At 44.1% G+C, this 144,179-nt stretch overlaps 2 protein-coding genes across 5 annotated transcripts; both read right to left on the bottom strand.

Moving 5' to 3' along the window:
* Window positions 1-25,930: 25,930 nt before the first annotated feature.
* On the bottom strand, window positions 25,931-97,446 carry JHY (junctional cadherin complex regulator). Of its 4 annotated transcripts, none has more exons than XM_066606687.1 (9): window positions 97,385-97,445; window positions 93,198-93,486; window positions 70,655-71,111; window positions 55,519-55,925; window positions 53,489-53,699; window positions 33,784-33,858; window positions 31,471-31,596; window positions 29,752-29,955; window positions 25,931-26,716 (listed from the first exon to the last, which is right to left on the bottom strand). In XM_066606687.1, the coding sequence occupies exons 2-8, from the start codon at window positions 93,461-93,463 to the stop codon at window positions 29,755-29,757; spliced, it is 1,743 nt and encodes a 580-aa protein (XP_066462784.1). In that variant the 5' UTR covers window positions 93,464-93,486; window positions 97,385-97,445; the 3' UTR covers window positions 25,931-26,716; window positions 29,752-29,754. The 4 variants fall into 4 exon arrangements, with proteins under 4 accessions (XP_066462784.1, XP_066462785.1, XP_066462783.1 ...); XM_066606688.1 differs by lacking the exon at window positions 25,931-26,716 and adding an exon at window positions 29,416-29,679; XM_066606686.1 differs by lacking the exon at window positions 25,931-26,716 and having other exon boundaries at window positions 29,416-29,955; window positions 93,198-93,481; window positions 97,385-97,446.
* A 6,210-nt stretch (window positions 97,447-103,656) lies between these two features.
* CRTAM (cytotoxic and regulatory T cell molecule) lies at window positions 103,657-137,265 on the bottom strand. Its single transcript, XM_066572669.1, has 13 exons — window positions 137,186-137,265; window positions 132,372-132,509; window positions 129,603-129,755; window positions 126,737-126,880; window positions 125,908-126,066; window positions 124,766-124,816; window positions 115,328-115,411; window positions 113,931-114,008; window positions 113,782-113,850; window positions 112,346-112,438; window positions 112,040-112,171; window positions 108,053-108,157; window positions 103,657-103,827 (listed from the first exon to the last, which is right to left on the bottom strand). Exons 1-13 carry the CDS (start codon window positions 137,235-137,237, stop codon window positions 103,772-103,774), a joined length of 1,314 nt encoding a protein of 437 aa, XP_066428766.1. The 5' UTR covers window positions 137,238-137,265; the 3' UTR covers window positions 103,657-103,771.
* Window positions 137,266-144,179: the final 6,914 nt, after the last annotated feature.

Here is a 144,179-nt window from a genome sequence, read left to right as displayed (position 1 = left end):
TTAGTGCTATCAGCACATTTCAATGGCATCTTCTCTTGATCCAGTACTGTGCCTTCTCAATCCACTTTCAAAAGCTCCGACTTGGACCAATTAATAGATAGTCTGGAATTTAGCCAAAAAACTCTGTATACACTCTATAGCGTTGTGGAGTGCAGATTGCGCCAGGAACAGAAGTATATCATCAGCATAAAGAGCAATCCTTTCTTCCACATATATCATATATCAGTAACTAACCACTCAATTATACCTATGATAGGGGAGGCAGGGAGATCAACAAGTCTTATTTCAAGATTATACCAATGCTTACTGTGTGAGGTCCATGTGATAAAAGTAAAATGGAAAAGAGACTTAGGCCCATTGGGGGAAGGGGATTCCTCGGCTCCCTTGTAGTGAAGATCATAGGATCTCACATCTGTATTTGATATGTAAAGTGGGTCCCGGAATGGTGAGGGGGTTCCATTCTGTTAAGAGATGGGGGGTCTTACCTCAGGGAATGGCTGTGGACACTCAGGCTCGCCCATTTGCTTCACAGCCGGAGGACTTTCTTGTTTGTATTGGACACCTTACCCATGGGTCCGCATATATTGTTGGTCACTGGCCTGAAATCATGCTGCCATGAGCTTTCGTATGTATGGATGAACCACATAGGCCATAGCTGTCGGTTGGTCACATAGCCCAAGGTGTTGTGCTGATGTCACCGTGGATCCGTCCGAGAACCCGTGGCACTGTGAGGACTGCTTTATTTTTCAGTTAGAAGTTTGACATATCTTTTATACATGTGACCAGTTGATAATGTAAGGAACATCTACAGTCAGAAATATTCATTGGTTGCTCTCAATGGGCCGGTCATGGTTGTCCTCTAGAATTTACTAGATGTTATTGTTTAGCCTAAATCGGTTGCCCTTCATGGATAACCTCTTTCCATATTCTCTATGGATGACATATGGATTTCAATCCTATATGCACTGTATTATTTATTTCAACGGGTGTCATATAACCCTTCATTTCCTGTTTACAAGGGATCAGTTGCCGAGCTCCTTGTTGGGGACCATTGTGATCAGCTGTAGTCTGGGATCTGCTTGCTTTTACAAATTTCTTGGGTGTTTTGCTTCAAACTCACTCTTGTGACCAAATGGAAAAAAATCAACTAAATCAACCAATGACCAAAATCATTTTGTCGCCACTACAGAGACAGATTACCAGTATAAGCACCAAATATTTCTCCAAAATATTCAGAGCGTTTAACATGGCCTCATCAGCTCTCAGTAATCCAGAGCCCACTTGGTCTTAGTCACCCAGATGCTTGCGGTGGAGGCCGCACCACGCATTCCAGGTTGCAGTTCATAGTCTGATGCTATCGATGGTCGGAAACCGAGCTTGGCCTTCGAGATCATTGAATTCACAGCCTGTAAGTAGCAATTACCTGGAGAGATAATTCCCGACTCCAGAGAGGCTTCTTGGATCTGTGTCTACAGTGAAGTGGATATAGAAGATCTGCCGCGACCTCGTGTAATGACAGGGTGTAATATTGATAATTATTGTTATTATTCCATCTGAAGGGTGAAAATTACCACCTTCTTGCAGTCCTAGAGACACATGTGATACCACTACTGCGATCATGAAAGACACCGTTCATGTCTTTTTGTAAAAAAAAAGGTTAGATATTGTTAGATGTGGCTTTTATAAAAACAATAATTCTAAAAAACATTACAAACTGAGCATGAAATAATGTAAATATATATATATATGTAAATGTGACAGACACCAGCAATGTGATCATACCCGACTGTATAGGAAAAAGGAAAATGGCCTGATGAGATATGTAGGGACCATAGGAATCGTTCTTCACACTGGAAAGAGAATTGGCATGGAGCAGTTGACAACACTTACAATATTCAACACAAATATGGCCTCCCTCACATGGGCAACACGGCGTCGCCGCAAGTAAATTGCAGCGATATCGCATCGCTGGTCCGTGCGATATCACTGCATCACCACGACTTTGTAGCGCCACATACGAGGATTTTCGGGGGGTGGGGAGGATTGAAATATAAGTACTGAGGTTAGTTCATGCCGTATTTATGTTTTGAGCTTGGTTCTGGTGCTGCATTTGTGTACTTTGCTTGGTTCTAGTGCTGTTTTTATGTAGTATAAATGTGTTATTTATGTTAGGAGCTTGGTTTTGGTATAGTATTTATGTAATGAGCTTAGTTCTAGTTTTGTATTTATATGCTAAGCTTGGTTCTGGTGCTGCATCCCTGTTATGAACTTGGTTCTGGTGCTGTGTTTATGTACTGAGTTTGTTCTTGGGCTGTATTTATATTACGAGCTTGGTTCTGGTGCGGTGTTTATGTACTGAGTTTGTTCTTGGGCTGTATTTATATTATGAGCTTGATTCTGGTGCTGTGTTTATGTACTGAGTTTGATCTTGGGCTTTATTTATATTATGAGCTTGGTTCTGGTACTGTATTTATGTTATAAGCTTCGCTCTAGTGTTCTATTTATATGCTGAGTTTGCTTCTTGTGCTATATTTCTGTTATACTCTGAAGTTAGTTAGTACTATATTTATGTACTGAGCTTCGTACCGGTGCTGTGTTTTTGTACTGAGCTTAGTTCTGGTGCTGTATTAATGTCATGAACATGGTTCTGGTACAGTATTTATTCACTGAGCTGTTCTAGTGTAGGTATGCTGATATCTTGCAACATTCTGCATAAGCAGAACACAGGCAGACTGCCTATCAGTGCAATGTATATACATTGTTTTTTATGATGGGAGTATCAAAAAGCATTCCACATACGGTGCCATCAAACCTAAGACTGACAGGTTCACCTCAATGATGGAGAAGATGGAAGGGGCCGACCTAAGCTGAGACTCTGTCTATGGTACTGTATGTACACCCTTGGTAAATAGAAAACTACTCAGGTTGAAGAGCTAGGCTCCTCTGCCAGAGAAGAAGACAACAGTAGTAACGGCAGACGGTAGATGGAGGCCCTGTTAACATAGTAACATAGTATGTTTGGCTGAAAAATAGCATATATGCATCTACCGTGTTTCCCCGGAAATAAGACAGTGTCTTATATTAATTTTTGTTCAAAAAGGTTAAACTTTTTTTCATGTATAGCTGCCTGGAAACTATTTAAATTATCTTTTTTAATTAACTGTTAGCAGAGCTTAATTTTGGAGTAGGGCTTATATTTCAAGCATCCTCAAAAAGCCTGAAAAATCATTTTGCATCCTCAAAAATTCTGGAAAATCATGCTATGTCTTATTTTCAGGGTATGTCTTATTTTCAGGGAAACAGGGTAGTTCATCCTATTTCCCCCCAATGTTGATCCAGAGGAGGCAAAAAAAAAACCCAACGAGGTAGACACCAATTTTCCCCATTTACACATGGTCAACAATTTTCATTGGGCTCAGCTTCTACCTTTAGCGAGTTTAATACCAATAAAATAACAATATTACCCCCCTCTACTGCCCTCTGTTCTAATAGATCATTGTCAATTCAGATTGAAAACATAAGTAATCAAAAAAAAGTGTTGCCTGGAGCTGTCCTTTAAATCTCTCCATAATGATAGGGGAGGGGCTGTGACCACATCTCATTCATTTACATGAAAACCATCTCAGTTGCCGCCACTAATGAGTCATGATAGCTTCAATTTACTTCCCATCCATCCTCCAGACATCCTGAAAAGTAATTAAGGTTACAAATAGCTAAAAAATAATGATTTTAGTGCCTTCAATTACCGCGGCTCCCCCTCCGCCGCCACCACCACCACTCCCATCATGCCCTCGAATCTCAGAGTCACCTCGGTGCACCTCTTCCTGGTAGAACATTTTATCTCCATTTCATAATGAGCTGTAATTTCATGTTGTGAACGTGTCGAGTTAATGAAATCATAATCACTCTCGCTTTCACAAGTGCCGCGTTCAGCGTAATCTTTAGGCGAATATCAAAGACCTATTTACTTCTTTCTAATATTTTAATTAAATCATGGGCTCAATTTAACCCTTCACGTCTCTTTGATGAGGCCTCTTGTTCTTTTTTTCTTCTCTAGCATTTAGACGCAGATGTAGGACAGGATGAATATTGGCCTATTGATTTAATGAGAAATCATTGCTGCCGGAGAGCCGCTCGCTCCTTTTATTTTCCCGGCTATAGAATTCATTTAATTGAAAGCGTCTTTTAGAAAAACACATTAAGGGTCTGAATTAGTGAAGCTTTTCTGCTCCAGAAGACGAGCGGCCGCGGACCCTTTGATGTGAAGACTGGGCTAAAGTGGGCACAGAAACCCTGAAAATGAGCTGATGGGCCTATTATTACCATAGAATGGCCGCCGGCCCATGTGTAGGAGAGGACTACTTAATTTCTTAATTGATCACCTTTCGCTCTTGTTGGCCACGTTCTGCCCTCTCTCTACAGAGGGTTGCCCCCATCATATGTTTCAATTAGGAGATTTGTTACAAAGGGTGGGAATATTTACATATTGTTAGGAAATTCTCAATGCACGTTTGGAACAATAGTTCAAACAAGGTTCTTTTATATGGTGGACATCCAACATGTGCTGCCGAAAGAGGTGGTGGGGGAGGGGAGGCATTTGATCTCATTTAATATTGATGGTAATTACCTGAAGTATAGAAACCTGAAAAATGTGTCAATGGAGAGATCCCATCTGTCCCAACACTTCACAAATAATACAATATCTCATTCGGTTGGGATCATAGGCGATTTGGGAAACAGATCTAAATTTTAGAGGGCAGGATTATACTAGTTATATTTTTGTACATAGGGGGCAGTATTATAGTAGTTATATTCTTGTACATAGGGGTAGTATTATAGTTATTATATTCTTGTACATGGGGAGCAGTATTATAGTAGTTATATTCTTGTCCATAGGGGGCAGTATTATAGTAGTTATATTCTTGTACATAGCGGGCAGTATTATAGTAGTTATATTCTTGTACATAGGGGGCAGTATTATAGTAGTTATATTCTTGTACATAGAGGGCAGTATTATAGTAGTTAAATTCTTGTACATAGGAGGCAGTATTATAGTAGTTTTATTCTTGTACATAAGAGCAGTATTATAGTAGTTATATTCTTGTACATAGGGGGCAGTATTATAGTAGTTATATTCTTGTACATAAGGGGCAGTATTATAGTAGTTATATTCTTGTACATAGTAGGCAGTATTATAGTAGTTATATTCTTGTACATAGGGGGAAGTATTATAGTAGTCATATTCTTGTACATGGGGGGCAGTATTATAGTAGTTATATTCTTGTACATAGGAGGCAGTATTATAATACTTATATGCTTGTACATAGGAGCAGTATTATAGTAGTTATATTCTTGTACATAGGGGGCGGTATTATAGTAGTTATATTCTTGTACATAGGGGGCAGTATTATAGTAGGTTTATTTTTGCACATAGGGAGCAGTATTATAGTAGTTATATTCTTGTACATAGGGGGCAGTATTATAGTAGTTATATTCTTGTACATAGGAGGCAGTATTATAGTAGTTACATTCTTGAATGTAGGGAGCAGTATTATAGTAGTTATATTCTTGTACATTGGAGGCAGTATTATAGTAGTTATAGTCTTGTACATAGGGGCAGTATTATAGTAGTTATATTCTTGTACATGGGGGGCAGTATTATAGTAGTTATATTCTTGTACATAGGGGTAGTATTATAGTAGTTATACTCTTGTACATAGGGAGCAGTATTATAGTAGCTATATTCTTGTACATAGAGGGCAGTATTATAGTAGTTATATTCTTGTACATAGGGGGGCAGTATTATAGTAGTTATATTCTTGTACATAGGGGGCAGTAGTATAGTAGTTATACTCTTGTACATATGAGCAGTATTATAGTAGTTATATTCTTGTACATAGGAGCAGTATTATAGTAGTTATATTCTTGTACATAGGGGCAGTATTATAGTTGTTATATTCTTGTACATAGTAGGCAGTATTATAATAGTTATATACTTGTACATAGGGGCAGTATTATAGTAGTTATATTCTTGTAGATAGGGGGAAGTATTATAGTAGTCATATTCTTGTGCATAGTAGGCAGTATTATAGTAGTTATATTCTCGTACATAGGGGGCGGTATTATAGTAGTTATATTCTTGTACATAGGGGGCGGTATTATAGTAGTTATATTCTTGTACATAGGGGGCAGTATTATAGTAGTTATATTCTTGTACATAGGGGGCAGTATTATGGTAGTTATATTCTTGTACATAAGAGGCAGTATTACAGTAGTTATATTCTTGTACATAGGAGGGCAGTATTATAGTAGTTATATTCTTGTACATAGGAGGCAGTAATATAGTAGTTATATTCTTGTACATAGGGGGCAGTATTATAGTAGGTATATTCTTGTACATAGGAGGAGTATTATAGTAGTTATATTCTTGTACATAGGGGGCAGTATTATAGTAGGTATATTCTTGTACATAGGAGGAGTATTATAGTAGTTATATTCTTGTACATAGGGGGCAGTATTATAGTAGGTACACTACCGTTCAAAAGTTTGGGGTCACATTGAAATGTCCTTATTTTTGAAGGAAAAGCACTGTACTTTTCAATGAAGATAACTTTAAACTAGTCCTAACTTTAAACAAATGCACTCTATACATTGCTAATGTGGTAAATGACTATTCTAGCTGCAAATGCCTGTTTTTTTGTGCAAAATCTACAAAGGTGAATAGAGGCCCATTTCCAGCAACTATCACTCCAGTGTTCTAATGGTACAATGTGTTTGCTCATTGGCTCAGAAGGCTAATTGATGATTAGAAAACCCTTGTGCAATCATGTTCACACATCTGAAAACAGTCTAGCTCGTTACAGAAGCTACAAAACTGACCTTCCTGTGAGCAGATTGAGTTTCTGGAGCATCACATTTGTGGGGTCAATTAAACGCTCAAAATGGCCAGAAAAAGAGAACTTTCATCTGAAACTCGACAGTCTATTCTTGTTCTTAGAAATGAAGGCTATTCCATGCGAGAAATTGCTAAGAAATTGAAGATTTCCTACAACGGTGTGTACTACTCCCTTCAGAGGACAGCACAAACAGGCTCTAACCAGAGTAGAAAAAGAAGTGGGAGGCCGCGTTGCACAACTAAGCAAGAAGATAAGCACATTAGAGTCTCTAGTTTGAGAAACAGGCGCCTCACAGGTACCCAACTGGCATCTTCATTAAATAGTACCCGCAAAACACCAGTGTCAACATCTACAGTGAAGAGGCGGCTGCGGTATTTTGGGCTTCAGGGCAGAGTGGCAAAGAAAAAGCCATATCTGAGACTGGCCAATAAAAGAAAAAGATTAAGATGGGCAAAAGAACACAGACATTGGACAGAGGAAGACTGGAAAAAAGTGTTGTGGACGGATGAATCCAAGTTTGAGGTGTTTGGATCACAAAGAAGAACATTTGTGAGACGCAGAACAAATGAAAAGATGCTGGAAGAATGCCTGACGCCATCTGTTAAGCATGGTGGAGGTAATGTGATGGTCTGGGGTTGCTTTGGTGCTGGTAAGGTGGGAGATTTGTACAGGGTAAAAGGGATTCTGAATAAGGAAGGCTATCACTCCATTTTGCAACGCCATGCCATACCCAGTGGACAGCGCTTGATTGGAACCAATTTCATCCTACAACAGGACAATGACCCTAAACACACCTCCAAATTGTGCAAGAACTATTTACAGCAGAAGCAGGCAGCTGGTATTCTATCGGTAATGGAGTGGCCAGCGCAGTCACCAGATCTGAACCCCATTGAGCTGTTGTGGGAGCAGCTTGACCGTAATGTACGCCAGAAGTGCCCATCCAACCAATCCAACTTGTGGGCGATGCTTCTAGAAGCGTAGGGTGCAATTTCACAAGCTTACCTCAACAAATTAACAGCTAGAATGTCAAAGGTGTGCAATGCAGTATTTGCTGCAAAAGGAGGATTCTTTGACGAAAGCAAAGTTTGATGTAAAAACAATGTTATTTCAAATACAAATCATTATTTCTAACCTTGTCAATGTCTTGACTCTATTTTCTATTCATTTCACAACGCATGGTGGTGAATAAGTGTGACTTTTCATGGAAAACACAAAATTGTTTGGGTGACCCCAAACTTTTGAACGGTAGTGTATATTCTTGTACATAGGGAGCAGTATTATAGTAGTTATATTCTTGTACATAGGGGGTAGTATTATAGTAGTTATATTCTTGTACATAGGAGCAGTATTATATTAGTTATATGCTTGTACATAGGAGCAGTATTATAATAGTTATATTCTTGTACATAGGGGGCAGTATTATAGTAGTTATATTCTTGTACATAGGGGGCAGTATTATAGCAGTTATATTCTTGTACATAGGGGGCAGTATTATAGCAGTTATATTCTTGTACATAGGGGGCAGTATTATAGTAGTTATATTCTTGTATATAGGGGCAGTATTATAGTAGTTATATTCTTGTACACAGGGGCAGTATAATAGCTGTTATATGCTTGTACATAGGAGTAGTATTATAGTAGTTATATTCTTGTACATAGGAGGCAGTATTATAGTAGTTATATTCTTGTACATAGGGGGCAGTATTATAGTAGATATATTCTTGTACATAGGGGGGCAGTATTATAGTAGTTATATTCTTGTACATAGGGGGCAGTATTATAGTAGTTATGCTCTTGTACATAAGGGGCAGTATTACAGTAGTTATATTTTTCTACATAGAGGGCAGTATTGTAGTAGTTATATTCTTGTACATAGGAGGCAGTATTATAGTAGTTATATTCTTGTACATAGGAGGCAGTATTATAATACTTATATGCTTGTACATAGGAGCGGTATTATAGTAGTTATATGCTTGTACATAGGAGCAGTATTATACTAGTTAAATTCTTGTACATAGGTGGGCAGTATTATAGCAGTTATATTCTTGTACATAGGGGCAGTATTATAGTTGTTATATCCTTGTACATAGGAGCAGTATGATAGTAGTTCTATTCTTGTACATAGGGAGCAGTATTATAGTAGTTATATTCTTGTACATAGGAGGCAAGTATTATAGTAATTATATATTTGTACATAGGGAGCAGTATTATAGTAGTTATATTCTTGTACATAGGAGCAGTATTATAGTAGTTATATTCTTGTACATAGGGAGCAGTATTATAGTAGTTATATTCTTGTACATAGGGGGCAGTATTATACTAGATATATTATTGTACATAGGGGCAGTATTATAGTAGTTATATTCTTGTACATAGGGGCAGTATTATAGTAGTTATATTCTTGTACATAGGGGCAGTATTATAGTAGTTGTATTCTTGTACATTGCGGTAAAATTATAGTAGTTATATTCTTGTACATAGGTGGCAGTGTTATAGAAGTTATATTCTTGTACATAGGGGGCAGTATTATAGTAGTTATATTCCTGTACATAGGAGGCAGTATTATAGTAGTTATATTCTTCTACATAGGGGACAGTATTATAGTAGTTATACTCTTGTACATAGGAGCAGTATTATAGTACTTATATTATTGTAAATAGGAGGCAGTATTATTGTAGTTATATTCTTGTACATAGGGGACAGTATTATAGTAGTTATATGCTCGTACATAGGGGCAGTAATATAGTAGTTATATTCTTGTAGATAGGAGGCAGTATTATAGTAGTTATATTCTTGTACATAGGAGGCAGTATTATAGTAGCTATATTCTTGTACATAGGGGCAGTATTATAGTAGCTATATTCTTGTACATAGGGGCAGTATTATAGTAGTTATATTCTTGTACATAGGGGGCAGTATTATAGTAGTTATATTCTTGTACATAAGGGGCAGTATTATAGTAGTTATATTCTTGTACATAGTAGGCAGTATTATAGTAGTTATATTCTTGTACATAGGGGGAAGTATTATAGTAGTCATATTCTTGTACATGGGGGGCAGTATTATAGTAGTTATATTCTTGTACATAGGAGGCAGTATTATAATACTTATATGCTTGTACATAGGAGCAGTATTATAGTAGTTATATTCTTGTACATAGGGGGCGGTATTATAGTAGTTATATTCTTGTACATAGGGGGCAGTATTATAGTAGGTTTATTTTTGCACATAGGGAGCAGTATTATAGTAGTTATATTCTTGTACATAGGGGGCAGTATTATAGTAGTTATATTCTTGTACATAGGAGGCAGTATTATAGTAGTTACATTCTTGAATGTAGGGAGCAGTATTATAGTAGTTATATTCTTGTACATTGGAGGCAGTATTATAGTAGTTATAGTCTTGTACATAGGGGCAGTATTATAGTAGTTATATTCTTGTACATGGGGGGCAGTATTATAGTAGTTATATTCTTGTACATAGGGGTAGTATTATAGTAGTTATACTCTTGTACATAGGGAGCAGTATTATAGTAGCTATATTCTTGTACATAGAGGGCAGTATTATAGTAGTTATATTCTTGTACATAGGGGGGCAGTATTATAGTAGTTATATTCTTGTACATAGGGGGCAGTAGTATAGTAGTTATACTCTTGTACATATGAGCAGTATTATAGTAGTTATATTCTTGTACATAGGAGCAGTATTATAGTAGTTATATTCTTGTACATAGGGGCAGTATTATAGTTGTTATATTCTTGTACATAGTAGGCAGTATTATAATAGTTATATACTTGTACATAGGGGCAGTATTATAGTAGTTATATTCTTGTAGATAGGGGGAAGTATTATAGTAGTCATATTCTTGTGCATAGTAGGCAGTATTATAGTAGTTATATTCTCGTACATAGGGGGCGGTATTATAGTAGTTATATTCTTGTACATAGGGGGCGGTATTATAGTAGTTATATTCTTGTACATAGGGGGCAGTATTATAGTAGTTATATTCTTGTACATAGGGGGCAGTATTATGGTAGTTATATTCTTGTACATAAGAGGCAGTATTACAGTAGTTATATTCTTGTACATAGGAGGGCAGTATTATAGTAGTTATATTCTTGTACATAGGAGGCAGTAATATAGTAGTTATATTCTTGTACATAGGGGGCAGTATTATAGTAGGTATATTCTTGTACATAGGAGGAGTATTATAGTAGTTATATTCTTGTACATAGGGGGCAGTATTATAGTAGGTACACTACCGTTCAAAAGTTTGGGGTCACATTGAAATGTCCTTATTTTTGAAGGAAAAGCACTGTACTTTTCAATGAAGATAACTTTAAACTAGTCCTAACTTTAAACAAATGCACTCTATACATTGCTAATGTGGTAAATGACTATTCTAGCTGCAAATGCCTGTTTTTTTGTGCAAAATCTACAAAGGTGAATAGAGGCCCATTTCCAGCAACTATCACTCCAGTGTTCTAATGGTACAATGTGTTTGCTCATTGGCTCAGAAGGCTAATTGATGATTAGAAAACCCTTGTGCAATCATGTTCACACATCTGAAAACAGTCTAGCTCGTTACAGAAGCTACAAAACTGACCTTCCTGTGAGCAGATTGAGTTTCTGGAGCATCACATTTGTGGGGTCAATTAAACGCTCAAAATGGCCAGAAAAAGAGAACTTTCATCTGAAACTCGACAGTCTATTCTTGTTCTTAGAAATGAAGGCTATTCCATGCGAGAAATTGCTAAGAAATTGAAGATTTCCTACAACGGTGTGTACTACTCCCTTCAGAGGACAGCACAAACAGGCTCTAACCAGAGTAGAAAAAGAAGTGGGAGGCCGCGTTGCACAACTAAGCAAGAAGATAAGCACATTAGAGTCTCTAGTTTGAGAAACAGGCGCCTCACAGGTACCCAACTGGCATCTTCATTAAATAGTACCCGCAAAACACCAGTGTCAACATCTACAGTGAAGAGGCGGCTGCGGTATTTTGGGCTTCAGGGCAGAGTGGCAAAGAAAAAGCCATATCTGAGACTGGCCAATAAAAGAAAAAGATTAAGATGGGCAAAAGAACACAGACATTGGACAGAGGAAGACTGGAAAAAAGTGTTGTGGACGGATGAATCCAAGTTTGAGGTGTTTGGATCACAAAGAAGAACATTTGTGAGACGCAGAACAAATGAAAAGATGCTGGAAGAATGCCTGACGCCATCTGTTAAGCATGGTGGAGGTAATGTGATGGTCTGGGGTTGCTTTGGTGCTGGTAAGGTGGGAGATTTGTACAGGGTAAAAGGGATTCTGAATAAGGAAGGCTATCACTCCATTTTGCAACGCCATGCCATACCCAGTGGACAGCGCTTGATTGGAACCAATTTCATCCTACAACAGGACAATGACCCTAAACACACCTCCAAATTGTGCAAGAACTATTTACAGCAGAAGCAGGCAGCTAGTATTCTATCGGTAATGGAGTGGCCAGCGCAGTCACCAGATCTGAACCCCATTGAGCTGTTGTGGGAGCAGCTTGACCGTATGGTACGCCAGAAGTGCCCATCCAACCAATCCAACTGGTGGGAGATGCTTCTAGAAGCGTGGGGTGCAATTTCACAAGCTTACCTCAACAAATTAACAGCTAGAATGTCAAAGGTGTGCAATGCTGTAATTGCTGCAAAAGGAGGATTCTTTGACGAAAGCAAAGTTTGATGTAAAAACAATGTTATTTCAAATACAAATCATTATTTCTAACCTTGTCAATGTCTTGACTCTATTTTCTATTCATTTCACAACGCATGGTGGTGAATAAGTGTGACTTTTCATGGAAAACACAAAATTGTTTGGGTGACCCCAAACTTTTGAACGGTAGTGTATATTCTTGTACATAGGAGGGCAGTGTTATAGTAGTTATATTCTTGCACATAGGGAGCAGTATTATAGTAGTTATATTCTTGTACATAGGAGGGCAGTATTATAGTATGTTGCTATACATAGGGAGCAGTATTATAGTAGTTATATTCTTGTACATAGGGGGCAGTATTATAATAGTTATATTCTTGTACATAGGGGGCAGTATTATAGTAGTTATATTCTTGTACATAGGAGCAGTATTATAGTAGTTATATTCTTGTACATAGGGGGCTGTATTATAGTAGTTATATTCTTGTACATAGGGGCAGTATTATAGTAGTTATATTCTTGTACATAGGTGGCAGTATTATAGTAGTTATAGTCTTGTACATAGGGGCAGTATTACAGTAGTCTTATTTTTGTACATAGGGGGCAGTATTATAGTAGTTATATTCTTGCACATAGGGGGCAGTATTATAGTAGATATATTCTTGTACATAGGAGGCAGTATTATAGTAGCTATATTCTTGTACATAGGAGGTAGTATTACAGTAGTTATATTCTTGTACATAGGAGGCAGTATTATAGTCGTTATATTCTTGTACATAGGAGGCAGTATTATGCTCGTTATATCATTGTACATAGGGGGCAGTGTTACTGCAGTTATATTCTTTTACATAAAGGACAGCATATAGTATAGTGTATCAGAAGGCTCTGTCTTAGACCTAGTGTTGTTTAATATTTAGGAGGGATAGCTAACTCTAGGGAAGAGAGGGAGGGTATTCAAAAAGATCTAGAAAAGCTTGCACAGTGGGTGGCGACTAACAGAATGGTATTTAACAAGGAGAAATGCAAAGTCCTACATCTGGGCAAGAAAAATGAAAAAAACACATACAGAATGGGAGGAATTGGGCTAAGCAGCAAATGTGAAAATAACTTGGGTCAACTAATAGATCATAGACTGAACATGAGTCAACAATGTGATGCAGCAGCCAAAAAGGCAAACACAATTCTGGGATGTATTAAGAGAAGCATAGAGTCTAGATTACGTGAGGTAATTATCTCCCTCTACTCTTCCTTAGTCAGACCTCATCTGGAATACTGTGTCCAGTTCTGGGCACCCCACTTTCAAAAAGACATAGACAAACTGGAGCAAGTTCAGAGAAGAGTTACCAAGATGGTTGAGCAGTCTGCAAATCATGTCCTATGAGGAACGGTTAAAGGATCTGGGAATGTTTAGCTTGCATAAAATAAGGCTGAGAGGAGACTTAATAGCTATCTACAAATATCTGAAGGGCTGTCACAGTGCAGAGGGATCAGCCCTATTCTCATTTGCACAAGGAAAGACTAGAAGCAATGGGATGAAACTGAAAGGGAGGAGACACAAATTAGATGTTAGAAAAAACTTTCTGACAGTGAGGGTGATCAATGAGTGGAACAGGTTATCAAAGAAAGTGGTGAGTTCTCTTTCAATGGACGTGTTCAAACAAAGGCTTTACACATATCTGTCTGGGATGATTTAGTAATCCTGCACTGAGCAGGGGGTTGGACCCGATGACCCTGGAGGTCCCTTCCAACTCTACATTCTACCATTCTATGATGATTGTATATAGCTCCATATAGAAGTGATATTAGATATTGGCGTTGGTGTGATGTCAGGTACACATGGTCAGTATTTGCCCTTTCAGAAGCAGTTGATTCACCATGTCTGTACCCAGCTGAAGTACCTGAACACAATGAAGGAACATGTCCTTCCACATAACTAGATACTTACAGAACTCGTTCACAATTGCAGCCCATGAATTCATTGATTTCTTAAGAAACCGACCTTACAATTTGCCATGTTCATTATTTTTTCCACTTCCTCCATCAGAGTCACCAGCTGGCCCGGCGCTCTCTCGGAGCTCTATGGCAGCGACTGTTCTTGTCATCCAGCCTCACAATGGTCACTCAGAACTGCATTGTTGTATTAAATGAGAAAATAAGAGGTAATATCCCTGGGTTAATGGGGATTGTTCATATCTCATTGCTGTGCTGTATTGATTATCGTAGAGCTTGGTTATAGCAAACAGAGGCCATCAATGCTCTTACTTATCAAGTGAGTGTTATGCAGTTAATCCATACTGTGTAACCTTTCCACATTCCTCCAGTATGAATGTCAGCGCCACTCTGAACTAAATGCTTCCTCAGGTTGGGAGGAACAGTCAGAATTGCATGAATCAGAAGTCTGGTTTGGCGTCACTTTTGGTATCGTATTATGGAATTCTGCAGTTTTGGGGATCATTCGCTTTAGCAGTAACATTAGTGATGACCTGGCAGGGCTATGGTAAAATAAAATCTTCCTGTACAACTCTCAAGCATCATCAGAAGAATAGAAGTACCTGGAGGATTATTGCCAGAATGATTAGGAAATTACTCATATGGCAATTCCCCAATATTAGATAGAAAGTGGCTACAAATGGGTGTTTCATGTTCTCTCTGACAGCCCCTGTTCATTGCTAATTTAAGGCACATGAGGGAGCTTACTCACCTTTGCCTAGCTCTGTTTTATATATATATATATATATATATATATATATATATATATATATATATATATATATAGACATTTTTTATATACATAAAATTTTCATCTGCTATATATATGCCTAGCTCTGTTATATATATATATATATATATATATATATAGATAGATAGATAGATAGATATAGACATTGTTTATATACATAAAATTTTCATCTACTATATATATATGTCTCAAGCCAAAGTTGGTTAGGTAGAGCATTCCTCTGTTTTGGTGTCTTAATTCATTGCCTCAGGTGTAATAGCCGCAGGTCTGCAGGGTATCAGGGACGAGCCAGGAGTCAGCAATGGGAGGTCTCGGCTTGCAGTACAAATGGATGAAGCAGGTAGCGTAGTCAGATGGAAAGCCAGAAATTGGTATCTGAAGGTCTAGTCACAATAGCCGAGGAGCAGGCAGAAGTGGAGCTGATCAATGCTGGGGAGCAGAATTATCAGGCGAGGAGTGCATAGAATGGCCAGGCTTTATAGGGAATCCTAATTAGCAGCAGGGCAGAGAGGTAGGAACTAGATCAGGAGCAAAGAACTAGAGCTGGATAGCTCAACATGAAGAGCTGCCAGCTGGAGTACAGGAGGTCCTGGGTTCGATGTATATGTTAGTCCATTGTGGACATTAATTGCCTCCAGGTTCAACGTGTTGGTGATGACCATGAAGATCGCCTTACTTGCACCCTACACAAGTATACCAGCTATTCTTATGGGTTGCTCTACTGTAAACAGAGGATCTGGCTATGGGGAGAGTAACTGAGCGTGTTTCCTCCAGCACTCAGGTCATTAAGTGGACAGGTTGAATGAACAGCTAGTGACGCTACAGTATGTAAATAAATGACATATCTCTTCACTGAATCATTTTTAACAGCATGTAAATGGAAAATATTGTTCATTCTTAGGAGAACACTTTTAGTATAATAAACATATAAAAAGCAGAACCCATCAGTAACACAGATGGATATAAATGTCTCTGGAAGTTCTCAGGTATGGAGTTATATGACATAAAATAGTGATCATGAGGTCAGGGAGGTCTTTACATTTCTTGTAACTTATTCCATGGAAGAACACTATAGTCATACCCAAGTCTGAATTGGCTGATAACAGGAAACATTAGATTATACTTACCTGCCATACAATCAGTCTCTTCTCCGCCTGAATTGGCTCATATAGGGAACAACGACTGCACAGTAAATAGAGATAAGGTAGACGGCGGGTGTACAGGACCTTTAATATTTAATTATATGCCACCAACACATTCCTAAACATTCTAGAGAGAATATATTATTATCATCATTCCCCATCACAGTCATAGACAGATTAACAATATTGGGTGATCAATGAGTGGAACAGGCTACCACAGGAGGGGGTGAGTTCTCCTTCAATGGAAGTGTTCAAACAAAGGCTGGACAAATATCTGTCTGGGATGATTTAGTAAATCCTGCACTGAGCAGGGGGTTGGACCAGATGACCCCGGAGGTCCCTTCCAGCTCTACCATTCTAGTATATTGGAAATAAGTAAGAAAAATTTACGCTGCAAAATACCAACATCTTTTCTAAGGGTGGTTTCACATCTGCGCTTAGTGTTTTGCTTTCCTGCTTCGTTCAGGGAGCAGAAAAGGGGAATCTCCGAGGCCAAACAGCTCCGTCTCAGGATGGCACCTAACAGCGCCGAAGGACCCCATTGACTATAATGGGGGTCTGTTTGGTTTCCACTCAGCTGCCCTGGCATTTTAAGCTGAATCTGCGGTGGAACCTCCGACTGGATGTTCCAACTCAGATGTGAAACTGGCCTAACTTTTCCAACTTTAGTTAAAAATGTCCAAATCTTAGAAACCTGAATAAAAATAACATATAAAAATAACATTATAATAAAATAATAATATGTAATCTTAATAATCACAAATTCATAATCCTAGTCACCATAAAATAATATTGCCCTTATAATTATGAAAAAAAATCTAAATAAAAAATGATGCTGATAACATAAATTATAGTAATAATATAAGAAGTAACAAGAATTTTAACATGTCAGGATAATATCAATGACGCAGCTGTAGCACATTTACATGCAGCGACAACTGACTCTCCCAAGAACACAGAGAGAACACACCAGCTCCATGTAGAAGGGAACTTGCTCAGAATTAACCCCCCTGACCCCCAGCATGTTAGACATCCAGGATAACAATGGAGGCGCTAGTGGTAGCCTCACATTTTCATTGTAACGTCCTGTGAATGGGACAATTAGTTGTATTCCCTCTACGCACAAAAGGATAATTTGTTCCAACTGTTTCATGTCATGGCTGAACAATGAGATGATTGATATTAGAGTGAGCACAGAAGTGTGACAAGCGACAAAACAACATCGGCGATGAGTCAGAAGAATGCGCAAATGTATTACAAAGCTGGCACCTCTTAATACATTGGGATGCTTGACGGGAGGGCAAATGAACAGCAGGTCTAACGATATCTTCCTATATACTGTACAAAGTTGGGGAAAATTTATGAACTCAGTTTGCATTCAAATTTTGGCATAAAAAGTTGCAAACTTGGGGTTTTGTACAAAAAGTAGTGACTTTTTGGTATTTTACACTTCTCTTGCCACTTTTTCTTAGTGACAATAATAGGGGGCGGAGTTTGTGTGATCTTAGGTTTTCAGACAGATTTAATATTAAAAATTGCAACTTTTTAAAAAGTTGCTAAACTTCTCTTAGTAATTGCATCATGCAAACAGTGCCTCCACATCTCCAGGCATTTTTAAAGATGTGACTAAGTAGCATGTGTCATTATGATAAATGTGTTGCAAGTAGAGCTGAGTGAGCATACTCGCTAAGGCAAACTACTCAAGCGAGTAGTGCCTTTTGCGAGTACCTGCCCACTCGTCTCAAAAGATTCGGGTGCCGGCGGGGGGCGGGGAGTGGTGGGGAAGAGCGTGGAGGAACGGAGGGGAGCTCTCTCTCTCTCCCCCCCCGCTCACCCCTGCTCACTCCCGCAACTCACCGCTCACCCCCGCCGGCACCCGAATCTTTAGAGACGAGCGGGCAGGTACTCGCATAAGGCACTACTCGCTCATCTCTAGTTGCAAGTAATGCCAATGTGATCTTCAGCAAAACGACTTAAAAAAATCTCCTCATCGTAAATTTTACTTTATAGTCACACATCCATAGAGTCATAGATCTCTACAACTATGAGCGGACTCATGAATGGTTTAGACCAGATTCACACATGCAGCTTTGATGCCGTTTTTCTTGAGACAAACACAGCAGTGGATACACAAGGTGCTGCAGTGTAGGGATTCACAGCAGCATATTACAGTCTGAAATCCTGGCCCAAGCATAGGTCTAATGACCGGGAATGACAGTATCATATATTCCTATGATGTGTTCATGTCATTGGGATCTATGATGATGTCACTTTGGATCATTTCATCCACAGTTGGGTTGGGACATTTGGTTGTGATGCACTTGTGTGTAAGCAGGTTAACTCTGCACTTAGTAGGTGTCCTCTGTCAGTTATACTATATACTACAGGGGGGTGGACAAAAATATGGAATCACCATATTAAAAGCATGGGATTTAATCATTTACACTGAGCTGCCCTTTTGACCCCTGATTGACTGAAAGCTTTCCCACCAAATTTGTGTTTACTTCACCTCTTGCCCTGCTCTTCGTGGTTTTGGGAGCCAGATGTTAACAGCAGCTGAGTGACTTAAACCCCTGACCAATGAAAACTTATTGCTTGGACAGATGTTCACTTCTTCCCGGTAGCATTTGTGTCATATTACCTCCACTTAAAATCGGTCTCTACATGTCTTATTGAAACATAATTCATAATCCCATGCACTTCGTATGCTGTTTCCATATTTTTGTCCTCCCCTGTATATACGATGCTAGAAGAATCCGAGTTAGGCCTTAGTCAGACGGGCGATTTTTCGCGCGATTTGCGGATCGCATGACGGATGCGCATCCGCAAATCGCGTGACCGGTGCGCGCAAGTCGCCCGCAAATCGCCCGAAAATCTGCTCCTAGCCGCGTTTCATTAGAAACGGGCTGGAGCTGTCCAGCGCATTGCATTCAATGGAGACGGCAATACAGCCGTCTCCATTGAAAGCAATGCGCTGCGGGCGAGCCTGGGATGAATTGTCGTTAAGGGCTTAAATATATAAGCCCTTCCCTGCAATCCATCCTAAAATGTGTTAAAATAAAAAAAAATTGTATACTCACCTTCTCCCGGCAGCCGGAGCTCCGCGTGGCCGTCCTGCAGTGGGTGTGAAGGGGGTGTGAGTCAGACCTGCGCCCTGATTGGCTCAGCGCTGAGCCAATCAGAGGCATGCCTCACTCACACCCATTCATGAATTCATGAATGGATGCAAGTCAGACTTGCCCCTGATTGGCTCAGCGCTGAGAGGCAGCAGTCACTCACCCATTCATGAATTCATGAATGGGTGTGTGAGTGTTTTCAGCCTCTGATTGGTCAGGGCTGTGACCAATCAGAGGCAGATCATTCAGCAGGCGGGGATTTTAAAGCCCCGCCGGCTGAATAGTGCCAAGAAGCAGTTCAGGAGAACTGACAGCGGCCGCGGCTGGACTCCGGCTGCAGCGGAAAGGTGAGTATACAATTTTTTTTTATTTTAACACATTTTAGGATGAATTGCAGGGAAGGGCTTATATATTTAACCCCTTCCCGACAATTCACCCCGCGCACGCCGGCAGCCCATTGCTTTCAATGGAGCAGCTGTATTGCCGGCTCCATTGAATTCAATGGGCAAACATCGTTCTTCTCTGCCACAGCTGTAACAGCTGTGGCAGAGAAGAATGATTTGTCTTCTATATGTTCTCAAAATGGGGTCGGCGCTGCTGCCGCCGGCCCCATTGAGCGCATATAGAGAAGAGAACAGGAATCGCAGATCGCAGATAGGTGCGATCTGCGATTTTTTGTTCTATAATTTATCAGACGAGCGCATAAAAAGCGCTCATGTGTCCAATACCATTGCGAAGCAATGGTTTTAAAAAATCGCCGGACGCATGCGCATGCGCAAATCGCGGCTAAAAACGCCCGTCTGACTAAGGCCTTAATCAAAAAAGCAAAAAAAAATCACAAAAAGCATAACAATCTGTAAAATTTTACTTAATGATGGCGTTGTCCCTTGCTGTGATCCTGTTCCAATTTCTAATGCAAATTAAAGTAATTCTATACATTTTTCTGCAATCTCAGTACGATTTCGAGGAAATGTTTTAATAGATAGTATTTTTTTAAGTTTTACATTGTTTTCAGACAAGCATCTTTCTGACCCGTATTTATTCTGTATTATGTGGAAAGGTAATATTATGTTAATGAACATTTGTGGTAACACTGTTGCCTGGCAGTGCTGGGGGTCTTGGGTTTAAATCCCACCAAGGACAATATCTGCATGGAGTTTGTATGTTCTCCCAGTGCTTGCGTGGGTTTACTCCAGGTACTCTGTTTTTTCCCACATTCCAAAAACATACTAAGGTGAACTTAGACTGTGAGTCCCAATGGGGACACCAAGTGATATCCAAGACTGCGGAGTAAGTATGTGCTATATAAATGTGCAAAATAAATATAGATGCTTCAGCATTCATTTAATCATGCAACTGTGTATTTTCTGTATTTTTCCCAATCCCATAGACTTTAATGGGCAATTTTAGTCCGTAATTAGAGACAAAAAAGGACAAGCTGCGACTATTTTCTCATTACTGAATACGCTCTTCGGAATACATCAATACATATCATTGGGGTTTATTCTGTCTGTATTACATGTGTAACAAGGAACTTAAATACGACCTTATAAATGAGCTCTCAGGCTCAAACAGAGGAGTCTGTTAGCATTAGGAACCTGTCCAAAAGCAATGGTTGCCTTCCGTGGCAGATGGGTCCCCAGGTTTTGATCAAAATATGCACTAAGAACCTTGCATTTTTATGGGGTTAGTAGATATAACAGTTATGCAAATGTATTCAGATATTAGATATGTGTGAGGGCTGAAGCACATGTCTCTGTTACTGTATTTGTTGGAGCCATGGCTTGCCTGCACCTGCACATATCTTGGTTGGAGATGCTGACTTTAGAGGGCTATTCACATGTGAGTTTTTCACAATCGTGTTTAAAAGATGCAACATGAGCTACTTTTGTCTATTTTTATGAAATATGCCCATTATAGTCTATGAAAAGTGTTTAAAATATGAATCCATCAGCATGCTATCAGTATTTCATCTGTATTTGCATTGTTATTTGCTCAGAGAGTTGTTGACCCTGCAGAGTACTGAGCATGAGTAGTGAATGGGGTCCCCAACTTTAATTTTTTATTTTCCTAGACAGGGTATCCAGAAATCACAGGCAGCCATCATTTTTTTGCGGAGATACAGGAAAATCATACAGAATTTTAAAGATTATAAGTCAAACATGTCTGAAGTTCAGATAATGAAATGAAGTCATTACCAGCATTCGGGCTCGTTCACATGGGAGTATTGTCATCGCGTATTACGCACACGTATATCCCGTGTGTGACATGCAGTGAATGGAGTCAATGAAAGTCCATGGACTTCATTCTTCTATGCATATCGGTGTTAGACACTGCGCATCGATACGTGGGAGAAATAAATTGCAGAAATATGCGCAGCGTTTCCATCCGCATCCGCGCTCTGAACAGAGCTGGGAATAAAAAAAATTTAAATCAGACTGCGCCTGCCTGTGATCACGTCATCTGCTGGCATGTGCAGTGCCATATGCAACCCATACGCCGTCTCTGCTATCTCTCTACTGGCACAGCGTATGGGCTATAATGTGTACAATGCTGTGGGATACCGCCACTGTTTTATGCATATCCCCATGTGAATGAGCCCTAATTGTGAGCTGTTTATTGAGAATTACAGTCTTAATAACCGACCGACAGCCTCCAAAAATTTAAGGACATTACAAAAAATGTTCACGGATAGTGTAAAAAATTCCCCTACTTTTACGTAATTTCTGGACAGTTGGCAACCTTGATAGTGAATGACTTCTTATTCAGCGTGTGTAGGCAACCATTCAGCTATGAAGAACTACCTGTTCAGAGGGAATGGAGGTGGGCAGCTGGTAGAGATGTCTGATGAGCTCCATGCCCATCCACTGAGCAACAATCGTCCCCATGTGAAAGCACAGGAGTGACGGTCTTCCCATGGAAAGGTGCCCTAACCTAAGCACTAGTACACATAGATAGATATGAGATAGATAGTTAGTTATGAGATAGATAGATAGATAGTAGAGATGAGCGAACGTACTCGGTAAAGCACTACTCGTCCGAGTAATGTGCTTTATCCGAGTATCTCCCCGCTCGTCCTGAAAGATTCGGGGAGTGCCGCTGCTGACAGGTGAGTTGCGGCGGGGAGCAGGGGAGAGCGGGCGGGAGAGAAGGAGAGAGAGATCTCCCCTCCGTTCCTCCCCGCTCTCCCCTGCAGCTCCCCGCTCCGCGGCGCTCCCCGAATCTTTAAGGATGAGCGGGGAGATACTCGGATAAAGCACATTACTCGGACGAGTAGTGCTTTACCGAGTACGTTCGCTCATCTCTAATAGTTAGTTATGAGATAGATAGATAGATAAATAGATATTAGATAACTAGATAGGTAAATAGATAGAGAGATAGATATGGAATAGATATATAGATAGATAGATATGAGACAGATAGATGGATAGATAGATAGATAGATAGATAGATAGAAAGATAGATATGAGATAGATAGATATGAGATAGATGGATAGTAGAGATGAGCGAACACGTTCGGCCCCGCCCCTTTTTCGCCCGAACACCGAACTTTGCGAACACTTCAGTGTTCGGGCGAAAAAGTTCGGGGGCCGCCGTGGCAGCGCGGGGGGGTGCGGCGGGGAGTGGGGGGGAGAGGGAGAGAGAGAGGGCTCCCCCCTGTTCCCCGCTACTGCCGCCCGCGCCGCCGCGCATCTCCCCGCCCCCCGGCGGCACCCGGACCTTTACGCGCGAACACTGCAGTGTTCGGCAAAGCCGGTGTCCGGGTGCGGATGTGTCCGTAACGGACACGTTCGCTCATCTTTAATGGATAGATATGAGATAGATAGATAGAAAGATAGATAACTAATTAGATTAGATATTAGATAGATAGATAGATAGATAGATAGATAGATAGATAGATAGATAGATAGATAGATAGATAGATAGATAGGAGATAGATGGATAGATAGGAGATAGATAGATAGATAGATAGATAGATAGATAGATAGATAGATAGATAGATAGATAGATAGATATGGGATAGATAATTAGATATTAGATAGATAGATATGAGATGGATAGATAGATAGATAGATATGAGATAGATGATAGCTAGATAGATAGATAATAGATAGATAGATAGATAGATATTAGATAACTAGATAGGTAAATAGATAGAGAGATAGATATGGAATAGATATATAGATAGATAGATAGATATGAGATGGATAGATAGATAGATAGAAAGATAGATAAATAATTAGATTAGATATTAGATAGATAGATATGGGATAGATAATTAGATATTAGATAGATAGATATGAGATGGATAGATAGATATGAGATAGATAGATAGATATGGGATAGATAGATAGATAGATAGATAGATAGATAGATAGATAGATAGATAGATAGATAGATGATTACAGACCACTTGGGCGCAATTATTCCTAGTGGTCTGTATACATGTACAGTATATATGTGTTACTTCTTAGGTTAAGAGTCCCATGTACTATACACTGAACATGCGGTTATGTATTTGACCTATTACTGTATTGCTGATTTAGAACATAATAGATATAATCTGACTTTTTAAGGTTTTTGATTGGCTTATTTGTATAATAAATATGATTTTTTTTATAAATATTGTTGTGTTCCATGCATATGATTTAATTAATATTGAGCATGGAGTAATACCGCAGAGAATGATTATTGATAATTATAAGGCCGGGCTCACACGACGCACGCTGCGTGAAAATTGCAGCATTTTACAGACCTATGGACCTGCGTATCCCTGCGTATTGTTTTAACTCCCGTATGCCTGCACCTCGGCAGCGTATTTTACATACTCTGTCCTGCACCGGCTCCCTGGTTTCTTCTTTTTTTTAAAAAAATTCCTTCTTATATTTCCAACAACATGCGTAAAAAATTTCGCAATGGAATTGCATATCCACTACAAGACAGCAGGTCTCATCCGTGTGTAATACACGGTAACAGAACATGCTGCATTCTTTTTTTACATGCATAACAAATCTATGTGAGTGTTAGAGAAACAATGAAAATCTTTGTACTTTTATTGACACCATTTACTGCCTATTGTGTGCGAATAGTATATAATACAAATCTGTTCGTGTGAGCCCGGCCGAAGCCTAATTTTTGCAGTTAGTAAAGTTGAACAGTCAGGCTGGGTTCACAAGGGGTGGATTTGCCGTGGAATTTCTGTGCGGAAATGCGCTGTGGCAAATCGGCCTGCGGCAGCTAATCCCTGCATTGGCCATCCATGTGGACGAGATTTGTCATAAAGCCCATCCACGTGGAGCGGTGAATCCATCTTGGCAAAGCCGGCGCTGCAGTGAAGATTCCCAGGATGCAGCATGTCCATTCTTTTTTTTTCTCTGCTGCGGCCGCGCTCTTCTCTATAGAGAACAGTCCGCAACAGAAAAGCATGCGGCGAAGTTGCTCCCAAATTCGTGGCTGGGTACCACAAGTGCGCTTAGCCAGCGGAAATCTGGCGATTTTTCGCTGCAGCAACACTGCAAGATTTCTGCCAAGAATACGACCCATGTGACCCCAGCCTAATAATAAAGAACAAACACATCAACTGAACAAGGGAATGGTACCAGGAACGAGCACCGCTGACAAGAGGCTTTCCAGATCTGCCAAAGCCAACCAATTCTGAATGTAAGCATTAGTTCTTTTAGGCATCTTGTATAGAAACGAAAAAGTAGCAAAATGTATGCAAAATAAACAAATATGAAAAACATTGTTATTTTACATTTGATGATATTAGGGATGAGCGAGTACACTCGCTAAGGCACATTACTCGAGCGAGTAGTCCTTAGCCGAGTATCTCCCCGCTCGTCTCTAAAGAATCAGGGGCCGGCGGGGAGCGGCGGGGAAGAGCGGGGAGGAACGGAGGGGAGATCTCTCTCTCCCTCTCTCTCCCCGCTCCCCCCTGCTCCCTGCTGCAACTCACCTGTCACCCGCGCCGGCCCCCGAATCTTTAGAGACGAGCGGGGAGATACTCGGCTAAGGCACTACTCGCTCGAGTAATGTGCCTTAGTGAGTATACTCGCTCATCTCCAGATGATATACTTTGTTCCTATATAAGATGCCTGGAAGAGCCGATGATTTTTTGTTTGTATCATTGCAAAGTTGATCCTTTTTCTTTCCATCATTTCTATTGCTTTTTACTTTTGACATTTTTAAAAAATTGCCAGGAAAAACCTCCACATGAAGGGGGTGTAAATTGTGTAAATTAATCCCCCCTCTCCCAAGACTTTACCGCCACTTACATTATATTTGTGATCCGCTGCAGAGAGAGAAGGACATGTTGTATTCAGACAAAAGGAGAATATTTTTTTTTTATTGGTAAAACACAATATCACGGGAAAATCCCCCAGTGGGGACGCCGGGAACGAGGCCTTTACGGCTTTTGTGAAATTTGTAAGAAAATAACTTGTGTTACGAACCAGGAGAAAGCTATTATTTATTTGTCAAAAAAAAAAAAAAGGATGAAAAAATAAAACCGACCCTGTTAGGACTGGTGCTGCTTTCAATGAGCCGTTTACAATATGGCTGCTCCAGGCTGGTCCAGCAACCATTAATTGTTAATGCATTTTGCATTAACCCAGGGAGATCGCAGCTCCTGCAGGCTCAGGATTAAAAAATGATTTCCAGCGTGTTGCTAAAATGGCTGCAGAGCAGCGGGACTCCATTACCTTCCAAGTCGTACACTGTGACTTAAATGGCAATTTAAAATTAGGCCATTAACAATTTGAGGCAATTACGAGGCCTTTTTCAATAATATTATTTTACGTTTTGAATTAACTATCAAAATTAGATGAGATACAAAACTCTGCAGACGGATCCGCGCCGGAGTGACTGACACCTTTCTGCTGCGTTATACGGCAGGTATGTCAACATATAGATGCAAAGGGAGGCCCAATCCACCGTATATACGCAGCTATTCTAGCTGCGTCCCAAAATTGCGCCCATCTGACGGATTGGATTCCAATGTATCCATTTAAATGAGTCATTTTTGGGTGCGTCAAAAAAATTGCGCTGGGAAAAATAGGTCATCGGCGACTGAAAATGGCAACTAATTTTACACAGCAAGTGAAAGGATACGTCTTGCCCCACGAGATACGCTGGAAGCTCCTATAGGGAAAAAAAAGGGAGGGGGAAGGGAGTTTAACCGCGTCGAATGCTGGCAAAGGATTACACTGCCATATGCGCTTTTACGCTTGGCGAATTGTGGCAAAAAATTGCGTGAATGAAGAATAGCTGTGATGGAGTCCTGATCTTAATTAGGGTTTGCTCGTCTATTCACATGAACAGATGCAGCATATTGGCGAAAAAATACGCAGCAGCGCAGAAATCACTTGGTTGGCAGAAATCCTTGGCATGACTGCCAATTAGAGAGGAGCGAGCACGCTCGGTAAAGTCAGTGACTCGAGCGAGCCTCACTCATCTCGATTAACTGCCTTCTCCTCCGAGCTTGCGAAAGTGAAAAGAATCCATTAAAAACAACGGGTTCTACTCTGCGCAATTGTGCTCCTGTGAATAAGCCCTTAGACAAGTACCACCCAAATATAGGGCATGCATGGGAATAACCAGATTTAAATTAGGGGGGGATAGAAAGGGACTTGTTATTTGTATAGCGCCAACTTATTCCGCAGCACTTTCTGGTAATTCATTTATTCCCCCCAGCAAGCCAGGTTCTCATTTTACCGAGTCAACCTTGAGCCGGCTACCTGAACCAAGTGGGGATTAAACCTGCCACCTTCAGGTCATGAGCGAGAGCTTAGGGCTGCATACTGCTGCCTTAACACTCTGCGCTAGACCAGGGTACTTTTCACATGTGCGCTGTCTGACCATATTGTAATTGGTCCAACTATTGACTGACATATCACTCATACGAGTCATTCTGACCAATAGTGTACACGGCACCCTACAGGGCGCTGGCGAGAAATCACTCATAAGTTGCTAGTCATTTTGTTTCAGCTCACTGAAAGGAAGCAACTGGTGAGTGTGAACAGGAGTCATTTATCTATGAACGATTGAGGTCCACAGTGAATGGAGGCGGGCGGCCAGAAGGGATCTCCGGCCCGTGTCACCTCCATTCACTGAATGACTATTGTTCCTGTGTGATACCTAATTATGTATCTTTTTAGTAATATGAATGAAGGGCAATTAGAGCTGTTTTTGACAGACTCACTATCGCATAGGTAACCATAGTGTGAATCTGATATTCACAGGCTACTCTTAAAGGGACTGTACCAAAATTGTGTCTTACCCCCTATCCACAGAGTGAATAGAATTGCGGTCGCGCAATAGCCAGCAGTCCTTCTGAAGAAGAATGAAGCAGCACAGTGCATGTGCGACCACAACTCCATTCTCCCTCCTCCTCACTGCAAGAGGTGCAGTGAGCCCACAGTGAGAAGAGGGGGACATGGGACCCCTGTTCTTGGTATTGGTGCGGTGAGACCCCCACCAATCATCCTGTGCTTAGGTGATGAAAGTCACTCAGTACGTGCTGCATAATTTCTGCAGTAATTGCAGTCGCGTATTTTCCGCTGTGTTTCCGGCCCATGTGAAGGCGGCCTAAGGCCATCTTCATACACAGCGGAAATGCACGGTGGAAATTCCACAGCACTTACATCCCAAGCCATGTAGAGTAGATTTTAAAAAAACCCTTTGCGTCCTGCGGAAAATGTCCGCAACAAATCTGCTGTGTTTTTCGTAAACACCGAGGATTCTAAATCTGTAACATGTCTATTTATGCTGTGGATTTCAACCATTGAAAGGGTTAAAATCTGCAGCAATTCCATAATTAACCCCTTAAGGACCAAGCTCTGTAAATTTACCGCGCCTGGTCCTGGACTTTAATCCCGTCCGATAGCAAAAATATGGCGCGGCAATAAAAAGCCTCTGCTCCTGCAGTCAAGAAAGAGCAGGTCGGATTCTCAGCTGTTAGTCACGACTGAGGACCCAGTGAGAAGGTAGAAGGGGTTTTTAACTGCTTCTGCCTTCTTCTTTTCGGGATACATAGAACTCAATGAGTTTCTTACACAATGCGACCTGTCAATACCATGACCCCAGTTAGAGCAGAGCTGCAGGCTCCTAGCAGACCCAGATCAGCTCTGCCAGTCACTACTGTCACTACAGGTAGATGCTTTTCCCTGTAACTCAGGCTCCCATGGATGCTGCTCCTATAGATTCCCCAGCTACAGTAGAAAAGTGTGAAATGAATAAAAAGACTATGTGAATGACCCCTAAAGGTCTTATATGACATCATGAAAGACATAGATGGTAAAAAAAATCATTACAAAATAAGTTGAAAAAATTACAAAGTAAAATAAAAATATATATGTAAAAAAAAAATGACGCCAACCTGTAATCAGAAATCATACATATTATATATCAAAATGTCTGAAACAAAATGGGGAGCCCATTCCTATACTTTATTTTTTAGCGTAAATTTACTACAAAAAAAAACAGCTAGGAATGTTAAAAAATCATTTTTGTAGGCTTTTATCCCAACAGAAGTAAAAAACAGAAAAATAAAAAAACACAGCAAAACTTATTTTGATAGCTGAAGGGAAAAAAGGGTAGTAAAACCACATGGGTAAAATCCCTAAAAACTGTCTGGTCCTTTAAGTACAAAACAGCTTGGTCCTTAAGGGGTTAAAAAACAAGGTCAAATCCCCAACATTTCGGCCCGGATTTGGCCAATGCGAGTTCTCTGTTAAGGAAAGCCCGCAGCAATTTCACATTGTGTGAAGGTGGCCTAATTGTAAAATAGCTTTTTATATCAATGCCATCCTATATGTGCCATATGATGTCTGAACACGCAGATATGTTATCACTTTATTGTGCACATTGGACGCACCCGTCCGTCCATCACGTATCAATACATCAATGCAAAAAGCACCTGAAGTGACATTTTCTTGGTTTGAAGTTGAAAGTTTGGGGCCCAAATGTAGCGAATCCTGCACTCAGGTGGTCTTCTGTTCAGAAGTGGAGAATACCATCCCTCTCATGGTGAAAAGGGAAGGGACAAAAGGTCCGGCACATTTCTGGTTGGTTGTCAACCCCATCCAGGCTCTTAATTTAGGAACCTGCAGGTAGCACTATAATAAGAGGACTTCTTCCAACATGTTGGCATTCCCTCATCACAGCTCTATACGTACATGTCACAGAATATGGAGGGCGCTCAGGGCAGCCACTGCCATCTTCTCCTTCTCATGTCTGATCTGAAGATCTTCTAGTAGCTTCATCTGCGGGAACAGGGAGTCACAGCTCGCCGCTCGCTTCTCAGGGATGTCCGCTGTTTTCTCACTGCACACTTTTGGTACAGGCTGCGGCCGAGGGACTTTCTTGGCATAGTCCAGGCTCTTAAAGAGACGAATACACAACAACAGGATGAAGTTTGGTTGGAATAGTTTATGTGGCCTTTTCATGTTAATGGATATTACAGGGTTAATGTATAGACACATTACTGCAGACTGAGATGGCATCTTATATTGGTGCAGTGGAGCCCATTTCCTCCCTCATTGGGTCCGGCCTCCTCAATGCCCCCGCGGTGCCCTTCGCCACAACCTATTATCTTGCAGTTACAGTACATGCCTGGCGCTGCATAAGCAACACACTACATCACCCACATGGTCACATCCTGGAACTGAACTCAAGGGAATCAGGGCAGGGAGTTGAAGTGGAAAGGGCTTAGTAACATTGCCGCAGGCTGGAAAGAAGAAAGGAAGATGTAGACACTCATCGTCATTTCCTTTCACTCCATCTACTGGGGAACTACAACTCCCTGCATTCCCCAGCACCTGCATATTTTTAGGACCTGCTGTCAGTTGCAGTTTACTTACAGCTTGGGAACCACAGCATTTCCTTTCCACTTTGTGATGCAATACCTTGTGTCGGTTCATGGGTCATTCTTGCAAACTGTGGGACTATTACATTGCAGTGATGGTGCGTTCGCCCATGCGTTCACTGCTGATGCTGGCGGTTTTATACAATCGACACTCTGCCTTAACGGCTGGGATCAGAGATAACCATGATCCTGACTGTTAGCCCCTCAAGTGCCGTTATCAGTAGCAACCAACACAAAACTGAACACTTAAAGGGAGGCTCTAGTTACCTGTTGTACTGCCTCTAGCTTGGATACAAGATGTGATACCCGTGTGCATGGAAGCTCTAGTACCTTGTTGTACCGCCTCTAGCTTGGATACAAGATGTGATATAGGCGGACATGGAGGCTCTAGTACGCTGTTGTACCACCTCTAGGTTGGATACAGGATGTGATACGTATGGGCATCGAGGCTCTAGTACCCTGTTGTACCGCCTCTAGCTTGGATACAAGATGTGATATAGGCGGACATAGAGGCTCTAGTACCTTGTTGTACTGCCTCTAGCTTTGATACAAGATGTGATACAGGTGGGTATGGAGGTTCTAGTATCCTGTTCTACCACCTCTAGGTTGGATACAAGGTGTGATACGTATGGGCATCGAGACTCTAGTACCCTGTTGTACCACCTCTAGCTTGGATACAAGATGTGATATGTGTGGGCATGGAGGCTCTAGTACCCTGTTGTACCACCAAAACACTCAAAACACCACGTTCTGAGAGGTAAAGGGATAATGGGTAAATGATCAACACTCACTAGTACAAGGGGCTGGTATTTATATGCACAGACCAGTGGTGATTGGCTGGCTGGAGAACTCCAGACCATCAGCCAACCAAATGAACCTCACGTGCAGCAGTGTGCTCCTGGAAACCCATAGAACTACAGGTCCCAGAAGCACAACGTGACACTTACACCACCACCACATAATAACAGGCTATTAATATTGTCAGTGTAATGATGAGAACAGCTGCATTGTGTATGTTACTATGTTACACCTTTTGCCTTGTGCTTTTATTCTTGTCGTTGTGCATGACTTGGATTCCTCGAGGTTTCACTGGTCTGTTGCGGTTTTGCTCTTGGATCACTTTGGCATATTCCTTTTGTTGTTTCAGCTGTTCTTTCTAGAAACAGAGTTGTATGAAAGTGAATGGTGATAAATCTGTCTACAAGAAGGTGACAACATCTAAAACCTTATCTGACACCCATTGTAGTTGGTGGGAGTAGAAAACATGGTGAAACCATAAGGGTCAATATATGAGGTAGAGGCCATTTTGGTCTCGGTCTCACATACAGTAGTTTTACGTCCATGTCAGTCTTTTAAACTGGATAGAAAGACGCCGTGCTCAGAACTTTTCCATCCAGTATAAAAACACGGACAGGAATGGAAATTATGTGATACAGAGATCAAAGAGGTCTCCACTTCACAGGTTGACCCTTTTGGTTTCATCCTGGTTTTTGTCCCCATGCAGTTTTTAGCATAGAAAACAGAAAACGGGATGAAAAGAGTCTTATTACTTCACCTACATAAATATACTTGAAAGAATTTTTTGGCATAGCGATATTGAGACTTTAAAAGATGACTGGGCATGCTCTGCATTATAGTCTAAGGACTCCTGTTTCCATATCTCCAAAGGACACTAGTGGACAATGACTGCCCATATGCATCCACCTCTCTGCTGGCATTAGGGAACCAGGCAACCTCTATTATAAGGATAAATATGCCACGAAAAGTCCATCATTCATCTGATGTCTATGGGTGAAAGCTTTAGATGGGCCACCCTAAGATGGAATGAAGGTTAGTATACAAGAAGGTACCCAAAAAACCTTCCCCAATGGCATCAGCTGGTATGCCGTCTCAGAAGGGTTCCGCAGACATTTACTCTGCAACAGAAGCCTGTAGTAGTAACACCAACTCACCAGAAGAAGTATAGCTGGAGTTAGGTCATATAGACTGGAGGTTCGCAGTGGTGGAGGACGGTATTTAGCATTGGAGGTTAGCATATAGCGGTGGAGGCTTATATGTTTATAGTGGTGATGGTAGTTAGTATTTAGGGCTTGGGCTTACCAAATGTAATCGGATATTTGAGCAAGAATCGAAAGTAGTAATTATTTACATATGTTAATACTTAGTGGGTCTCCTTTGGCCCTACTGACATCAGATACTCTCAGTGGCATACGTTCTACTAACGTCTGATAACTTCAGCTGGTATTTCCCTCCATCTATCCTGCAAACATCTGGTAAGTTCTTTCAAAGAAGATGAATGCTGTTTATATTTCCTGACCTGATATTTCAGTTTATCCCAAAGATGTTCAGTAGAGTACATCGTAAAACAGCGTTGGATTTGTGACAGGGCCCGTTGTCTTGTTGAAAGTATTGCTGACCATTCCCAGAGTATAGCCACATTGTCGGCAGCACATTATTGTCTAGAGTGTCAGGTACACCTCTGTGTTCATGGTTCTTGTCACTACAACCAACGGACTGAGGCCATCCCCAGACCATAACGGAACGTCTGCCATACTTACCTGTTGGCACAACACACTCAGGCAAAAAGTGTTCCCTATCATCCTCCACATCCAGGTACGTCCATCTGATTTGAAGATGGAGTAACACAATTCGTCCCTCCATAGAACGTTCTTCCATTGCTCAACTGTCCAATGATGATGCTCTGTGTATTATTGTAGACGGACTGATGGATCAATGTTATTAGGGCCAAAGGATCCCCCTAAGTATTAACATATGTAAATAAATACTACTTTTGATTCTTGCTCAGGTATCCGATTACTTTTGGTAGGATGGTGTACATACAGTAGTGGTGGAGGCAAATATATGGTTCTGAGATTGCAACATAGTAACATAGTTCGTTAGGCCGAATGAAGACAATGTCCATCTAGTCCAGCCTGTCTATCCTCCTGTGTTGATCCAGAGGAAGGCAAAAAACCCCAAGAGCAGAAGCCAATTAGCCCTTTTGGGGAAAAAATTCCTTGCCGACTCCCTAATGGCAATCAGACTGTTCCCTGGATCAACCCCTAATAGTTCCTACCTGCCTGTAAACCCGGATTAACAGTTAACCTAAGATTTATAACCTATAATATCCTTCCTCTCCAGAAAGACATCAAGTCCCCTTTTAAACTCCTCTATGGATTTTGCCATCACCACATCCTCAGGCAGAGAGTTCCACAGTCTAACTGCTCTTACAGTAAAGAACCCCTTTCTATGTTGGTGATGAAACCTGCTTTCCTCTAAACATAACGGATGCCCTCTTGTTACTGTCGTAGTTCTGGGTGTATCGTCGTAGTTCCTTTCTCACCTTTTCTTCGCTGACAGTGTGGACCGGTCCGAGGCCTCCTAACTTCACCTCCTGATTGAGAAAACTTTTTAACTTCTAGAATAAATAGAAAAAAACACAGATTACAAGCAGCATCAAATCCGCTCTAAAGGTGTTATATACCCATTAGTCTAAAGTGGATCAAAATGGACAACTTATATCAAAGGGATTGTTCGTCAGGTGAAATATAGCAATGAATGATTGTTTTTAGTGACCAATGACAGACCGTCATCATCTGGAAAGAAGTCAGCTCTGGTTAAACATTTTTGTCCAGGAGCTGCTAATCCTTCAATGTATATAATCATACATTTTGTGAACAATTGTTTCCTGTAAGAACGTTCACAAAGTGAAGCATCATTCGTCCTTTATGACCAATTTGAACGAATGCAATGGACAACCAGGACTAAAATATGTTTGGTTGCATCAATTGTTCAACAATCAATCTACTTCCATCTAGTGTAGGGATGCACAACGTTTTCTGATCTGAGGGCCACATTAGCATACTGAACCACTTCCAAGAACCACACGGGTGTTACCATCTGAGACATTTATGGTGTACCCTAAGTATATGTCATAATAAATCGAAGTAAGTTCCACTTCCAGGAATCTCATCTATTAGGAGAATGGGGGTCACCTACCTTCCAGAGAGGAGGGGACAATGCATGCAGCGCTCTCCATTGTAGATGATGGATGTCGAGGTACCGGCTGGCATTTCATAAGTCCTATAAACTACTATAGAGAGGGCGGCATGCAGATATGATGCCTCTACCTCATATACTCATTTCTGGAGAGCCAAACAGGTCAAGGGACTTAATTCTCCTAATATATAGAGGACCCAGACAAGGCTACACAGTGCAGCCTTAGTACTAATCCTAATATAAAGGGGACACAGACATGGCTACACAGTGCACCCTTAGTACTTGTCCTAATATATGGGGACCCAGACATGACTACACAGTGCACCCTTAGTACATGTCCTAATATATAGGGACCCAGACATAACTACACAGTGCACCCTTAGTACATGTCCTAATATATAGGGACCCAGACATAACTACACAGTGCACCCTTAGTACATGTCCTAATATATAGGGACCCAGATAAGGCTACACAGTGCAGCTTTAATATTTGCCTTAATATATAGGAGACCCAGACATGACTACACAGTTCAGCTTAGCATCTGTCCTAATATATAGGGGACCCGGACATGGCTACACAGTGCACCCTTAGTATCTATCCTAATATATAGGGGACTCAGACACAGTTGCACAGTGCACCCTTAGTACTTGTCCTAAAATATAGGGGACCCAGACACGACTATACAGTGCAGCCTTGGTACTTCTTTTAATACAGTAGTGGTAAACCTGCGGCACGCAGAGCCCTCCCTGCTGGCACGTGCTCCAGCAGCTGCTCACCACAGTAGTGAATACCGGCCAAGATGCCGCGGTTCCCCTGCCTGTATCCACTCAGCGGCTCTAATCCCAGGTGCACACTGTGACATCAGTGTGCACCTGGGTCCACCTTCCCTAATGTCTCCTCCTTGGTTCCACGAGAGCAGAGGGGAGGAGGCGTTTGGACGCACACACTGTCGTCACAGTGTGCACCTGCGATCAGTGCCAGCAGCACCGAGCAGAGAAGCAGCGGCGCTTTGACGAGGAAGAGGGGGTTAGTGTATGGGTCTCAGGGGGGCACTATTACTACTGGGGCTGACATACGAGATACTATTAGTAATAGTGTCCCCTATATCGGCCCCAGTAGTAATAGGATTACTACTGGGGGCCGCTGTGGGGCTCATTGTTACTACTGGGCCTGCTGTGGGGCTCACTGTTACTACTGAGGCCGTTGTGAGGGACACTGTTACTACTGGGGCTGCTGTGGGGGTCACTATTACTGCTGGGGCTGCTGTGAGGATCACTATTACTGCTAGGGGCACTGTGGGGGTCACAATTACTGCTGGGGTCACTGTGGAGTTCACTATTATTGCTGGGGCCACTGTGGTGGTCACTGTTACTGCAGAGACCACTATGGGGGTCACTATTACTACTGTGGCTGCTGTGGGGGTCAGTATAACTAATGGGGTCACTGTGGGGGTCACTATTACTACTGGGGCTACTGTGGAGGTCACTATTACTACTGAGGGAGTCACTATTAGTGCTAAGGCCACTGTGGGGGTCACGATTACTACTGAGGCCCCTTTGGGGGACACTAGCACTGCTGTGGCCACTGTGGGGGTCACTATAACTACTGAGGCCACTATGGAGCTCACTGTTACTGCTGAGACAACTGTGGGGGTCACTATTACTACTGAGGCCACTGTGGCAGTCACTATTACTGCTGGCGTATGTTCACACATGGTGGAAATGTGCACCCTTAGTACTTATCTATATATATAGGGGGCCCAGACATGGCTACTCAAAGCACCCTTAGTACTTGTCTGTTCATGTTGTCCTGCTATGTGCCACTCTTCACCCTGACCTGAAAACCACATGTGAGCATCCATGCATAAATATATCTGTGTCCAGATGATTGGGGTGGCACAGAATAACATTGTAGACCACATGTGGCCCCTGGGTTGCATGTTGTGCACCTCTGAACTAATTGTTATGGCCTCTTTGAAACATATTATACATATATATCATACTACGGTATGTAACACTATGCATGTAATGCCTCTTCCTAGCTGTAGATGGCGATGAATCATTCCTGAAGATGTAGCAGGTCGAGGTATCAGATACCTCCTATCTTACCTTTTCATACCTATTTTGAGTTATGCCAAGATAAATGGGCACAAAATGGCCAGCTTTGAAAAAAAACTTTTGTTACTCACAATGCATAACAGAGTAATGCAGATACAGTATAGAATTTTTTTTTCAAAACTGGTCGCCTTGTATTGAGCCGCTGTATCTAAGCCTCTCATGTGTTATGTTATCTGCTGCTGTATCTAATCCTATGAATGGTGATACTGCGTTCAGGCAGCAGTAAGTTGAGGCTGATCATACTACCTACAAAATAGTAGCTGAATTTTTTGTTTTCCGGCGGCTGCTCTCGGCATTCGGGGTGGAGGCAGCATTGGATGTGCCTGGCAGCTGTAATAACACCCCAGGCAGGAACACTCAATAACACACATTAATGTAAGTCAATAATCTCCAGTGAGAGGCTGCCTCGCATGTGGAGAATTACAGAGCGGCAAGAATTTCATTTTCTCGGCAGTGTTTAGTGATATTCAGCCTGTGCTGATCAGATCCATTCTCCGGGCTGCCGCTCGAGGTCTTATCTAGTAATTCAGCCCACAAAACGGGATTAAATATGAAGTTTGGGGTTCTAAATGTTGTACCCCGTCAGGCTCCCCATTCTCCGCCTATGGGATGGGTTCACAGAGGACTGTCTACATTAAGACAATGTAACAAACTATCAGCACCATCTGAAGTTCTAGATCAGGACCAATGCCAGTTTTAGGTTACAGGGCACCCTGTGCAGAATTTTTTATGGTGCCCCCCTTGCCTCCACGGTCAAATGAAAAAATAGTACTATATTGCACCAACAGGCAGGCTGACTGTAGTCTGCTTGTGCAGAAGGCAGCAAGATAGCTGCATACTCACACCAGAGCAGCACAGTAAATAAATACTGTACCAGAACCAAACTCATAACATTAATACAATACCAGAACCAAGCTTGTAACATAAATACAGCACTAAAACCAATCTCAGTACCTAAATACAGTACCAGAGCCAAGCTCATAACATAAATAAAGCATCAGAAAAACCTCATAACATAAATACAGCACCAGAATCAAGCTCGGTACATACATGAAGGACTAGGGCAAGCTTAAAACATGAATACAACACCAGAACCAAGCTCCCAACATAAATACAGCACTAGTTCAAGCTCATAAACATAAGTACATTAAGAGTACCATGCTCAACAGCACATAAAGAGAGCCCTAAAACGAAGCTAATAACAAGATCAGTATATAAATACCGCACCAGAACCAAGATCATAAGTAGAGCAACAGAACCAACTTCAGCACATAACTACAATATCAGAACCAAGCTCATAACATAAATACAGCAACATAAACAAGTTCAGTACATAAATAAAACCCCAGAGCCAAGCTCATAATATAAATATGCAGCGTCCCAAAGGCCACCTAGACACAAGGCCCACACTGAGGAGCTGGGAGGGTAGAGTTGGCACTTGTCACAGTGGCTCTTAGCAGACTCCTCCCCAGAGGGACACACGCCATCTCAACCCAAATACCGCTAGGCCTCCTCCAGGCAATCCTGGGACAGCAATTACCTGTATACGTGTGGTGAACTGTAGACTTGTCATGTGTGATGCCACCGTTCCTTACACATCATCACAGAATCATAGAATAGTAGAGTTGGAAGGGACCTCCAAGGTCATCTGGTCCGACCCCCTGCTCAGGACAGGATCACTAAATCATCCCAGACAGATATTTGTCCAGCCTTTATTTGAACACTTCCATTGAAGGAGAACTTACCACCTCCCGTGGTAACCTGTTCCACTCATTGATCACCCTCACTGTCTAATATCTAATTTGTGTCTCCTCCCTTTCAGTTTCATCCCATTGCTTCTAGTCTTTCCTTGTGCAAATGAGAATAGGGCTGATCCCTCTGCACTGTGGCAGCCCTTCAGATATTTGTAGACCGCTATTAAGTCTCCTCTCAGCCTTCTTTTTTGCAAGCTAAACATTCTAACAGTTGTCTTGTCAATCCCATGATTGGTCATTTTTTCAATAAGTATGGTATGAGATACTTTGTCAAACGCTTTACTAAAGTCAAGATATACTATATCCACTGCATTTCCCTGATAAACACAGTCAGTGATTCTGTCATAGAAGGAAATTAAACTTGTCTGGCATAACTTGTTTTTTTTACAAACCCATGCTGGCTCTGGTTAATTTCTCCATTTTCATCCAAGTACTTGCACATATGCTGTTTAATAATTTGTTCAAAGATCTTTCCAGGTATAGAAGTCAGGCTCACAGGCCTGTAGTTTCCTGGATCCACCCTCTTCCCTTTTTTGAAGATAGGGACGACATTTTTCCCTTTTCCAATCTTCTGGGACTTCTACTGTTCTCCAGGAATTTTCAAAGATCATGGCGAGTGGTTCAGCAATTACCTCAGCTGCTTCCTTTAGTATCCTAGGATGTAATTCATCTGGACCTTGAGACTTGAATTCATTTAAGTTAGCTAAGTGTTCCCTCACCATCCCTCTGCTTATAGATAGCCTACATTCTTTTATTCCCCCAATTGTACAAGGAAGATCAGTTGATGTTCCATCTAATTTCCGAGAGAAAACAGATACAAAATAGGAATTTAAAAGTCCGGCCTTCTCAACATCATTCTTAACCAATTCGCCATTTTCATCTTGCAAGCATCCAATAGCATCTTTGACTTTTCTTTTGCTTTTGACATACCCCTGGTATGATCCTCAGGGAAGAAATGAAAGAAGTCCACACACACAATTAACTTTAGTACCTCAGGCACTGGGAACGGATAGTGACCGGAAAACTTTACTTGAAGCTTGTCAGAGTACAACATTATTGTTCTCAGTAAGAGAAACCAAGTAATCTTGTATATATGATACCTTTTAATGGCTTAAAAAAATACATGATTCATTCAATTATTGTCATTCAATTAAAAGGTATCATATCTACAAGATGACTTGGTTTCTCTTACTGAGAGCAATCACACTTTACCCTACTGCCTAACACGGTACCAAATCTTTTTTTCATAGTACAACGTTACACATGCCAGTGTAGGAAAGACAAAGAATGTGAGGTCAGGGAGGAGACACAGGATGACACCGGTCCTACAGTCCACGTTATCTGTAAGGTACCGCTCCTGGAAGGGGAACACTCCGGAGAAGGATGGGGGTAGGAACACTCTACAGACACTAACTCCATATTTGCAGGCAGCTCTGCATGGTGGACTCTTCACTTCAGTCACTCCTTATAGGTGGAACCAGAAATAGTAGGCCTCAGGATTGCTCTCCTCCGCTTCCATCACTTCACCACATGATGGTTGAAGGTACCCCCATGTGGCCAGCACTCCACACTCAACTGTAGAAGATGATGAAGGATCCTTTCCCGCTCTCAGACACTCACATTTATAGGGTCTAACATACCATATGACAGGACATAAATCGACACTTTTCCAGACGTATCCCAGCCATATTCAGACATTAACCTGTCACATGCTGCAGCTGTGCAATACACATAACAAGAGACTAGACAGTTTGCACAGTGCATCTACACAAAAGACATGACATGTGTGACAATTATGGAGGGGTCAGAAATATAGATTTAGGGCCCCTACAAATACAGTAGCAGAACTACTACCGTATCAAGGAACCTTGATGTACTGGTTGAATGGCCTTGGAGCATCAGAGGGAGGATACAGAGCCAGAAGAAGGATGATTCATGTAGCTACACAAGACGCTGCTGCATAGAGGAAGATTATCTGGCTAGGAGGACCTAAGGGGGGGTGATCGCCCCTAGGCTAAATCTACCTTGTGCCCCCCTAAAAGTTGGCAGCTGGTTCCCTGTGCAACCCCACTGGTTGAACATAGCTAAGGCTGGCCATGATCAGGACAGGACGTCAATAATGTTTTCATGCACTGCCAGCAAAGAGAAATCTTGTTGAAAATGGTGAAGAATTGAAACGCGGAGTAAAAAAGTTGAGAACTTTTTACATAATGCAGATACTAGATACTTCCATACTCAGTCCTCCAATCATTCTGTAACTTGGTGCACCCTCATATCCAGGAGAACCGAGTAAGGAAAAAAGGACTCCGCACTCCCAGAATCGGGGTGGAATGTAATGATAATCCCAGTAGTTAAATGGTTATTCTAACCATATTTTATTTGCTATGAACTTTGCAACGCATTTCGGCGCTGGCAAGCACCTTTTTCAAGCATAAAGGGTGCTTCCCAGCTCCGAAACACGTTGCAAAACTCTTTTTTTCCTTACTTGGTTCTACTTGCTTATGCCCTCTGAAGACCAGCGGGCATTTCTCTCCTAGACGTCTCTGCGGCTGTCCTGGATTAGGCCGGGGATTTTGTGACCAACGAACTGGGACACAAGGTGCTGGTGGGTTCTCCCCTGTATGGGTTCCCCCACCAGGTGAGTGCTATTTGTTTTAGGATTAGATTCTATGAGGCACTGTTCATTTGTTCGTCTCTAGAGTTGAGCGAACGTACTCTGCCGAGCTTGATGCTCGTTCGAGTATTAGCGTACTCGATGGTGCTCGCTACTCGAGCGAGCATCACGCCGTGTTCCACCCCGCCCCAGTTTTGGCCCCTATTCGCCGCTGACGTGTCAGATTTGACCCCTCCCTGCTGCAACGCTGTGCACGTCAACGCTAGTTTGTGGCTGGCTTGGTGGGAGGGGGGGTGAGAGAGAGAGAAAAAATAAGCTCGGCACCCGGCGTCCCACATACAAAAATGCTCCAGTCTCCCATTGTAGTCAATGGGGTTCGTTACTCGAGTAGAGCTCTCGAATTTTACGAAAAGCTCGACTCAAATAACGAGGACCTGAGCATTTTGGTGCTCGCTCATCTCTATTTGTCTCATATCTCGTACAACCTCAGCTTTCTGGCTCTGGAACGGAATGCTAGAATTACAGTGAAAACTGACACACAGGCACAGCATTAAGAGAGAGAGATGAAAGAAGCTAGGTAAGAACCCCTATGGGTTTTGTAGTGGCAGCTGTTAGTGGCGGTCGCCCATAACTTGTTACCATGTAGGAGGCTAAGGTAACTGAAAAGCAAATAAATTGCATATAAAAGACACAAAAACAAGAACTAAAGTCTCATACATTTTTGGGGAAATTAAAGGGGAAATGCTCAGGAACATGATTTAACTCTATACTTCTTTCTAGGATTTAGAAACAAAGGATTCTAAACAATGGCGCACAAAAAGCGTAAGTAAAAATTAATTCTTTAATCATTTAATGTCGGGAGCGCTGAGGTCTCATTAGCTTCACAAAGAATTTCTGCTCAGAGAATGACATTTTATCTCACTGGGTGGAGAGTATTTGCCAGCTTTGCCGCCATGTCCTCTGGATATTCGTACTAGCAGCATAATCGTTCTCTATTAATTATGACCGCTCCTGTTCTTCGCTGCCGTCTTTTCACAGAGTGTGAAAGGCGCACAACTGAGCACGACAAGAAATCCATTGAAAGGCTGCAGCAATTTATAACCTGGAACAAGGTCCTCGACCAGAGACCAGATCGATAACTGCATCAAAGGCCAGGTGGGATACTGCCAGAGGATAAGTGAAGCCTGGAGACACACAGAAAACCTGCACAAATAACCAATTCGACCAGCGACGCGCGAGCCCTCCATGTGTGCGATTGGAATACAGCGCCGTTCATATCAAGTATCAGAAGCATCAGCAAGATCAGGATGAACCGATGATGTACAGTGCAGCAAAGGTGAACGTACTCTACATGGCCATTCAGGTATCGCGGCTAGATAGGCGACAACCGTTGTGGGAGCGGTAATAGAGGTCATAGTGATGGCGCACAATATAGCTGCCAATATGAAACTTTCTCAGACTGCATTGTGCTGTTCCTCTGTTGCTCCTCATGAAAATATATGAGTAAATTGACAAATTGGCATTACTATTCAGATTTTTTTGGTGCCCACCTGACATAAGAAAAGCTAACATATATTGCACTGATATGCAGTCTGCCCATATTCTGAAAGATAGCAACATACCCACACCAGAACCAAGCTCATAACATAAATACAGCGCCAGAACCAAGCTCATAACATAAATACAGCGCCAGAGCCAAGCTCATAACATAAATACAGTAATAATAATAATAATCTTTATTTGTATAGCGCCAACATATTCCGCAGCGCTTACATAGACAGGGGGAACACAGAAAGACAAAATACAAACATTACAGAACCACGGTTACATAGTAATCAGTTGATGGAAACAATAGGGGTAAGGGTCCTGCTCTAACGAGCTTACATACTACTAATAGTGGGGTGATACAGAAGGTAAAGGGCTGCAGATGTGCACGGTATGGCGAAGTGGTAGAGTGAGCGATGTTATACACATAGACAATGGTCAGACATTTAGCCGTGTGATGGCAGAAACGGTGTGACTGCAGGAGCGGTTTATGATGGCTAGCAGGGATTGCAGTCAGTAGGTCAGGGAGCATGTTATCAGGCGGAGTACAGAGGGGTTTGTTTAGGGAATTCGGTATGCCTCCCTGAAGAGGTGCGTTTTTAGAGCACGCCTGAAGTTCTGCGAGTCCTGGATTGCTCGGGTATCCTTTGGTAGTGCGTTCCAGAGGACCGGTGCTGCTCTGGAGAAGTCTTGGAGGCGGGAATGAAAAGTTCGAATGAAAGGGGCGCTCAGTCTGGTTTCATTAGCAGAGCGGAGAGCCCGGGCTGGTTGATGTATTGAGATGAGGGAGGCGATATAGGGGGGCGCTGCACTGTGGAGAGCTTTGTGGATGAAGGTAGTGAGTTTGAATTGAATTCTGTATTTAACGGGCAGCCAGTGCAGTGACCGGCACAGGGCAGAGGCGTCCGAGTAGCGGCTGGACAGGAAGATGAGCCTGGCTGCCGCATTCAGGATGGACTGGAGAGGGTAAAGTATGGTGCAGGGGAGGCCGATCAGCAACGAGTTGCAGTAATCGAGCCGGGAGTGGATGAGGGCAACAGTGAGCGTTTTTAACGTCTCCACAGTGAGAAAAGAGCGAATTCTTGCGATGTTCTTGAGGTGCAGCTGACATGGTCGGGCCAGAGATTGGATATAGGGGGTAAATGATAGGTCAGAATCGAATATGACCCCAAGGCAGCGGGCATGTTGTCTAGGAGTTATGGTGGCGCCACACACTGAGATGGAGATGTCAGGAGGAGGTCGGTTAGTGGAGGGTGGAAATACCAGTAAGTCAGTTTTAGAGAGGTTTAGTTTTAGGTAGAGGGAGGACATAGTGTTAGAGACAGCGGACAGACAGTCGGTGATGTTTTGGAGGAAGGGTGCAGAGATGTCACGGGAAGAGGTGTATAGCTGGGTGTCATCAGCGTACAGGTGGTATTGGAGGCCAAATCTCCTGATGGTCTGTCCAATGGGGGCTGTGTAGATAGAGAAGAGAAGGGGGGCAAGGACCGAGCCCTGGGGGACCCCAACAGCAAGGGGAAGAGGAGGGGAGGTAGAGCCAGCAAAGGAGACACTGAAAGAGCGGTCAGATAAGTAGGAGGAGAACCAGAGAGGGCAATGTCCTTTAGGCCGATGGAGCGAAGCATACTGAGGAGGAGTTTGTGTTCAACAGTGTCAAACGCTGCAGAAAGGTCGAGGAGGATCAGTAGGGAGTAATCGCCCCTCGATTTGGCTGTCAGTAGGTCGTTGGATACCCTTGTAAGGGCAGTTTCTGTCGAGTGTTGAGGTCGGAAGCCAGACTGTAGGGGGTCTAGGAGAGAGTTCTCTGATACCAGTACCATAAGGCCCAATGTCCACGGGTAAAATAGAATTAACAAATCCGCGCAGGTCTCCCGCACGCATGATCCACGCCCATAGGGAATCATTGGACACCCGCAGGTAATTAACCCCTTAAGGACACAGCCTATTTTAGGCTTGAGGACGCAACGATTTTTGGTGGATTTTCTTCTCCATTTTTCAAAAGTCATAACTTTTTTATTTTTCCGTTAACGCGGCCGTATAAGGGCTTGTTTTTTGCGTGGCGAACTGTAATTTTTATCGGCGCCATTTTTGGGTACATTGACTATATTGTAAAATATTTTTTTTTTTTATGATAGCGGGGAGAGAAAACGCATCAATTCTGACATAATTTTTTTTTACAGCGTTAATCATGCAGCATAAATGACACAATCCATTTTTTCTGCGGGTCGGTACGGTTACAACAATACCAAAATTCATTTATTCTTTTTTATGTTTTTCCACTTTTCTGCAATAAAAACCCTTCTTGTGGAAATCTTTTTTTTTCTAAATCGCTGCATTCAAAGTCCTATAACTTTTTAATTTTTTTATGTACGGAGCTCTATAAGGGCTTATTTTTTGCGTGACGAGCTGTAGTTTTTATTGGTACAATTTTGGGGGAACATATGGCTTTTTTGACCACTCTTATTGCGTTTTTAGGGAGGCAAAATGCTATTTAGGCCTTAGTCAGACGGGCGTTTTTAGCCGCGATTTGCGCATGCGCATGCGTCCGGCGATTTTATAAAACCATTGCTTTGCAATGGTATCGGACACATGAGCGCTTTTTATGCGCTCGTCCGATAAATTATAGAACAAAAAATCGCAGATCGCACCTATCTGCGATTCCTGTTCTCTTCTCTATATGCGCTCAATGGGGCGGGCGGCAGCAGCGCCGACCCCATTGAGAACATATAGAAGACAAATCATTCTTCTCTGCCACAGCTGTAACAACTGTGGCAGAGAAGAACGATGTTTGCCCATTGAATTCAATGGAGTCGGCAATACAGCCGCTCCATTGAAAGCAATGGGCTGCCGGCGTGCGCGGGGTGAATTGTCGGGAAGGGGTTAAATATATAAGCCCTTCCCTGCAATTCATCCTAAAATGTGTTAAAATAAAAAAAAATTGTATACTCACCTTTCCGCTGCAGCCGGAGTCCAGCCGCGGCCGCTGTCAGTTCTCCTGAACTGCTTCTTGGCACTAGTCAGCCGGCGGGGCTTTAAAATCCCCGCCTGCTGAATGATCTGCCTCTGATTGGTCACAGCCCTGACCAATCAGAGGCAGGTTTCACTCACACACCCATTCATGAATTCATGAATGGTTGAGTGACTGCTGCCTCTCAGCGCTGAGCCAATCAGGGGCAGGTCTGACTCACATCCATTCATGAATTCATGAATGGGTGTGAGTGAGGCATGCCTTTGATTGGCTCAGCGCTGAGCCAATCAGGGGGCAGGTCTGACTCACATCCCCTTCACACCCACTGCAGGATGGCCGCGCGGAGCTCCGGCTGCCGGGAGAAGGTGAGTATACAATTTTTTTTTATTTTAACACATTTTAGGATGAATTGCAGGGAAGGGCTTATATATTTAAGCCCTTCCCGACAATTCATCCTGGGCTCGCCCGCAGCGCATTGCTTTAAATGGAGCCGGCTCTATTGCCGTTTCCATTGAATGCAATGCGCTGGACAGCTCCGGCCCGTTTCTAATGAAACGCAGCTAGGAGCAGATTTTCGGGCGATTTGCGGGCGACTTGCGCGCACCGGTCACGCGATTTGCGGATGCGCATCCGTCATGCGATCCGCAAATCGCGCGAAAAAACGCCCGTCTGACTTAGGCCTCAGGGAGGCAAAATTTTGCCTCAATTTTTTTGTTTTTTTTTAACACTTTTTTCTCTGCACAGTCAAAAGCACATGCAGCATATTGTACGCGTCGTTACAGACGCGACAATACTAAATATGTGGGATTTAAATTTTTTTACCTTTTTTATGCTAATATGAGAAAAAGCATACAAAAAAAAGTTTTTTTAACTTTTTTTTTACATTTTTCTGTTTTATTCATTTTTCTTTTTTTTTTTTTTTTACACAATTTGTGTCCCACTGGGGCACTTACAGTATAGCACTCATGATCGCTGTGATAAGGCATGGCAGGGCTACTGCCCTGCCATGCCTTATCGGTTACACAGCGATCACAGGCTATGGCAATACAAGACGCCAGTGTCTGGCGTCCTGTTGCCATAGCACCCAGCCGGGCTCTCTGCGATTATATCGTGAGAGCCCGGTGACATCACAGAGAGAGCGTGCTCCCTCTGTGAACCCATCCCATGCTGCGATCTACATAGATCGCAGCAGGGAAGGGGTTAACAGCGGGGGGCGTATCTCCAAAGCACCCCCGCTGTTGCAGCGGGAGGTCGGCTATGACTGACAGCCGGCTCCCGCTGCGGGATAGCGCGAGATCATAAGTAATCTCGCGCTATCCCCAGGACGTAAGTTTATGCCCTGTTGCGGGAAGTACCCTGCTGCCAGGACGTAAACTTACGCCCTGGAGCGGGAAGGGGTTAAATACATGCGGATGTCATTTTTCACTGTCGCGCGGATCGCATGTCATTTCGTGTGGTTTTCCCGCGCGGACGGCTCCCGCGGCTTCCATTGCAGCCTATGGAAGCCATCCGTACCCGCGGTACAGACGCAGCTGTCACTGCGTCCATGCTGTGGACTGCAGAAAAGCAGGAGTTTAAAAAAAAGTGTGCATGGCGCATGCGTACGGCATGCTGCCGGCATGCCGAGCACATCCACCGGTTTAAGAAAGAAGATCCGGCCATGATGGAGGGAAGACCCGCAGCATCCGGACAGGTAAGTATAATCTGCTTTCCTGGCCTCATGTCTGCAGGGCAGGAGGTACCAGCTGTGGGATTCTGTATGGGGAATCCGTGCGGGCGCAAATTTCCCCGTGGACATGAGGCGTAACAAATTTCAGTCCATACATACAGCACCATAATCAAGCTCAGTACATAAAAACACCCCTAGAGACAAGCTCATAACAAAATTGCAGCATCAGATCCAAGCTTAGCACATAAATACAGTATGAGAACCAAGCTCAGTACATACATACAGCATCAGAACCAAGCTCATAAATATAGTGCTTTGACCAATATCATAAGATAAAGACAGCACCTGATCCAAAGTCATAACACAAATACAGAATGAACCAACCTCAGAATGGTTTGCACGGCTAACTGTGTTCACAGACAATGATATCTGAATCCTGAGCCCATGCAGTGATTTGCATTACAGAATCATGCCTGTATGTAATGCAGTGCCGCCTGATGGTCCGTAGATCTCCAGCATCCAATATTGACCATCAGCCTAGTCCCTTGTGCACATGAATTTCTCCAGATTCTCTGGATCTTTTGATGATTTTATGTACTGTAGATGGTGGGATTTACAACGTCTTCACAATTTTACATTGAGGAACATTTTCCCGAAGCAGTTTTTCACAGATTGGTGAACCTCTGGCCATCTTTGCTTCTGAGAGACTCTGCTTCTCTAACATACTCTTTTTATATGCAGTCATATAACCTAGTAGAAAATTGACCGTCCAGCTATTTTTCATTAGTATCATTTACTTTTCCAGCCTTTTATTACCCCTGTCCCAACTTTTGTAAGATGTGTTGCTGCCATTACTGTCTCACTTTCTCACGTTCAGAAAAGATAGTGTTCCTGACCCACATCACAGGCCTCTCGCTAGCCAAGCCAGAAACCTACTGCACACTGATGAGTGGCAAACACCCTCAAACAGCTGTCTGTGTATAGATTCTGGCTTGGCTTTCAATTCCCATTCATTGTAACAAGGCTTGTATAAAGAGTCTAACATTGACTTGCAGGAATGCTGCCTTCCAATAGGTGGCGCTGCAGAGGTATTGTACCATCTCCCTTATTTGCATATTACCCAGAGGAGATGGCCTTATAAGTCTTCTCACCCATCTTCTAGGTGCTCACATTCGTAACGAGTAACGACCCATAGAATAAACTGAAACCATTTTTTATCTTGCACGCAAAGCACTATTAAATGTTGTTTTTTTTAAACAGTCAAAATGCCTTTTTTGGTTCATTTCGCCTTCCAAAAAAATGCAATAAAAATTGTATATGTACCCAAAATGTACCAATAAAAACTATAGCTCGTCATGGAAAAAACAAGCCCTCACACTGCTGTGTGCATGGAAGAATAAAAAAAAAGCATCTGGGTCTCTGAAAGCAGCAATGAAGAAAGATTATTTACCAAAGAGGGTTTTTATTGTGTAAAACTGAAAAACCTAAAAAAAAAATGGTATTATTATAATCATAACGACACATAGAAAAAAGGTATTGTGTCATTTATAGTGCAATGCTGAACATGATTAAAAAATACCGCAAAAATAATGGCAGAAGAAAATGTGTTTTTTCACCCCACTCTCCAGGAAAAAAAAATTAATAAAAGTTTTGCAATATGGTGCTCGATCGAGTATCAGCCTTAAACGAGCGTGCTCGCTCATCTCTAATTCAGATCTTTGCTGTCAGTGAATAGAAACATTTTTGGTTCCTCCAGAGGCTGAAATCGTACAGATTTAATTCTTCTCACAGCTGAGGGTTTGTTTTAATGTTTCAGTGCTGACAATCCCCTGTGAACTAAAAGCACCAGCAGCACAGACCTCTCTCCTGATAGTTCGTTGCTGTTATTCTGCATCTATGGCATCTTCTGGCACCCCTTACCTGTCCGACTCTTCCATCCGAACACATTAGAAATGTGTGAACCCAAGTGGGGGGAGTGAGAATTTCCTGCTAAGATAATTTGCTGAGTATTAGTAGTTTTACGGTTTCTGCTCCGTCTTCTAATCTCTGGTGTGTGATCACAACGCCGCAGATGATGGGGCTATCATCTCATTACTCAGGCTGGCGAGGAGTTAATAGTGATAATGTCGGTGCGGAAAGATGTGACGCCGGCAGCAAGTTACTGTAATGTCTCCTAGTTATATCTCACACAGAACATTACGGCAAGAAAGTTCTGTTTTTCTTAATTAAACCATTTACCATTTTTTAAGCCAGAAGTTTCAAAGAAAATGGGATAGATCTACAATCGAAAATTCAATAGTTTTCTGGTGCAAAATGTGCCAAAAAATGGTTGATCTTGCTTTGTATCACATTTACTATTCAGGCTTCACACCACATTTACAATATGTTGCAGAGACTTTTTTACTACGTCCAACAAAGGAGCGTTTCTTCGTAGAAGGGGGGGTAGTATAAATGCAACACCGTGCACCAAAAATACCACTAAGAATTGTACCAAAAATGGGGGAATTTAGGTTGTAAACTAAGCCAACTAATAGGTGGTATAAAGTTAACTCCTTAGTGACCACGCTATAGTGTTTTTACGTCCTGCAGCTGCAGGACGTGTATGGAGGGAGGTAGCGCCGCTATCTCCCTCCATACAGCGCGGGCGTCAGCTGTTTATTACAGCTGACACCCGCGGGCAGTAGCCGCGCTCGGCCGTTCGGCCGATCGCGGCTATTAACCCTTTAAATGCCGCTGTCAATTCTGACAGCGGCATTTAAATCCCCCAAACGCTGTTTGGGGGTCCCGCAGGTGTCATGGCAGCCGGGGGCCTAATGAATGGCCCCAGGGCTGCCTTAGCAGACTGCCTATCAAGCTATCCACACAGGGTGTCTTGATAGACTGCCTGTAAAAAAGCAGTATGACGTAATGCTATAGCAGGAGCGATCAAAGCATCGCATGTTAAAGTCCCCCAGGGGGACTTCAAAGTAGAGTAAAAAAAAAGATCAATAAAGTTTTTTAAATTGTAAAAAAAAAAAAAAAGGTATAAAAGTTTAAATCACCCCCCTTTTGCCATATCAATTACTAAAAAATCTAAATCATAAAATAAAAATATGTATTTGGTATCGCCGCGTCCGTAAAAGTCCGATCTATCAAAGTAATGCATTATTTTTCCTGCACGGTGAACGTCGTCCGAAAAAAAAAATAAAGAACGCCAGAAATACACTTTTTTAGTTACCCTGTCTCCCAGAAAAAATGCAATAAAAAGCTATCAAAAAGTTGTATGTATTCCAAATTGATACTATCAGAAACTACAGGACAAAAATGAGCCCTTGCACAACTACGTCGATGGAAAAATAAAAAAGTTATTGCGCGCACAAAATGACCGCAGAAAATAATAGAAAAAAATTAAATATCTTTAAAAAAAAATACAAGTACTACAGCAAAAAAAAAATTATATAAGCTTGGTATCGTAGTAATCGTACTGACCCATAGAATAAAAATATCAGGTCGCTTTTGTTGCAGTTTGTGCGTCGTAGAAACAGGACGCACCGAAAGATGATGGAATGTCAGTTTTTTTTCCATTTCTCTCCACTAAGAATTTTTAAAAAGTTTTTCAGTACATTATATGGTACAATAAATAGTGCCATTGAAAAATACAACTCGTCCCGCAAAAAACAAGCCCTCATACAGCGACGTCGATGGATAAATAAAGGAGCTACGATTTTTTAAAAAGGAGGAGGAAAAAACAAAAATGCAAAAAAGCTCCGTCACTAAGGGGTTAAACTACACAGCCTAAGAACACTTTCACATGGAGTTGGCGTATTTACATGCACCCGCCAGTGCTGTAAAAACACGTGAACGGGTGCACAAATCTAACAGCATGGGCCTCGGCGCATATACCTTGAGGCCGCAATGCCATTGCCTCCCCTTCCCTACCCCTCGCCGGGTCACCTCCTCTCTCCTTCCCTCCAGCTACTGTCATTGGCTCCCATAGGAGCCTATGCAGCGGCTGATGTATTCCAGCCCGAAAGATAGTTCCAGGACTATCTTTGCGGGCCTGCGTGAAAGCGCTTAGTGCTATATTGGCCTGGCCCGTCGCTTGTACGCCGTGGGAATACAGCTATGTGATCTGATGCATTGGAATAAAAAGCATCAGATCGTAGCTCGTGTAACGAGCCCTCGGACCAGAATCACGCGAACGTAGTTGCGCAGCAATTGGAACCCATTGATTTTAATGGGTTTGTTCACATAAGTGTATTTTGCGCATGCATTTTTTTCGCGAAAAAAACACGCGTTATGTTATGTCCTTTTTTTCTGCGCATTTGTGCAAGAAAAGGGCACATATTGAACTACTTTCATTAATTGCATATTTCAATGATTTGCAGCATGGTTGCGTGTATTTTTGCCCACAAAAAAAGAACAGTAAAACACACACATGCACGCGCAAATACATAATGCCCATTGCGAAATTTTGCTTATGCCCATGTGACACAGGCCTAAAGATTCAACACATTTATCATTAAGGTACAAAATAGTCTGGTCACTAAGGGGTTAAACAGTATGTCATTGTCTAATCACACAGACCTGATCAGCATAAAGGAGACCACAGTTGATGACATCATTGGGGTCCCTATGTCAGCTATACAGGTCCCTACCTACCATGTGCCATTTATAATACTGGTATCTTATAAGTGAGAGGACCTTTTAAGACCTCTAAGGCACCAGGGCCTAGGTGTGACTACTGCTTCTGCATCCCCTATAGTACCTGATGCTGCATGCGATCTCAAAATTGCTCTATAGGGCTTTCCTTCACTGGTGAAAAAAATTCAGTTTTCTGTCCTAGCCCTGTAGCTAAATCCCCTGATAAAATGCACTAGGTAATGCCACCCCTTCGACATGCCCCGCTAACCCCCACCTCTACCTATATCCCTGTGTAGGGGTCACAGAGTTAGCTGCAGATCATAATCACTGAGGGGACCCAAAGGCCCTTCCTCCTTCTAAGGCTGGATTCACATATAGCAGTTGTGTCTGGCTAGTTGTCTTATGCCTTAACCAGACACAACTAATAAAATTATTGTGCATTTTGTCCAGCTGCCATTCTATCTGGTGCAGGGAGAGATTCTGGTGTCACAAGTGATAGATACCATGAACGGTCCTACATAAAATGTAGCAAGTTTTGGAATCAATTTCTCCAAGGCATTGGAGGAAAAGAAGAACGGATGTCCAAATACAGTATATTGGAATAAGCCCTAACAGCTCAACAGAAAGTGACCCATGATATGTGGGGGGCTGGTCTAGATTGTCCATTAGACCCAGGAACTTCAAGTGACACATCCAACTATTCTGCCCCTGTCTGTAAGGCTGACCAAGGACTTTACTTAGCTATTCCTCTATTCTGATACACAAGCATGCTCAGTTTGGTTGCAAAGGACCGTAAGAACAGATGAAGAATGGAAACACTACACTTTTGTTCTGCTTTGCACGTGTTTCTGATTTCACCTAGAAAATAATGCAAAATACTGATCAAATCTGATAGTAGTTGATATCATCTGAGTTTGATACAATGTATCAGGTAAACACATCAACAACATACATCTCTCTTGTGTTCTGACAGCTTGCTACAATGTATCAGTCTGAAGTCCAGGCTGCTTCATTCATTGTATCACCTTGGAGAAGCCATTATTCCAGGTCCCTGGTGCTCTTCTGTATTCTTTATGTATCAGATATCACTTCATTGTTCCTGCATTGTCCTGTGAATCCTTATGTCCTGCTCCCTTAGTTAATTCACCAGCCAGTAAATGAAGTAGAGCCGGAGCAGTGTAGAGCGGGTAATGACATGACTGTAGCATCGGAGGGGCCGTGTTGTTGCAGGTAAGTGTAGTCGTTGTTAATGTGAAGTGTACTTGGATTTATCGTGAATGTCTCGTTATGTTGGTGCATGAGCTACTTAACTTAATGCTGTTGGTGATGAGTGGTGGAAGGGTAAGACTTGTCCTAGAACTGCATTGCACTTGTTTCTAAGAGCATGTGCGAACACAGTCCCGGCCTTAGGTTAGATGGCACCCTATGCAGACTGTTTTTGGTGCCCTGCATCATAGTCAGTTCATATATAATTACCACAATATTGGTAAAATAAAAAATACTAAGGGGCAGGCTGAGCAATTGGGTACTAAATTAATGCCACAGGCCCTACCCTTCTGCCCCATGAAGAACATGGAGCCCAATAGTGGATCCCCACACAGTTTTTTTTAATCTATCGACAGGTTATAATACCAACTCATGTGGTCCATTTCCTGTTCATCGATATGAAGATATCACCCCCTCCGGTGGGTTCAGTTATTACGTACAGAAGTTTATATACTTGTTATAGACCTCACGTGGATGTTAGAAGGATTTTACCTTTTGACGTTTTTCTTCTTTCTTCCTCACCCCTGCAGGACACAATCTGGTTCTTTCATTGCCACCTTCAGGTTCGTTGTTGGATTTTGTGGACTTCGCTGTTAGTACACAAGTCTGTGGAGTAATCTGGCTTGGTATAAAGATGTCACTGTGGGTGCTGTAGGGCATTCCAGGGACTTCTGGTTGGGTCTGAGCTCCAATTTGGAACAACCTCAATACAAAAATGGAAAAAGTAGTCTCAATGATAATCACTGCATTGCGTCTAGTAATTTCACATACGTGAAAAGTACAAAATGCTTTCACCATTGTGGCAGTAATAGAGTCATGCAAGCAGCGATAAGAAAGGAAACCCCCTATCGCCCCCGGTGCTTGATCAACCCTTCCGCATGGGGGGACACAACCCTCGGTGCAGGTTTTATATGGAGGCCGAGGAGCTACAAGTTACACTCCATAGTAAGGATAGCAGGGTTGTATTAGACCCAACATCCGATAATTGAAGGGGTCTCCCTGTTTCATGTAAAAGCCACAGGATTGTAATGAAAACCTCTGCAAACTTTGTGTTTCAGCGGTTTTTATTTTCAAGATCTCTGCTTGCAGTCAATGAATGGTTATGCTGCTTTTTTAAAAAGCGGCTGTAAAAAAATTCAGCCATGTAAATAGATACATAGATTTACATTAGCTCCATATTACGGTCCGCAAAACACAGGCCAAGTACAGAGCTAAAATACGCTCGCCTGAAAGCAGACAAAGGTTGGCTTCACATGACCATAATTCGCTGTGTGCTGCCCATATGAGACAGTCGCAGGGCATGCAGCAACTCCGCAATGACGTTGCGTACTTGCCAGCCTCCTCTGCTATTTCTTTCCATTGAAAAGGTGGTCTGCTTTCCTGGCAACAGTAAAGAACCAGAGGAATCAATAGCTGCAATATCTGGAGAACGGAGCATTTTAGAAATAGACATCTTATGGGTGACTTCATTATTTGGCGATTTCAAATACATTGAAATAGGATTCCCGAGACGGGAATACCCCTTTAACGGGATTTTCCAGGACGTGGATCTTGATGACCTGTTCTTAAGACAGTAAGAAAGAACTCTGAAGTCAGAATCTCCTTGTGCCAATTTTTATTCCCTTTTCCCCACAACATATGTATTAGTGAAAGTCCACACCAAAATCTGCATCAAAACCCACACAGAATGTTTGTGCGCCTTTTCAACAATCATACTCTTAATTACTTACATTTAGACAGCTTAAAGGGGTTGTCCAAGTTAATTTTTTATAAAGTTTTGGGCCCCCCATTTCCAAAACTATATAAAATCAATATACTCACCGTAGCACCAAAGCGCCTCTTTGGTCATCTGGTACCAATGTTCATGGCCTGGTGACGTCCCATACACCCACCACATGGAGAAGCCCTGGCAGGTTTACAGAGCGTCATTGATGCCATTGCTGTCAGACCTCTTATTTATTGCCAAGGCCACACGGGTAAACACAACACATGCCCGGTGAAGTTCGAGTAAACACAGTAGCGGAGAATGGGAAAGGCAGAAACGGGGAGGGTGAGTGTTTTGTTTTTTTTAAATATGAGACTCATCCCCCTACTGCCATTTATTTTTTATAACTAGATGCGCCAAACTTATCAAAGAAGCTCATGCTACGTGATAAATGTAATGTACCTAGCTAAATATGTTATACGCTCTTCCTAATGCCACCTCTTGCTTGGCTTCTTTTAACCTAATATTTTGTGCCAAAATTTAGGACCAATTTTGTTGTGATTTGGAGTAGATTTTAGACTCAACCCAAATCCCCCTATTCTAGACACTTTTCAAAACTGTCTAGCAAAGCGCAAAAAGTGTCTAAAGCACATAATAAAGCTAGCACAAAGCATGTACACCAGCTATATGGTACATAACTGTGTTATGCCTAGTGCTGGGCATGAGAGGGAGAGCATAGCCCAGAGAGTCTTCATGTTTATCAGGCCCTGCACTAGGTATAATAGCATTTTTGCCCATACATGACATTTCGCCTCACCTAGGGTACATGTACATCTCCATGGAGTCTTGTGTACCTCCCATCGTCTCCATAATATAATGGTCATATCTTCTCTCTGGGAGTCTGATGTTCTGGTAATATGGCCCCTCATTGTGGATCTGAAGATCTTCTTGTGAAGAATGGGGTCCCAATGAACCTCTAAGAGACTCCTTATACCTATCTGGATAGGAGGCGATAGTCAAATATTCGTTGTCATACTCCCCGGAGTATAGTGGCATGTCATCCCATTGTGAAGCATTGACGTCAGCCATATATAAGGTCTTTGGTCTTTCCAGTTGGATCTGGCTGCCTGCTAATCCAGACTCTTTTATGACTTCAAACAATTTCCCGTCCTTCCCCAGATGCGATCCTTCCTCCGTGGGCTGCGCATCTGACTTCTCTTTGAGCTAGAAAAGATTCAATGAATTATATTAAAACCAGATTAGTAAAAAACAAAACAATTACAAATAAACACTAATACAAATTATAAAAACTCCCTAAGGGCGGACACCCACTGGCGTTTATTTCTCCATCGGCTGCGAGAGCAAGTGAAAACTCTCGCCTCGCAGTGCGAGAAAAAAAACGGGATGACGCCGGGATATCGCCAGTCTTTTCAATGGGGCCAGCGACAGCAGCGCTAGCCCCATTGAAAAGATATGGAGAATACCGCGGACTTCTGCCACAGCTGTGGCAGAAGTGCAGCATGCTATCCCATTGCTTTCAATGGGATCGGCGCTGCTGCCGGTCCCATTGAAAGCAGTGGTTTTTGGCAAACCCTGCAGCATGATTTTCGGAGAAGGGCTTGAAATATAAGAAAAAAAAGAAATATGGGCTCACCTCACCAGCAGTATCTTCCAGTGTTGCAGGGAGATCTGAGATTCAACATCTCCGTCCTCAAGCAGCCGATGGCAAACGGCTAAATTCCATATAAAGACAAACAGAAGTGGAGAGGAGCTGCTACCGTTAAAAAAATGTCATTCTTTATTGAGTAAAAAAAGCATACAGCTCACAGGTTCGCACTGAACGCGTTTCGGCTATAGTAGCCTGTTGATAAAGGCTACTATAGCCGAAACGCGTTCAGCGCGAACCTGTGAGCTGTATGCTTTTTTTACTCAAAAAAGAATGAAATTTTTTTAACGGAAGCAGCTCCTCTCCACTTCTATTTTTCTTTAAATTGAATTATAAGCCCTTCCCTGAAAATCATCAATAAGTGGTTAAAAAAGTTTTTTAAAAAGTACTCACCTCTCAGCCGCTCACACGCGTCCTCCGGTTGGCTCCCCGACACTGCTATCCAGCACTTTCAGCAGGCTGGGATTTAAAAATCCCCGCCTCCTGAAAGGGCTCTGCTGATTGGCTGAGCGCTCAGCTAATAACATCTAGTGCTTAGCTATTGGCTGAGTGCTCAGCCAATTACAGATAGTGCTTAACTATTCATTCATGAATAGCTAAGATAGTGCTATTCATGAATGAATAGCGAAGCACTATCTGTAATTGGCAGAGGATTCCTTCATGACAGCTGTGGCAGAAGTCTGCGGTATTCTCCATATCTTTTCAATGGGGCTAGCGCTGCTGCCGCTGGCCCCATTGAAAAGACTGGCAATATCCCGGTCTCATTCCGGCGTCTTTCTTGCACTGCAAGGTGAGTGTTTTCACTTGCTCTCGCAGCGCAAGATAGAAAATATCGCCAGTGGGTGTCCGCCCTAAGGTGGATACTGCAATTAATGTTGGGTTTACATGCATCTTAAGCTAGTTATATACATTATAGAAATATCAACTGATGGGCTAAAGTGTATGTCAGAGGGTTGATGTAGATGTACTCTTTTCATTCTAATTTGCTGCCAACTCTGCGTTGTCATATAAAGTCCCTCTCTAGTAACAGAGACACCAAAATGAAACGCAGAAGGTGGGTGAAAGTGTTGTCTCATGCTGTTCATAGAAGTCTATGGAGAGATCAGGGGAGAGGAACCTGCTGCAGAGGGAAAGAGACTTACAGAGATGTAGCTCCTACTAAAAGTAAGTGATTTACTATGTTATAGCTACTGAGATCACATCTATAATGCTCAGTATTGCTGTACACTGTCCTCCATGATGGTGTGTGTGCTATAAAGAGTTCAGGAGCAGAATCTGCTGTTTTCTCCATGGGAGAGCTCATAACAGGTAGTCTCCACCCATGAGCTCAAGGACAAGTGAAAATCAGAGATATGGTCTGCAAAGGGCAAGCTGGTGATAAATGCATGATACCAGTCAAATAGTGACCAGAAATAGTATTATTCCTTGGCAGTTTATTCTGAAAAGTCATTTAAAAGTGTGGGCACATGTTAATGGAAGAATACTTCAGGGAAACACACTGTGATTTCCTAAAATATAGAATAGTCATAATATTGTATTTAGTTATAGGAGTAACTTGTGAGCCCCAAAGCATATGTAGAACAGGTACTCCCACCTTACACATACCATGTGCCATTTATAATAGCAGCCTTGTCTTACATGCCAGAGTCTTTGAGCTCCCTCAGGTTTCACTAAAAGCTTTGTATCACCTATAACTATGCTACTGTACAGTGAGTTGTAAGTTATATTGATGTCTTACACAGCTAATACCGGTAGTTGGTGACAATCACTTATGGCCGCTCTTACAATACCTATAGTGATTCTCACCCAGCTCTCCATAGCTTTCCAGATTTATTTGGCACTTATGGTCTATGAAGTTGTGGTGGCCATTAGTTGTGGTCTTTCAACATCTCAGGCCTTAGTCACACGGGCGTTTTTTGCCGCGATTTGCAGATCGCATGACGGATGCGCATCCGCAAATCGCGTGACCGGGGCCGAAAAATTGCCCGAAAAAACTGCTCCTAGCCGCGTTTCAATAGAAACGGGCCGGAGCTGTCCAGCGCATTGAATTCAATGGAGCCGGCTGTATTGTAATGCGCTGCGGGCGATCTCACGATGAATTGTCGGGAAGGGCTTAAATATATAAGCCCTTCCCTGCAATTCATCCAGAAATGTGTAAAAATAAAAAAAATATATATACTCACCTTGTCCCAGCAGACGGAGTTCAGCGCGGCCGGCCGGCAGTTCTCCTGAACTGCTCTCTGTAGTATACAGCAGCCGGCTGTATTGCCGGCTCCATTGAATTCAATGGGCAAACGTCGTTCTTCTCTGCCACAGCTGTTACAGCTGTGGCAGAGAAGAATGATTTGTCTTCCATATGTTCTCAATGGGGTCGGCGCTGCTGCCGCCGGCCCCATTGAGCGCATATAGAGAAGAGAACAGGAATCGCAGATCGCAGATAGGTGCGATCTGCGATTTCTGTTCTATAATTTATCGGACGAGCGCATAAAAAGCGCTCATGTGCCTGATACTATTGCAAAGCAATGGTTTTATAAAATCGCTGGACGCATGCGCAAATCGTGCGAAAAAACGCCCGTCTGACTAAGCCCTCATACTCATGTAGAAGACCAAAATAATAGGGATGAGCAAACTTTTGAAAAGTTTTGTAATAATTAGCTCAAAGTGAACCAGTAGTTCACCAAAACACCAAAAACTGGTGTATAAAATTGTCTAAGAACAATAAAAGCCCTGTATAAAACTGTGAGTGCGTCAGACAGGGATTTTATCGCTCTTAGACAGTGTTATACTATTCATTACTTAGAAACTGTTATTCATTCTATGATTCTATTTCTGGGATGATTTAGTGATCCTGCACTGAGCAGGGGTTGGACCCGATGACCCTGGAGGTCCCTTCCAACTCTACCATTCTATTCTATGATTCATATACACCAGTGTTCAGGACTAGTGTTGAGTAAATTGAACTAATAGAACCATCTTTTGGGTAGAACTTTGCTAACAGCTCGTTTGGATTTCGTGGCGAACCAAACTTTTAGCAAAGTTCAAGCTGAAACAGGGTTCTACTGGTTTGGTTCACTCAACACTACAAAATAATGCAGAAATAGTCAAGCCTCCACAGAGGTAAATGTTTAATTCTAGAAGAAAATACCTTGATATATTTTTGTGGAGTTTGATACTGTGGATTATGCAGTCCATAACTGGTAACCAATGGTCCCACTCAATGTTAATCCTGTAGACTTTGCAGGTCTCATGAATGGATAAATGATGGGGTGTCATGGATATTACAGCATTTCCAGCTAATTAGCAATTCCAATTCCAAGCCTTCAGTCGTGTCTGACCCTTGGATACTCTGCAGGCCAGTCCTCTCCATGCTTCTATATTCTCTACAGCTGCTTTCAATTCCCTGATATCCACTTCCGTGTCCTTCTTGATGTCCGGTTAACATGTCTTTTGTCTTCCTTTCACCCCTGACCATTCCAAGTAGAATCTCTTTTTCTAGCGAATTTAACCTCATCACTTGTCCAAAGTACGTCAGTCTCTGTCTTGTGATCTTGCCTTCCAGGCACTCCTCTGGGTTGATATGGTCCAGGACAACTTTGTTGGTGACCCTAGCTGTCCAGGGGCTTTGTAGAAATTTTCTCCAACACCACAGCTCCAAAGCATACATTTTTAGGGTCCATGCTCAACATGGCCATACACCCCAGTGTTAATCGTTGCTTTATCTCACCTGTCAAGCAAAGAATGCAAAACTATTAATCACTTCAATTTTCTCATTGTTGACCTCTATGTAGGCTTCCTCGTTGGCAGCAATCATGATCTTTGTCTTCTTGATGTTCAGGTAAATTCCCATCTTCTCAGTTTCCTCTTTCAGCTTCAGGATCAGCGTCTTCAGATGCTTCGCTGTATTTGCTACCAGGGTCATATTGTTTGCGTATCTTAGAATAGTGATGGTTCTTCTACCTACTTTCAACCCAATACTCTGATCATTTAAGTCCAGCTGCCTCATCATCACTTCAGCATAGAGGTTGAAAAGAAAAGGAGAGAGGATACATCCTTGTTTTGTACTCTTTTTGATCTTGAACCATTCTGTATCTCCATACCTGGTTCTCACTGTGGCTCCCTGATTACTATAGAGAAAAAGAGCTAAAATTGCAATAAGCTGACGGGCTGACGGAAGGCCACACCATGTCTGTCAGAACCTACACCATAAGGCAGGCACAATCACCGTAGGGTAGGCACAATGGCTGTAGACCCTAACGATATGCAGCAAGCCAGACTATAACCAGAGGAGCTAAATTGCTCACTGCAGGCTCATATGCAGTCATCCACAGCGAGATAGTGTAGGTTCTGATGAACGCGGTGTGGCCTTGCCGTTGGCCCATCAGCTTATGCGTCTTGGCCAAAATGCTAAACTAACACCCACACTTTATTAGTGTGTATCAATATTTCCTTTATGCAGTTTGCTATAGACTCACTGAAGGGACAAAAGGTTTCAATAATGACTTATGAAAAACCCTATGAACCCTCCATGTAGCTGGCAAATCAAGTTCATAAGCGAGCGGATTTACTACACGCGTGATGACAAATGGACCCACGTAACGCGGCGCCAGTTTCAAAGACGGAACCTTCAACTTGAGATTTCTAGAAGACAAATATACCTTCTGTCCCACCCTGTAAGGTTCAGATACTGACAGACTCCTCCCACTACGCAACTCCATATGAGCCCCCATTGCTTCCAGGCTCTTCCGTACTTCTTTCCATACCCCCTACAGCGCATCTGTGGTGACATTAGCTGCAAGACAGGCAGACGGAGTAGAAATAGCTGTAAGGAAGCGAGGATGCTGACCATATACGCAAAGGAATGGAGATATCCCAGTGGAAGCACAAGTACGGTTGTTTAGCGCAAACTCTGCCAACGGCAGGAATTCTGCCCACTGATGATCCTTTTCGCTAGCAAACAACCGTAAATATTGCACTAAATCCTGGTTCTTCCGTTCAGTCTGACCATTAGTTTGTGGATGGAATGCTGACAAGAAGGAAAGCGACGTTCCCAGGTTTCTACAGAAGGCTCACCAGAATTGCGCAACAAACTGAACACCGCAATCAGATATGATGTTCTCGGGAACCCAATGTAGACGAATGATTTCTTTTACAAAAATCTTGGAAAATTCGATCGCAGTAGGAAGGAAGCTTATTTAAAGCCACGAAATGTGCCATCTTTGAGAACCAGTCTACAACAACTAGGATAGTGGTTATCTACCTGAGACTCGGGTAGATAGGTGATAAAATCTACCGATAAATGCGACCACGGACGAGAAGGCACCGGTAACGGTCACAGAGGCACCTCTGGACGCTGCCGACTTTTACTGCGTGCACAGTAAGAGCATCCCTTAACAAAGTTGCTGATCTCCCGAGACATGCCTGGCCATCAGTAGTGTCTAGTACAAAGATGCAGAGTCCCCTGAACCCCCAGTTGGCCACTGAGAACAGATGAATGAGAGTCTTAAATGATTTTCAGATGCAAAGTCTCTGGCACAAACCATCTGCCGCCCGGCACCACCGAGGGAGCGTCCTGCTGACAATTTTGTAGATGGGGAACGAGATCAGATTCTGCAGCTGCCACCACCAACACCCCAGGTGCCAAGATATTCTCTGGAGCCACTGTCTCACTTTCTGGCAAACCAAAACTCCATGAGAGGGCGTCTGCCTTCACGTTTTTCTCCCCTGGAATATATGTAATGATGAGGTTAAACCTGACGAAAAACAACGCCCACCTGGCCTGATGAGCTGTAAGTCTCTTAGCATTGGCGAGATATGCCAAGTTTTTATGATCAGTATACACGTTAATAAGATGCCTTGCCCCCTCAAGATGGTGACCCCAGTCTTCTAGAGACCACTTAATCGCCAATAACTCACTATTACCCACGTCGTAGTTACATTCTGCTGGAAATGAACTTCCGCGCGAAGACTGCACATGGACTATACCCAGATCTCCCGCTGACTTCCTGAGACAATACAGCCCCCGCCCCCACCTCAGACGCATCGACCTCAATGAAGAACGGTCGCCGCGCGCCAGGCTGTACTAGCACCGGGGCAGCAATAAACACCTTTTTGAGATGACTAAAAGCCTCTAGGGCCTCTGGCAACCATCTTACTTAGTTGGCACCCTTCTTGGTAAGATCGGTCAGGGGTTGAGCAATAACAGAATAATTCTTAATGAATTTACGGTAAAAATTTAAGAAACCTAAAAACCCCTGGAGAGCTTTCAGGTTATCTGGTCTGACCCATTGGGAGATTGCCACCACTTTTCAGACTCCATTTGAATCTCTGTTGGTGAAATCACATAACCAAGGAAAGACACTTGTTTAGTACCAAAAATGCATTTTTCCAACTTGACAAAAAGTTGGTAGTCATGCAAACGGGTCAGAACCAGCCTCAGGTGCCACACATGTGAATCCCAGTCTGGGGAGTACACCAGAATGTCATCAAGATATATGACCAAAAATAGCCCCAGGAAGTCATGGAAGACCGCGTTCATAAATCCCTGGAACACAGCGGGGGCATTACAGAGTCCGAAGGTAATGACTAGACATTCAAAATGTCCGAACGAGGTGTTGAACCTAGTCTTCCACTCATCTCCCTCTCGGATGCAAATTAAATTGTAAGCCCCACTTAAGTCCAATTTGGAAAACCAGTGGGCCCCCACCACCTGATCCAATAAATCAGGAATCAGGGGCAAGGAGCACTGGTTCTTCACTGTAATTTTATTCAAAGCCTGATAATCCACACAAGGCCTCAATGTCCCATCCTTCTTCTCTTCAAAGAAGAGACCTGCCCCGGCAGGGGACCTGGATGGCCTGATATGTCGTTTGGCTAGAGACTCTGAGATATAGGGCTTAAGGGCTTCGTGCTCATGACCAGACAAATTGAACATGGCTCCCTTAGGGATGGGACTGTCAGGGATCAAGTCAATACCACAGTCCCACTCCCTATGGGGAGGCAAAGTCTTAGACAGTTTCTTGGAAAATACGTCATGAAAATCAGACAAATACTCAGGAATAAGTATGGTATCTGCTGAACACATGGATATAGTAGCTAAGTGACTATGACAGGACCACCCCCAATGTGTCAATTCCCGAGTGGACCAATCAAATCGGGGATTGTGCAGCGCCAACCAGGGCATACCAAGCACTATGTCAACGGACATCCTTTCCATTACCAAGAACGACAGATTCTCAGAATGGAGATAACCCATAGTGAACTGTAAAATGGGAGTCCCTCATTGTACAACACCTGCCAACACAGGGGAATCTTTAACACCAAGAATTCAGTCATAAGAGGTCTGACAAAACTAATCAAATTGGCGGCAGCACCCTAATCAATAAAAAGCTCGACCGGACCGAGTGAAATTCCGGAAGCCAATTTGACACGGCACCAACAACTTAGGGAGTACCTGTGATCCTAGGTGATCCTCCCAAAAATCGCCTAGGATTTGAAGTTTTCCGCCGGTTTGGACTGATGTTGTAGACGCTTCTGAGGACAGGTCGCTACACAATGTCCGGCTTTCCCACAATAGAGGCAGAGACGATGAGTCATCCGGAACCGTCGCCGTTCCTCGGAACTTAGCTGGTCCACTTCCATAGGCTCGGCACCAGAAGTTGGCATGGGAGAAGTGGGAGCGGGTGTGCTGGATTCCCTAGCCTTACGGGCCTGACACTCCTCTTTTCTTGATCTCAGCTTGCTGTCAGCTTTGACCGCCAATTCCATCGCATCATTGAGTGTCACGGGAGCGGGATGAGAAATTAGTAGATCCTTGACTGCGTCAGAAAGACCCAACAAAAACACATCTTTAAGGGCGCTATCTTTACAAGAGGTTTTACCTCCATACAGTCTAAATTTAGAGCAATAGTCCTCTACCCACTGCTGCCCCTGATGTAGAGAAATGAGATGGGATACCGCCAACCCCGCATGGTCCGGCTCATCAAAATTACCTTCAAGTTCCCGAAAAAACAAATCAACTGACTGCAGGCAAGCCGAACTCTTGGGTAAGGAGTAGGCCCATGTCTGGGGGGAACCCCGAAGTAAGGACATAATTAATCCAACTTTCTGGGATTCTGAGCCGGAGGAGCGGGGTCGCATCCAAAAATGCAATCTACATGCCTGCTGAAAAACAAAAAAATTGCTCCTCTCCCCTGAAAATACCTCATTTGGGCTCAGGGATAGAAGGGGCGTTAGAAACATGCACTAACTCCCGCTGCTCCTGGGCCACCATACGACCAGACAGGTCTTGGATCACGACCACTAAATGCTGCAACTGACTTGCGAGGGTACTCATGGCCTCCATTAAACAGTAATTTTAAGGGCCAGTTATTATGTTATGGTTTACTACCCTTTAGACGCCAGCCCGGGAGCCCTAGATCTCACCCACAACCCCTGTCCCTGCCTGCTTGCCTCCACTCCTGGCTAACCCCAGGCAGGCAACTGGGCGGTGGTCCCTACTCTAACTAGGGACCAAAAAAGGGACGCTGGCGTACCTGGATGGAAAGGGTAGAATACCGACAGGAAAGGCAGATGTAAATAACGAACACGAACAATACTAAGCAGAACTGAGGCAGATGGAAAAAACTGGCGGATAATAGCAAAGTATAGCAGACAAGCTAACAGAAGCAGGAGACCAACAGAGGCAGACTAGCTAGCACACTGAGGGAAACCAATAACTGGCAGTGATTGCAAGTCTCTGTCTGACCTTTTAACAAAAGCCTCTGGCTGTTGACAAAGGCTTTTTGCTGAAACGCGTTCAGCGTGTACCTGTGAGCTGTATGCTTTGTTTTATTCAATAAAGAAGAAAATTTTTAACGGTAGTAGCTCCCCTCCATCTCTATTTTCTGCTCATATGGAATCTGGCCGTTTGCCGTCGGCTACTTGAGGATGGAGCTCCTGTTGGATTTCAGACCTTCCTGCAACACTGAAAGTTACTGCTGGTGAGGTGAGCCCATATCTCTCTTTTTTTGGCCTCTGGCCAGTGGCAGAGAGAGGGCGACAGCCAACTTCCAACAGAACATAATAAAAGGTAGCTCGTGCACGGCAGTTGCACTCACAGGTGCACGTGCGCCACCAACACCATGCTGCCCACTCCAGCCAGGCACCCACGCCCCCGGCAGCTAAACAACTAGCCGGGGGGAAGCATCCCGACCATGGGACCCCGCACACTGCCGCCCCGGGAGGACCAGCAACCGCCGAATGGTAACAGTCAGTGTGAGTTGTAATCCTGTATTGTTGGACGCACCCATCTATTGGCTGGCTTCTGTGGTATCGTTCAGATTAGGTTGCTGCAGTCACTTCTCCCCAATTTGGGCAGGGTTGAGTGGGTGACTGCATATAAGTCTGCAGTGGACAATTTAGCTCCTCCGGTTATAGTCTGGCTTGCTGCATATTGTTAGGGTCTACGGCCATTGTGCCTACCCTACGGCGATTGTGCCAACCTTATGGCGATTGTGCTTGCTCTGCACTTTATCAGGTATTGCATTTTTGTCTCTTTTCGAGTGAAATATGTTTTTGTGTTCCCCCTCACCTCTGTGATTTTAATTACTGCAGAGGGACCTGATCAACGTGATCAGGTGTGCTGGTCCTCCTACCTCCCTTAGTGCTTCCCAAAGCTTATCATGCTCAACATAGTCGAACGTCTTTGTGTAATCAAGGAAACACAGGTAGAGCTTCTTTTCGTGCCTTTTCCATAATCCACCTGAGGTTTGTGATGTGGTCACGGGTCCCTCTGTCTTTGTGGAATTCAGATTGAATATCAGGAAGTTCCTAATTAAGGATATTGCCCAACTGTTTCTGGATGATTTTCAGAATCACCTTACTGGCGTGGGAAATCAGAGTTTGTTTTATAGTTTCCACAGTCCTTGACATTGCCCTTCTTTGGCAGTGGGATGAAAACTGATCTTTTCCAATCCTATGGCCATGTGCAGGTCCTCCACATTGTCCAGCATAGTATTGCAATTGCAGCTCTTCGGATTGGTTTGAGCAGCTGTGTAGGGATTTCATCGATGCCAGGTGCTTTGCTGTTTGGCAGCGGTCTTATCGCCCATTCCATTTCTTTTTCTAGCAAGTCTGGTTCCAGATCCTCTTGGCCCCCATGTTCCTCTGAGTGGTTACTGCTGGAGCCAACATATACAGTAGTTCTTCCGTATATTCTTTCCATCTCTTCTTGATGTCTTGCTGGTCGCTGATTTCATTTCCATCATGGTCCTTGATGGCTGCTTGGCGGGTGGAGAAAGGCTTCTTCAACTTTTTCACAGTGGCAAAAAATTCAAAGCTCATGCATTGGGCGTTCAGGAAGTTGTTCTGTTCTTTCCTGGACTCTCTTTGGAATTTGCATCGTCCAGCCTTCACTTAGCCTTAGTCTCTCTTTTTTTTATCAGCAATCTGGAGGTTGGTTGCAATTAGCCAGCTCCCACTGCTCAAAGTGCAGGGAGGATGGCAACACATGACATAACAGTGGTGGTCATGTGGCTAAGTGCTATGGGTTGGGGAAAGACCTAGTGACCTATCCAATAAAACCTTCACCCTGAAACTCTATGGATCAGAATCAACATGCTTCAAATATGGTGCTCGAAAGTGGTTTTTTTCACTGTGCTGAACAGCATTAATAACACTAGCGAAGGAGAACCCAAAGTAGTCAGGACAATGGGAATGACACAAGAGGGGAAAACCCACAAGGGAGCTTAATTGTTGACGTAGTTCAAAGTGAAAAGGGTCACCTGAGCTGCAAAGAACAGTATACCACTGGGACATAAATATGAGAGGGATGAGTGTTGGAAAGCTGGACATCATCAAAAGAGAAATGGAAAGAACGAGTGTGGATCTAATGGCTGTCAGTGAACTGCATTCAACTGGATTTGGGGACTTCAGCTCAGATGACTACTCCATTTATTACTCTGGAAATAACACAGAAAGGAGAAAAGGGGTTGCCATTGTGGCAAAGAAAAAAAATCGCAAGGTGCATAGAGACCCCCAAATACATCAATTATAGAGTCCATCTCTATCAAAGAAAAACCTCTGAATGTAACCATCATCCAAATCTATGCACCAACAGCAGATGCATCAGAGCATGCCATTAGGGACTTCTATGCCCAGGTCCAGACGGCATTCAGCAGAACCCCCCAAAATGGACATTATCTACATCATGGGTGAAGAGGGAGAGGATGTAGGATTGATTGGCAAACACCTCCTAGAGGAGAGGAATGATGCTGGGGACCACTTTATGCAGTTTTTCCAGCAGAACAAGTTTAGAATCACCAACGCCTTCTTTACTGAGCTGAAAGGACGCCTCTACACCTGGACATCCCCAACTGGGCAGCATCACAACGAAATTGAATATATCTTTTCCAGAAATGGAAAAGTTCAATTTTCTCTGCAAAAGCACTGCCAAGTGCAGACCGTGGGTCTGATCACCAACTCCTTATAGCCAAAGCCAGGGTCAGACTATGCAAACTCAAGAGCCCTGCCATGCAGAGGAAATTTGATGTCAGTAAGATTCCTGTAGAATGCGCAGTCAAGGAGAGGAAGAGGTTTGACTTGCTCATCAGGAAAGTGGGGACCCAAACATACTGTGGGCAGAAATAAAGGGACACCACTGAAATCATCAAGAACAGGTGCCAAACAAGAAGCTAGTTTGCCATGGTTGTTGGCTAATTGCCATCAGCAATACCTTTAGGGAAAATCTCCTTTCTCTTCTTCTGGGATGATCACCACCAGTTCTATGCACGGTGTGATCAACTCTAGGTGGTCTTTACCATGGACAATTAGCACTTATTATACATTAAGCAGTTCTTGCCCAAAGCAATCTATGTAACACAGATGCAAATACCCCCCACCCAAGCCCTCCCACCTTGGTTGGTCCTATTGTCTCTCCGAGCTTGTGTTGTTTGGGAAGATACATTGTATCAGTAGAGATGTAGTTTACGGGGCCAGTATGATACATACTTCTGCATTAGCCCTTTGAAAAGAGGAACAGGACGCAACCTCTGCTTGCCTGTTTGTGAACTGTTCTATTAATGCCAATCAAATTGAGAAAATGATCAAATGAAATTGCATTTTGAGCATCATAAGCTGTGTAATGTCTATTCTGTTAAATTGAGGCCCATAATTGCTTCTCTACAGAAAAGGTACAACAAAGACCGCAATCATGTCATGTCATTATCCCAGACTAGGAAACGGCCTTAGGAGCTGGGACATCAAAGACATGTGCTTCTCGAATTGCATTTGGCTACTCTATTGTAGAAGCGCAGACAATCTTGATGAGGTGTTTATACTGAGCCAAGCCTTAGTGCACATAGAGTCTGAGTGCCTTGGTCTAGGGCCATTAAAAAATTGTACATTATGTTCCTGCCTTTGAAGTGATGTTGTAGGTAGGATAGCAAGTCGCATTGAGTATGGCTGAGTGAGATTGCTTGTCTACTTGTCATTCTCTCTCTCAAAGAAACATAAGGTTCTTAGACAATAGGAAAACACTAAAAAGTTCATATTATGGAGAATATTAGGAGCCCTAAAAACAAACCCACAAATGCACTTAGCATCTGAAAACAGTGGAGTGAAAGAAACAATTATGCTTTTGCGGAATTTGGATAATCTCGGTTCTCGGGAAATATTATAGAAAATTTTTAAAACGCGGATGCGGGACATGAAATCGGGCATCTGCTTGTTGAATGAACTCAGGATTGATAAAGCTGGGTTGGCTTTTTGGAGCATTTATTATGAAGATTGTAAATGGCTTCAGAAATTTTGCGAGGAGGACGTCAATGGCTTATGCAGCTTTGTCTTTGAAAATAGAGACTGTGATTCTCAGTAAGCGATATTTAGGGGAAGTTCTGGTAAAATGCAAATGTGACAACTGCAGCAATGAGACGGCAATATGTTTAGAGCAGTTCTGTTACATCCCTTTTCCTACATTATACAGAGTTCTCTTGGCTTAGATGGAAGACATCCCCAAGATAGGGTAAGCTTAAAGGGGGCATAAAGGATTTAGGATAACAGGCCTGTTTTCTTCCAGAAAGAGGACCACATCTGTCCACAAGGCCATTTTAACACATTGGTGGGCCCAGTATAAAGGAGTCTTGAGTGTGCCCCTTTCCCCCCTGAATTTTGTTGGTGCCGAAAACAAACCCTTGGTGCCAAAACAAACGTATTAACTGTGCACACTCCGGCCCTCACCTGTTGCTTTTCTGGGTGCAGCTGCTTACTTTTTCCTCTACTCCACTGCAAACCAGCTCTTCACACTAATACTTTGAACAGGCACCATTCATATCTGACCAGACCACCATGAAGACTTCTTCCGACACACTCTCCCCATTCTGTCACTGCCCAATATGCTCCTCTCATTGCCGCATACACAGTAATATGTCTAGTGTGCTCACACAGTAATCACTCCATTCCTCCACTTTGCGCAACACAACACAATACCCCTTTCCACCTGCACAGTAATATAAGCTCCTCTATGCCCCCACAGTAGTATAAGCCTCTCTGTAGCCCCCACAGTAATATAGTCCCTCTGTAGCCCCCATAGTAATATAAGCCCCCCTGTAGCCCCTTCTGTTTCCCCTGTTATTTCTTGACTGGCCTGTTTAAAGACCCTTCTGACACTGTCACTCCTTCTTTAATGACTTGGTCTTGTGTACAACGTGACACAAATGACGTTTCGGCAGTGTGCATCCCCAGTGCAAATCCCCTATACCATTCTCTCTGGTTCTGATGCAGGAGAGAAAGGTACAGGGAGCTGGATTATAGATGTGCACCCCTGGGATATCATGAGCGTCACAAGTCCAGATCATTGAGTAAGCAGTACAGCGTTTAGATGGGACTTATAAAAAGAATCATTAATATAGCAGGCACCAATTGAAATTGGTGCTCTTGGCTGCTGCAAAGGGACCTGGTGTAAGTAGTCTGTTTGTCCTATGGATAAAGCGTCCTTGCCTGTGCATCAGTTGTATCTGGTATTGCAGTTCAGCTCTTATTACGATACTAGTAAGTATAAGGCTAATGACAGAGTGGCTGGTCTACTGTGCTGCATGAGCCAAGATAAGCAAGCACACTAACGATGTACACTGACACTCAATTAAGGGTAGAGAAGGGCCAAAGAAACTTGGCAATACCAGAGTCTCACTTTTCTTTGTCTTTTACTGCCAGAGAAAATCCGATTTTAGTTACAATTTGGGGTGGTGATCCCCCATTAGGCTGGTCGATTTTCATTATTAATTTGTACAAAGTTGCCTAATCCTAGCTGTCTTACCTGTCCAGACGTGTTTTCCTCTATGTTCTTTATGTGAATGTGAAGGTAAGACTGTTTTTTCTCTTTGCGCACCCCCAAAGTAACTTTGTTTTTCTCTATAATGTCTTTTTTAGGCACCTCTCCTTGTTTCATGATCTTCTTATCCGTTCCGTCCTCGTAGGCTGCATGTCTTCTTATCTGGCCGCCAGCTTTAGATTTTTGCTTTGTAGTAGCTGTGATTTTCTTATTCTTGCAGGTCACATCAGTGAGAGGTTTCCAAAACAGGTGGCTGTCCACATTATTCCGGTCTTCTGAGGTGTCCAGAACCACTTCGTCAGGTGACCATCGTTCTGAGTCGATAGAGGACACGTCTCGAAATTCCTCTTCATCCTGGTCAGATGTGTGGAGCAGGTTCTGGTGCTTCCTCCAGTTCGGATCGTACCTCAATTCGGAATAGGACGTGCGGATCTCTTGTTGTCTAAGGGGAATGTTGTAAAGAGATTAGACCGACACAATCTGTGCAAGATAGTCTAGAACTTTATACTTTAGGTATCTGTATAATATTATATCAAAGATACTTATTGGTGCAAATATATCTGCTAGCTGAGGTACAGTAGGCCAAAAGGGACAATCAAGGAGTAAGCCTAGTCAATATTAGCTACTTATAGACCTCTCCAAGTCTGTTGAAAGGCTCTTGAATAGAGATGAGCGAGTGTGCTCGGTCGAGCATTAGCATACTCGGAACTACTCGTTACTCGAGCGAGCACCAGGCGGTGCTCTGATGCTCAATCAAATTTCAGGAGAGAGAGAGAGAAATGCTCGCCACCTGGCAGGTCCATTGAAAAATGTTTGAGTCCCCCATTGACTTCAATGGGGTTCGTTACTCGTACAGAGCTCTCAAGCATTCCAAAAAGCTCGGCTCGAATAACGAGCACCCGAGCATTTTGGTGCTCGCTCATCTCTACTCTTGAAGCTCACAATTAAGAGGGACATATGTAGTAAAGAAATGTACATTGGCCACATTCATAATATACTGATTAGATTCAGCAGTGTAATTTCGGAGTGTCTTAATTCTGTGTGAGGTTATATGGTGGAGCGAGCACGGTCTTCAGCAGCCTAGATTTAGAGAATATTGTGCTGATTTTGTGAGATGTCCCAAGCTAAGAGTTGTAGGGGGACTTTTTATTTGTATAGTGCCAACTTATTCCACAGAGCTTTCAAGTCATTTATTTATTACTCCCCGCCAAGCTGGGTACTCATTTTACCGACATCGGAAGGAAGGAAGGCTGAGTCAACCTTGAGCCGGCTACCTAAACCATGCGGGGATTGAATCCACAACCTACAGGTCGTGAACGAGAGCTTAGGACTGTATTTCTGCTGCCTTAGCACTCTCCATGACACAAGACCCTTGCTGAGTAAAATATGAAAGGAGTAGGGTCACCAATAATTGCTTAACCTCTTCCCTCCCCATGACGTAATGGTACGTCATGGGAGTGGTGTACTTCCCGCAAAATGACGTACCCTTGCGTCATAGGAATAGCATCTGGCAGAGGGACACAAATAGTGTAAAAAAAAAATTAAAATAATGTTCAAAAAATAAAAATGTAAAACAAAAATGTTTAAAAAAAACCCTTTTTAGGTGCTTTTACTCATATTAGCACAAAAAATTTAAATTGCACATATTTGGTATTGACGCATCCGTAACGATATGTATAATAAGTTGAATACGCTTTTTATTCTGCGCGGCAAAAATCGTAAAAAAAACACTAAAAAACAGAGGCAAAATGCAAATTTTTAGCATTTGCTAAATGCTAATTCTTAGCATTTTGCCTCCCAAAAAATGCAATGAAAGTGATCAAAAAAGACGTATACTCCACAAAATGGTACCAATAAAAATGGTACCAAATGGTACCAAAATGGTACCAATAAAAACTACAGCTCGTTTCGAAAAAAATAAGCCCTCATAGAGCTCCGTACATAGAAAAATAAAAAAGTTACAGGACTTTGAATGCAGCGATTTAGAAAAAAAAAAGATTTCCAAAAAAAAGGGGTTTTATTGCAGAAAAGTGGAAAAACCTAAAAAAAAATATAAGAATTTTGATATTGTTGTAATCGTACCAACCCGCAGAAAAAATGTATTGTGTCATTTATGTGGCATGATTAACGCTGTAAACCCCCCCCCCCCCCAAAAAAAAATCTATGAATTGATGCGTTCTCTCTCTCTGTTAAAAAAAATAATAAAAGTTTTACAATATTTTCTATGTACCCAAAAATGGCACCATCAAAAACTACAGCTCGCCACGCAAAAAACAAGCCCTTATACGGCCGCGTCGATGGAAAAGTAAAAAAGTTATGGCTTTGAAAAATGGAGATGAAAATCCACCAAAAGTTGTTGCGTCCTTAAGCCCGAAATAGGCCATGTCCTTAAGGGGTTAAAGGGGTCTTCTGGAACTTTCATTACTGAGGATAGTAATAGAAACACATGCTTTAGCGCATTTAATATCTGAATGAAATAGCACAACTGTTGTTTATATTAACTTTATAAAAAAGCAAGGTTCTTGGCACATAGATTGCTCGAAACATAACCTCTGGCCGTCATTTTGCCTTGCACTCTAATCACCCATTAGTCCATGTGTTTCAGTGAGAGCATATAGCCAGATATCCTACTTTCCCTAACTCCGTTTGGAGGCCTTTGGCTTTTGCTTTTTTCCATTTTTGTTTTTTCCTTCCCCCATTTAAAAAATCGTAACTCCTTTATTTATCCATCGACGTCGCTGTCTGAGTCTTGTTTTTTGCGGGACAAGTTGTATTTTTCAATGGCACTATTTAATGTACTGAAAAATTTTCTAAGAAAAATTCTAAGTGGAGAGAACACATAGGACTTTTTGATCGCTTTTTATTAGATTTTTTTCTTGACAACAGAGTGACCAAAAAAAAGCATTTCTGGCATTTTTTTTTTTTGGACGATGTTGACAGTGTACATTATATAATGCATTACTTTGATAGATCGGACTTTTACGGACACAGGGCTACCAAATATACTTTTGTTTTATTATTTAGATTTTTTTATTGTAAATATGGCAAAAGGGATTTCTAAAAATTTTATTACTCTTTTTTTAAAAATAATTAATACAATGTTATTGTTCTTATTTTTCTTTTAATCCATCTGGGGGAACCACAACCAGCCATGCTCAGATCACTTATGCTGTATGATGTAATGCTATAGCATTACATCATACTGAATTCTGACAGGCAGCCTATCAAGCCACCCCATGGGAATGGCTTGATAGGCATTCTGCCATGGCAGCCCTGGGGTCTTTCAGAAGGACCTCAGCTGCCATGACACCTGCACGGCTCTCTCGATCTCATAGAATAAAGTTATCAACCTTTGTTGCAGTTTGTGCGCCGTAGAAACAAGATGCACCGAAAAATGATGGAATTTCATTTTTTTTCATTTTCTCTGTACTCAGAATTTTTTAAACATTTTTTTAGTAGATTATACAGTGCATTAAATACTACCATTGAAAAACACAACTCATCCCGCAAAAAACAAGCCCTCATACAGCGACGTCGATGGATGAATAAAGGAGTTACGATTTTTTAAAAAGGGGGAGGAAAAAACAAAAATAGAAATAAACCAAAAAGCTCAGTCACTAAGGGGTTAAAAGGGTTGTCCCGCGCCGAAACGGTTTTTTTTTTTTTTCAATAGCCCCCCCCGTTCGGCGCGAGACAAACCCAATGCAGGAATAAAAAAAAAAAAACGGCCAGTACTTACCCGAATCCCCGCGCTCCGGCGACTTCTTACTTACCTAAGTAAGATGGCCGCCGGGATCTTCACCCGCGGTGCACCATGCGGTGCACCGTGCGGTCCATTGCCAATTCCTGCCTCCTGATTGGCTGGAATCGGCACATGTGACGGGGCGGAGCTACGAGGAGCCGCTCTCCGACACGAGCGGCCCCATTCAGAAAGGAAGAAGACCGGACTGCGCAAGCGCGTCTAATCGGGCGATTAGACGCTGAAAATTAGACGGCACCATGGAGACGAGGACGCTAGCAACGGAACAGGTAAGTGAATAACTTCTGTATGGCTCATAATTAATGCACAATGTACATTACAAAGTGCATTAATATGGCCATACAGAAGTGTATACCCCCACTTGCTTTCGCGGGACAACCCCTTTAAGAGGGAAGAGTGTGCTGATCTTATGAGAGGTCATGAACCGATAGTTATATAGGGAAAGAACATGGCAGCAGCACAGAGAAATGGACCATACCAACTCGATGCAGAGACTCTGATGACGAATGCCCCCCCCCCCCCCCCCCAGATGAAATGCTTTTTTAAATTAGTCTCTGTTATTTTGCTTTTAAAAAAACAAGAAATAAGAACCTCAGAATCAAATAATTAGAATGAATAATTTTCTGCTCCCGGTAAAGGCGTCTGGCTGCGTCTCACTTTCTAATTGTCCGTCATTGTAATGTGAGTGGTATAAGCCGGTATGCAGCCACAGCCATTAAGGCAAATGATCGTTTAATTAAAGTTAAGAAATGGTTTTAATGCAACACGAGGGATATTGAATTTTCACGCCTCAAACTGTTCCAGTAAGAAATGCGTTTTTCTTTAATAATCTTATAGATTGTACCCTTTTATTGCCTGCGCTCACTGTGCCATATAGCTTAGCATGTCCCAGATCAGATCAGAGATCTCAGGTAATTATTATTCATTAGCTGTGTTACTGATAAGCCACGACTGACAGGAAGCCGATAATATTCATACGTCGCTACTATAGATGAGCGAGCATACTCGCTAAGGCAAACTACTCGAGCGAATAGTGCCTTATGCGAGTACTTGCTCGCTCGTCTCAAAAGATTCGGGTTCCGGCGGGGGGCGGGGAGGAACAGGGGGGGGGGAGATCTCTCTCTCACTCTCCCCCCCGCTCCCCCCTGCTCATTCCCGCAACTCACCGCTCTCCCCCGGCGCCACCCGAATCTTTTCTTCCGAGCGAGCAGGTACTCGCTAAGGACAATGCTCGCTCGAGTAGTTTGCCTTAGCGAGTACGCTCGCTCATCTCTAGTCTCTTCACCTAACTGTACACGGACAGTTCGCTAAGATACGACAAATGTTTCTAGAATAACAGTATTTAACATATTTTCTGGTCTGTTAGTTAAAGGGGTTTTCCAGGGAGAATAGTATTGAAGACCTATCCTTAGGATAGGTCATCAATAGTTGATCGGCTGAGGTCTGTCGATCGGGACCCCGAGCTGAGCGGGTGTATACTGTCAGCGCTGCAAATACACAGAGGTCGGAGCAGAAGTCTCCGCGCCAACCTCTGTGTAGTGGCCTGCGTTTGTAACTGCAGGCATGGCTTGCATTGATTTCAATTATAAAAAAAAAATCACTGGGGTGGCCCTTTAGGTACAGCGGAAGTTCTGCTATGAATTGAGGATGTTTTACATGGCCCGGTCTCGGTCCGTTGGTTGTAGTGACAAGAGCTATGAACACAGAGGTGAACCTTGACATTCTAGACAATAGTATGCTGCCAATAATGGGGCAATACTTTGGGAATGGTCAGCGTAATAACCTACAAGGCAACGCACCTTGTCACCTGTTTTATGTTGGTTGGAGGATATAGATCTTCCATCACTAGCCTTCACAGAGTCCCAACCTGAACCCTACTGAACATCGGGTCAGGAAATATGAGCAGCGTCCATCTTCAGCTAACTTGCTAAACATTTGTAGGCTGACTGGAGGGAAATACCAGCCGGAGTGAATCAGAGGTTAGTAGAAAGTATGTGCGATTACTTTTTCTAGGATAGTGTATGTCTAGGGCAGTGGTGTCATTATAGGGTCTGTAGTGATTACAATTTTGCATCTGGACCTAAAGACTCCTCTGTCACGTATGAGAATGATAGAAAAATAAAGTGTAAGTAATTTATAGGACGTTTAGGAGGATACCAAAGAGCCAGCTCATCAAGGCCTGATGTATTTGTACTGAGGAGGATGAATTTTTGATGATCAACAAATTTGTAAATTTGGCGGTATCCGGAGAAAGAGGCTAGAAGTATTGGTGTGGAAGTTTTTTCGATGACACGGTCAGAATTGAGGTTGAAGAAAAAAAAACAGAGAAGGAAAAGAGGGGTGCTTTCATTTCAAAGTATGACCATCATTCTTCTATGCAAAAAGATATGTCAGCAGCACACTTTAAATGCCCGTAAGGGATGGACTAGATATGCAAAGCCACCTGAAACATCCTGATCCAAACAGATCTATGAGTTCCAAGATGAAGTAGATATGATGGCAGCATAAACGGTGCTTTTTCAAAGAAGGTTTTTCCCTTTATTTCTTCCACAAATGGTTACAACGTTTCGACTTGCGTCTTTATCAAGTATGATCATCATTCTTCTATGATTATGATGATAATTAGTAAGTATTACAGAATATTATAAACTAACCCAAAGTATGGCCACTACTTCCAAGAAATGGATTACGGTGTCTTAAATATATTATATGCAAATACCGTATGTTGCAATACCATAAATGTTTAGCCATTCTTCAGTTTTGGGAACACAATTCATGGCGCTATTCATTGATAAATATAGCGCACGTTCAGCGCCATATTCCCTAACATACTTGCACCATATTTCTGTTGGGGGCCGATTGATGGAACACAAGCCTCGCTGTGTATCCATTACATTGTTAACATGTCACTGTCATGGATTCACTGCAGATTTTGGATTGAGACAGCGATATTTCTGTGCGTTACTATTATGGAGACAAGGAGAGGCGAGAATTTACAGATGGCTTCTCAGGAGCATCTGCCGCTCGTTCACAAGAATCATTTTCAAGAGGCACAATAAATGGATGTAAACACTTGCAAAGCAACGTTGCCAGATGCTCCTGGGGTGGAAATCTGCCCATTCTTTGCCTAACTATTGAAGAATCCTATTAAAACATTTAGCGACATTTAATCCCTGTGTGTTTGGCATGAGATGGGATGTGTTTATGTTGTCATTTGACCCTAGTTATTAGTTATCTCTATGCTTGCATTCATCCTACATGATCTAGATGGAAGGGAAGCAGCTAAGCTCATAGAATATGCAGAATATGCAGTGTGAGTGGATAAGACAGGGGGAAAGGGCACAGACGTGGGTGCGGATCATCCACGAATTATCTGCCAGCGCAAGAATTTATTCAGCTTCAATTTATCTAGCTCTTTTAAAATTAAAGAAACTATCGCATACAGCAGTGGATGGGGAGCAGTCCTTCGTAGGGCGAAATATCATGTTATCATGGCACATTTGTGTGGTCCAACAGGGTGCATCAGACGTCAGTACTGAACGGGGTGCCACTGGTCCTGGTGTCCTGCAGCTGGCACCTCCACTCCCTTACCTTGTGCCTGAAGATAGGGAAAGCTATTGGGATGTTTGAGTAGGGGCTTCTTCAGACGGCCATATTTGCGTGCGTTTTTGTGCACATAAAATATACGCGCAATACGCAGAGAATAGAACCCGTTGATGTCAATTGGTTAGTTTGCAGCTATGTTTTTTGCACGCATTTCGTGTGCGCGCAAAAAGAATAGGACCTGCTCTATCTTTCTGCGTATTTGCGTGCAAGGGAAGAATAAACAAAGGAGGGAATCTTTCCCTAAGGGGAACTAGAGGGTGACAATTCCTACCTACTAGTGAATGGCCCGCCCTGATAAGGACGCATCCACCCTCCTGCCTGTGCCACTCACTAACCCTGATAAATGACAAAGGATAAACCCCCATAAGAGTAAACCAAAACCACAAAGAATAAATCTCAGTAATAAATCTCTGAACTTATCTGGAGAGCCGCTGAAAGAACAATGGAACCCAGGTCCAGAGATGTCCTCACTCCACAGCAGAAGGATACTACACTGAAATTGACCAGCACAGAATCCAGGCCAAGAGGGAACTAAAATACCTCCTTAATTGACCCCAAGTATACACCAACAGGTGACACACTCATTAGAGTAAAAGAAGACCAAATGCACAGTCAAGCTCAGGGTCCCGTCACATGGCCGTAGGCGTATTTACGTGCGCCCGCCGGCGTCGTAAAGACGCGTGAACAGGCACACCAATCTAATGTTTGTGTGCCTGTTGAAACGGGACGGGCATCAGCGCATACACGCAGAGGCCACAATGCCGTTAAGCCTCCCCCTCGCTGGCTCGCCTCCTCTCTCCTCCCGTCCAGCTGTGTGCAATGGGAGAGGCAGCGGTGGAGCTAAGCTCCCGCCCTTCCCCGTCCCTTGTCAGCAGCCAGCAATGGAAGGGGGGGGACTAATCTCCACCCCATCCTGCTCCCTCCCATTGCAAACAGCCAGAAGGGAGGAAAGAGGAGGAAAGAAGAGGGAGGAAGTTTAGCAATCATGCTGCTAAACTCCCTCCCACCTCCATTCTCCGCACGCTGCCATGGGCTCCCATAGGAGCCCCATAGGAGCCCATGCAGCGGCCGACGTTTTCCAGCCTGAAAGATAGTTCCAGGACTATTCTGGAAGGCCGCGTGAAAGTGCTCGGCGCTATATTAGCCCAGCCCTTTCACGACGCGGGAATACGGCCATGTGATCTGATGTATTGGAATCCAATGCATCAGATCGGAGCATATATCAGCTGACCGTTTTCACGGTCGGCCGATATACGCTCGTGTGAAAGAGGCCCCAAGCTGATACAACAGTTACATATACAGGCCCAATGCATTCATCCTTACTGCAAGCTGCAAATCCTGTGACTAAAGACATGCACTTTCGCACTTACATCGACATCTCCTGATTTCCTCATTTCCCTGCACTTTTAATAGCCTGTAAATTGGAAACAATTGCCTATTTAAATTATTAGGAGAATCACAGCGAGGTAATAATTAGCGGTCCCCATCTTTACTTAACAGCCTGGCATACTAATCACTAAATTGAATTATCTCTTCAATATTCATCATTGCCCTCTGCAATTTACTGTGGAGGACGCTAATTGCTCTCCATATGTTTCGCATTTACATATTTACAACGTGTAGATTAGGAGCTTTCTGCTGAAAACATTTTTGTTTTGCAATCATTAAAATAAAAAGCAGCGAATGCTCCGTAGCGAAGCCCCTCCCCGCGTATCACACGCTACAAAAGGAACAATCGCCTTTTTATGTGTGGTGAGAGCTCGGCTCGGCGGGTATTCTGCAGAGGGATAAAACCATCCGGAACTACGTGTAAAATATGTTCTAAAAATATCCCCAAACAAACAGCCTTTATGATGCTAATGTGTCGCGTATGACGGGGAAAGGAGCGCCGCTTGATATTCTCTCAGCTATAAATGGTCTGTTAAATCCAGTCAACCCTTTTTATACTTAGAAAATTAGAATTTATGGAAATTTTTTTGACCACAGATGAACAAAAGAAAAAAACTTTACGAATCAACTTTTGTGATTCGTAAATTGAATTTCAATTTGGCGGCCATTAAGCTTTTTATTGATGGACTGCTGATTCACGCTAAGTTGGTCAGATCAAAAATATGCTATAGATTGCTACATTGCTGACCTCTCTAGAGAGATGTAGAACATTGCACTTCTCTAATCCTTGACAGATACATATTGAAATATTCACCTATACCCTCTCGTCCTCAGACGTACAGGGTGATTCAAAAGTCAGGGCCATTTGGCATATCTTCTGAACGAAAGGAATTGAGACCATCCTGATGGTCGGTGACAGAAGTTCCCATGAGGTGGCTGAACCTTTCAATCAAGAATACCCAGGAAGAAGCCAGTGAGTGCAGGATCTATCAAGTTCTGGGAAACTTGTAGTTTCTAGGACAAACTAAGAAATGGTCATCTGAGCAGCGTTTCCGATCCCTAGCTGTACTAGCTGTTTTTATGAAAAGTCCACATAAAAGCACCAGGACACTGGCATTAGAGCACAGTGTGAAGTTCTCTAGTTCTCAGTTTGTCCTGGACATTACTAGCATCAGCCGCCTCACCACCTGGTATGAATCCAATATGGCTGCAACAAGTATGGCCGACATGCACCACCATAGTGCCCAAAAGTTTTTCTCCATCCATCTAAGTGTTCTACAAAGTTTCCTACGTGTAGCTCTTTTTGTTCAGTAGATGTTCTAAGTGGCCCTGATTTTTTAATCAGCCTGTATTTCAGTATATTATACAGATTATCATTTTCTTGATCTCCTTAGAGATCAGGTTTCCCTCCCACTACCACATAAATTCTGATATAGTCTACAGATCAATAATAACTATGTAATCTCCATTACAAAAGTTTTCATCTGATACCTCGTCACTCTGGGTTTAACCGGATGATCTCTAACTCACGGCATTATTTTTACCATTATGATTAGATGGGGTAGTGTTAAACCCCATTACTGTACTTCAACTCAAACTACATTTACTATGGTCCTGATGACATTTAACTAGTAGATAATCTGCAGATCTGACAGATAATGGTGGTTTTATGGATAATCTGAGCATCTGTGGTTTCTAACATGGTAAAACAGCAATTTCAATGAACTAGTACTGCAGTACAGAGGAATATTTTGAGACGTATGCAGCAGACTACACTCAACTGAACTCCACCTGTTACTTAATACTACTAATGTATACTACAATAGTGGGGCAAGACAGCCTTAGTACCACTGCTATAGGTGAAGTCAAGGTCTGCCATCTAGTGGTCAGTTGTATTTCAGGGGTTGAAATCTGAAAGTGTCTCCACAAGAAGGGAAGGTTGAAGATTACACATCAAGTGCCTCATCATGGAAAGAACAATGTGGATTAGGCATCAAGTATCTGTGAGGGAAAAACGCGCATCACACACAAGAGTCTCATTGGGAGAGACATGTCTCCACATAGAAAGAAGAGCATTGATCACATACTGAGTGTCTAAGAGTAAAACATGTGGATCATCTACCAAGTTTCTTTACATGGAGGGAAGAACGTGAATCACACACCAAGTGCCTCAGAGGGAAGAATATGGATCATACCAAGTATCTCAGAGGGAAAGACATAGATTACACACCAAGTTTCTTTACAAGGACAAATGTATGTGAATCACACACCAAGAATGTCCACAAACAGGGAAATATGTGGATTACACAACAAGTATCTCCAGAAAGACAGTGGGATGTGGATCACACACCACATGTCTCTGCATGGAGGGAAGGCCGTGGATCACACAACAAGTGCCTAAAAGGAAGGATATGGATCATACCAAGTACCTCAGAGGGAGAGAAATACATTACAGATCAAGTGTCTTCACAAGAAGTGAAGTATGTGAATCATACAGCAAGTATCTCCAAGTACATGAAAAGACATGGATCACACAAAAAGTATCTCCACAATGAGGATAGTGTGTGGATCACACAGAAAGTGCTTCATAGGGAAGGATATGGATTATACCATGTATCTCAGAGGGAGGGACATGGACTACAGACCAGGTTTCTTTACAAGGAGAAAAGTATGTGAATCACAAACCAAGTATATCCAGAAATAGGGAAATATGTGGATCACACAGCAAGTATCTCTTCAAAGAGAGTGGGATACGGATCACACACTGCATGTCACCAGTGATACAAAGTATCTCAGTGGAAAGCACATGGATTACAGACCAAGTGTCTCCACAAGTGGCAAAGTAGGTGAATCATACACTAATTATCTCCACATGCAGGGAAATATGTGGATCACACAATAAGTATCTTCACACAAACCGAAGGATGTAAATCACATATCAAGTGTCTCCACGAGGAGGTTGGGATGTGGATCACACACAAAGTATCTCGAGACAGAGTAAAAGACATGGTTCATGTGCCAAGTCTCTTCACCTGAAGGGAATAGCAAGGATCATACATGAAGTGTCTCCATGTAGAAAAAAAGACATGGATCACACCAAGTACCTCAGATGGAAGGACGTGGATCACACACCAAGTGTCTCAGATGGAAGTACGTAAATCACAGACCAAGTGTCTCAGAAGGAAGTACGTGGATCACACACCAAGTGTTTCAGATGGAGGGACGTGGATCATACACCAAGTGTTTCAGAGGGAAGGACGTGGATCACACACCAAGTGTTTCAGAGGGAAGGACATAGATCACATACCAAGTGTCTCAGAGGGAAGTACGTTGATCGCATGCCAAGTGTTTCTGAAGGAAGCACGTGGATCACACACCCCAAGTGTCTCAGAGAGAACTACGTGGATCACACACCAAGTGTTTCAAAGGAAAGGACGTGGATCACACACCACGTGTTTCAGATGGAAGTACGTGGATCACACACCAAGTGTCTCAGAGAGAACTACGTGGATCACACTCCAAGTGTTTCAGAGGGAAAGACGTGGATCACACAACAAGTACCTCAGAGGGAAGGACGTGGATCACACACCAAGTGTCTCAGAGGGGAGGACGTGGATCACACACCAAGTGTTTCAGATGGAAATGCGTGGATCACACACCAAGTGTCTCAGAGAGAACTACGTGGATCACACACCAAGTGTCTCAGAGAGAACTACGTGGATCACACACCAAGTGTTTCAGAGGGAAGGACATAGATCACATACCAAGTGTCTCAGAGGGAAGTACGTTGATCGCATGCCAAGTGTTTCTTAAGGAAGCACGTGGATCACACACCCCAAGTGTCTCAGAGAGAACTACGTGGATCACACACCAAGTGTTTCAAAGGAAAGGACGTGGATCACACACCACGTGTTTCAGATGGAAGTACGTGGATCACACACCAAGTGTCTCAGAGGGGAGGACATGGATCACACACCAAGTGTTTCAGATGAAAATGCGTGGATCACACACCAAGTGTCTCAGAGAGAACTATGTGGATCACACACCAAGTGTCTCAGAGAGAACTACGTGGATCACACACCAAGTGTCTCAGAGGGAAGGACATAGATCACATACCAAGTGTCTCAGAGGGAAGTACATTGATCGCGTGCCAAGTGTTTCTGAAGGAAGCACGTGGATCACACACCCCAAGTGTCTCAGAGAGAACTACGTGGATCACACACCAAGTGTTTCAAAGGAAAGGACGTGGATCACACACCACGTGTTTCAGATGGAAGTACGTGGATCACACACCAAGTGTCTCAGAGAGAACTACGTGGATCACACTCCAAGTGTTTCAGAGGGAAAGACGTGGATCACACAACAAGTGTCTCAGAGGGAAGGACGTAGATCACACACCAAGTGTCTCAGAGGGGAGGACGTGGATCACACACCAAGTGTTTCAGATGGAAATGCGTGGATCACACACCAAGTGTCTCAGAGAGAACTACGTGGATCACACACCAAGTGTCTCAGAGAGAACTACGTGGATCACACACCAAGTGTCTCAGAGAGAACTACGTGGACCACACACCAAGTGTCTCAGAGAGAACTACGTGGATCACACACCAAGTGTCTCAAAGAGAACTACGTGGATCACACACCAAGTGTTTCAGAGGGAAGGACATAGATCACATACCAAGTGTCTCAGAGGGAAGTACGTTGATTGCATGTCAAGTGTTTCTGAAGGAAGCACATGGATCACACACCCCAAGTGTCTCAGAGAGAACTACGTGGATCACACACCAAGTGTCTCAGAGAGAACTACGTGGATCACACACCAAGTGTTTCAGAGGGAAGGACATAGATCACATACCAAGTGTCTCAGAGGGAAGTACGTTGATTGCATGCCAAGTGTTTCTGAAGGAAGCACATGGATCACACACCCCAAGTGTCTCAGAGAGAACTACGTGGATCACACACCAAGTGTTTCAAAGGAAAGGACGTGGATCACACACCACGTGTTTCAGATGGAAGTATGTGGATCACACACCAAGTGTCTCAGAGAGAACTACGTGGATCACACTCCAAGTGTTTCAGAGGGAAAGACGTGGATTACACAACAAGTACCTCAGAGGGAAGGACGTGGATCACACACCAAGTGTCTCAGAGGGAAGGACGTGGATCACACACCAAGTGTCTCAGAGGGGAGGACGTGGATTACACACTAAGTGTTTCAGATGGAAATGCGTGGATCACACACCAAGTGTCTCAGAGAGAACTACGTGGATCACACACCAAGTGTCTCAGAGAGAACTACGTGGATCACACTCCAAGTGTTTCAGAGGGAAAGACGTGGATTACACAACAAGTACCTCAGAGGGAAGGACGTGGATCACACACCAAGTGTCTCAGAGGGAAGGACGTGGATCACACACCAAGTGTCTCAGAGGGGAGGACGTGGATTACACACTAAGTGTTTCAGATGGAAATGCGTGGATCACACACCAAGTGTCTCAGAGAGAACTACGTGGATCACACACCAAGTGTCTCAGAGAGAACTACGTGGATCACACACCAAGTGTTTCAGAGGGAAGAACGTGGATCACACACCAAGTGTTTCAGAGGGAAGCACGTTGATCACACACCAAGTACCTCAAAGGGAAGGACGTGGATCACACACCAAGTGTCTCAGAGGGAAGGATGTGGATCACACACCAAGTGTCTCAGAGGGAAGGACGTGGATCACACACCAAGTACCTTGATCACTGGCTTGAAAAAGACTGAAGGTTGCAGTCGAAACGTTGCAGGCTTTTAGCAAAGAAATGGAATAAAAGATATATTTTTACTTTGGAAGTTGGTGTGAAGACGTCTCTGTGAAAATACCCTGAATGCTGCTTACATCATACATCTATAAAGATTACACTGTTTGGGTCGTTGTTTGGTCTGGATCCGGGTAAGCTGGCAATATGATGCATAATTTCCCACCTCACGTTTGAGGTTGAATGTGTGCGGCACCCATACTATTGATCACATAGCAAGTGTTTCTGAAGGAAACACGTGGATCACACACACCAAGTGTCTCAGAGAGAACTACGTGGATCACACACCAAGTGTTTCAAAGGGAAGGACGTGGATCACACACCAAGTACCTCAGAGGGAAGGACGTGGATCACACACCAAGTGTCTTAGAGGGAAGGATGTGGATCACACACCAAGTGTCTCAGAGGGAAGTACATTGATCGCGTGCCAAGTGTTTCTGAAGGAAGCACGTGGATCACACACCCCAAGTGTCTCAGAGAGAACTACGTGGATCACACACCAAGTGTTTCAAAGGAAAGGACGTGGATCACACACCACGTGTTTCAGATGGAAGTACGTGGATCACACACCAAGTGTCTCAGAGAGAACTACGTGGATCACACTCCAAGTGTTTCAGAGGGAAAGACGTGGATCACACAACAAGTGTCTCAGAGGGAAGGACGTAGATCACACACCAAGTGTCTCAGAGGGGAGGACGTGGATCACACACCAAGTGTTTCAGATGGAAATGCGTGGATCACACACCAAGTGTCTCAGAGAGAACTACGTGGATCACACACCAAGTGTCTCAGAGAGAACTACGTGGATCACACACCAAGTGTCTCAGAGAGAACTACGTGGACCACACACCAAGTGTCTCAGAGAGAACTACGTGGATCACACACCAAGTGTCTCAAAGAGAACTACGTGGATCACACACCAAGTGTTTCAGAGGGAAGGACATAGATCACATACCAAGTGTCTCAGAGGGAAGTACGTTGATTGCATGTCAAGTGTTTCTGAAGGAAGCACATGGATCACACACCCCAAGTGTCTCAGAGAGAACTACGTGGATCACACACCAAGTGTCTCAGAGAGAACTACGTGGATCACACACCAAGTGTTTCAGAGGGAAGGACATAGATCACATACCAAGTGTCTCAGAGGGAAGTACGTTGATTGCATGCCAAGTGTTTCTGAAGGAAGCACATGGATCACACACCCCAAGTGTCTCAGAGAGAACTACGTGGATCACACACCAAGTGTTTCAAAGGAAAGGACGTGGATCACACACCAAGTGTCTCAGAGGGGAGGACGTGGATCACACACCAAGTGTCTCAGAGGGGAGGACGTGGATTACACACTAAGTGTTTCAGATGGAAATGCGTGGATCACACACCAAGTGTCTCAGAGAGAACTACGTGGATCACACACCAAGTGTCTCAGAGAGAACTACGTGGATCACACTCCAAGTGTTTCAGAGGGAAAGACGTGGATTACACAACAAGTACCTCAGAGGGAAGGACGTGGATCACACACCAAGTGTCTCAGAGGGAAGGACGTGGATCACACACCAAGTGTCTCAGAGGGGAGGACGTGGATTACACACTAAGTGTTTCAGATGGAAATGCGTGGATCACACACCAAGTGTCTCAGAGAGAACTACGTGGATCACACACCAAGTGTCTCAGAGAGAACTACGTGGATCACACACCAAGTGTCTCAGAGAGAACTACGTGGATCACACACCAAGTGTCTCAGAGAGAACTACGTGGACCACACACCAAGTGTCTCAGAGAGAACTACGTGGATCACACACCAAGTGTCTCAAAGAGAACTACGTGGATCACACACCAAGTGTTTCAGAGGGAAGGACATAGATCACATACCAAGTGTCTCAGAGGGAAGTACGTTGATTGCATGTCAAGTGTTTCTGAAGGAAGCACATGGATCACACACCCCAAGTGTCTCAGAGAGAACTACGTGGATCACACACCAAGTGTCTCAGAGAGAACTACGTGGATCACACACCAAGTGTTTCAGAGGGAAGGACATAGATCACATACCAAGTGTCTCAGAGGGAAGTACGTTGATTGCATGCCAAGTGTTTCTGAAGGAAGCACATGGATCACACACCCCAAGTGTCTCAGAGAGAACTACGTGGATCACACACCAAGTGTTTCAAAGGAAAGGACGTGGATCACACACCACGTGTTTCAGATGGAAGTATGTGGATCACACACCAAGTGTCTCAGAGAGAACTACGTGGATCACACTCCAAGTGTTTCAGAGGGAAAGACGTGGATTACACAACAAGTACCTCAGAGGGAAGGACGTGGATCACACACCAAGTGTCTCAGAGGGAAGGACGTGGATCACACACCAAGTGTCTCAGAGGGGAGGACGTGGATTACACACTAAGTGTTTCAGATGGAAATGCGTGGATCACACACCAAGTGTCTCAGAGAGAACTACGTGGATCACACACCAAGTGTCTCAGAGAGAACTACGTGGATCACACTCCAAGTGTTTCAGAGGGAAAGACGTGGATTACACAACAAGTACCTCAGAGGGAAGGACGTGGATCACACACCAAGTGTCTCAGAGGGAAGGACGTGGATCACACACCAAGTGTCTCAGAGGGGAGGACGTGGATTACACACTAAGTGTTTCAGATGGAAATGCGTGGATCACACACCAAGTGTCTCAGAGAGAACTACGTGGATCACACACCAAGTGTCTCAGAGAGAACTACGTGGATCACACACCAAGTGTTTCAGAGGGAAGAACGTGGATCACACACCAAGTGTTTCAGAGGGAAGCACGTTGATCACACACCAAGTACCTCAAAGGGAAGGACGTGGATCACACACCAAGTGTCTCAGAGGGAAGGATGTGGATCACACACCAAGTGTCTCAGAGGGAAGGACGTGGATCACACACCAAGTACCTTGATCACTGGCTTGAAAAAGACTGAAGGTTGCAGTCGAAACGTTGCAGGCTTTTAGCAAAGAAATGGAATAAAAGATATATTTTTACTTTGGAAGTTGGTGTGAAGACGTCTCTGTGAAAATACCCTGAATGCTGCTTACATCATACATCTATAAAGATTACACTGTTTGGGTCGTTGTTTGGTCTGGATCCGGGTAAGCTGGCAATATGATGCATAATTTCCCACCTCACGTTTGAGGTTGAATGTGTGCGGCACCCATACTATTGATCACATAGCAAGTGTTTCTGAAGGAAACACGTGGATCACACACACCAAGTGTCTCAGAGAGAACTACGTGGATCACACACCAAGTGTTTCAAAGGGAAGGACGTGGATCACACACCAAGTACCTCAGAGGGAAGGACGTGGATCACACACCAAGTGTCTTAGAGGGAAGGATGTGGATCACACACCAAGTGTCTCAGAGAGAACTACGTGGATCACACACCAAGATTTCAAAGGGAAGGACGTGGATCACACACCAAGTACCTCAGAGGGAAGGACGTGGATCACACACCAAGTGTCTCAGAGGGAAGGACGTGGATCACACACCAAGTGTCTCAGAGGGAAGGATGTGGATCACACACCAAGTGTTTCAGATGGAAGTACGTGGAAAACACACCAAGTGTCTCAGAGAGAACTACATGGATCACACACCAAGGGTTTCAGAGGGAAAAACATGGATCACACAACAAGTACCTCAGAGGGAGGAACGTGGATCACACACTAAGTGTTTCAGAGGGAAGGACGTGGATCACACACCAAGTGTTTCAGAGGGAAGGACGTGGATCACACACCAAGTGTCTCAGAGGGGAGGACGTGGATCACACACCAAGTGTTTCAGATGGAAATACGTGGATCATACACCAAGTGTCTCAGAGGAAAGGACGTGGATCACACACCAAGTACCTCAAAGGGAAGGACGTGGATCACACACCAAGTGTCTCAGAGGGAAGGATGTGGATCACACACCAAGTGTCTCAGAGGAAAGGACGTGGATCACACACCAAGTACCTTAGAGGGAAGGATGTGGATCACACACCAAGTGTCTCAGAGGGAAGTACATGGATCACGCACAAGGTGTCTCAGAAGGAAAGACGTCGATCATACACCAAGTGTCTCAGAGGGAAAGATGTGGATCACACAAGTACCTCAGATGGAAGGACGTGGATCACACAAGTACCTCAGATGGAAAGACGTGGATCACACACTAAGTCTCTTTTCCATCATGCTATTTTAATACCTGGTAGCAAACATTGCTGTCTTTTCCTCTGAGATACTTGGTATGATGCATATTCTTTCCTCTAAGGCATCTGGTGTGTGATCCATTTTCTTCCCTTCATGTGAAGAAGCTTGGTAGATGATCCACATTTTTTACTCTTAGATGCTTAGAGTGTGATCAATGCCCTTCTTTCTATGTGGAGACATGTCTCTCCCAATGAGGCTCTTGTGTGTGATTCACCAAGTGTCTCAGAGAGAACTACGTGGATCGCACACCAAATGTTTCAGGGGGAAGGACTTGGATCACACACCAAGTACCTCAGAGGGAAGGACGTGGGTCACACCCAGTGTTTCAGAGGGAAGGACGTGGATCACACACCAAGTACCTCAGAGGGAAAAACGTGGATCACACATTAAGTGTTTCAGAGGGAAGGGCGTGGATGACACAACAAGTGTCTCAGAGGTAAGGACGTGGATCACACATCAAGTGTTTCAGATGGAAGTACACGAATCACACACCAAGTGTCTCAGAGAGAACTACATGGATCACACACCAAGTGTTTCAGAGGGAACTATGTGGATCACACACCAAGTACATCAGAGGGAAGGAAGTGGATCACACACCAAGTGTCTCAGAGGGAAAGACGTGGATCACACACCAAGTGTTTCAGAGGGAAAGACGTGGATCACACACCAAGTGTCTCAGAGGGAAAGATGTGGATCACACACCAAGTGTCTCAGATGGAAGGACGTGGATCACATACCAAGTGTCTCAGATGGAAGGACGTGGATCACAAAAGTACCTCAGATGGAAGGATGTGGATCACACACTCAGTGTCTCTTCCATTTGCTATTTTAATACCTGGTAGCAAACATCGCTTAGTACAGAATATGTGATTAATGTCCTGTGTGCGGCTTTTCATGGATTATGTAATAGCTCCACAGGCAGAGAAAATGGATGTGTAAGTGATCATTGCGAGCCGAGCGTCCTGCCGATATTTTTATTATCCTCTTCCATTAGTTTTCATGAGAGCAATGCCGCCCTGCGGGGGAGTTGCAGACGGCGTCTTTTATAGGGGTCTATTCAACACTTCCATAGTGCAGATTTTTCTGCTCAGAGGAAGCAAAATCTATTCTGCAGAAGTCATTCAGCTGGGGGTGGATTTTTAAAATCTATTTTCTAAAAAAAAATCTGTGATGTTTATGGCTCTCAAATTCTAAAGAAATGTCTCCTGTCAGATCAATGGGATGTCCCGGAGCAGATTATTACACTACTGACCTCACTAAAGATCTGCAGAGCATTGCTTCCCTACATCACTAGCCAACAGGTGCTTATTGTGAGATTCTACAGACTACTAACTGAGTGACCTTTCTGGAGACCTGCAGAGCATTTCTCCAATCCATCTACATGTGACAGGTTCATACTGATATATTCTGCAGATTATTACATTACGGATCACTCCACAGCATCATTCTTTTCATTCTTTCCTGATGCAAATTGATATATTCTGCATATCATTATTGAGGGGGATCCAGAGGGGGCGGAATTTCTGTGCGGGCGCTCCACACAGAAATTTGCGGCATTTATAGTAGCAGCAAAGTGGATGATATTTTGAAAATCTCGTCTACAAGCTGCGGAAATAATCCGCACAAATCCCGTGTGGAAATGGAGATGTGGTGCGGAATTCAATTGCGCATGAGGTCATTGTAATTTAAAAGTAAACAAACTGGGCCCTTTAATTTCCAGGAACTTAGGGCTCATTCACACAGGCAGAAGCGTATTTTCGTTGCGTAAGTATGCAGATTTTTTGCGCAACTGAAAATAGTTTATATCTACATATTTCACTCGTTTCTATGGGTTTATGTGTGCGCAAATGTTTGCACACCGGCCATAGACCTTTATGGCGCTCTTTGCTGTGCAAATACGTACAATATGGAGTAGGTCCTATTTTTTTGCGCAAAAAAAAGAGAATGAACCCATTGAAGTCAATGGTTCTATTCCCCGCGTTATGCAAAAACTCTCTCGCCTGTTAAGGGCCGGCTTCACACGGCCGAGAATCTTGCGCAAGTCTGGTCTGTTACGAGACTCAGAAAACTCACGTGAATATGAACCCCGTTCGTCTGTTTTCAGTGGGACAGTAAAACACATCGTACGGCGTTCAATGTGCACGCGAGTGCGATGCGATGTTTCCCATTGAATACAATGGCAAACACTTGCTGATCCTCTAATGCGTCTGAAAGCCGCGCCGGAGGACCGCTGCTTCACAGAAGTGATGGGAGGCATTTTTGCCAGAAAAATACTTTGCATCCATGTAAAACGCATATTGGCGAGCGTGATATTCTCCGAGTTTCTCACCCCGATATCACGATCGCTCGTCTGTAGGTAGCCTAAGCCCGAAGGTTGCATTCACTGCGTATTTGTGCTGGCCCATTCACTTTAACGTCTTAATGACATGGCCTATTTTGGCCTATTTAAAAACCATTACCTTTTTATCTTTCTGTCGACGCGGCTGTATAAGGGCTTGTTTTTTGCGTGGCAAACTGTAGTTTTTATTGGTACCACTTTTGGGTACATAGACTACATTGTAAAACTTTTATTAGTTTTTTTATGATCGCAGGGAGAGAAAACGCATCAATTCTGCCATAGATTTTTTTTTAAAGCGTTAATTATGCAGCATAAATGAAACACTACATTTTTTTCTGCGGTCGGTACGGTTACAACGATACAACGATACAAAATTCTTATATTTTTTTTAGGTTTTTCCACTTTTCCACAATAAAATCCCGTTTTCTGGAAATTATTTTTTTTAAAACTCACTGCATTCCAAGTCCAATAACTTTTTTATTTTTCAATGGATGGAGCTCTATGAGGGCTTATTTTTGCGAGACGAGCTGTAGTTTTTATTGGTACCATTTTGGGGTACATACAGTTTTTTATCACTTTTATTGCGTTTTTTTGGGAGGCAAATTTTTTTTGCGTTTTTTTATGCTTTTTGCCGTGCAGGATAAAAAGCGTGTTCAATTTATTGTACACGTCGTTACGGACGCGTCGATACCAAATATTTTTTTTTTAATTTCTTTTATGCGAATATGAAAAAAAGCATAAAAAAGGGTTTAACATTTTTTTTAGATTTTTATTTTTTGTACTTTATTTTGCTCTTCTTTTTACACCATCTGTGTCCCTCTGAGGGACTTACGCAGCAGAACTAATGATCGCTACGATAAGGCATGGCAGGACTTCTCTCCTGCCATGCCTTATCGCTTATTACAATAGGCAATGGCAACCAGCCATGCTCTCGCAATGTTATTGTGAGAACCGGCTGAAGTCACAGAGGGAGCGCGCTCCCTCTGTGAACCCTTTCCCTGCCACGATCTACTTAGATTGCAGCAGGGAAGAGGTTAACAGCGGGGTGGGGTGAGGGGGGATGTCCGATGCCCCCCGCTGTCACAGCGGGAGGCCGGCTACTAGTGACAGCCGGCTCCCACTGTGGGATAGCGCGAGATCTGCTATGATCTCACACTATCCCTAAGATGTAAGGGTACGTCACTTTGCAGTGCATAATACTCACCAAAATAGGACATGCTGCGTGCTTTTCACGTGATCGAACATTGCGTGAATAAATATGATCATGAAAGCAATGGGCCCTGTTCACTGCGTATTACGCAAGCAAAAAATTGCGCAAGTAATACACTGTGCGAATACGCCCGTGCGAATGAGCTCTTTCAGTTGCCTTATCCTCGAGCCGGTCATATACACGTTACCATATATACGCACGTACCTGACCTTGGATTTTGCTCCCTGACCTTGGTGAGAGCAGTCCTCCGTCTCTCCAGCTGTCGCCTCACCCTGGTGCTCCTCCTTGGTCTGGAGGATGTCCTCCTGGTTACCATGAATCCGGTTCTGGAGTTCGCTCTGATACTGTCTCTCCTCACACAGACTGTCTGTATCGCTGTCCTCCAGACTGTCAGAGCTGAGGCCTAGGTCCATGTCACCACCAGCAGACACAGGACTGTGAAGGGATTGCACAGCGTTGTCAGTCTCCATTACGGATGTCACTTCACCCTAAACTGGGGAAAACATTATTACTAGATATGAACAGTGCCAGCCGGGCATGCATGATGAAAAGGTCTCAGAAAATGGCATCCAGCGCTCCGTCATTGTAAAAAGGACAGGGCCATTACGCAAAAAAGGGGGCAAATTATGAAGTATTTCCACATCCAAAAGACAGTCAATTTTTACCATTAGTGTGGACCTTGACTGGAAATACCTTGCGGCGCTCCCCCTCACCTCCTCTGAAGACGCTCCCCCTCACCTCCTCTGAAGACGCTCCCCCTCACCTCCTCTGAAGACACTCCCCCTCACCTCCTCTGAAGGCGCTCCCCCTCACCTCCTCCGAAGGCGCTCCCCCTCACCTCCTCCGAAGGCTTTCTGCTCTCAGCATTCCCCGGCTTCCAGTTCCCAGCGGCCTGTAGCGGGCTCACCTAACCGGCATCATCTAACCAGGCTGCTGAGAACCGGAAATCAGGGAGTGCTGACAGCAGGAAGCCTTCAGAGGAGGTGAGGGGGAGCTCCATGTGTGAAATCAGCAGTGGGTACGCGCCTAATTTCCAGTCAAAATCCGCAATGGCGTGGATTTTGACTGTTTTTTGGATGCGGAAATGCTGTATGATTTGCTGCTGAAATTTCCGCTGCAGACATTCTGTAGCATTTCCACCATGTGTAAACATACCTTAAGGCCCTATGTCCACGAGCGGATCTGATTTGCAAGATCCGCAAATCAAGCTGCCCATAGGGAAACATTGGCGTCCGCACACGAATTAAAGTACGCAGATTTGTTTTGCAGACCTTTTGGTCCGGAAATCAAACCGCAGCGCGCTCCATTGCAGTGCGCATCCCGCACAGACAGCTTCATTGAAGTCAATGGGAGCCGTCCGCAATTAAATTGCAGATGGGCCGCAGATTCCACAGGAAAGCAGGAGCTTTAAAAAAAAAACCTACGCTTTGCATATGCGGCAACGCGCCAGCTGGACATGAGGCCTTAAGGACCCAGGGGAAAGTGGGACACAGTGTCCCAAAGTGGGACTGTCCCGCCTAAATCAGGACATCTGGTCACCTTCAGTGAGGGCCTCATTTATCAAAACAGTAAGACTATCCTTGTTGCCCTTAGCAACCAATAAGAGTGTAGCTTTCTTCGTGCTGCAGAATGAAGGACATCTTGCGGAACTGCTTTGGATTTCTAGCATACAGGGGATGCAAGTCAGCATTTAAAGTCTGCGGAAAAAAATGCGAAAAATTCCACAGAACGCATTGTACAGTTAAGGCCGGTTTCCCACAGGCGACAAAATCGCGTGCTTTTCTCACAATGCAACAGCGCTACAAGTCACATGTATGTGAGGCCCATGCTTTGCAGCCGGTTCCTTCACATTAGTAATATTTTGTAGACTGCTACATTGCGATAAAAAAAAAATTGCGGGTTACTGAATATTGCTGCGATTTGCGAGGTTTTGTAGCCCATGTTTGCCTATGGAGCCTTCCTTTTCTGTTGCATCGCATTGAATGGCTGTGATTGGTTCATGGAGCGCTAGCTCTGATTAGCTGAGCTGTGGTGCTCAAGAACCAATCACAGCCAGCGCTTCCTGGAGGCGGGGACAGCAGCTCTTAGGTGATGTTTTTGTTTTTGTTTTTTACTGCAGATGGGTCTTATTTTTGAAGTAAGGCTTATATTTCAAGGTCTCCCCAAAAATCCCGGCAACAGAGCGCGACTCTGTAGCGACACAAAATCGCCACGAAAAAATGCAGCGATATTGCACAGAAAGCAGATGCAATATCCCTGCGATTTTCTTGCCAGGATATTGCTGTTGCCCGTGTGAAAGAGGCCTAAAAATGCAACAAAATCTGCATTTGTCCCGCTTCCTGTGGACAGTTCCGTATTAAATTAGCAAAATCGCTGCATGTCCTATTTTTTGCTTCCCTCGGAACGCATTGCCCATTGTTTTCAATGGGACAGTCAAATACATTGCATACTGTTCGATGTTCATGCAAATGCGATGTTATGTTTCTCACTAAAATCAAACAATGCAGTGCAGAACTACCGTAATGCATTATCATAGCGATCAGAGCTTTCATGGTTCAAGTCCCCTACAGGGACATAAAAAATGTAAAGAAAAATAGTGTAAAAAAAATAATGAAAAAAAAGCTAAACCTTTTTTACTCACTTTCCCCTGTTTGTTTAAAAAAAACAACTTTAAGGCTGGGTTCACACAGGGCGGATTTGCCGTGGTTTTGCCGCGGATTGCCGTTGCATATCCACACTGCGGCAAAACCGCTGCGTTTGCAGTGCCATGCAGCACAAATGAGATTTGCCAAAAAGCTGTTCTCACATTGCGGATTTTTTCCGCACAGCCGCAGTGCGGAAATGCAACTGCGGCGCGGTTTTAAAAGATGCAGCATGTTCATTCTACGGTCTTTTCCGCAGCGCTTTTTTGTCCATAGACCTCTATGGACGCAGCCAAAACCGCACCAAATACGCGGCAAAAAGTAAAAAAGCGCTTGCGGATTTTTCCGCACGAAAATCCGCAGCAAAATCCGCAAGCCCAAATTAACCTTTGAAGCGGTTTTGTCGCAGAAGCAGTTCTTTTGCGCAAAACCGCACCGGAAAAACCGCGGCAAATGCGCCCTGTGTGAACCCAGCCTAAAAAAAAAAACAACGCGTATTGGTATTATTGTATCCATAACAACCTGTACAATAACTTGAACACACTATTTATCGTACACAGCAAAAAAAAAGTGTTAAAAAAAAACCTTTAAAAGGCCCCCTGTCCACGGCAGTTTATTCGCCGATGGTAAACCACCGGCAAATCATGCCGGCCCATGCTTCCCATAGCATTGCTATGGAAAGCGCCGGCACCTGTCCACAAGCGGAGAATCATTGCGATTCCCCACTCGCGGCAGGCAATATGCAGCATGCTGCGAATAGCTCTGATTCTCTGCGGTCAGCCTATCTATTAGGGGTACCGCATCACCCGTGGGCAGCCGGCCTAAAGCGGAGGCAAAATCCTTATTTTGTTCATTTTGCCTCTTAAAAAACCCTATAAGGCCTCAGTCAGACGGGCGTTTTTATGTGCGCATGTTTTGTACGTTTGTGATCTGCCTCTACATAAAACCAATGCTTTTCAATGGCAGCGGTCACATGTCTGGAATTTTACATGCGCATAAAATTCGCACCTACAAATGATAGAACATATGGGTGGCAATGGACGGGGTCACACGTTTTTTTTTTATGCGTGCAGTGCGGTTTTTTACGTTCAAATAAACACCCATCTGACTGAGCCCTAAAAGTGATCAAAAAAGCTGCATATACCTTAAAATGGTACCAATAAAAACTACAGCTCAGAACATAAAAAAACAAGCCCTCAAAGAGCTCCATCCTGGAAAAATAAAAGTTACGGGACTTTGAATACATCGATATAACAAAAAAATTCCAAGAAAAAAGGTTTTCATTAAAAATTAAAAGCCTAAAAGAAGTAATTTCAGTATCGCTGTAATCATACCAGCCCGCCGAAAAAAAAATGATCACGTTTTTTTCTGCATGATTAACGCTGCACAAAAAAAATGGGAGAATTAAGTTTTCTCCCCAAAATAAAGTAATAAAAGTCGTACAATACATTATACGTACCCAAAAATGATAACATTAAAAACTCTAGTTCGCCACACAAAAAACAATCGGCCATGTCGATGGATAAACTATTCCATTCCCTCGCATCAGGCACAGAAGTGTAAAGTTTCTGCAGTGAGAAGATACAAACAGGGTGCAACAAGTGCTGGAGAGGAGGAGCATGCATGGCCCTATAAGTCTCCCCACACCTGACCCCTGCTCCGGGCACCTATCACTAATACATACTGGTGATAACTGATATCTCATGTACTCATATAATATCAGGACGGCTCAGTTAACCCCTCACATACCTGACCCTGCAGCTCCTACCGCTCCCTGGGCTGCTCTGCTGTCAGCTGTTGGCGTTTCCATAGTGACCAAAGGGACAACAAACTGCTTGGAACAAAAGATGGCAGAGCAGGGAGGACGCTGCCCCCTGGGCATCTACAGAGTGTGTGACTTCATATATCACACATACATATATACAAGACTGACATGAATGAGGTTGTAGGAGGAGGAAGGCCATGAGACATGAAGCTGGCAGGGATGTCACCGCCTGTCACAGGTCACTGATCTTATGAGGTGTCAGACACAAGAGGGAGGGAAGACAACCATCCATAGCTGGAGACTTGTGTTACCGGAACATGATACCAATGAGAATAGACAGTTGCAAGGGAAGTAAGTGAACCCTAAGGCCGCTTTCACACGAACGAGAAAATCACGCAGGATTTGTGTGTTGCGATTTTTTCTGCATAACACCGCGACGCAGGAAACAAATCGCGGCATGTTGTCTCTTGCTGCTTGCTCTCACATCGTATCGCTCATTGTCCTCAATGGGGCCGGCGGCAGCATCACATCACACGCTACGTGCGCGGGATGCGAGGTCTACCGTTGAAAACGTTGGGAAAAACTCTGCGATCCTCCTCCGCGGCTGATCCCTACATCCCCAAAGAGATGCGAGGCTGTTATGACATAAAAACGTCTCACGGGGAATTCACATGATGGTGAACCACGGCCCCATATCGCGTTCGCCTATGTGAGGCTAAGTTCACACGGGCGGGTGCAATATCGGGCCATGAAACCCCGCCCGATATTGCGCTTGCCAGTGTGGAATGTCCCCATGGATGTGAGGCGTTTTTAGCTGCGGCAGAGGAACGCGGAGCGTTTCCCATTTATTTCAATTTCTCCCCGCACTGTATTGCGATGCGGGAAATAATTGCTCATGAGTATGACCTCATCCAAAGGGATGGCGTTCATATTTATGCATTTCACAAGGCACAAATTTCACGCGATTATCTCAGTCGAGTGAAAGCGGCCTAAGGGATTATTGGATTTCTGCAATGATTATTAACCCTTTCCAATCCAATTTGTATCCTGGTTTTCCTAGGGGGCTTACTCTTTTTCTGCCGTTATACAACGGCGCTATATGCTGGCTAAATCCAGTACTGCATGCGGTGACACGTTGCATAGGCTTCGACAGCAGAGAGGCTGGCACTATGCAGTAAGAGAACCCCGATGGACATCTTCCGACATCGGAGCTGTACAGCCTTAAATCATAATGTCTTCAGACGGCAGACAATGGATTGGAAAGGGTTAATAAAGATGGGTCACATTTATAGACAAACACAAAGTTAAAGGGGTTGTGCCAAGATCCACAACCCCTTTAAAAATACATTTTTGGCACCCCTGGCAAACATCTTGTTTTGCTGGCGGAAGCTGCGGGCAGCCCGATATTTCTCTTGAGGTGATGTAGTATCAGGGCTCCTTCACACGGGCGTAATTGCGCATGCAGAATTTTATTTATTTATTTTTTTTAATCCGTTTTTATTGATAATTTCCAATATATGACAGACATGTAATACATGAAAGCAATATAAAACAACTCGGTCAGATGAAAAGGGACTACTAGTTCAACATGTCAGGTCGAAGCCGAGTAGTCATGCTAATAAGCTTAACAGTGAACTTGTTAAACATGGTTGGGGTGACTCACAGACAAGACGTACAGGTTGGGGGGAGGAAGAGAGGGGGGAGGGAGGGGGATAGCTAATGGATTCATACAGTAAGCAAAATCCTATAAGTTAGCGCTTCTGATCAGTGCGTGAGTAACGCCAGTCTGGGGTGCTCGATCTCCGCCTCGTCCCACCTCCAAGCACAGACTGGGCGTAACCTCCTCGTCCGTCTCTCCCGGACAAGACATTGATAGGACTACAGCTCGAGGCGCAATCTACGCCAAGGGCTCCATAGTTCCAGGGATTTGTCATGGTTACCTTTGGACCAGCTAGAGAGTTCCTCCAAGTTGCAGGACAAATCCATTCTATCTCTCCATTGAGATATTGAGGGAGGTAGTTTTTGCATCCATAAAGAGGGGATAAGTGCCTTTGCTGCGTCAATTGCCTGTGCCAATAGTTTTTGCTTTAAAGGGTGAAAGCACCCAGATGGTCTCCATAGAAAGATAATCTCCGGGGTCAGTGTAAAATTACGTGCTAGCTTCCTAAGATTTCTCTCCACTTCGTGCCAGAAGGGCATCAAGATCCGGCATTCCCACCAAATGTGTAAGTAAGAGCCTGTGCCTGTCCCACATCTCCAGCATTTATCGCATGTAGTTAGTTTGTGGTCAGAGAGCCATTGAGGTGTTCTGTACCATCTAACAAGTAGTTTGTAATGGGCCTCCTGTGAGAGAATGCATTGGGACAGGCCATATGCCAACTTCAAGATTAATTGGATGTCAGAGGGAGATAAAGTGATATGTAGTTCCTTCTCCCAAGAGGAGAGGAATGCAGGCTTCGAAGTTAGAGAGGGTGAAATAAAGTGCTTCCGAAGGAAAGCTATTTTCCTGTGGTTAGGTCTGTTCTCATCCACTGTTTTCTCAAAAGCAGTGAGAGGTCTTGTGGAAGGATGGGTCTTAAGAAAGTCCCCAATTATTCCTCTTACGTGCGCTAAATGTAAGAATGACATAGGTTGGTCGGGCAGAAGGGAATGCACAGTTTCACTCGGGCCCAGGTCGGCCATAGCCTGTAACTCCCTAATGGGTCCGTTCTTGAATTTAGCCCAAGTCTTACTGAGGCATGGGTTTGAAGGGGTCCCCATAAGGCTAGGCAGCAAGCGCAGGGGAACGATCGGGGAGGGCGTTGGAGCCAACGTCTACCTTCGTAGATCCCAAGTCTCGCACGGCCCCCGCAGGAGGGGGTTGAATTTCTTATTTCTGTAGAGATTTTTCCTAGGGAACCACAGATCCTCCGCCAGGGAAGCTCCGTAGGTCTCACCGACTAAGTGCTGCAGTAGTGGGTCTTTTGTAGGAGTGGTCAACTCCAGCCAGTAGCTGAGGTGAGATGCTAAGTAGAAATCGTGGATGCAAGGCAGGCCAACCCCCTCTTCTTCTCTTCTCCGTATCATAAGGCTATACGCTAACCTTGGTCTTTTCAATCTCCATATGAAATTAGTGAATAATGAGCAAAGGGTATGGAAGAAAATGGGGGGAGCGCATGCAGAATTTGCGTGTAATACACAGAGAATAGAACCCTTTGATTTCAATTGGTTCATTCACATTTCCTTTTTTTTGTGTGTATGAGGGCCCCGTAGAAGTCTATGAGGAGTGTGCAAATGCGTACGCAATTCACTAAATACAGCGCCAAACTACGGGAAAAGAATACACTTGGATCTCATTAGGCTAAAAAGCCTTTTGAATCAGGGCGGGGGCGTTGTGCACGCAAATAACAGGCCCTACATGCGCACCAAAGGTCCTGTTCTGGAGCAAATACATTGCGCTGAAGTGTGTGCATTTGCGCATGAAGGAGCGCTAATAAAAAATTGATGGGTTCATTTACTGATTTTTCCCCATGATGTGTGATCGCGTGAAAAAAAACATGGCAGGACCTATCTTGGTGCGAATTTCTGCACCACAGGAGTCCATTGAAATCAATGGGCTTGTGTAAATGCGCACGACATTTGTAGAAAACCCGCATATTCACTGTGCATGTACACACAAAAGTAATGTGGTATATTTTTTTGTGTGCGCAAAATCGGGAACCCTGCATCATAATACGGATATGTCCTGATAAGGCACACAATAAATAAAAATAACTAAATCTTGTTATTTGTATAGCGCCAACCTATTCCGCAGTAGTTTCAGGTAATTTATTACCCCACAACCAACTAGTACATGAACAAGGGACGCCATCTTGACAACCCCTTATGTTGGTTATGAAAGAAAAGTGCATTACAACTTGCCCTGCTGACCCGTCCTCTGCCAAAGCACTTAGAGCGGGCACAGGAGCACCAGAAGTGGCCCAAGAAGCCATGGAAGAGGGTCCGATGAAGCACGTTATTGTTTACATCATGTGAGCAGCCGGTTGTGTCACTAAGGCCGGGCTCACACGAGCGGATTTGTATTGCGGATTCCGCCATAACCGTCTGTGCGGACAATCCGCTGTAAAATGCGGGCATTATAAGGCATGCATTTTCGATTTTTCGTTCAGAATCGGACACAAATTGCGTATTCCTCGAGCGGAAGAAAAATTGTAGCATGCTTTATTTTGCTGTGGAATCGACACGGACGGCCTCCATTGATGTCGATAAAATTGACCGACCCGCAACCCATACGTAATTAGCACTGCGTATGGGCTGCATGTAACCGTGTCAGCGATGGAATGGGAAATACAAATGCATGGCCGCCTGCGAGCCTCTGCGGTCATCCGCAGTATAGTTTAGGGAGGAATGCAGGGTCACCAGCCGCGCTCACAGCCAGAATCTGCTGCGAGCCTCCCACATGCGGAATCCGACCTGTGTGTGTGTGCCCGGCCTTACCTAGGCAGGAGATGGCACCAGGATGCATTATGGGAAGACAACCTAATGGGAGCAGTCTGACACTCCCAGCAATGTTCTGCTGGGAAACTTTGGCTCCTGGCATTCATATGGATGCACCTACATTGTACAGACCAAGTACCTCCTTCATGGTAGCGCTATTCCCTAATGGCAGTGACCTCTGTCAGCAGGATAATGCCCCCAGCCACACTGCAGAAATGGTCTGAGGGACATGACAAATCATAAAAGTGCTTACGCCAATATTCTGCAATAAAAAGGTAGCAAAGTTTTCCATAAGTCCTTCTGGTTCAAGAATTTGTCACTGGTCGGTATTTTCCACCTTCCTTGTCACTTTTGTAAAAAAAAAAAACGGAGGGGCCTGGCGGGAGCGGACGGGTGGAGTTCATTCCTCCAGCTATTTATGCCAGTGAGCTAGTGATTGATTTACTGCCAATTGTCTCTTTTATCTGGGCATTAAGGCTCCTTCACAGAAGCGTATCCATTTTTACATTCGCACGTCCGCGCCGTAAATCCGCATGAATGGACGATTTTCCGCGATCAAGTCCCAAGCCTAATTAGTGTTTTCTCGTCCATTCACATAGCCAGGTGTGATGTATTAGTGAAAAAATCCGTTGTAGCCCAGAAAGCCCTCACTCAGCATAAATCCTCGGAATGACTTCCAATGCATATATAGTCACCTGTAAGCTTTTCGCAGCGTTGTACGCTACTAAAATGCCGCCCTCCCCCTTTTTTTTCCCCAGCTCCCATAGGAGGCTATGGGAGCCACCAGCTTATATCGCTCGAAAGATAGATCCAGCATATAATAGCAGGCGTGGATTTTGGCTGTGTATGTCCTATTTTTTACGGAGCAACGTTTTTACACGCCGCAAATTCGCAATTGTGAACGAATGCATTGGTCGCGTTTAATGGACGGGTGTGAAAACACGGCTAAATAGCCGCGTATATACACTCATGTGAATAAAGCCTTAGGCCGCTTTCAGACAAGTGTATTATAACACATCTGTAATACGGATTGGTATTGGGGACCGTTCACACGGAAAAGGAATAGGCTGCACGACGCACCATAAGACGTAGTAGATTCTGCACCAAAGTCTACAGGCTACCTAATAATTTGTTTTCTTGTTCAGTTTATGATTGACGGATTGGCTCATATGAACAGGCAGTGGGCGGCAGGAACGATCCCCGGCCCCCTCCACCTCCATTCACTCAGCGATGATCGTTCCATGTAAAAGCACAGGAATACCCATCACTGAGTTGACCTGTTAGGCATCTGCGCCCAACAGATCATCCCATGTAAAAGGGCCCTTAGTCAGGTGCATAATTCAGAGAATTTGTTTAAGACCCATTTAGGCACAATTATTGCTCATAATTTGCTCATCTTCCATGTTTTGAGCGATAATTGTGCCTCGCTCATCTCAAGTAACTGCCTTCTCCTGATCGTTCCTGTGCTTTTACATGGAACGATCATCGCTGAGTGAATGGAGGTGGAGGGGGCCGAGGATCGTTCCTGACGCCCGCTGCCTGTTCATATGAGCCAATCCGTCAATCATAAACTGAACAAGAAAACAAATTATTAGGTAGCCTGTAGATTTTGGTGCAGAATTTACTACGTCTTATGGTGCGTCGTGCAGCCTATTCCTTTCCATGTGAACGCGCGGCCGTCGTGCACTTTTCGCTGATCGCTGATTTTTGATGTCCAGCATAACCCATAATAGGTCAGATATTCAGAACCCACCAATCCCAATGAATCGCACATATGAAGTTCTATATAAATACTTTATTATCACTACATACATGTAACATATATAAAAAATAGACATTAACTGTACATATTAGAGGCTCGTCTCCACATGGTGGGGTGCAGGGTCCTGGCCGTCTCACCTGGACATCCTCCTGTTATACTGGATTCCAAGGACTTTGTCTTTGGCATTCACTGCAGAGGAAGACACAGACGTCAGATATCAGTTACCTTGCGGAGCAGCGCTGGAGGCACAATGGCCGCCCTGCAGTTCTACGTTTTATTTAAATGTTGTCTTAATTACTGGTTGCTGCACTAAGTATTTAATCTTCAACTCAAGAAACATTGTTTACTAGTAAATAAAACCGGAGGAGGCCTGCAGAGACTTACAGGAGCTTAATGAAAAATCTCCAACTTTCTAATATTTTCTCACGATTTTTAAGATATGCGCTTGTTGTCAGGGAATGGAAACGTTCCTGCCTATATCCAGAGGCCGAAAGTGTGTACAGACCTAATATTTCTTACAACCTAAAGCCTCATTCACACGGACGATACGTTTTTACTCATGGGAGAAAATGAGGGATAGCCGCAATTCAGCCCGAGATTAATTCGCGTTTTCTCATCCATTCACAAGGGCGCATTGCATGAAAATATGCTGCACCGCGGAATTCCGTTGGTCGGCAGAAATCCTTGGAATAACTTCTATTGCTTTAATAGAGCCAGCTGCCTTCTTTTCTGAGCGCTGGATGCAGGTAAACTCTCTCCCTCTCTATGGGAGCCTCGCTCATCTCGAGTAGCTGCCTTCTCCTCTGAAGGGGGGGCATTGGGGAGAGCAGAGGGCAGCGCGTGGGGGGGGGGGGAGAGTGAGAGAGAGAGATCTCTCTCTCGCGCCTGTTACTCCCCGCCGCTCGCTCCCGCCGCCCTCCCAAGCACGCTCAGAGGAGAAGGCAGTTACTTGAGATGAGCGAGGCTCACTCAAGTAATTGACCTTACCGAGCGTGCTCGCTCAGCTCTAATCAAGACCTATCTTTTGACGCAGCATGAAAAATCGGTGATGCTTATCTAGCCGTGTAAAAACGCTCATGTAAATGAGGCCTAAGGTTTGCTATATATGCATTTAGTATAGACAACCCCAAATAGACTGGAGTCAAAATGATACTTTTTACCTGCACTGATACATTGTAACAAATTATGAGCACAGGGTAGAAATTTTTGCTGCTGATGAGTTTAGCTAAAAGAGGATTGTCTAGACTAAATACACTGTAAAGGCTTATCCACACGGCTGTTGGCGTTTTTACGTGTGCCCGCCGGTTTAGATGGCCCGAGCCCGGCGCATATACCTCCCTTCTCTGGCCGCTGTCATAGGCTCTCATAGGAGCCTATGCAGCCGGCGGCGGCGTAAAAGCGTTCTGACTGAAATGCACTATCTTGGCCGGCAGGGCACTTTTACACCGTGGAAATACACCCCTGTGCACTGATGCATTGTAAACCAATACATCAGCCGGGCAGAGTATATCAGCCGGGCATGAAACCCCAGCTGATCTACACCCGTGTGAATCCAGCATAAGGCCTCATGTCCATGGGCAGGTCGGATTCCGCATGCGGGAGCCTGCAGCGCAATCTGACCCTACCCGCAGCTGAGGACCCTGCATACCTGTGCGAGCAGGCGGCGGCACCCCTGCAGACCTCTGTGCTTCCGGGTTTACTGCAATGTGTATAGTCCGCAAGGCTCGCCGTCAGACATGCGCAGCACAGATTTTTTTTTAAACATGTCCTGCTTTGCCACACAGTGTCAGCTGCAGACGGGCCGCACATCGGACAGCTTTCATTAACTTCAATGCAAGAGGTCCGTGTGGGAACCGCACTAAAATGGAGCATGTTGCGATTTGTTTTCCGGACCAAAAGGTCCGCAAAACAAATGCACATGTTTTAATTTATTTGCGGACGCCCATGCTTCCCTTTGGGCGGCTTGATCACATCTGCCCGTGGACATTGGGCCTAAAGCTAAATTCACACAAGTGAGCAGGATATTGGGCCAACAAACTTGGCCCCACTTTGCGCTTGCCAAAGTGCGTTTTTCACGTGGATGCGACGCGTCTTTCATTCAAAAATGCCTCACATCACTTTTGTGAAAGGTTTGTGTTTCACACGTTTCAGAGGATCGCAAGTGTTTCCCATTGATTTCAATGGGAAACCGCATCGAACTCGTACGCACATTGCATAGCATGCGAGTGCCATGTGATGTCTTTAAAGGTGCCATTAAAAACAATGGGCGAGGCATTCCGAGGGAACGCCAAAAAATAAAACATGTGACTGGATTTCCTCTTAAATAAGTCCATGCAAAAGAATAAATCTCATATTTGACCGTCTCGCAACGCACAAAACTCGCATGAGATTCTCCCCAGTGTCAATGTAGTCTGAGGGTTGTTTGATATCTGTGCTGGAACCTTCAGTCACAAAATACCGGAAGACATAGCGATGCACGCAGCTCATTTACTTCTGGTAAATCGCTGGACAGCTGAGCGGGAACTGAATGGACAGCCATTGTGGTCAATGGGGTCTGTTCAGTGCTGTTCGGTTCCGTCATAAGACGGATCCGTTAGGCCAGGGGAATCCCCTTTCCTGCTTCCCCAACAGAGTAGAAAAACGGAACCCCTAACGCCTATGTGAAAGCAGCCTAACAAACACTCTGTGAGAAGTGTTACATAAGGATAGGTGTTTAGCCTTTGAGGAAAAAAAAATACTTATCCACTGACAGCAAGCAGAGATCTTGAAAATAGTGAGAAATTGAAACAAAGTATGTTAGAAAGTTGTAGAAATATCTAAGGATATGATGACTAAAGGGGTTTTACCAAGAAAATGTTTTATCACCTATGCACAGGATAAGTGCTAAAGTCTGGTCGGTGGGGGACTCACTGCTCAGACCCCCATCTGATTCCAAGTACCTCTCTCCTCTTCACTCCCCATAGTGAGGAAGAGATTGATTAAAGCGGTGGTGGCGCATGCACGATCCCTTCATTTTCAGTGGGACTGCTAGAGATAGCTAAGCATTTTGGCCATTTCCGTCAGCTCCATTGAAATGAATGGAGTGGTGCTGCACATGTGTGACCACTGCTCCACTCAATCGCACATCACTGTGGGTGTTGCAACAAGCCTAACAGTGGCAGAAAAGGGGGACACGAAACCCCTGTTCTCAAGGAGCAGTAAGACCTCCACCGATCAGACTTTTATCACCTACCCTGTAGCTTGGTGCTAAAAGTTGTTCTTGGTACAACCCCTTTAATTTTTATTAATCAGACATGTAAATGATGAATTCTCTATTTTGGCGCATTACTGGCTCGGGAAAAGATCGCATCTTAATAGAACCAATGGTTTCCTATAGAACGGCTCAGATGAATGAATTTTGAAAATGCTAAATTGTCGCACCAATCAAAGATAGCACTTGCGATTGTAAAGTTCGCATCTAAGGTCCGTGGTGCGAGAAGAAATAGGACCTGACCTATCTTTGGCGCGTGCTTTCCATAGGCTCCTATGGGAGCTAGAAAACACGCACCACGGATCGTGTGAACGGGCTAATTTAAATAGCTGGAATTAACCCGTTAACGCGATCTTTGGTGCAGTATAGCCGTAATCTTTTCCCGTGCCTATACTGTGCTAAAACAGCGCTCGTGTGAACGAGGCCTTAGGCTTCTTTCCCACGAGTGTGTCAGCCGCAGTGAAAATGGCTGGCTGATATACGCTGTGAACTGATGCATTGGATTCCAATGCATCAGATCACATGGCTGTATTCCTGAGACATAAAAGTGACCGGCCAGCTCAATATAGCTCCGGGCGTTTTAACGTCGGGCTCAAAAGATAGTCCTGGAACTATCTTTTGGCTGGAATACGTCGGCCGCTGCATGGACTTCTATGGGAGCCCATGGCAGCGGCTGCGTGGCTGATAAATTCCCTCCCTCAGCTCACCTGTCCTCTCCTCCCCGCTCGTTCTTTGCAATGGGAGGGGGCAGGACGGGGGCGCAGCTAAGCGCCATCCCATCCCACCTCCTCCCGTGAAGGGAGAGGGCGGGAGCTTAGCTCGCAAAAAATGGACAAAAGTAGAGTATGCTGCGTTTTTAAAACATAGTGATGACAAATACGGCCATGTGAACCGATACCTAGATTTACATTAACTCTGTATTACGGTCTGCAAAACACGGACCAAATAAGGAGCAAAAGTACGCTCATATGAAAGTGGAATTAAGTTAGGTTTCCATGCAAAGTTAACCGCATGCGGCCAGAACCCTGTTCAACCGCGGCGGCTAGTAATGCTGCCCTTCCACCGGCAGTCATGTGGCGGCCATATGTGGTTAACGCAACGTGGAACGTCTCTGCTTTTCTAATGCTAAAGATATGGCGCCAGTAGCTAGAATTTGCTCCTGACCTGGCACAGTGGTGGCGGCGGTGGCATTCCGGTTCTGACTTGACGTCTCCTCGTTGTTAGATCTGGACTTCGTGCTCTCCAGCGTCTGATCCGATGCTTCATTTTCTGGACAACATATACAAGAAAAGAGACTCTAAGTCACCGAGTTACGGTAAAGTTCATAACTTCATCACAGAACATTTGGCTTCGTTATAGACACTAAAAGGCCACAAAACCTGCCGGCCACAAAGCTTGTGGGTAATTCACGGAGCCGGGGATACCTTGTCATCAACCTATTGTGTACAGCAGCCTAAAGAATGGCGAGCAGCAGGTGTGCGCAGAGCGCGCCGCACAGACGCAGCCAGGCCATAGAATTCCCAGCTGCAGCCCCGACTTCACGTCTCATTCATTTCCACAAACTCGATTCATTTGCTGATTGTGTCGGGTTGATGGATTAAATCGAAAGTTTTGTTCTTTAAAAGGTGGAAATATAAACAGGCCTCGTCCATTAATTAATTAGAATCCCATTAGTGGAAGCGGGTGCTGGATGATGCTGCTCTACATGGCTCATTACTCCACCTCAGCCCGAGATATGGTGGGGCTTTAAATGAGCAATTCTCAAGGAGACAGTTCATAAGTTTTAAATTAAAGGGCAGAAAATACGTCCTTGAATATTAACGGGATACCGCTAAGAGGCGGACAGCGCTGGGAGATAACAATTAGTGCAGCTGAGTGATCTCAGTCATGCAGGAGCAATTTGTACAGAGTGTGGATTGTAATCATGTTAACAAGCAGTAAATAAACAGTAATAAACAGTAAATACAAATACTAATCAAAATGTAAAAATATAACAAAAAATGATATCTAACCATCTGGGGATTATTTGGGTATTGTTAATATTATTATTTTTTATATTATGATCCTAAGAAAATAAAAAAATCTTTAAAAACAAACATTAATATTCACATTTATATATTTATTGATAGATAGAAAAATGTTACTAATATATTCATTTTAAAAGTTGTTTTATTTTCTAATGATCATAATAGAAAAAACAATAATATTATTACTAATAATCAAATAATCCCACTGATAAATCTTCCTGGCATCCTACATCTTTATTTTATAAGGATACATGTGGACTATAAGAGAAAGCCTTTTTTTAAGGGATTCTGCCATGAGACACAACCCCTTTGAGAATGTGGGGTTAGGGTGATCAGCTGATCGCCCCAAGTCCTGTTCTTGGCACCCCAACAAATAGCTGATTTTTCCAGGGGAAGTCAGACGAGCCCGACAAACATTGTAGGGAAAGAGCTAGTTCACAGGAGTGTATGTGTGTTTGCGCTCGCCTCAACTCTGGATTTTTGCAAAAAAAACAATGCTTTTTTTGTGTGGCGTATTTCACTGTACTTTTTCCGTCCGCAGGGCATGTTCATTTGTACGCGGCAAACAAGACTCACCGCCTGAAATGACCAATTGGTTCCAGATGTGTTCTTTTTTCCAGCAGAATTACGCAGCATATCAGGCATCTCCTTGCATATTGCGCGTACATTTGCGCAATTCCCATTGACTTCTATAGGGACATTTGGTGCGCAAATACATGCGCCAATATGCCCGTGTAAAGGAGCCCGAAATGTAGCATTGTATTCACAGGAATGGCCATCCTGTAATAACAGGACGGCAGAAAATCCATCAGGGTGAAAGCTGGTTTTAGGTAATTTTACACAGACCAACAAGAACCGATTACGGACAACTAATGACCCATGTAAAGATGGGAACCAACAGGGCGAGTGAGCAGCTCACCTACAAATCAAGCGACTATAGGCCGATGTTAACAGGCAGTCCTTCATCTGTGAACGACTACCTGTTTACTCTGAATGGAGGCCGGCGTCAGGAAGAGATCTCCCGCGCGCTCCGACTCTATTCAGTGAGCGATTATCATTCCTGTGTGAAGGCACAGGAGGGATGATCGCTGTAAGACTGTCGGACGCTTAAATGCCTGACAGTCGTCCTGCTAAAAGTACTGTTACTTGCCAACTGTCTTCAGAGGAGGGTCCGCAATTAGGGGACCCCACTTTGTGACGCTCATATGTCATCTTGGCACAACCCTTTAAGACCACTTGCATAAGTGTATTTCTACGCCTTATTTGGTCTGTATCTTACTATAATACGGAGCTAAATACAGTAATGGTGTAAATATGTATCCATTCCCATGGCCATGTTTTATAAATGCAGCATGCGCTACTATTTTCTGTTTTCACCTCTGTATTTGCATCCATTAGTATTATTTTGTTGGGCAAATACGGATCTGTATTTACACAGGATAAGATAAAACCAATTACAGCATAAAAAAAAAAAAATGCAGCGATATCGTGATTGCAAGTGTGAAGGCCCCTAGAAGCAATGCTCTGGTCTCAGGACAATATTTTGTCCAGGGACTGGAAGCAAGACTTTTATTATAGTCGGTTGGTCTTCTGTGCAGTAGTCCCTCTGATCCACCAAGCCCTGTTTTTGGTAATCCATGATGGTTGCCGCAATCTTCCAACTACCTAATCCTCACAGCGCATTGGTTGTGTAAGCCTATTGATGCACCCTACCTGGTTTCTAATTGGCCAGCACTTCTCACGTGATCAGCGCTGGTCAATCAGAGAACAGCACGCAGTGTGTATTAGGTAGTTAGAAGATAGCTGCAGCCATCTCAGATGACTGAAAATGCTGGCCGAAATTGTCGGATCAGAGAGACCACGGCACAGAAGACCAACTGCAGGTAATATAACCCCCCTCTGATCATGGGACAAAATTTTGCCCGTGGATCAGAGGGTCTCTTTAAGGCCTCGTCTATATAGTCCCTACAGTTCTTTACTACGGCCGTGTCGTACAGTACGGTGCAGAACACTTCGGATATACAGCATCCGATGACATGTGCAGCAATTTAATTGCTCTCGGATTTCATATGAAAAAGCCCCCATAGTGGCAGTATGAAATTAAAGATGTATAGGGGTACATCATGGCCCATGGACTTTTATGGTTGACGTACAGAGAATCTCGTGTGAGTTTTTTGGATTTCGTGACACACAAATCTTGCATTAATATGAACCAAATTCTTTTGAATGGGGTCATACACCGGAGAGATGCGGTGTTGGGGCAAATCGTTGTGTGTTCTATCTTTTCACATTCCTCCGACTGCATCGGCCAATGTTTCCAATGGGACAGTAAAACACATCATACGGCATGCGATGTGCACATGAGTGTGATGTGAGGTTTCCCTTTGAAAACACTTGCTGATCCTGAACGGTGCGCTGGAGGATCTCTGCTTTACTGAAGTGATTGACAGAAAAATGCCTTGCATCGGCATGAAAACGCACGCTGATGGACGAAATATTGGGACGGGTTTCTCAGTCTGATATGGCAATCATCCGTGTGCAGGCAGACAAAGGCTCAATCTCAAGTTCGACTTTTTAATGGCGCTGTTGCTATCATTGCTAATACCCATGCTGTAGGTTCCCCTAACAATAAGACCGGTGTCATATGGGCAGATTTCCACATGCAAAATTTGCACGCACGATACGCAGAAAAGAGAACCTATTGATTCAATGCGTTCGTTCACACGCACATGTCGATCGAGCAAATAAAAACGCAGCATGCTCTATTTTCCTGCACATTTAAGCACCACAAATCCCTATAGAAGTCAATGGGGATGCGCAAATGCGTGCAAAATACGCTAGGAGATGTGTGAAACGCTGTGGAATTGCGCAGGACAAGAACACATCTGGAACTCATTAGACTAAATAGCTATTTCAATCGGTGTGTATTTTCATTGCCGTGTGCATATGCACTTGAAAAATGTAGAGTAAAGCTGCGTGCGCAAAAAAGCATCATTCGTTCCATACAAACGCTATGCTAATGCTGTGCAAATACGCATACGCTCGTGTGACGCTGGCCTAAGAAGGGCTATGAGATCCATGAGTGTCACATGTGTACTACGCTGCAGCTCCAGGTGTCTCTTACCTTTCTTCCAGGAGTAATGGGCCTTTCTGAGCTTTAACAGGAGAAGGTGCACAATGACCAGCAAGACACAAAGCATGGCGGACACCAGGACCAGGATGAGGGTACGGTAAGACTTCCTTGCTGAAGATACATCTAAAAAACAAGGGTACACAAGTGTCAGTGCCCATGATACCTGGAGGAGGGAAGGGGAAGTCCTCTAAGACTTCATTATTACACAATGGCAAAACTGACCTATCATGGTCAGAACTTCATGCAGGTCACTGAAATTTCCCCCAACCTACGCTCCCTGGCATTTAGGCCACCTACCGTGGTTTGTGGTGTCATTAGAGGCTCTGGTTGTAGTGTCATCAGTGACCAGTGAGGAGTTTTTCTCAGAGAATGAAGTAAATGTCACAGCTTCTAAAAAAAAAGCAGTCTTTAAAACAAGAACTAATATGGAGAACATATGGCAAAAATCTGAGCCCCCACCCACCCCAGCGAACAGATCACTGCTCCCCACTAGATCAGTAAAATTACTCCTAAAATACTCTGTGCTGCTGGGTACCCGGCTCCACTTGTTTCCCCTCCTCACATCAACACATTGCTTCAGGCTGTATTTATACGAACAAGTGCGATAAAGGTCCAAAAACTCGGACTGATATCGCACTCTTAGGGCTTCTTCGCACAACCGTTTTTGCGGGGCATTTGTGCACACAACGGGAGAATAGAACCCACAGATTGTAATGGGATCATTTCCACAAGCGTGTTTTGCGTATGAGAGGTGCGCAAAAACGCAAGGTAAAAGAGCCCATCTAGATCTCATTAGGGTAATTAGGCTTTTAATCCATGAAAAGGGTGTGTCACGCACGTGTCAACTGGCCCTGCGTGCGCAAAAAGTACAGTAATATGTGCAGATACGCACACAAATGTACCTCATCCAACCTTGCTCATGTGCAAATGCATTGTGCTGCGGTAAGCATTTTTGCACTTACGCTCATGTGAAGCCGCCCTTAAACCTGAAATTCACTACGCAACTTGCGTTTTTGGTGCGTTGCTTTTTTAACATTAGAAAGTCCCATTGACAATTGGAAAAAAAAACGCAGCGCATTTGCAGCGGGAAAAAAACGCTAGTGGGTAGTCACCCTAAATGTGCATTCACACGGGCAAGCAAGTGGTGGGAGTTTTTGTGCGAGACGTACAAATTGCACAGCTCACGCATGGGGTCTCTGCGTACTGTGAATGTGAGTCGCGGTCCGAGAATGTTGGGCGCGACTCACTGTCGCCCATGTGAATACATACTAAATATGGCCTCACTAACAGCAAGGCCGAATTTACATGCGTGAGAAAAACATACAAATTCTGCGCAATTGCAATGGGTTAATTTACATGAGCAATTTTTCAGTCGCAACGGTAGAGGTCTACTTCAGGTGTGCAATGTGCACATGCGTACGTGGAGGTATGTGCAAATAGTGCCTGCGTAAATACGCACAGTTTTGCACAGGCAGGCGTGCAAAGTACACTCATTGCGCAGGAGCGAGTGTATTTTTCTATATGCTCATGTTTCTCTGCCCTTACATGAATTTCCTTTGGATCTATCACTGCTGAAGTACTCTGTGCTGATGTGACTGTTACTAATCTGATTGGCCATAGTTTTTGTAGTCTCTGGATTATCAGGGTGATGACGAATATGTCTTCTCAAACCCAGTCCCCTCTGTGTCCGCAGTGTAGGGGGGCTGTGTCCTGTATAAGGGGACATTCATTACCTGTGGTTACAATTCCATCAGCTCCGGCTGTTGTGTTTCTCTCTTTGTTTCTTGGAGCTGTGAAGTTTCCTAAAAAATGATACATAAAGTTATAAGATTGTGACTGTCGGTAAATGTCAGAAAATCCTCCATCAATGAAGTTATTTTACCGATGGATGAAGCTTTATTGGTTCCACTTGTTGGGTTTACATCAGTTGTATCTGGAGTTGACATGGATGGTCCTTCTGCTAAAAAAATAAAAATAGCAAAAACTATTAAATATTTTTTTAAAAGTAATAAACACAAGCAAACTTTGAAGCCGAAGATATCAGTAAGAAGATAGAGTAGAAGTAAACAAGGCCCATAGAGAGCCTGCAGATGAACAAGAAGAAGCACACCTGGAAAGGATACATTCATGAGGGATACTTGGGAGTCCGGTGAGATTATTACTATGAGGAGCGATTGAAATCTAGGATATAATGTCTGCTAATGTTGGATGTTCAGGTTTAAATTGCAGGAGAGAGTTCATGGTAGAAGAGTGGAAAGGCCCCTGAGAGGTCCTGGAGGAAGATGTGAGGAGGAAGTAGGAGAAGGAGATCATGTGTGAAATAAGAGGATGAAGAAGAAAAGGAAGAGCAGCCAGTGGAAGAGGAAAAGGAGCAAGAGGAGAGATGTAGATGTACAGCAGAGGAGAAGAGAAGGAGGAAAAGAGGAAGAGCAGAAGGTGAAGAAGAGAGGAAAAGTGCAAGAGGAGAGATGATGGATGTACAGCAGAGAAGGAGAAGAAAGAGAAAATAAGAGCAGGAGGAGTGGAGAAGGAGCAGAAGGAGAAGAAGAATAGCTAGAGGAGAGGTGATGGAAATGAAGAGAAGGAGCAAGGAGAGCAGAAGTAATAGAGGAGCAGGAAGAGTTGAAGAAGAGGAGGATAAGCAGAAGGAGAAGAGAAACAGCAGAAGTAGAGGAGGATGAACAGAATGGCAAAAGGAAGAGCAGAAGGAGAGAAGGAGGAGGTGCAAGAGGAGAGATGGTGGATGTACAGCAGAGAAGGAGCAGAAAAAGAAGAGAAGAGGATGAGCAGGAGGAGAGGAGCAAGTGTAGGAGGAAAGGATAAAGAGCAGAAGGTGAGGAGGAGTAAGAAGAGAGGAGGAAGAGTAGAAAGAGAAAATAAGAGCAGGGGGAGTGAAGAAAGAGCAGAAGGAGGAGAAGAAAAGCAAGAGGAGAGGTGATAGAAATGCAGAGAAGGAACAAGAAGAGAGGAAGAGCAGAAGTAAAAGAGGAGCAGGAACAGAGGAGGAAGAGTTGGAGAAAAGGACGAGCAGAAGAAGAAGAGAAAGAACAGAAGTAGAGGAGGATGAACAGAATCGTAAAAGGAAGAGCAAAAGGTGAGGGGGAGCAGAAGGAGAGAAGGAGGAGGTGCAAGAGGAGAGGAGGAAGAGCAGAAAGAGAAAATAGGAGCAGGAAGAGTGGAGAAAGAGCAGAAGCAGAAGAAGAATAGCTAGAGGAGGGGGCAGGAGGATAGGTTCATAGTAATCACATTCTGATGGTTAACTTAATGCTATTACATCACCTCTGGTTTCATCTTCTCTCTTTCTTCCAGACGTCTTCACATCTGGTGTGTATTTCTCTGTAGACGCAGTTGTTGTTGCAGCATCTACAATACAACAATTACATGAATATTTAACATGTAACGAATGATTACAGCATTTGCCGATCATTAAAATCTAATCCCTCTCCTGCAGCTGTAAATGTGTAAATGTTGTAATCTGCAGATTTGGGTTTTTTTCTTTGCGGTGCTGTTTTTTTCCTGAATTTACTGTATTACACTAGATGGATATTTTTGTCGACTAAGGAGGTTCTGAATATCTACAGAGATCCGGCAGGCAAGGAACTCCACAGGCTGCTTGGGGGTGAGGAAGATAACATTGTCCACTAATGACATATATCACAAAGTTTCATCTACTCACAGTAGTTAGAATTTCCTTGGTCCCATAATATTGCCTAGTTTGTAATGGAAACCATCAGCAAGCCTGTCGCAAGACACTTCCTTAAACTGAGATACCTTCCTCAGCTTAGCTATGTCTGATAATGCAGAGGGGTGAAGTAAATGTTTCCTACAACAGATTGTTCAGAATGCACATCAGAAGATTAAGCTCTGCGCAGACACTGAACAAGCAGAGAATGCTAGAAAACCAGCTTAGCTGGCAGAATTGTGATTGCAGCTCTGCATGTGACTGGCAATTTCGCAGGACGTCCTTAACACCACGACAGAAAGCTTCTATACTGCCAAATTTAAACTTGCGGTTTTGAAGTAAAGACGTGCGGATTCTAACAGTTGCGGAATTCAAGCGCCATAAGGATAACATTGTGACTAATTCGGTCCTGTGTGAACGGTCCCTAATGGGTACAAGGAAGTTATGCGAATATTTGGCGAGTTTAGATTTAGCTGCGCGCTGTAACATGGCAGACGTGTCTAATAATACTTAGTTATCACATTTGTGTCTCTGCTGCAGTATCAGCCGAGTCCTCGCCGGCAATAATTCCTGCTGTTCTAACGTAATGCTCGCAGCGTGCCGCTCTATGATCCGCCAAAATGACTTTCAATTAATTTACTAATTATTTGTTTCAATCGAGCAATTACTAAATGCAATCAGCCGTTTGTGGGCTGTCGTCGGGAGCGAGGCTCTTTTATCTGCCCGGTCTAGACGCATTCAAGTCCCTGTCTAGCGCATATTAAAGGTGAGGCACATGAAAGGCGGATTCTGTTTTATGACAAATTAATTTAATTGAACTTGAAGCTCTCTGAGTAAATGCAAAAGAGAATATTATGGTGGTTAAATATCCGGAAAGTACAGGAGGAGGAGAAAGAACAAGTATGGCAAACACCGAAATGTGTTGGCTGGAACCTTTGTGCCCCGAAACGCGTCTTTTTATGCTGGTCTAAGATAAGACGGCGAAGCTGAGCTAACTTCTTGTATTGAACTTTATATTTCAGTCAGCTGCACCTACACCCATCACATTTTTCTCTTCACTAACCCATCAGAATAGTCCCACCTGCCAGTGCGACGATCATAGGGTTGGCTGCACCCAAACAACTAGGTTTTTTCCACAACCCAACATCTCAATGAGAGAGAAGAATCACATCTTCTGCACGTTCCTCTACCTATTTTTTATCCAAATCCCATACTCATTCAGGTAGTTCCACTCTTATTTCTTTTTGCATCTTCCTGCCTGACAACAATGTGGCAATTCTCTGGGAATGGTCAGCAAGATGTCCAACAAGACAAGGTGGCTTGTCACAAATCCAACGCTCTTTTATCTTGGATTGAGGTAATAGGAATGTTCCAGAATTGGACTGGCTGCAAAGTCCCGACCTGAACCCAACTGAACATCTCTGGGACAAACTGGAACATCGGGTCAGGAAATATGAACAACATCCATCTTCTCTAAAATAAACTTGCCAGATTATTTGCAGGATGAATGGAGGGAAATACCAGCTGTATTAGACGTTAGTAGACTCAGACTTGTAGAGTTGGAAGGGACCTCCAGGGTCATCAGGTCCAACCCCCTGCTCAGTGAAGGATTCACTAAATCATCCCAGACAGATGTCTGTCCAGCCTTTGTTTGCCTTTGTTAGTAGAAAGTATGCCAAGGAGATATCCGATGTCATTAGGGCCAAAGGAGACCCACTAAGTATTAACACTTGGAAATAAAAACTACTTCTCATTTTAGCCCAGCTGTCCAATTTCTTTTGGTAGGATAGTGTATACTTTGGTCGAAGTAGCTGACCACTGGAGGCGCTCTCAAAAGCCACTGGGTTATCTCTGAGAGAAGCCCCTGTTTAGAGTGCACCAGTCTCCTGACAAGGTCACTTTAAGAATAGGTTGACATTTAGCGTTTCTGTTTTTCTTCCGCTGTGCAGCATCTGGGTGTTACATTTATTTGGATGACATTTTAAAGACATATTTATTATCTTGCTTGCGCCAGAATATATCTGTAAAAAAAAATAATTTGGGGGAAACTGTTTTTTGTGCCAATAATTGCTATTTTATGAAGTTCTATGCCACCTCCTTTAAATATTTTTTTAATAGGTGGGGCTTGGCAGTAGGGGGCGTGGCATCCTAAGGCCCACAGCATTTGCAATACCTTAGGAACATTTGTCTGGATGCATTTCCCCCAAAGTATTTGGAATCAGAATGGTTTCTAGGATCGGCTATATTTTCTATCCTCTAACGTGTTTTGTTGCTGATCATTGCTTGCTATTCTCATTGACTTCAATGCACAATTGTTATCGATTTTGGTTCAACCTTACACAGAAAATGAAAATTCTGCCACCGATGCTGATTGTTGTCCATTATCACCAGGCCTTTTCATCGTAGCTTCACGGACGCTATCACTGGGCCTCTTCATCGAACCTCCATGGCTGCTACCACCAGGCCTCTTCATTGTACCTCCACGGCCGCTATCACCACGCCTCTTCATCATAGTTCCATGGTGGCTATCACCAGGCCTCTTCATCATAGTTCCATGGTGGCTATCACCAGGCCTCTTCATCATAGTTCCATGGTGGCTATCACCACGCCTCTTCATCATAGTTCCATGGCGGCTATCACCAGGCCTCTTCATCGTACCTCCAAGGCTGCTATCACCAGGTCTCTTTATCGTACCTCCATGGCCGCTATCACCACGCCTCTTCATCACAGTTCCATGGCGGCTGTTGCCAGAACTCTTCATCGTACCTCCATGGCCGCTATCACCAGGCCTCTTCATCATACCTCCAAGGCTGCTATACCAGGTCTCTCCATCGTACCTCCAAGGCTGCTATCACCAGGCCTCTTCATCATACCTCCAAGGCTGCTATACCAGGTCTCTCCATCGTACCTCCATGGCCGCTATCACCAGGCCTCTTCATCATACCTCCAAGGCTGCTATACCAGGTCTCTCCATCGTACCTCCAAGGCTGCTATTACCAGGTCTCTTCATCGTACCTCCAAGGCTGCTATTACCAGGTCTCTCGTCGTACCTCCATGGCTGCTATCACTACGCCTCTTCATCGTAGCTAGAGGTGAGCGAGCACATTCGGTAAGGTGAGTTACTCGAGCGAGCCTTGCTCATCTGGAGTAACTACCTTCTCCTCCAAGCGTGCTCGGGGGGCAGCAGGGGAGAGCAAAAGGGAGCAGGGGGGAAGAGTGAGAGAGATCTCTCTCTTTCTCTCCCCCCCCCCCCCCCCCCACTGTCCCCCCGGGCAAGCTCGGAGGAGAAGGCAGTTACTCGAGAGGAGTGAGGCTCGCTTGAGCAACTCACCTTACCGAGCGTGCTCGCTCATCTCTAACCGTACCTCCATGGCTGCTATCACCCCGCCTCCTCATCGTACCTCCATGGCCGCTATCACCAGACCTCTTCATCATACCTTCACGGCCGCTATCACCACGCCTCTTCATTGTAGCTCCACGGCCGCTATCACCAGGCCTCTTCATCGTACCTCTATGGCCATTATCACCAGGCCTCTTCATCGTAGCTCCATGGCCACTATCACCAGGCCTCTTCATCGTAGCTCCATGGCCACTATCACCAGGCCTCTTCATCGTAGCTCCATGGCCGCTATCACCAGGCCTCTTCATCGTAGCTCCATGGCCACTATCACCAGGCCTCTTCATCGTACCTCTATGGCCATTATCACCAGGCCTCTTCATCGTACCTCTATGGCCATTATCACCAGGCCTCTTCATCGTAGCTCCATGGCCACTATCACCAGGCCTCTTCATTGTACCTCCACAGCCTTTACCACCGGGCCTCTTCATCATACCTCCACGGCCATTATCACCAGGCCTCTTCATCATACCTCAATCACTACTGTATAGTAAATCTGCTTTTTTTCCATTTGTTGCCTGCATCATTATTGATAATCTAAAATTTCCCTACATTTAGTTCCAGGGGAGCAGTTTGCTGGGATTTTAATAAGACCCCCTTCACATCAGAATATACGTATCTGCACATGACTGAAATGCGCAGGAAAGTACGCACATGTGAACGAACGCATTGAAATCAGTGGGTTCTATTCTCTGCATACTGTGCACGCACATTTGCCCATCTGAAGGGGGCCTAAAACCTCCTTATTGTAAGTGGCTTCTCTTACCCAGAGTGTAACCGGCATCTTGGGGGATTTTTTTTTTTAATGCATAAATTGGTCAATCTGAAATGCCAAATATATTGTGTTTTTTTTGCAGGCACTAAGCGCTCTTTTGCTATTGATTTAAGTGGCGTGGAGCGGGTTGGGTTGAGCGCAAGAGCTAGGTGTTCAGCTCTCGTTCTGCCATTGATTGCTTCCAGGTGGTTTGGGCCCCACCAGCTGGGATTAAGCACATTTGCAGAAAATGAAAGCAATTTCACTCTATAAATGTACGAGTTGACTGTGATGCCAATACCATTATCACTAATGCTGTACCCGGCTCCCTGCTCTGACCGCTGATATGTCTGCAGCTCCCTCCTGACTCCAAGAGCCAAATGACAGGGGGTTCAGCCAGGCCACAGAACTGCATTCAATATACATTAACCCATTGTGACCCAGGAGTGCAGGGAATGCGAAGCCCGTTGGCAATCGTCGCAATACTTGAACGTGACCGCCAACGTATCCAGTCATTAAAGGCTAATTCCTCATAGATTGCTCACTGCTAATCAATTATTACATTTTTGGCTTCATATCACCTGAATTGGAATTTTAACTACTCTGTAATAACTGCTGCAGTGATGTATCTAAGCCTATCATATGTGCTGCTGGTTAAGCGTAGCTAAGTCTGTCATAAGTAGTACTGCCTAATCATGCGTGATACTTTATAGTGTGCTGAAGTATGTGTGATACTATCTTCTGCAGCGATGTATCCAAGTATCATGTGTGATACTGTCTTGGAGAACCAGTTATCACAAGAACCCACAATATGTAATAGTTGGTCATTATAAGCTATTTAATACAAGATTAATCAGTTCTGTAGAATTCCAGATTTGTTGTATAATTAATCGTCGTCTTTATCCAGACAAAGTGATGTTCGCTGCTTTCTATACAAAATATTGGGCTGTTTTCTCCTGACTATACACTGCCATCTGGTGGTCATAATAGAAGCTACGGTCGACTTCACACTAAAGTAAGCGTATTTGCGCTCATTTTTGCAATGAGTTTTTTTAGAATGAAAGTTGCGTATTTTTGTGTGCAACTGTACTTGTCAACGAATCAATTGAAATCAATGGGTTCTATTTTCTGTGTATCGCTCTTGCAAAAAATTTAATGTGCAAATACGCCCGTGTGAATCCGGCCAAAGACATAACTCCACAGAGGGCGCTAGTGAAGGGAAAGAGTCACATGAGTTCCTCTCCCCTAATCTGAAAATGACAATGCTGGAAGAAGTAGCTATACATTGTAATCAGGGTAGAATTAGACCTTATTGTGCACATGGAGAGGACGGCTAATCAGCATCTGGGGAGCGTGCGTATAGGAACATATACCGTATGAGCTTTCATTGGACTCATCTTCAGTCTGTCCCTGCAAAGGGTCAAAAGTAAGATTTGCAAAACCACTAAACCGATCGGTATAAGTGACAGATTGCTGAAATCAGGGCGTCCATCACTATGCCCTGCAGCCTGGACGGCTTAGAGAACCTGATTTCCTTTAAATATACAGAAAATGTTGAGTAATTTTGCAGATTCTTTACTCCAGTCACATCCAAAGCAGCAGTTTAGCTCTACTCTATGAGATCTAACAATCAAGCACTAATTGTATCACTTCACCTGCTCTCCGATAACACCAAAGCTCTGAAATTAGCGTAACACGGACCGAAATAAGACATGCTGTGATTTTTTTTAGGCACGTGTTTGAATAGCTCTGGAGTTTCAGCACTGAGTATTAAGCGTGCAAAAAATATGTGTGTGAGGGCTCCTTCATACAAGCGTGTGCATTTTTACGGTTGCCCACGCACGCGCCGTTAAATCGCGTGAATGAAGGAAAAACACGTTCAAGTCCCGAGCTTAATTGGCATTTTCTCGTCCATTCACACGGCCATGTGCGACGTATTAGCGAAAAAACCCCTCGCTCGGCATAAATCCTCGAAATGACTTCTAATGCCTGCATAGAGGAATCCAATGCCTCAGATGGTCGTGTTTTTTCGGCCGGCAGGAAAAGACGTCTAGAAACACTTGTGTGAATAAAGCCGAAGGGCATCCAATAACGAGCGTAAGCGCATGTACACTCGCTATCGCAAGATGTATATATGCTATGCAGGATGCAGATCGGGGGCTATTGGGCACATATTGGTGCATTTTACTGAACTTTTTTGCGCTTTGGGGACTGCTGGTCTCGGCAGCGCCATGTTCGAGTAGGCGGGGCAGCCTACTTAGTAAGCAGGTCAGCTAACTCAGTAGGCGCAGTCGTGGGCCTTCTGTACGCAATTGCACACCAAAATAGAGCATACCGTGTTTTTTTCCCCAAACTCGAAATGTGCGCATGAAAAACACGTGAAGGAACCTATTTAATTCAATGGGTTCTATTCACTGCGTATTCGTCGCACACACATTTTGCATTGTAGAAGCACTTGAGTGAGGCCACCCCAGTGCACAGACAAAATACACTCGTACTCCAATACAGAGCAAGATATTGAAAGAAAAGGGTCTACAAAGTTGCAGATCTCTTTGTGCAACTTTAAAGCATTGAAATGTTGTAAGTGAGCGTTAAAGGGATTGGCCAGCTGTAAGCTAATGATGGCCTATCCATAAGATGGGTCAACAATAGTAGATTGGCTGGGGTCTGTCAGGCGGGACCCCTGCTGATCAGTTGTTTGCCGGGCTGGCTTCTGCAGGCCGCTCTGTTCTAAGAGCTCCTTCACATGGGCGTATATGCACGCACAGAGAAAAGAACCTATTGATTTCAATAGGTTCATACAAATCTTATTTTCTTGTGCGTCTAAAAAAGTAGAACATGCTGTATTTTGTGCACATTTGTGTACCAAATGTCCCTATTGAAGAATATGGGGGGTGCACAAATGCACACGTAATACACAGTGAATTCAGTGAGAAAATTAACACATCTGGACCTCAATAGGCATTTAAATCAGGACGTGTTCCTCTGCTTGTGCAAATAAAGATGCCCTGTACATTAATATGTGTTGATAAGCTCACAAACCTACCTTGTTCATAGTGCAACTACAATGCACCGAAGCGTGCGCAATTGCGCATATTCGTGTGTGACGCCGCCTTAACTGTAGTGCTCATTCACTGAAAAATTGCCCTAAAACTCAACCTTTATTCATGTTTATCTAAAAACTGTGGGCTAAGGACTAACAAGACGAACAAAACAAACAAGATACCACAATTGTGGATCAAGGCGGACCGTACAATGCAGTCCTTCCAGAAAAAAGAAAAGATATGCAGAAAGATGGGAGTGACGGTCGTACACCTCCTATAATATGAGGGTAATAATAACAAAAACAACCAGAGACCCCTAAGGATACGGTCCTGGTTGCCTAATCAGTCACTCCCACACTAAAATGTAACCTCTAGTACGGAGCGGGACGGTGTCTGATTTAACAGAGATGAACCCTTTAGGCAGTGATTCTAGAGCCCAGGAAAAACCTGGAGCTATGACTGATGTTGGAGTTGCCCATTTGGTGGATTGACCCAGCTGGAGTAGCCGAACAACATATTTCACCTGTCAGAGCAAAAGAAGATTGATAGAACTCTAAACAGTGTATCAGAATTCAAAAGCATGGTCAAAGACTCCTAGAAGGGATCCGACCATGCAAACAAATGAGGAGGTTCAAGGTGGTTCGACGTGTTTCAGTTGGACCTACAACTCATCAGGAACCATAAGGTTTAATGTCATAAGAGGAGGGTGTCTGAGATATAGAGAACCCCTACAAAGTAATGCCCTTGGACCATGCCAAGATAAGCCATGATAACAGAAGGTATAATGACCCTCAATAAGAAGCAACAGCTACATCTAGGCTGAGAAAAAAGCAAATGCTCTAATGCTCTATGCCCTAATCGACAATAGTAAAGCAACCACTATTACTGGATCCCTACCATAGTCTAAGCAGAGGAACCCAGAATTCTAATCTAAACTCCTAAGAAAAAGGGTACAATCCCCTACTATGATGCACGATAGGTGATAGAAAGAGTGAGTAGCAAGACCGCCAGCCAAGATTGTGGAGTGGCGACTGTATACCAGAACTGGAGTCACTCCAGTTTTAAATAGCCCAGACTATGCTTAGTCCAGCCCCAAAAGTGGGTATTCCATGGCATTAGCAAGCCAGCCGCCTCTGGAGGAACGTCCAATGGGGGCCCGTCGCCTTGGAAACCTAGAAGCTTCTATCCACATAAACAACTCCTGCAGAACATCAATTAGCTGTGTCTCCCCACAAGCGACAAGCCCACCCCAACGAGTCAATCAGCGCCTGTGAGGAGTAGGAGTTCCAATGGAGGGGAAGGCGCTGCTTATTTAAGCCATGCCCTCTTACGTCAATGCCAGAGACGTGCAGATAACACTAAGTAGGTGTAATCACTCATTGGTAATTGATTATACAACAACTTAATACCTCCTCTAAGCCAGAGGATGGACACCTAGAGATAAATAACTGCATGCGAGATGTAATCTAATCCTGATTTGTAGCGCCGTCACTCATAGGCACACCCCCTGACGTAGATCTGAGGGACACATGACTTACCAACATGTCCTGCACCCTTAATAACGTCAACACACAAACCCTGCCCAGGACTCCTGTCGACCAGCCCCCTATATCTGGTCCCGTGTCAACTGTAGAGCCCAGGTTTGGTGTTACAAGCATTCATTTCAATAGGAACTTGGCCGCAATACCAAGCCTGCCCACTACAGTAAGAACGGAGCTGCCTTCATCCTGCAGAAATCGGTTTAGTATATGAGCACAGCGGCCCAGAAAAGTGCTTGCAAACGGACTTCTGTCATGCAAAGGATAGGTCATCACCAGTTTACAACTAGATAGCTCCTTACCTGAAGGATGGTGATGAGTGTCTTCAGTGATCTGTGACGCTGTGACTGCTGCTGCAATAATAAATTGTAAAAAATGCTAACTAGGATCAGATCGGTAGAAGACAAGAAAATAACGGGAAGAAAAAACAGATGTCACTACAAACAGCAGGAAGGATCCTAAAATTAGAAGAGGAACTCAACGATATTTATAAGACCCCATTACCACGGCTGTATGCGTAAAACGCTGCCTGGATCACGTAGCGTTTTACCAGCCTGTTGAGCTGGCCATTGCTGCGTACGCCATGAGTGCATTGTGCATGACAACGTATCTCACACTCACAGTCATGCGCAGCCGGACTTGTTTCTTTTTTTTATTCCCTGCTCTGTCTCATAGCGAATATCATTCTGTAAAAGAATATGCTCTGAATAAAAACCCTGTCCGAAACATAGAAGCGCAATTTTGGAAAATAATTTTATCCATGAAATTTAAATAAAACACTGTTTTTAGGTTGGAATCCACGGACGTGCTCGAGACTTTGTTACTATTGCTCTTCCCGGTGTACCTGACCCTGTCTGTGCATGCAGTGAGCTGGTGTTTGGAGTTGTGTTTGTTGGACAAGTTGTAAAAAGTGTCCAAAAACACATTATAAATGTGGTGCAAACCTTGTAAGAGTGGCAAATTTTCAATTGCAAATCTGCCCCAGTGTGTTTTCTTCCTGGCACTCGAGTTCCACTTATAGAGTCCTGGATCAGATTCACATATTACTGGGAGGGGCTGGTGAGGACACAGCAGTCATGGTGCACATTGGCACCAATGACAAAGTCAGATGTAAGTGGGAGGTCTTTAAAAACTATTGGCTTAGTTTAAGCCAGAAATTAGCAAAAATTTAGTGCAAATTTTGGCAGACAATTTAAGTAAGTTGTCAGAGAAGTTGTAAAAAGTGTCTGAAGTACAGAGTAAATGTAACGTAAAGAGTGTTCAACAGTTTTCTGGCACATTGTGCCCCACAAAACTGTTGGATTTTCAATAGTAAATCTGCCACGCTGTATATTTTCCAAATCAATGGATTGTGGTCGGCACAGATATTTGTGCTGTAGGCACTATATGCCGTCATTGCCCATCCCCCAGTATTCTGTACATTCCGTGCCTGTCCATCACTTACGTAATGTATGGAAGCTGTATGAGGCTGTGAGGTTTCCTGGCTTCAGAGTCTTGTGCCTCACGACACATGTGGCTCTTGATGTATGTGACACCGCGCTGACTTTTAGGCTGCTGATGGCTGTGCACCGCCCGTCACTCTCTAGCTTGCGTTTGTGATGACCTTCAAAACACAGGAGAAACCAATGAGAGACCTGGAGATGCTGGGGAACATTAATTACTGGTGTTGGGAGAAAAGTCCGGTGTTAGTTGTGTCTTTTTTTGGTGCAAATCAGTGTAGACAGGTTGAACCCCATGATGTCATTGAGGTTCGGGGTTTTATATGGAGGTGTACCAGGAGCCAATCCAGCTCCGTACAATGCATGGGCCCATTGTTTCTCACAGCTGACACCTGCCGACAACAGCCGCGATCAGCGCTCACGCGTATGGACGGCAGTGGCACCGCTTGTCATGTTTAAACTGAAGAAAGGAGGAAAAGCTGCCAGAACTTCCCTCAATGCCCAAAGTCTACTAAACCAAGAAAATCCACTTCATAGTACATAATACAAGAAAAGAGAAATAATTACATTAGTCTTCCCACTCATAATGGCTCACTTTGCATTATTACTTCATCTTGTAGGTGTACGATAAACAGGATGATTGTAACCATAAAGTAACAAGGGCTCTTCATAACTGTCTGCAGCGGCTTGACTGGGGGCATTGTGGCTCAAACTAGGGGCAATGTGGCTCAGATTACTGGTGCTATGGCCATCATTGTTATGGTACTACTGTGGCTGACCCTGAGGGTCCTGTGGCAGGTTTTGGGGGTGTTGTGTGCATTCCAGGGGTCTCACCGACTACTTCTGTGTGGTCATTGATCAGCCAGGTCAGTCTGGGGCAGGGGCGGCCGCCTGATGTGGAGCAGATAAGATGATATTTCTCCTTCCGGCTTTTCCCAGAAATTCTGACAACTTCTATGGAAGGTGGAGATGGCGCAGCTGGAATATAATCATAACTCATTACTACTGACAGCAGAGAGAGTGTTACTATGAACAATATCAAATATTACAATGTTACTTGACAACGGCATATGAAGAAGATACTCTCGGTCAGTCTTGAGAAAGCTAAAACAGTTGAACCCCGTTTCAGGTCGAACTTTGCTAAAAGTTTGGTTCAGAGCGAACCCGATTGTTGGGTGGTTCATCTGAACGGAACCAACTAAGATACCTCCTCCTAGGTTAAGACCTCATGCCCACAGGCGGATTTTTGCTGTGGAATCCGGAGCGGGTGTTCGTTGTCCGTGTGCTTTTAGACAAAGTGGTTTTTGTTTGTGTTTGTGGTTGCTGAAGTTTACACCTCCATGCAAAGTTGTTGGTTAGTTGTGGATACACGATTTCCTGTTTATAACAGACGATAATCAACCAGTGACTATTTTTAGGTGAGCTGAAATAACTAGCGAATAGTGAAGCAATTATAGCTCGTCCTGGAGCCCGCTGAGAGATTGGGTGTGGCTTGTAGTCGAAGCTGCAAGAGAGTTCTGCAGTCTGTTGCGAGATGTGGTGCATTTGAGAGCACTGAGCTTCTGTAACTCCCTAAAGAGTTAAGTTGTTTTGAAGATGGGAAACCTGAGGTTCTGGTGACCTGCGCTGGCCAGTTTGAAAAATTGCAGCGAGATTTTTCCACCTATGTACTTTGCTGGGATTGGCTGTTGGGAGGTCACATGTTGGAAGGTTCTAGAATGATGAAGAGAAGTAAGTAAGGACTGAGCATGCTCACTGGGAAACTTCCAGTGTCATGATAGCCCTGATGTAAAAGTTGACAGGGACCGTTTAGGGAGTGGAGGTGCTGCTATGTGCTGCCTGGGAGACACAGCAGAGATTGTAAGGGTGCAAAGTAGCAAGACCGGAAAGTAGTGCTGCAGATCCACAGTCTGCAGAGAGCACCAGATCTGCGATAGGGACTGATCAAGGAGCTACTGCTGTACTGGCTAAGTGAATACTGGGATCCAGGGGGAGAAACCATGTAGTGGCTAAAGAGAGCACAGAATTGTGCTGTAGAGCAATGGATTAAGACCAAAAGCTATAATGAGGAGTTGTAAGTGAGGCCGGCCTCAGTAAAACTGCTAGGTGTGCAAACTGCAAGGGACAATACGCTAGTAGGCCTGCTATAGTAAGGGCAAATATTGCGAACATTAACATTGTGGCAATTCCAGGTCTTGAATCCAGGATATGGACGGTGTTACTTAAAGGGAGATACGCCCTTGGATACTAAGACCAGCTTTCCTAAAGAATTGTGTTGGGGTAGTTATCACGGTAGTAAAGTTGTGCTTGTATTCTGCCATACGGCCTCATTAATTATCGAGTGTAATTAACAATGTCCACAAAGTATTACTCTTATTACATAATGCTCATAAATTATTATTGATTCTAGGATTCAGTTAGCTGTAGCTAGCGGCAGGTGAAGCTGCGCCATAGGTTAATCATTTACTGTTAATACACTATTTTCTATAGTATAGTAACAGGAGTGCTGGCGAAAGCTGCGGCGTATACGCTGGACAGCAAGAGTAACAAACAGAGAAGTGCTGAATCATATAAGACCCAATATATCACTGGAGGGGAAGATGACGGACTCAGGCTCACGTATTTTGGCCATGTAATGTGAGCAGAGTCGCTAGAGACATCTGTAATGCTTGGACAGATCAGTGGCAAAAGAAGACCTGACCGCCAAAGGACATGATGGCCGATACTGTCATAGCTGATACTGGCATGGATATCACACAACTAAACGAAGCAGTGCAAAACCGAAAAACATGGAGGGACGGAGCCTTTAGGGTCACCGAGGGTCGTGAACGACGAAACCGCTAACAACAACAACATACTATTTTCTACTTGCATTTCTTACTTCGTAAATAAATATTGCCTAATTTTGTAACTCCTTCTTCTGCATCATATCCTAAATCTGCGTCGCCATACTACCACCTGCAACAAAGCCCTGCCGCTACAGACTGTAAAGCTCAGAGTATCGGCCGCCAACCTGCTGTATTGTTGTAGGGAGTGAAAGCCTTTACACTATAGAGAGTGCGAGTGCAAACCATTGTAAACCGTCAAAACTGTTCCTGGAGCCAGGCTGGGTCTGCTTGCTATTTAAAGAGACTAGAACTTGATCCCACAAGCAGTTAAAGATCAAGACCGTGTCGCCAAGCCCCGAAACTGTGTTGCAAAGTTTTGAAACTGTGTGCCAAATTAGAACGACTGTACCTTTTATTGTGCTGCCGAGTAAAGACTGTTACTTTTCCCCGCCACGTATGTGTCATCTCTTAACCTACAGGGTCCCACACGTCTCTAGATATAGCTGTGTGATACACCAGGAGGGGAGCCTTTACTACCGCCCTCTCTGTACACCCCTACAGTGACCCAGAGCTGATGTAATGCTGTTTGTTCTGACACATAAGATTTTCCCCCAGCACTGATCTCAGGTACTTTCCACCAGCGACAGCTTCGTCTTTCTAGTGTCAGGAGCTTCACTTTCAGCATCGGTAGCCACTGTACAGATGTCGCTTTGTGGCTTCATTTGCAGAACTTTTTTTTTTTTGTTAAGAAAGTTTGAAGAAGTTTCATATTTTGAAACACAGTGTCACAAGTAACCTGACTGCCCGTGACTTCAGTCGCTGCAAAGGGGGAAATTCATGTTGTCTTGTCTCATTCTGAAACCAAAACTTACCCAATACCGAGACGTGGACTGTCTTGTTCTGCACTGGGGAGCTGTAATACAGGCAGGAGTATATCCCTTCATCTGCCCTTGTTATATTGGACAGACGGATAATCAGCTTATTTGTTGACGATTCTACTAGCTGGTGTCTTCTGTCTTTTAAAACTGTAATGACAAGGAACCTAATAAGCATATCAATATAATGAGAGAAATGCCTTTATAAGCCTAGAAAAGTCATAGTGTGAGAATGGGAAGTGCGTGGTCTTCCCTGTCGTTCTTAGGCCTCATGTGAACCATTGGATTCATGTGAATGAGGCCTAAATGTGGTTGTGGTATTCTATTCATGAACTTAGAAAGCCATGATGAGTAATGCCCCTTTTACACAGGCATATACATTTTTGCGCATGCCTCTGCACAACGTATTTGCACTATGTACGAGACATTTGTAAACATGTATCAGGGTATTTTACTATCATTTTTGCGCAAGCAGGGCATGTTCATTTGCTTGTGGTAGACAAACTCCCCGATGTAAGTGGCTAATTAGGCTAATGAGTTCCAGATGTGATCTTTTTTTTCGCCCCCCAGGTCCAATTTTTTTTGTGCGCATGCATAATTGGGAAATGAGAGCAAAACCATTGAAATCAGTAGGTTCTATTTTCTGGGTATTGCGTGCATAAAACTTATGCGTGCAAATACGCTCAAGTGAGGCGGCCCTAAGGGCCCCTTCACACATTTTATTTGCGTACGTACATGCGAGTCCAATACACAAAGAATAGGACCCATTGATTTCAATGGGTGCGTTCTCACCTATGCTCTATTTTTGTATGCATTTGCATAGCAAAGGTCCCCTTATGAGTCTTTGGGTGTGAGCAAATGTGCAATCAATTCTGAGGGAAAACGGACACATCTGGAACTCACTAGGCTAAATAGACTTTAAATTCATGGCAGGGGTGTGTCCATGTGAAGTGGTCCTGCAAGCGCAAAAGATACAGTAAAATGCACCAAAACACACGCAAAAGTGCATCATTCATAGTGCAAATGCGTTGCACTTGCGCGCATTTTTGCGCATACACTGGCGTGAAGTGGCTTTATTACACAGGCTGATAAATCAGTAGAGTGTAAATGCTCGCCTCAACTGAACGATGAATGAGCATGCAGAAAACTGAATGACTGATCGTTCTGTGTAAACAGGCAGTTGATGACTAAGAATGACTGCCTGATTACTGTGAATAGAGGCAGGTGGGCCAAAACGATCCTTAGGGCTCCTTTAGATGGGTGCTGCAATTTTCAATTGGCTGCGTCATGGCCACAGCGCGGCCGAAAATCACATGAATGAGAGGCAGCCGTGAGCAAGTTACAGCTGAATCTCCCATTTATGTGCCTAGGTGCGGCAAGTATACGTCGAGCCCGGGATACCGTCAGGCAGGGAGAGAGAGTTTAACTCAGCTAAACTCACTCCCCCTCTCCGGCCTTTGCCAGCTGTTGGGAAAAGGAGGTAGGATGGAATGGGGCGGGAGCTAGTCTGCTAAACTCCCGCCCTGTTCCGCTCCCTCTCTTTGCCAACAGCCGGCAAGGAGCGGAGAGGGGGAGGGAGTTTAGCAGAGACGCCGCTAAATTCCCTCCCACCTCCCTTTTCCGGCAGCTCTCATAGGCTCCCATAGGAGTCTATGGGATTGGCCAACGTATTCTGGACGAATAGATAGGTGTAGAACTATCTTTTCTGGCCGGTGTAAAAACGGCCAAAATGCGCACCGTATGCGCGGTCTTTTCGGGCCAGACATTTTTACGCACTGGAAAATTGGCCATCTGAACTGATGTATTGGAATCCAATGCAGGGGTGTTACTATAGAGGATGCAGGGGATGCGGTTGCACCCAGGCCCAGGAGCCTTAGGGGGCCCATAATAGGAAACCCAGTACTATGAGTAAAGCATTATAGTTGGGGGCCCTGTTACAAGTTTTGCATCGGGGCCCGGGAGCTTCAAGTTACGCCTCTGATCCAATGCATGAGATGGTGAAAACACAGCCGATATACACTCGTGTGAATAAGCCTGTAGTCCAATCTGCCTCCATTCACTGAGTGATGATCGTGCCTGTGTAGTAATGATTATTGTTGACGCTTCTGTGCCGACAGATAATCTTGTGTAAAAGGGCCCCAAGACTATTTGCAGTCTGTCACTCTCACTATTGTATCAGAAAAGCATTATTTCTTTAAAGATCCAAATTTATTAGATATCAATGAAAAACATGAGAGACAGAATTCATCATCAGTACACATCGGCAGAATTAAAGGGGTTTTCTATTGATCTGGCGCCCGCTACAACACACAGGGGTACAGAGCAGAGGCAGCTAGCACTGACCACTGTGTAGTGGACGGTTCTGCTCATTGCAGGCACAGCTCTCATTGATTTCATATATGTGTGCCAGCCACGACACAGGCTACTATTTCACCCTGTATAAACGCCCCAATAGTTCTTTCAGCGACCGTGAAAATGAACAAGTGAAGAACACTCACTGTGTATAAAATGACACAGTCGTTCGTGCGCCAACAACTAACTTTAGTGACCATTTCAGACGACTATTTGGACGATACTTGTCCCACGTAAAGCCACCCTTGAAAAAAGTCTAAAAACTAAATGTGGTGCAAGACATGTATGCCTTTTACAATAAATTGCACCATAATTCTGTCCCATTTTGCTTAGTGAATCTCTCCCGTTGCGTTCTAGATTCCACTCCAGCTTGTATATATGAATATCTGTGTCGTCAGGGACTTCTGTACTCACCTTTCTCCCCATTAAAGTAACTGATGTAGCCCCTCGGTGTTAACCACTGCATGTCTGAACCATTGCTCCCCGGAAACACGCATCTCAGAGTGACGGCTGCTCCTTCCTCCACAGACAGACTTGATGTGTGAGATTCCGCTGTAAGAAAAGTTGTGGTAATGAGTCCCACCACACGGTACATACAGGATGTGCTGCACGTGAACACAAGGCTCGGATCTCACAAAAGTCTCATTAAGTGACAATAAACACATTTCTGCATTAGGCTGGGTTCACAGGGGTGCGAGCGAATTTTTGCGGAGTATTTCGCCGGCTCCAGCGTGTATTTGTGTGCGCAAATACAACACATGTTTGCACACACAAATAAATATGCACAAAATCACATTGATTTTGTACGTATATATGCAGCGAATATGCAGTTTTTCTTGGTTTATCGCATACATTTGCGCAAGCCCATCAATGCGCTCTTGCGCACATGATAGAACATGCTGCGTATATTTTCATGTGAACGCATATCGCATGAAAAAATATGGATGAAACCAATGGGTTCTATTCACTGCGTAATGTGTGGCACAATTACGCCTATGTGAACCTGGCCTAAGTGACAATAAATAAATTTCTCCATTAGAGGAACCTCATATTGTAGGAAGAACCAATGACATCATTCATTGTGCAAAGAAGCTGAAAATCAGTGACATCACTGACAGCACAAACAAACTAGGAACTAGTGACAGCAAAGAGATAGTGTAAACTTGTGACATCACTAACAGATCAGAGAAGCTGGTAACCAGTGACATCACTGACATAGGGGAAGGGTACAGGATCCAGTGACATCACTGACACTCAGAGAAGCCAGGAACCAGTGACATCACTCATTGTGCAAAGAAGCTGGAAACCAGTTTACTCAAATCAAATACGTGTTTTAGTCTTATTTCACTACCAAGATCTTTTAAGTCAGGCACTGGCGTCACGTTCAGCTAATTCAATTAGTTGTCCATATTCTGTTATCTACCTTCATCTGTGCGCAAGATTGTATAGAAAGCGCTGCACACATCGCTACTGTGACTTGGCTCTTCAGTCACCTCTTAGAAACCGCTCAGAGAGTGCAGGCCTGATCCCGCATGCCACATAAACCTGTGATATCACTAGCAGATCAGAGAAGCTGTGAATCTCATTAACATAGTAGAGAGGTCAGGAATCAGTGACATCACTGACAGCACAGAAATTATGGAAATCTGTAACACCGCTGACAGAACAGAAACGTTAGGAATTTTTAAAGGGGCTTTCCAGATTGGTACAAATACACCTGACCCTTGTTTTTTTGCAACCTGTTTCCATTCAATTGTTCTTTCTCCTATGGTGGTGCCGTAGGGTAATCAAGCACTTGCTGTCTGGGTTCCCTAATACTTCTCTCAGCTGAGGGTTTGTTAAATTGTAATCTTCTGTAAACTAAACCACCAGCAACACTAATCCCTTATAATTAGAGATGAGTGAGCACGCTTGGTAAGGGCAGTTACTCGAGTAAGCCTCGCTCATCTCGAGTAACTGCCTTCTCCTCCGAGCGTGCTCCCCAGATAATCACATTGGTATCAGTCTGGCAGTGTCAGGGCAGGCGACGGCTATTGTTGGTGATTGAGGATCTCTTGGAAAAATTACTGAAATGAAAGTGACCTTGAGTGTAGACCGGCAGCATGATGTCAGTACTGTTGTATCTTGTCTCCACCAGAAGGATGGGTGGAGACAAGATGCACGCCCACAAGCAACGCCCCCAACTGGATTGGCTGGGTGGGAGAATGGGTGGGCCTCATCTCACCTGTAAATCACCCCTCCACCGCTTGGCCATGTCCCCTTTCTGGCTCCTGCACTGTGAGTCTCCTTGCTGCCATCACATATGGCTTGCATAATGCAAGGTCATCGAGGAGACTGACAATGCCTGAGCGAGTGCGGCAGAGCACAGAGGGCTAAAGGCAGAGTGGCAGGGCCACTGACAGCTGAGGCCATGGAAAAGTCAAAGCGCCACAGATTTTGGAGCACTGACGGGAGGCTGGTGAGAACAGTCTGCGCAGTGCCGGAGCTGTAGGCAACAGCTTTCAGGAGGGGGTGTGAGGTCACAGCGTTGGAGATAGAACCGCCTGGGGAAGGGAAATCAACAATTACAGCACTGGAGGCAGGTGGGGAGATGGCAGAGCGCACCGCTGAGCTGAAGCAGACAAGCTACAAATGGAAGAGCAAACAATGGCAGTCAATGGGAGGTGCTGAGTGGACATGGCAGACAGGCGGGGGGGGGGAGGGGAGTAACACGGTTGTCATCAGCGGACATGGGAGGTCGCAGCCGGGATGTCTCAAACAGGGTACTGTTGTACCTTGTCTCCTACCAGCGCAGATGAAATTCTCGGCGGTTCCTCTGGCTTACATGCCAGAGGGACGTGTACAGCTGTCACACTGACCCTTCCCTACTAGTGTAGCCGGCCAACCCATGTCTCCACTCCCAGTACCGGTGGAGACAAGATACTACAGTATCCATGACGTCTACCCCGGCTCCGCTGTACTTAAACGGATTCCACCACAGACAAGAAGAGACGTGTATTTGCATTTGAGAAAAAAGTTTGGTATGGTGTTAGGGCCCTTTAACAAGATACAATAAATCGCTTAGATTCCTACATCTTGCTGTCATCTGAATGATTATATTGTTCAGTTTAAATGCATGCAGCGACTAAACAACAAATGAGAATTCATTCGCTTCTTGTTCATCGTTCAGTTTCTGCATGCAGAAAACTGAATGACGAAAAGACTGGCTTTTTACGATCACCGTCCGCTCCGTGTCCTTTCACTAGCAATGATTGTTCCTGTGTAGAGGCACACGAATGATTATTATCGCTGGGACGACCTGTTGGGCATCTGTGCCCGGCAGATCGTCCTGTGTAAAAGGACCCTTAGCCAATAGAAAGAAATGTGACAGTTCTCTTCTAAAAGGACATTTGGGGTGTAAATGCGCACAAAAGCAGATCATGCTGCACTCTTTTTGAGCACAAAATACGGAAGTGTGTACAAACCTATTGAAATCAATGGGTTCTATTCTATGTGTATTGCGCATGTAAATTTTACGTGTGCAAAAATGTGTGCAAACACACCCATGTGACAGAGGCCTTAGACAATTATCACTGTGGTGTTACATAGGACTGTAGATAACCTCTACAACATTATCTGCGGTGTTACATAGGACTGCAGATAATATCTACACATGCAGCAAGTTTTAATTGCCATTTATACAGGCAGATTGTCATGCAAAATTCATTTAAACGAGGACATTTGAGCGATAATTGTCGCGTCTAGATGCATACACCATCATCACTATTTGTTTGCAGTTCAGAGGTCGCTCCCTTTTAACCAGCATAAAAATCCTTGCTGGATCGCTGGCTTCTCGCTGAGTGTAAACATAGAATGTGAAGCTCTGAGCGAGATGCCAGCGGTGATCTGTATGTCTAAACGCTCTGCAAAAGCGCCAACAACCCAGTGGTAATCTTAACGCTTCAGGAGATGTTTAGCCGACTGTCGTCCTGTCTAAATAGAACATTACTAGAGATGAGCGAGTATACTCGCTAAAGGCAATAGCTTGAGCGAGCATTGCCTTTAGCGAGTACCTGCCCGCTCGAGACTGAAGGTTCGGGTGCCGGCGCAGGGGAGCGGTGAGTAGCGGCAGTCAGCAGGAGGGAGCGGGGGGGAGAGAGGGAGAGAGAGATCTTCCCTCCGTCCGCCCCGCTCTTCCCCGCAGCTCCCTGCCTGCCGACACCCGAACCTTCAGTCTCGAGCGGGCAGGTACTCGCTAAAGGCAATGCTCGCTCGAGCAATTGCCTTTAGCGAGTATACTCGCTCATCTCTAAACATTACCTTGATTGTGATATCAGGGCGCAGAAAGTAATCTTACCCTAATCTATTAAGAAGCTTTTGTTTTCTTATTATAACACAACATTGTAAAGTAAAGCCCCATTTACACTGGAAGGTGATCGCTTAAAAATTCGCTTAAACGGCAGTTTGAGTGACAATTTTCCGCAATCATCTTTACATAAACTCTTAAGTAGCTAATTGCCTACTTAAGAGTTAAATGTAGGTGGAGCGGGACAACGCTGATAACTCAGAGAACAGCAGCTGCTTTGTATATGCAAACAGCTGCTTAGTTCTCAGAGCTTTCAGCTGGTATCCCACTGAGAAGTTCGAGCGGGATACCAGCCGAAAGAATTCTATCAGCTGGTATCCCGCTGAGAACTCAGCCGCGGCGCTGATAAGAGTGTATTCGGGTGATAGTCGCCTAGCGTACAAGCAGCTGCTGATGGGGCACTGAGCGAGAAATTGCTCGTTTATCAGAGTTGCTTTGTTTTTAGCTGGACTGTCAGCCCTCTGCCTCCGCCTCCATTCACAGAGCAACTAGCGCTCCTGTGTAAAAGCATAGGAGCGATAGTCACTGGGACGTCTGTCGGCATTTATGCAACCAAAGGGGCCTTAAGAGTCAAGCTGAAGAAAAAAAATACATCTGTACTACATTATCTGTATTCAGAGAGTTATCTCTGTGGTATCTGCTGTGTTACATAGGACTGCAGGTAACATCTACTACATTATCTGTACTCAGGGAGTTATCACTATGTGGTATCTGCTGTGTTACATAGGACTGCAGGTAACATCTACTACATTATCTGTACTGGTTGCATTTGCTGTCTGGCATCCCCTGTAGAGCAGCCCTGCCCCAACACATTACCTTCCACAGGACAGAGGTACTGTGTGGCCCCTCTGACACCTGCGTCCACAGATGTGAAGCCTCTTACCTTTCACGTTGCTCAGTGTCAGCAGGACATGGAGCGCGGCCGCCACAATCATCAGTCCAGGCTCTGTGCTTCTCTCTAGTTCTGCTTCCTCTGCACTGACAGAGTATATGTGATATATGTGACTTATGGGGGCGCGGAAATTATTACAAACCCATCTGTATGTCACGCAGTTCTTTCCACCGTGAGAAAGTTACAGCTTTGTGTGACTCACCACAACTATAGTTGTGGAAAAGAGACAATCATCCTACAAAACCACTATACACCGACCCCTATGTACTGCCGGTCCACCAAACCCTATGTACTATCTACACACCAACCCCTATGTACTGCCGGTCCACCAAACCCTATGTACTATCTACACACCAACCCCTATGTACTGCCGGTCCACCAAACCCTATGTACTATCTACACACCAACCCCTATGTACTGCCGGTCCACCAAACCCTATGTACTATCTACACACCAACCCCTATGTACTGCCGGTCCACCAAACCCTATGTACTATCTACACACCAACCCCTATGTACTGCCGGTCCACCAAACCCTATGTACTATCTACACATCAACCCCTATGTACTGCTGGTCCACCAAATCCTATGTACTATCTACACACCAACCCCTATGTACTGCCAGTCCACCAAACCCTATGTACTATCTACACATCAACCCCTATGTACTGCCGGTCCACCAAACCCTATGTACTATCTACACACCAACCCCTATGTACTGCTGGTCCACCAAACCCTATGTATTATCTATACACCAAGCCCTATGTACTATCTACACAGCAACCCCTCTGTACTGCCGGTCCACCAAACCCTATGTACTATCTACACAGCAACCCCTATGTACTGCTGGTCCACCAACTCCTATGTACTATCTATACACCAACCCCTATGTACTGCCAGTCCACCGAACCCTATGTACTAGCTATACATTAAACCCTATGTACTGCCGGTCCTCCAAACCCTATGTACTGCTGGTCCACCAAACCCTATGTACTATCTTCACACCAACCCCTATGTACTGCCGGTCCACCAAACCCTATGTACTAGCTACACACCAACCCCTATGTACTGCCGGTCAACCAAACCCTATGTACTATCTACACACCAACCCCTATGTACTGCCGTTTCACCAAACCCTATGTACTATCTACACACCAACCCCTATGTACTATCTACACACCAACCCATAAGTACTGCCGGTCCACCAAACCCTATGTATTGTCTACACACCAACCCCTATTTACTGCCGGTCCACCGAACCCTCTGTACTGCCGGTCCACCAAACCCTATGTACTATCTACACACCAACCCCTATGTACTGCTGGTCCAACGAACCCTATGTACTATCTACACACTAACCTCTATGTACTGCCGGTCTACCAAACACTATGTACTATCTACACACCAACCCCTATGTACTGCCGGTCCACCAAACCCTATGTACTAGCTACACACCAACCCCTATGTAATGCTGGTCAACCAAACCCTATGTACTATCCACACCAACCACTATGCACTGCCGGTCCACAAAACCCTATGTGCTATCTATACACCAACCCCTATGTACTGCCGGTCCACCAAACCCTATGTACTAGCTACACACCTACCCCTATGTACTGCTGGTCCACCAAACCCTATGTACTATCTACACACCAACCCCTATGTACTGCAGGTCCACCAAACCCTATGTACAATCTACACACCAACCCATATGTACTGCCGGTCCACCAAACCCTATGTACTATCTACACACCAACCCCTATGTACTGCCGGTCCACCAAACCCTATGTACTATTCACACACCAACCCCTATGTACTATCTACACACCAACCCCTATGTACTGCCGGTCCACCGAACCCTCTGTACTGCCGGTCTACCAAACCCTATGTACTATCTACACACCAACCCATATGTACTGCCGGTCCAACGCACCCTATGTACTATCTACACACCAACCCCTATGTACTGCCGGTCCGCCAAACCCTATGTACTATCTATACACCAACCCCTATGTACTGCCGTTCCGCCAAACCCTATGTACTATCTACACACCAACCCCTATGTACTGCTGGTCAACCAAACCCTATGTACTATCTACACACCAACCCCTATGTACTGCCGGTCCACCAAACCCTATGTACTATCTACACACCAACCCCTATGTACTGCCGGTCCATCAAACCCTATGTACTATGTACACACCAACCCCTATGTACTGCCGGTCCACCGAACCCTATGTACTGCTGGTCCACCAAACCCTATGTACTATCTTCACACCAACCCCTATGTACTGCCAGTCCACCAAACCCTATGTACTAGCTACACACCAACCCCTATGTACTGCCGGTCAACCAAACCCTATGTACTATCTACACACCAACCCCTATGTACTGCCGTTTCACCAAACCCTATGTACTATCTACACACTAACCCCTATGTACTATCTACACACCAACCCATATGTACTGCCGGTCCACCAAACCCTATGTATTATCTACACACCAACCCCTATGTACTGCCGGTCCACCAAACCCTATGTACTATCTACACAAAACCCCCTATGTACTATCTACACACCAACCCCTATGTACTGCCGGTCCATCGAACCCTCTGTACTGCCGGTCCACCAAACCCTATGTACTATCTACACACCAACCCCTATGTACTGCCGGTCCAACGAACCCTATGTACTATCTACACACCAACCTCTATGTACTGCCGGTCTACCAAACCCTATTTACTATCTACACACCAACCCCTATGTACTGCCGGTCCACCAAACCCTATGTACTAGCTACACACCAACCCTTACGTAATGCTGGTCAACCAAACCCTATGTACTATCCACACCAACCCCTATGCACTGCTGGTCCACAAAACCCTATGTGCTATCTATACACCAACCCCTATGTACTGCCGGTCCGCCAAACCCTGTGTACTAGCTACACACCTACCCCTATGTACTGCTGGTCCACCAAACCCTATATACTATCTACACACCAACCCCTATGTACTGCCGGTCAATGAAACACTATGTACTATCTACACACCAACCCCTATGTACTGCTGGTCCACCAAACCCTATGTACAATCTATACACCAACCCATATGTACTGCCGGTCCACCAAACCCTATGTACTATCTACACACCAACCCCTATGTACTGCCGGTCCACCAAACCCTATGTACTATTCACACACCAACCCCTATGTACTATCTATACACCAACCCCTATGTACTGCCGGTCCACCGAACCCTCTGTACTGCTGGTCCAACGCACCCTATGTACTATCTACACACCAACTCCTATGTACTACCGGTCCGCCAAACCCTATGTACTATCTACACACCAACCCCTATGTACTGCCGGTCCGCCAAACCCTATGTACTATCTACACACCAACCCCTATGTACTGCCGGTCCGCCAAACCCTATGTACTATCTACACACCAACCCCTATGTACTGCTGGTCCGCCAAACCCTATGTACTATCTACACACCAACCCCTATGTACTGCTGGTCAACCAAACCCTATGTACTATCTACACACCAACCCCTATGTACTGCCGGTCCACCAAACCCTATGTACTATCTACACACTAACCCCTATGTACTGCCGGTCCATCAAACCCTATGTACTATGTACACACCAACCCCTATGTACTGCCGGTCCACCGAACCCTATGCACTATCTACACACCAACCCCTATATACTGCCGATCCACCGAACCCTATGTACTATCTACACACCAACCCCTATGTACTGCCGGTCTGCCAAATCCTATGTACTATCTACAAACCAACCCCTATGTACTGCCGGTCCACCAACCCCTATGTACTATCTACAAACCAACCCCTATGTACTGCCGGTCCACCAACCCCTATGTATTATCTACACACCAAACTCTATGTACTATCTATACACCAAGCCCTATGTACTGCCGGTCCACCTAATCCTATGTACTGTCTATACACTAAACCCTATATACTGTGTCCACATACTAGACACCACACCATCAGTAATCATTATATACACACCAACCCCTATGTACTGCAGGGCCACCGAACCCTATGTACTATCTATACACCAAACATTATATACTGTGTCCACATACTAGACACTACACTGTGAGTGCTAATGTGTCCTTCAGTCCTTATGAGATGTTACCTGAAACAACAGATATGACAACTTTAACCCCTTTAGTGGCATGCCGGGAAAATCTTTGACATGCATCCTTAGCAGATTTCACCCTTTCAATTAGAGAGGTGATGTCGGCTACGGGCTCAATTGTACAGATTTTGCTGTGTTTCTTGATGAAGAACTTAAACGGGAAAGTCGCACCAATTCAACTACGTGTTAATGTACCCTAACCTTCTGAATAGTGGGGGGTCTGACCACTGGGAACACCACTAATCACAAGAGCAAAGGTCTAGAAGGTCCCCGAATTAATGGAACAGTGGTTGAGCATGTGTGCCTCTGTTCCATTCATTTCAGCGGGGCCTTTGTTCAGGGACCTTTGAGAACCCCATCTTGTGATCAGTGGGGGTCCTAGTGGTCAGTTCTGCATATAGGGGACTAACGGTTTCACATATGAAGTGCAACAGTGTGTCCTGGCCTAAGTCGGAGCATCATACGCGCATATGACACTCAGAGTTCGGGTCCAGAGACCTACGGTCAAGCTGGATGACAAGAACGCGCCGGCTTCATCAAAGCCGACACCAACATGGAAATGATTGAACTGAAAGAAGCGGCACAAAACAGAACCGCGTGGAGAGGGTCGATCAGTAAAGCGTCCGAGAGTCGGCCCTGATTAAACAGATAACGATAGATTAGAAAGGTGCAGAATTCTTCATTACACAAGAATTTCCATGACTAAAACTACATGGAAACTGCTGCAGGGCTGACCATTATACAGCGGCCCCCGATGTTAGTGATGATTCTTTCCACCCCCGGTTGCTGTTATTATAGTGTCACACCACATCAGTAGGATCTTGAGCGCAGCTTAACGTGGGCTTCACCTACAAATGAAGGTCAGAAAAGTGAGAACACAATATCACTACTGCACCTACCAGGCAATAGACCGCATGTTAATTACAGGGCTATAAATGACAGTTCAGGTTCCTGATGCTAAATATGTAACAACCCCCTTCCTCCCATGTCATATATATATATATATGTGTATGTATGTGCGTGTATATATATATATATATGTATATATATATATGTGTGTGTGTGTGTAGATATAGGATACGAATGATGCCTGATGGGATTGATAGGGGTCCTCATGAGCCCATCAATCAGCTGTTGGAATACAATGGTAAAAAGCACTCAGCCAATCAGAGGGAGCACTTTCAGGACGCGGGGATTTTCAGCCAAAAGAGAAGCAGAAGACTGCCAGGACCTGCCTGCAGACGCACCGAAGATGACAGCGCTACCAAGGTGATGTATTCTTCTTTTTTATTTTTTTTTCTACAGTTATTGATTATGTTCGGGAAGGACGGGGGGCCTAAAATATTTCAAGCCCCCCCACCCCCCAAAAACCATTGTCGCGGTGAGTCCCCTGCCACTGCTGTGACAGCAGTGGCAGAAGATCGCGATCCCCACCCGTTGATTTCAAGAGGCTGGTGCTGCTGCAGCCGGCCCCACTGGAAACAATGGGCGAGATCGCAAAAAAATGGACATGCCCCAATTTTGTTTTAACGCTGCATCGCAAGTGTTAAAACATTACAAATGTGCACGGAGCCATTGGGAGCCATTGACTTCATAATTTTGCGATTTCCCGCAGCCTCGGGGGTGACCAAAAAGACGCAATTCTGGCGTTATTTTTTCCGACAATGTTCACTGTGTGGGGAAAATAATGCATTACTTTGATCAGACTTTTATGGATACAGCAATACCAATTTTTTTTTTCTATTTACATTCTTTTATTGTAAGTATGGGGAAAAAAAGTAAAAACTTATTTTAAAAAGTTTTATCAATAGAAATAAAAGGTAATATTTTTATCCTTATTTTAGTCCCCCGAGGGGACGGTTTGATCATTCCTGCAGTATGATGGAATGCCATAGTGTTACATTATACCGCAATCTGACAGGCAGTCTATCAGGCCACAACACAATGGGGGCTTTAAGAAGGACCCTGGCTGCCATAGCAACCGCACAACACCCCGTGATCTCATTATGGAGGGCTGTACGGGACTTCCAAACATTGATTGTGACATTTAAATGCCGCAGTCAGAATTGACCGCAGCATGTGAAGGGTTAACACCTCTGATCAGCAGCGCTGTACGAACAGTACAGTATAATGCACAGACAAGCGCGCAAACCAACCTCGTTCATAGCACAAGTACGTTGCGCTGAAGCGTGCACATTTGCGCATATACTTGTGTAAAGGAGTCCTTAAGCTGATTTACTGCGCGCGTCTCATCCGACTGTGATCTGGGCGGGACTTGTACGAGAAAATGACCTTCTATTTTCTATTTGTTTATACACACGTGCGATTTTTTTTTCTTCCAACCGACAGTCCGAGATGCAAAAATTGCAATATCACAAGTTTTTTTCTATGGGAGCAAAAAAATAAAAACCGCATTGTATTCACCTACAGATGAGATTTTTATTTTCCGTATTGACACACGTGCGTGAAAATCGCGTGTGCAGTCATGTGATGCGTTTTTCTTGTGCAGTATCAATCTGTTTTTTTTTTTACCCGTTTGGCCCATCTGCTGGCTCCTGCTCCCGGGCGGTGGCTTCCATGGCAGAGATCTGCCGTGGGATACCGCAATGCCCGAGGACAGGCAGGCTAAGCCCCAAGATTGTGTTCACACATTGTTGATTTGCAGCAGATTTTGTCGCAGATTTGCCTGCGTTTTTAGGTCTGCCGCAGACGGGCAATTTTACGCGCAGAAAACCGCAACCTTTAAAACCCTTTGGTCCTAGAGGGTTCTCTCACATGGAGCGTTTTTCTGCCCGCATTTCCGCTGGGTGAAAA

Source organism: Eleutherodactylus coqui, chromosome 6 (genome assembly GCF_035609145.1).
Source record: "Eleutherodactylus coqui strain aEleCoq1 chromosome 6, aEleCoq1.hap1, whole genome shotgun sequence".
NCBI classification, from domain to species: Eukaryota; Metazoa; Chordata; class Amphibia; order Anura; family Eleutherodactylidae; genus Eleutherodactylus; species Eleutherodactylus coqui.
This window is presented reverse-complemented; position numbering and strand designations above follow the sequence as displayed.

Bases quoted from the DNA above. Each gene is read 5' to 3' on its own strand.
- JHY (XM_066606686.1), bottom strand. From the start codon at position 93,463: ATGGAGACTGACAACGCTGTGCAATCCCTTCACAGTCCTGTGTCTGCT. The intron at 53,700-55,518 runs GTGAGGCGAAAT...TTTTGTATTGAG, and splicing joins GAGATGTACATGTACCCTAG to GTTGTTCCAAATTGGAGCTC. The intron at 31,597-33,783 runs GTGAGAAAGGAA...CTCTGTTTCTAG, and splicing joins ACACTGTCAGCGAAGAAAAG to AAAGAACAGCTGAAACAACA.
- CRTAM (XM_066572669.1), bottom strand. From the start codon at position 137,237: ATGATTGTGGCGGCCGCGCTCCATGTCCTGCTGACACTGAGCAACGTG. The intron at 124,817-125,907 runs GTAAGTGATGGA...TTATTATTGCAG, and splicing joins ATACAGCTTCCATACATTAC to CAGCAGTCACAGCGTCACAG. The intron at 113,851-113,930 runs GTAAAATAACTT...ATCATTTTTTAG, and splicing joins CAATAAAGCTTCATCCATCG to GAAACTTCACAGCTCCAAGA.